Source organism: Dipteris shenzhenensis, chromosome 9 (assembly GCF_047967505.1).
Source record: "Dipteris shenzhenensis isolate YYH24624 ecotype China chromosome 9, Dip_SZ_1.0, whole genome shotgun sequence".
NCBI classification, from domain to species: Eukaryota; Viridiplantae; Streptophyta; class Polypodiopsida; order Gleicheniales; family Dipteridaceae; genus Dipteris; species Dipteris shenzhenensis.
Genome location: NC_141604.1, coordinates 57079225 through 57182988, shown reverse-complemented (window position 1 = coordinate 57182988; position 103764 = coordinate 57079225). Strand labels below are relative to the sequence as shown.

At 43.6% G+C, this 103764-nt stretch overlaps 1 protein-coding gene across 2 annotated transcripts; it reads left to right on the top strand.

Moving 5' to 3' along the window:
- The first annotated feature begins 16031 nt into the window (after positions 1 to 16031).
- LOC147898877 (sodium/hydrogen exchanger 6-like) lies at positions 16032 to 75503 on the top strand. Of its 2 annotated transcripts, XM_087378828.1 has the most exons (23): positions 16032 to 16189; positions 16317 to 16708; positions 20615 to 20666; positions 20759 to 20818; positions 20977 to 21001; positions 21125 to 21210; positions 21351 to 21462; positions 21622 to 21684; positions 21979 to 21998; positions 22137 to 22234; positions 36480 to 36508; positions 37951 to 37982; positions 38317 to 38364; positions 53198 to 53258; positions 53447 to 53544; positions 53628 to 53703; positions 53817 to 53836; positions 60137 to 60234; positions 60490 to 60599; positions 60693 to 60776; positions 74264 to 74367; positions 74505 to 74605; positions 74832 to 75503. In XM_087378828.1, exons 2-23 carry the CDS (start codon positions 16537 to 16539, stop codon positions 75104 to 75106), a joined length of 1824 nt encoding a protein of 607 aa, XP_087234954.1. In that variant the 5' UTR covers positions 16032 to 16189; positions 16317 to 16536; the 3' UTR covers positions 75107 to 75503. The 2 variants fall into 2 exon arrangements, with proteins under 2 accessions (XP_087234954.1, XP_087234955.1); XM_087378829.1 differs by lacking the exon at positions 16032 to 16189 and having other exon boundaries at positions 16257 to 16708; positions 74824 to 75065.
- Positions 75504 to 103764: the final 28261 nt, after the last annotated feature.

Sequence of the window (103764 nt, the reverse complement as noted above, 5' to 3'; positions counted from 1 at the left end):
AAAATATCTTACATGGACATGTGAAATAGGTGGATATCTCAAAAAGAGATCTCCATATCAAGCATCGAGAAGGCTAGGGTGGAATCCATCGAAGCCGTATGCTTGCTTGAGAAGCACTTTCTCGGGAGGACAACTTTTCTTGAAGCATGCACTTGGGGCCACAAACGAGACATCCTATTCATAGCACGCAAGTCTTCTCGCACTCCCAACGAGTCTTTGGAACCAACCAAGTGTGCCCAAATAGTAGCCCCCACATTCTTGAAGATATGCATGGGATCCAAGAGATGATTCATGCTCGGGAAGAGGATATGCTTCATTGACTAGACTAGAGAGGTAGTGATTCCCCTCGTATTTTCAAGATCCATGAACCAAGGAGTTGCTTTTTGACTCCTTGGTCCGCTGTCCAGTGGCAGGGATGTACAGTAGCCCATTTTAGAGGCAAGACTTGTCGGATAAAGAGTGGGCCCGTGTGGAGTGGCTACAAGTTCTCATGTTATCATGGATGATTTGTTGGTAAGCCATCCATTCCTCACTAGATCATTCAGGCTGAGTTTGGGTCACCCCCACCATTATAGCTAGATGCTCCATTTCAGGTCATCATGTATTTGTGAGTCAGGGAGTATGGGGATAATACCATATAGTGGATATTGTATGAATATTACCTTCTATTGGCTTATTTTTTTTGTGGGCCCATTTTGTATGGATATTGCCATCTACTACTCAAGTCCACTTGCTTGTGCACATAGTTGATGAGGTGGCTATTCCAGGTACCGTTCATAGTCGATGGATGTTTTTTCTCGAGCGGTTTATGAAAAATTTGAAGGGATTTGTAAGACAAAGAGCAAGACTAGAAGCAAGGATTGCAGAGGGATGGCTTGTGCAAGAGTCATTAGTATATATCACAGAGTTTCTTGCATCCACGGATCCCGATATGCCGCAAGCTTGGCATAACAAGGATGATGATCGCATCGTTGGCACGGTTCCCAAGGAAAAGGGATTGAAAGAAAGATGAGCGAAGAGTAAATGAAGAAATTCAATAAGTTTTGTATCGGGTCTTTGATATTTCCAAAGCTCCTAGACATACCAATGATATTGTGGTCAGGTGTATCTTGATGTGGACCATGACTATCCAGGATATGGAGAGTGCACAGGTAACGTGGTTGTGTCTCTACAAGTATAATATAGGATTATGCTTTTATGACTCTCTTTCACATGCATGTCTTATACTAACACATTCATGCACGCGTGCAGGACTTGTTATAACTGGGTACCATGCTTGTCCTGTTTGTGGACCGGGTTTGAAATCTAGTTTCTGTGACCTTGAATGGTCTAGGAAAGGATTATGCATAGTTCCGGACATCCATTGCCGTCCGTGAAAAATTTCCTGATTTTGAGGAGTTGTTTGCTCTTCTAATTTCTGAAGAGCAGAGAAATGGTGGTGCATCTCCTTCAGGAGGAACTTCAAAAGAAACTATCTTCTACTCAAATGCTGGAAGAGGTAGAGGCAGAGGTAGAGGAGGCGGCGGATCTGGAGGCCGTGGTAGAAATCAGAATATGCAGCAAACTCAAGAAAACCAGTCCTATGGAGGAGGACATGGTAACTCTAGAGGCAGGGGGAGCCAAAGAGGCCGTGGTGGATGGCAGAGAGGCCAAAATGCAAACAACAATGTTGAATGCTACTACTGTGGTAAAATGGGTCATATGGCTAAAGACTGCTACAAAAAGCAGAATGACATAATGAATGGAAAATTGCAGCAAGGCAATTATGCATCTTCTAGTAGACAAGGTGATGACAGAAATGAGCATCTATTTATGGTGCAGCACATGACCAATTCTATTACAAGTGCAGAAGAAAGAAATGATGTGTGGTATGTTGACTCAGGTGCGTCAAACCACATGACAGGTCATGCAGAATGGATGCAAGATGCAAGGAAAACGAAAAGACCAGGATTTGTGGAGACTGGTGATGATACTGCACATCCTATTGTGCAGATTGGTAAAATTCTTTTATCTATGCAAGATGGGAAAAAGAAATACTTTTCTAATGTATTTCATGTCCCGAACATCACCAAGAACCTGGTTTCTATTGGTCAAATGGTTGAGCAGGGCTTGCAGGTCAGATTTAATCCTCATGGATGCTTTGTTGTGGATATGAAAAATAACGGTCACTTGATAGCAAAAGGAAAGAAGAAGGGCAGGATGTTGACATTGGATGCGGACATGCCTGAATTGAGTGCAGCAATCTTTGCACATGGGACCGGTGTAGTTGCAGATATTGATATCTGGCATAAACGCATTGGTCATGTTAATGTATAGCGACTTAAATCAATGCAGGCCCAAAATATTGTTGCAGGATTGCCTAAATTCAAGGTTGCAGAAATGCACAAGGTATGTGAAGCCTGTCAATTTGGAAAACAGGCAAGGAAACCATTTCCTAGGCATGTTCAAGAGAGTAAGAAGCCATTGGAATTAATCCACTCTGATGTGTGGACTACTAAAGCTGCATCTATTGGAGGCTGTCATTATTTTGTCACTTTTATTGATGACTACAGCAGAAAAGTTTGGGTGTATTTTATGAAAAAGAAAAGTGAAGTGTTTGGGCACTTCAAAGCTTTTAAAGCTATGGTTGAAAAAGAAACAGGCTTGCAAATAAAATGCCTAAGGTCAGATGGAGGGGGAGAGTACCTCTTAAATGAGTTTGCAAGGTTCCTACAGGAGCATGGCATAAAGCAGCAATATTCATGCAGTCATACCCCACAGCAAAATGGACTTGCAGAAAGGAAAAACAGGCATATTGGAGAGGTTTCTCGGGCCATGCTAAATGAAAAAGACCTACCAGATTATTATTGGGCTGAAGCAGTTGCTACAGTAGTTTACATAATGAACAGGACTCCAACTGCAGCAATACATGGCATGACGCCAGAGGAGATGTATACTGGTAGGAAACCAGATATTTCTCATTTGAAAATTTTTTGTTGCATTGCCTATGTTCATGTGCCGGATGAGTTAAGGTCCAAAAGCTGAGAAGTGCATCTTTATTTGTTATTCTCTGCAGCAGAAAGGGTATAGATGCTATAACCCTTCTACTCGTAAGTTTACAGTGAGTAGAGATGTCGTTTTTGATGAGATGAGCAGCTAGTACAAACCAATAAATGTGATTGATGATGTAGATGCACAAAATGGTAATGCTGCATAGAATTCACAGCAGCAATCACAAAATATTAGTGGACCTATAGTGTCCTTTAGCAGTGGTTCACATACTTCGCCATGGACAGGCAGATTGAGATCAGGAGAATCTCCTCAAAGCAATGCAGATAGTGGTATGCAGGTATCACAAAAAGGGAAAGAGAAGGTAGATCATCCCATGTTTGATGTGAATGCAGGTCACTCTTATGTGGATGGTGAATCCAGTGGCTCAGAACAGAGCATCGATGATGAGTTGGGTATTCCTTCTATTGTTACACCTGGAGTAAGGAAGACCAGGAATGTTTTGAGAGCACTTGGAAGTGAGCCTATTTTGTGCAGGTCTACCAGAGCTAGATACCCTGTGGATAGGCTAAAATATGATGGATTTACAGCCATTCACTATGCCTATATGGTCAAAGTGATACAGGAACCAGAACCCACTTCTTTTGAGCAAGCCATGGCAAAAGAAAAATGGGAGAAGGCCATGGATGAAGAAATGGATGCCTTGGAAGCAAATGCTACATGGGAATTGGTGCCTTTGCCTAAAGACAAGTATGCAATTAGCTGTAAGTGGGTTTATAAGGTTAAGCACAATGCAGATGGTTCTGTGAACAGATACAAGTCAAGATTAGTTGTAAAGGGGTATGCACAGACATATGGCATTGATTATGAAGAAACATTCAGTCCGGTTGCAAGGATGGCAACCGTAAGAGCAGTCATTGCTATGGTTGCATCAAAGGGATGGTCTTTACATTAGATGGATGTAAAGAATGCCTTCTTGCATGGTGATTTGCAAGAAGAGGTCTTTATGGAGCAGCCACCAGATTATGTTCATGCTATTCATCCTGAGTTTGTTTGCAGGTTGAAGAAAGCCTTGTATGGCTTGAAGCAAGCACCTAGAGCATGGTCTGACAAGATAGGACAGTATCTTGTCACTATTGGCTTTCAGATTTCCAAGGCAGATTTCTCACTTTATGTGAGAAAAACAGAGAAAGGTATTATGCTGCTTGTCATTTATGTTGATGATGTGATAGTGATGAAGATATCCTTCATGTGAAAATGCTATTGAAGCAGAAGTTTGAGATGAAGGATTTGGGAGAGCTGCATTATTTCTTGGGCATTGAGGTGATTAGATCACCAAGTGGGATACAGCTCTTGCAGAGGTAGTATGGATTGGACATGCTGTCCAAATATGGGATGACAGGCTGTAAGCCTATTTCAGTTCCTTTGGAGTAGAATGTGAAGCTGAGCGCAGATGCAGGTGAGCTTCTAGAAGACCCTACTATGTACAGACGCATAGTAGGAAGTTTGATTTATATGACTATTACCAGGCCAGATTTAAGCTATGTTGTTGGATTGGTAAGTCAGTTTATGCAGGCTCCAAGGAAACTGCATTTGGATGCAGCTAGACGCATACTCAGTTATGTGAAGTCCACATTACAGTATGGACTATTTTATGAGGTTGGGGTTCAGATACAGTTGCATGGATACACTGATGCTGATTGGGCTGGTAGTATTTCTGATAGACGATCTACCAGTGGATATGTGTTCTCTTTTGGGAGTGCTGCAGTCACTTGGAGCAGCAAGAAACAGCCTACAATCGCCTTGTCGAGCACAGAGGCTGAGTACAGGGGTGCAACAATGGCTACATGTGAGGTAGCTTGGTTGCATAAGCTACTTTATGATATGCATCAGTCTACAGATGGGCCAGTTGTCATTTATTGTGACAACATGAGTAGTATACACTTGGCAAATAACCCAATCTATCATGCTAGAACAAAGCACATTGAGGTGCATTATCACTATGTGCGGGAGAAGGTTTTACTAGGTCTTATTGATCTAGTTTATGTCAGCACAGAGGATCAGGTAGCTGACATATTCACGAAGGCATTGGGCACAGAGAAGCTGCGCAAGTTCAAAGACCTGCTTGGTGTGCAGGAATTGGGATTGAGCTCGAGGGGGAGTGTTGAGATATCGAGCTCCACTCGTGATATGCCAGGGTGACCGTTGTGCATTTATGTCACCGACTTGTTAGCTGCAGATGCGGTTGGTACACCGCCCATGAATAATAGCTGGATGATAGCTATCCTTATGTACTCTAGTTCGTGGCTTAGTTAGTATGCCACCTTAGTTAGCTGAGTTTGGTTTGCTGGCAAGTAAATTCCTTTGGTAGTCTAACACCTGGACAGTAATACACTGATGGTTGGAAGTTTTCTCATGATATTGGTTATTTATTTGGTTCATCAACATTTTGGGTGTGGCTTGGTATATGATTGGCTCTCTTCTTTATATGTCCCTTAGTGACTCATGTCAATGAGTCTTTCGATTTTGGTGCGTAAATAAAATTAGCCTTTGGAAGATCCTTATCTAAAGAATCAATTATTGATTTTTGGTTTTATTGGTCTTCATTTTTGTTTTTGCTGTTGCATTATGGTGACAATGGCAAATTTCCTTTTATCTTTGGGATCTTTAGAAATGATCAACAAAAAGTTGTGGTATTCAATGGTTTAGAGAAAAGACAATTTTGAAGCCAAACAAAGGATGGAATGCAACAATGAAGCATCATCTTACATCAACTTATCAGTGTCATAAAATTCATGAGGAATGCTTCTTGGATTAACACACCTTTGAGAATATTAAAAACCATTTTCATATAGTTAATGAATAGGGATAGGGGCCCCTAATGTTCTTTAAAAAAATAATCATTAATTAGTTGCGAAAGTGGGAGGGTGCAATGCTTGATTAACATAGGTGAATGGTGATTGATTAAGGAATCGTGAAGATTTGAAATAAAGACACACAAATCGAGAATGCTCTAGAAAATCGAGAAGCTTCGTGTCTGCCCGACTGTGCTGCCCTCAGTAAGTATATGAGGGGGAGGGGTGACACACATATAGGGTTCTTCTATTTCTTTATACTAGAATTCTTTTGGCTTACACAACTAAGAAGAGGAAAATTGTTTTCAGCCTCCACCTTTGTGTGTATTCCCCCATTGTGTATGTGAGAAAGCCGCAAGTGAGACTCCTTCCCTCTCTCCCACTATCTTTACAGGGTTGTTACTCTTTGAATTTTAGGGTGCAGGATAAAGCTTGTGAAGACTCAAGACTGATATTCACTTGAATGACCTGATGTTGCTACGTAAATGCTCCCACCAAATGTGAGACCACAACTCGTGTTCTTCCCTCCGATGGCAATGATCAAATGCATGCATCTACAACTTCTTCCTACTGCTACTCTGCAAGGATTCTTCTTTCTTCTCATTGTTTCTCCCTCCACAAACGTTGTAAAAGTGCCTTTCATTTCCATTTCGATAACATGTCATTTCTCTCCTCACCCCACGATGTGCCTTGACCAAGGTTTTTAGCTTTCCTATCTCACAGCCTTTGTCTAGTTCCCTTCCAAGCCATGATGAGCTACATCTTTCCATTGACACCATGGATATGATTAATGAACTACCATCGAAACAGAGACCTAGCTTGTGAGATGAGCTAAGAATCGAAGACAACTTACCCAAGTAAAGAAGATAACTCCAAACCAAAAGAACGAGGTCACATCGAGCTGACTTTGCATGGGGCAGTTGCAAGGTGATAGAAGGAGTGTGTAATTTGTAGGGTGGCAGGACGAGGATGTTCTTTAATATTCAAGATTTGCAGGGCCAGAGGTGAAATTTTTTGAAAGTGTGTGAGATAGCAAATTTTTTAGCCGTCATGATTTCTCCCTTTGACGATACACGCCAACAAAATTGAATATACCGATTGCCCTCAAGCAAGTGCAATGTGGCCCAAATTGCTTAAATACAAATAGGCCAAAGAGCACAGTATCAGGTTTGATGTTGTATATGATGAAATGCAATGACCTTTAACAGGCTTATGAGCCATTTAGCAAGCAAGCACATGGAAAAAGAACCAATATGAAATTGTAAATACTGTTGAAATTGTAAATACTGTTGGATTTATGAAAAGATCTTTGCACATGCACAAGTTGCACATTTTAAATTGTTCAATTCTAGGGTATATCTAGATACCAATATCACCAACTATCAATGTTTAAGACCAGCATGCAGTAGTCCCACTAGTTTGGATTCCAAAATTTCAACCCGTTTTGGCTTTCAGCAAATTCAAAAAAGTTATGGAGCATGCCCTTGAATGGGTGTGGAAAAATTTGGCACAACATTGGAGGCCCCTTTAAAGCATACCTCATGTTCTCAATTAGGTGTGTCCTTCGGTTGAGGAGAAGATCACATAGTGTGATTTTGAATGATTACCTTGTTGCATGTATATGCAGAACAAATTTTGATGTTTTTGAATTAATTGTTATATCCTATACTCTTCAGGATACATGCTTACATAGCACTTGTAATGCCTTAATGGTATCATTCCAAATATTTATTCCATATTCTTTTAGTCTCATATTCAAAATTGGAATGTGTACTACAACTTGAAGACAAATTTTGTTGAATTCCATTGATTAATGCATAAGTTATTGGTGAAGCAAGAAACCTATATACAAAAAATGGCCTAAAACTCACCAAAAACTACTACACCCAAGCAAACATTGACCCGCCAGTCTTGTTGATGCCCTAGCTCTAACTCATGCCACATTGCAACCATTGTTGTACCTCTTGTCCATGTCCAACAAATGCTAAGTGGACCGATTCTGATGATATCAACTACGTGCCCTTCAGCACATCACCCCTTTGGAATGGGTCCCCTCTGAAGCGGCAGCATGGTTTACAAGGCACACTCCTGCATCCTATGCCATTGAATGCACCTCTGCCATACATTTATTTATTTTTTACTTTATTTCTTTATGTTTGTATGTACCTAAGGATAAATGTGTATATATAAGCCTAAGCATATATATGAATATACATATGTATAGGCATATGTATGTCTATATATACATATACATGTATATATGCCTATATATCTTTAGGCATATATATATGCCTAATCATATATCTATATAGATCTAGAGACATATGTACATATGTATCAATGATACATATCTCTAGATATAGATATATAAATGTATAGACATATGTACATATGAATCAATGATACATATTTGTATAGATATATAGATATGCATCATTGAGATACATAATTATATATCTAGATAGATATGTATCAATGGTACATATCTCAAGATACATATATATATATATATATATATATATACATGGAGAGAGGGAGAGATACATATATATAAACACATCCACACTCAAAAGAATTTTAGGCAAATACGACTATCTTCCCCTTTTAAAGTAAGTGGGCCATTTATTTTCATCATTTTTCATTGCTTAGTAAGTGGAGTTATACTTTCCCTTAATCCATTGCCCAAATTCATATCCTCCTATGTATCCTATATATATCTATGCATATATATATGCCTATATATACATATATAGACACATACTTATATCTATATACGTATAAACATAGTATCTACATATATAAATATAAATATATATCCAGATATCCATATACAAGTCAATCAACCATATATATACATATACATCCATAATCATATAAAGAGGGGTATTGGATATTGTCTTTTTCATAATTCAATGGGTACCCACATAACAAGGTGACCAATAGTGTCATTACACATTTTCCATTGTCTTAAGATCATTGGTGTATAATCTTTGGATTATACAATTGCACACCCACTATAGTTAACCAATATAAGGCATGGCATCCTTGTGTAAGGGGATGTGTGTGTGTGTGTGTTCCCACCAACCGCAATCCCCGAGGTCCAAGACACACTCCTAGTGAGGGCAGTAGTCCACACCCCTACTAGGAGTGGGTACTACTTCCATGAAGTACAAACAAACAAAAAACAAGTGAGAATAGAGTTGTTCATTGAGTGGAATTGAAACTACTTACTGATCCATTTTTGGATCCTTTTCACGTCAAGAATACATCCCAGGAATTGTTGGTCCAAGAACTCCTTTACCAGTCTCCAACTTTTGTCATTTTTAAATCCATTGTGTTCAAATAATGAGGTTCTTGATTTGCAAGAATGCATTGAATTCTTCCTTTTTCGTGTACAAAAAGGGCATTATTTGAGATAGTGTCGCCTTCTCCGAGAAGGACCTAGGTCTATTACTATGTGCCGATAAGTATTTATAGGCCAAGTACGTTAGAGAATCTATCTTATTATATCTGTTAGTGCACCACTCCATTGTCTTTTTGTGTGATGGTGATAGACGTATTCAGAAAGCTAACTTTAGTCTCAGTCAGATGTCCATTCACATTCGATGTTCTAGACAGTGTAGTGTCCTTACTCTCTAGAAATTGGAGGGGGTAGATCCACCACGGATCTTTTTCATCATTGTGCCTAGTAGTGAAAAATGCTATTGGAGTATCAATATTCGCCATAAGGATATCATCCATATATCTAAAAACACTCCTGAAGTTCTATAGAAGTTCCCATTGGTCCAACTCCCAAATTCTCAACACTGCCTTGAATTCAAACTAGGAAAGATATACGCTACACCATAGGGGGGAGCATGAGATTTCCATCGGAATACCAAAAACCAATTTAAATACTTGTTGTCCTAAGCAAATGTGCATCAATTTCTTGTCCAAATCAACATACAAATAGTCACGCTCTTTCTTCTCGAAGGCCCAAGCAATTACCTCCAACATTATATTTTCCAAGCCAAGCTCTCCCTCTAGGGGGATGTTCTCATAACATTTCCCAATGTCTACTGTAAAAACCAAATGTATCTTATTGGGTAAGTTTGATTTCACATCAAAAACTGAGCTAACAATCCAAAAGACCTTCACATTGACACCAGTGCTATTCCAAATCTCATATTGGAGGTCCTTGGCTACCCTCATGATTGGTTTCAAGCATGCTTGTAGAGCTTATGTCATTGGAGATGCAATCTTGGAAAACATGCATAAGTGTGCATTAGTGATGCAGCAAAATGTGTCCTTATGGGCCTTATATGTGGCCATCAAGTAGGGTAGTATTAATGACTCAGCAGTGAAGTGTAAATCAAAGTGAGTAATCTCTCTGACCAGTTGATCATGGATTTTAGATCGATGGTCAATTGGAAGTCATTGCTTCCTAATATTTCCTTTGCAGCATCACATATCAATTTCCTACAAACCAATGCTGGTGTATTGGATGATTTATTAGTAGAAGTAACCAACAAACAAGAAGTAAGATGGTTAATCTCTTTCTACACTTCTCATGTTTTTAAGAGTGATGGGGACATCTCAAAAATCTAAACCTTTCTCCAAGCTACTCATAATATAACTTCTTATACTCCAAGTCCATGTCCCTAAAGAACTAACTAGCCACATGCAAGGAAGTTGACCCAAACCTTTTTGGAGTTCCAATCTTAAGCATTCATTCCCCATTCCATTTCTAAAGGTCCACTTGGGTCTACATAGAATACCAGCTAGGTTCCTAGTGAAGGTTTAGCCAAAGCCAAATGATTTCAAAGAGTCATGTATATCATAAAGTCCACGAAGGTAGAAAAGTTCAGGAAGCATTTCTTTTATAAAAAATAGTTCTAATAATGCATTATCATATAGAACATGAATAAAAGGTCCGAAAGCTTTTCTATTGAACATCAAAGTGGACCTTCCATGTGGTAGCAAGCTAATCTCTCTCTAGACATCGATACATACTTGCCAAACGTCATTCGTTGTTATCATACAAAAGCTGCCGAATCGAGAGGTGGTTGTTGTTGGCATTCATGTATGAAATGGACTTCCCTCCCCTTGAAACTTTAGTATGCCACACTTGTGAGTCCGAGTTGTCAAGATTGACTAAGTTCTCTGATGATGATTGCCAATCAATCAATCTACTAGCACCAGGGCTCCTCACTTTATTGGCTGCATCTTTGATGACCTCATCTAAGCTCTCCATATGAGATTACCCCTAGGGAAGGTTGTGGAAGTAGTGGTGCTTGAGGATTCTTCTCTAATTTTCTTATTGCTATTAGGACCAACTCCCCTCATGTAGTGGAAATGAGGCTTTGCAGAATTGTACCATGTCATGTGACTTCATAAAAAGGAGAAAAGAGTTGAAAGCTGCTTTTAGAGGGTGGTTTGGAAAGAAAGCTGGTAGATTATTTGCAACACACAAATTGTGTGGTCAAACCAAAGGGGCTGAGCCTTGTAATTCATCCTCTCTTCCCCACATCTACATTTCAAGTATGGTTTGCCCACATTAAAGATGCCATTCAAATACTTTGGAGTGCATTTTTATGTTTCTAAAATTTTGCTTTTACATATGCCAAAGACTCCTATTGGCAAGGGGCACCCACTAGTAGAGCAAACACTGACATAGGGAAGAAGCTTGTCAAAGCATAGTTATCCAAAATGCAAATGTGAAAATTTTGCACAACTCTTTTTGCTTTTGCCTTGATACTCTTTGATGAATCCACTAAATCTTCTAAAAACACCCAAGCGTCAAGGGGAAATGGTGCAAAGAGGTTCATATGAAGGAGTTCCCAAGTCTTCTTATCATAAGCCATAAGCTTTGCTTCCAACACTCATGGTGGGAAAAATATATTTCTATAAGTTTGAGTAGGGTTTTTCTTTGGTGTCACTTTTGCAATCATTTGTGTATCAATAAATATTTCTTCCCGTACCTCATTAGGGAGGCCTTCCATGTCACAAAAACTATGTTCTAACATATTTGAAGAAGAAGCCTCCATAATAGAGAAACACCTTAACCCAAGATTATCCGTGAGAGTGGTCTAATCGGAGGGGGGAGGTTGGAGTACACATAGAGGTTCCTCATAGTCTCCAGATATTGTGTTCAAATGCTATGTTAAAAATTGTGCTAGGTAAGAGGTAGTTGTGCTTAGCAGGAGTTGTGTGCATGTGGCAACAATGACGTGGTTGTGATGATGTAAATGGGTTGAGTTGGGATTTGATGATGTGTTAAGGTGGTGATTGCGCATATAAGGTGACTACTAGTGATGTGGCATATGCAGATGGGATTGCCATTGGGTACTCTATTGGACCAGTCTAACCCAACCTTTGGTTCAATCTGACTAGCTGGACCCATATCTATCACGTGGCCTGAGGTATAAGACCCAAAAGACTTGCAGAGGTGACTATGGCGACAAACGACAAGACAACACAAGGTGATGAAGGAGGTAATGAAACTTGTTCTACAGGTTGTTGTGTTGCTGTTGGTAGAGTAGCATCGAGTGACTTGAGTTTACTTTGCTTTGTGTTTGTCGAGTTGTAGTTACTTGCATTGTGTAGGCGCTGAAGTCCATCCCATGAGTCCTCCATGAGTCTTTTGTTGTATGTTATTGCTAGCATTCTATGTGTTGGTGTTCCGTTGAGTTAGGCTGCTTTGTTGCGTGTCTTAGATTCGACTTGTGCTATTGAAGCTACTGCCTTCTACCATGCCGAAGCTTCTTGCGTTCTTACCTCTTGTTGATGCAACATGCAATAGAAATGCAATCCATATTTTGTGAGCCGTTTGGGCTGATAGTATGTTAAATTTCAGACTTTGAGGCAGACTCAGTATTATACAAATATTTTCTGTTTCCAACCCTTGAGGCATATACATTTTATGTATCGGAACGTTCCAAGCGCAATACATACATACATATATATGTATGTGTATATATATATACATATATACACATACACATATATAGATATATGTATACACATATATATATGTATACATACATACACATATATAGATATATGTATACACATATATATATGTATACACACATATATATGTATGCACATATATATATGTGTATGTATATATATGTATTATATATATGTATACACACAATATTATACATATATATGTATATATATATGTATACACATATATATACATACACATATATATATGTGTATACATATATATACATATATATGTATAATATTGTGTGTATACATATATATGTGTGTATACACACATATATATATATGTATACACACAATATTATACATATATATGTATATACATATATATATATATATATATATATATATATATATATATATATATATATATATATATATGTATGTATAAATACATATATATATATATATATATATATATATATATGTATGTATAAATACATATATATATATATATGTATGTATAAATACATATATATGTATTTATACATACATATATATATATATGTATTTATACATACATATATATATATATATATACATACATATATACATATATATATATATATATATATATATATATATATATATATATATATATATATATATATATATATATATGTATGTATGTATATATACATATATATACATAAATATATATATTGTATATATACATATATATATATATATATATATATATATGTATATATGTATGTATATATATATATATATGTATACATATATGTATATGTGTATACCTATACACATATATATGTATACCACATATATATGTATACACATATATATGTGTATATGTATATATACGTATACACATATATACGTGTATACGTATACACATATATATGTATATACATATATATGTGTATACGTATACACATATATATGTGTATACGTATATATACGTATACACATATATATGTGTATACGTATATATATGTATGTATCATATATATACGTATATACATATATATGTGTATACGTATATATACGTATACACATATATATGTGTATACGTATACACATATATATGTATATACATATATATGTGTATACGTATATACATATATATGTATATACATATATACATATACACATATATGTATATACATATATATGTGTATACATATACACATATATATGTATACACATATATATGTGTACACATATATATACGTATACATATATATATGTATACGTATATATATGTGTACACATATATATGTGTATACATATATATGTGTATATGTATACACATATATATGTATATACATATATATGTGTATACATATATATGTGTATACATATACACATATATATGTATACACATATATACACATATATATGTATATACATATATATGTGTATACATATATATGTGTATACATATATATACGTATATAGATATGTGTACACATATATATACGTATACATATATATGTGTACACATATATATACGTATACAGATATATATGTATACGTATATATATGTGTACACATATCTGTATACGTATATATATGTGTACACATATATATGTGTATACATATATATGTGTATATGTATACACATATATATGTATATACATATATATGTGTATACATATACACATATATATGTATACACATATATATGTGTACACATATATATACGTATACAGATATATATGTATACACATATATATGTGTATACGTATATATGTGTATACACATATATACGTATACACATATATATGTGTATACATATACACATATATACATATGTATATGTATATAGCAAATTACGTGTCTTCTCTGTCGTTGTTGAAATTAAACAGTGTTGTCAATTTGCTCTCAAAATTACATTGTAAATGTAAATTTTTAAACGTGAAATGGATGCTTACATACGAAGTTATAATTTTTTAAAATTTTTAGTACCTAGCATCTGATTTTATTTTTATTAGCACTGGCTCTCCTAGAGACAGTGCTTTAGGATTGAGTTGAGTAGGAGTTTTGTGATTATTCTTAGCTTTTAAGGAATTTTTATTAGGAATTTCTAAAATTCTTAACCTCTACTTTTAGATGGCTGTTGGCTTTTCAACTTTTAGCTTGTGTGTGGCTGTACGCTTTTTAGCTTTTAGCTTGCGTGTGCTTTTTACCCCCCTCCAACATGGCTATAAATAAATTCAGGGGCTCTACTCTCCCTCCATGCTTGAGCTCTCCCTAGAAAGATTGCCTTGAGTTACAAGTCTTCAAGTCACTTCAAGCTTTACAGTCGCTCATCCAGGTCTCGCGTGTTCGTTTGTGAGGAAGGCGCTAAAGCCGATTCTCCTGTCAATTGCTAAAGCCGTTGCCTGGGAAAGAAAATTGCTATCCAGAAAGCCGTTTGCCAGAAAAGCAGGTTCGCCTGTAAAAAAAAATTCATTTTCTTGTTGAAAGGGCTTAATGCTAGCCAAACGGGCTTTATGCCTGCCGGTGAAGAGATTGTTGTCTACTAGATCTGTTTATAAAAATAAAGCAAAAAAAAATCCCAGAAAGTTGACATCAAAACTTTGTAGGTATTATCTGTAAAACCATCAAGGAAAATAACGTCGATTTACATTTCAGTTTTAAATTATAGTTTAAAAAAAAAAAAAAGGCATTGGCTTTGCAGTCAGTGTGAGAGCATGCAAATAACTATAGAACCTTGGCAAAGTCTAATGGATCTTGCAAGTCCTCAAAGCGTTTCTTTTTTATTATTATGGTAGGTAGCCTAGAAGAAAGTTTTCCTTTTCTAAGCCCTCGTTAAGCCATGTGTTGTGATTATAGGTGTTGATCTTTATGAAGATCCAAGGGTTTGAAATGTGCTTTCTAGAAAAGCAAACTTTTGTGAGCTCTCCTTAAGCCATGTGTACAATTTTAAGCCCTTGATTTTAGATTGATTTAAGGGACTAAAACACTCTTTCCAAATTTGACCCAAAAGCATACTTTTTTATTTATTCATCCCGCAAATCTATTATATAAGGAGGGAGATAATTGCATGTTTCCTTTCTTGCCATCACTTGATTGAGTAATTGTTGAACAAAGCTCACTACCTTGCTACTAAACCCCAATTGGATAATAGTGAGGATTTAGGACCAATTTGGAGTTAGAGCCATGACGGAAGGGTTGCCTACTGCAACCTAGTTTCCTACTAAACAATCGACAATGTCTAAAGACCCGTAAAACTCACAATTGGAGTGAAGTGCTTTTGTGCATACATGCACCCTTGTTTACATGGGTGAAAACATGTGGCATCTAGCTCGACTTGCACAAAGGGGCGATGACTAGGAATCGGAGGCCAAAATGTACAAAATTACTCAAAATTGTTCCAAGAAAAGGTTGTTAAGGAGCCTTTTTTGATTGTGTTTGCGTTGGGATTTGTGTGGTGCGTCGCTTTCTTGTTTGCTGAATTACTCCACAACCCCGATTGGGCATGGCACCATCTCACAAATGTTCGATCTTCAGAATTTCAATCGAACTCCCACGAATTTAGTGATTGATCCGAGGACCGCCAGAAGCTGGCTAGGACTTTGAAAAGGGCGGTAAAGGAATGTGAGCAAGCTGGGAGAGGGCTCACACGGAATCGCGAAGAAACCAGCAGACGAGGAAAGGGTTTCTTCTGACGATCCTTGCGCTCGTTTTCTTCGAATGCGTCTCCTTTGAAGTCAGAGTTTTCGTTGGCACCATGGTGATCATGGCCGACGAACCACAGCCGGCGGCAGGAGATCAGCAACAGATGGCCAGTGTCAGCATTCTTTTGCAGATCGTGACGCTGGGCTTGTCGTTTGTTTTGGGTCATGTATTACGTCGGCACAAGATCTACTATTTGCACGAGGCGAGCGCATCGCTTCTCATCGGTGCATCTGCTGGCCCTACCATTTAAGTGTGTTTTAACAATGCCTATCTTCCGGATCTCCCGTCGTTTCAGGGCTTTTGTTGAGAGTATGCTGTCATGATTGGGTCTTAGTAGATATATCATGGGGAGTATTTTGCCGGTGTGACCAGCTGGGATAGCCTTTGTGGTGCATGATCTTTTCGGGAAGAAAGTGCTTGCCATTGCAAATCCTAGTGAAATTGTGCTTTTATTTTTGTAAGAACTGGCTAAACTATTTGAACTAATCATCACTGTCAGATGCACTCAAGTCCTTTTTTTTTTGATGCAGTTTCCTACTGGTCCTACTTGCGACTGAGTATTGATTTATGATAGTCTGTTAGTTTAGATTAGTTCATGGCCTTTGGCAAGTCGTGTACGCTCTGGTGGACTGTATTGGGTTGCCTGAGAGCTATCTAAATTTGGAATTCACCTAAAAAGCCTCCTAGTCTTCCTGTGCACTTGATCTGTCATGAGTTTCCTTAGCGTGGGGATTTACCTCTCATTCAGCCTGGGATATGCAGGGTACAACTTTTTCATAGTCATATCCGTCTAATGAGTAAACAAAGTGGTGGTGATTGCCACGGAAAAGAGGACAACTGTTTGCTGCTTTCGGGAATGGTGGTCGCAAAGGGAAGCTCAAAGCTCTCTTGGGTTTTTGAGAGCTCGTGCAGGAAAGGGATAAAAGTGTTCTGCTGGTGGTTTTTAGGGTTTGATACAATGTCAACTTCCCGAGTCTCCGTTCCCATTCTAGTGACATCTAGGCAGGTTGCCACCCCACTTTGCCTCTTGCTATCTCTCTGATGAACCCCCTGATCTCTGAGGGGATAGATTGGTATTCAAGGCACTTTGGGTGGATGTTTTGGCTTGTTTGCACCACATGCCATATTTTTTGCAGCAGTTTGCTGCTGCATCTCTTGACAAATGCACTTGGTGGCTGCTCATGCCTCTGTTTTTGCTGTCAATCAGCTTTACTGTGGGGGGAGGGAGGTGGGCAAGGTTTACAAAGCAGTAGTTGGAACAGTATCGACAAAGCTGGTGTACAGTTATGCATGGGATGACGAGGCTATGACAGTGGCAAACTCTGTCATTCTGTCCATTTAGAAGGCATGAGCTTATAATCTTAATGGACTATTATGAGATGGTCAACCATAGACCTTTAACCTTCATCAGTAGCCATTCTTTCTCAGTACTGTCTCCCTCTGAGCTTGGGAACCATCCGGATCCTGAACAGTACCAAGTATCTTGGGATTGTTTCAACTCGCTATGCTACTCGCATGATCCAAGAACTGCTCCAAGCTGTCTATAGCATAGTTGCACGCCAAAATGGAAATGGGGGAAAAGGAAACGTCAGAAACACCGGAAATGGAGTTTCCGGTCTGAGCCGAAACGGCAGAACAAGAAACGGCAATATGGTACAATTTATGTGTAAAAATAAATTTTTAATACATATACAATTATCAATATAGTGCTTAAAAGTTTTGCTACTTAGCATTTGCCATTAAGTCATGACTTATGCAGCATGCATGATGCTTCAACATCTATGATTCTATGATCTATCATTCATGAATGATGATTCAAGAATCAACAAGTTACAACACTCAAAAATGGATTACAAATTTGTAACTGCAAAAGTAAAAAGCATCAATAGTATTTACTATTATCCACATGTCACATATCAATGTCAGAAAAATAAAAGCACACCCATAGTAGCATTTATGATCATGAATCATGTCCAAAAATAGGCAGCCAGCTGCCAAAGTAAACTGTAGACTATAGGAGAGGAGGAGGAGAAGTAGGAGAGGAGTAGGAGAGAAGATGAGAGGAGTAGGAGAAGGAGAGGAGTAGGAGTGGGGGGGTAGGAGAGTGAAGAGGCTAGAGTAGGAGAGCAGTAGAGTGGAGAGGCTGAAGCAGACGATTCAAGAGGCAAAATGAAGTGCGGCATGGCTAAAACCCTTCTCAGGGTTTTGCCATTTTGGAAACGGTGCCCGTTTCCGTTTATGTTTCTGTTGCATGAAACGGTGTTTCGTGCAACTAAATTGTTTACCAACTTGGTCAACGCCTGCAGTTAATAACCACTGACCAATCACCTACTTGGCAGATGGTTGCTCACTAATGGCAAAAATTTAGTCCAACAGTCAAGTGTAGCTCTCGTTTCACAGGTTACATAGGTTAAAACTAGGAACACAATTAAGTGCATTATTAGATAAAGTAATGATGCATGAGTAGAATGGTCATTGAGTAATTTTTTGAAAGGAACTTTTGCAACCTATTTCAATAAATTTTGGTCACATTGAATAGCTACTTGAATAGCTACATGGATTGGTCATGCTGAGAATTGTCACTTAAAGCAGAGTTCTACCTGCTTATTTCCACATGTTATCCTTGCTAGGATCCATAGACAAGTGTTGTACAGAAGGTTGTGAGCATATACTTAGGTACTGTCAAATGGACTACCCTAGGAGGGTGTTGACCTCATTCACCCATCATTGCAGGGGTACAATATTGTCCTCAAAGCGGAGTGCAACGTTTTTCATCGAAGCACCTTCTTTGTCTCAAACTTTCCGTTGGGAAGATGAGGAGGCGAGGTAGGTCCCATGACAGACCCTTGAAGGCCTTTTGATAGGCTGGCCATGCTACTTTACCCCACTCTCTGCTTCTCTTGGTTGTAAACACTCGAAGGGTTGGTTCTTTGAGGGCTGACACTGCATTAAGCACCCATATGCATTAGACTTCAACTGCAGTGGCATGCCTTTGGGAGGTGCTCGAATATGTCTCTTTACTTCATCACGTCTATAACAGACTCAGGCACATCTCCATTCACTCCTTCAGTTTGACATTGAAGGGTTGAAAAGAGGATTCTTCTTAAGGTTTCTACCACCTGTGTTAGCACGTCCTGTATCCATGAACACATGCGAGAATTTGGAAACAAAATCTAGATGAGAGACATACAGAGTGGAAGATTCCACTGAGATTGAAATGCCGGATGCAATCTATACATAAACATTTGTCCCATTAAATGCAGTTATTCCTCTATATCTTGTCCTTCTGTTTTATAGAGGAGCGTTTGACTTTGGAAAAGGTGTGACCTAGAATCACACTCTGTACTGGTGAGTCCCAAAGATTCTTCTCCTACCCCAGCTTTTGAGGCCCAGGAGACTTGTCCGATGCCCCTTCAGGCAGCAGATCAAATTGAAATAGGCCATTTTTTCTACCGGACTGTTGATGAAATCTGCTGTGTCAATGGGCTACCTGGGGCTACCTGTATCAGAGATAACAAAATCTGGATCTTTACGATTGGATACATTTTAGCCTTGCAAAGGTGGGGTGAGCTGGACTCTGGAGGCTCGGGCTTCTTCATTTTTAATGCGAAATTATTTGCATCAGGTGAACTCGAGATGGGAACACGGGATAAGTGCATCTGGAACAATGAACCTAGAACAAGTGATCCTGAAAACCTTAGATGGGAGCTTTATAATGGTAGATGAAATGGATTAAGTCTCATTCATCTGGTAACCTCACTGGTCATTTCAAGCATTTATGTGAGTGAGAGTAACAAGTGACTGATGTGGCACAATGTAAGATGTTCAAACTGCTTTAATTTTTTCAAAAAAAAAAAAACCCCTGCAGTGCCCTTATATTAAGTACCCAATTGTGCTTCTTTAAGTATTGAGCTAACATTATTTGGTCAAGTAATAAAGAACTCAAAGTGAGGTGTGCAAATGAAAAAAGCTTGCCATTTTCCTAATCACTGTTGTTTCTTTGGTTACTAAGCAAGTTGCTAGCTTATATATGTGCTCTATAAATGGTGCTATGATAGTCCATAGTCTTGTGAAAGAACGTTTGATGTTAAAGCACGGGGAGGACTGAGTTTATTGTTTTGGTCTCGCAGGTCTGATTGTTGGTGGTATTGCAAACATTTCAAACACAGAGGAAAGTTTTAGGTAACGCAGTTTGTGGCACGAATCAGCAGATCTAAGTTGTTATGAAGTTTCATGGGTCTGGAGTTGATGATTGATAAGTTATGTCTTTGCAGGAGGTGGTTTAATTTCCGTGAAGAGTTCTTTCTCCTATTTCTTCTACCCCCAATTATCTTATATCCTTTTGGTCTCCCTTGTTTTTCTTTTAGGATAGTGGTTGATATAATGAATCAGATTTGCAAAATCAGCTGACAAATGGCTTCGTTAACTTAAATTTTGTATCAATTCTGCTTGTTGTGCTATCCTGATTTTTGTTGCCTTGACTTTCTATCACCTATTCAGGATTCAGCCTCCATCCTGTAAGGCCCTTTTCTAATTCTTTTTTTCGGAGTTGTTTACCTCTGAAAAGGCTGGTATGCAATTGCGAAAAGCTTCTATTTACAAAGCATTTTGCTTATGGCTGACATCATATGTTAATACAGAAACCATTTTTTTCAAACTTTGGAGCAATCATCACGTTCGCAATTCTTGGTACTTTTGTAGCTGCTATGGTCACAGGAATCCTTGTGTGAGTAAAATCAAGATATAAATCAAGTAGATGTAATTCTAATTGGGGTTCTGGGTACAATCATTGTTATTTGGAATTTGACTGTAGTGCTCATTTGAAATAACACAAGTTAAAGCTGAATTGGCATTCTTGTTGGCCAGTTATCTTGGTGGACTTTTGTTCCTAATGTACAAGTTACCATTTCAAGAGAGCCTACTATTTGGGGCTATAATTTCCGCCACTGATCCAATAACTGTCCTAGCAATATTTCAAGTACTTTCTTACCTTCCACTCTCCCCCTTGTCGCGTGTTTATCTCTAAGATCTTTAGTGTCTCTCCTGTAACAGTTTGAATAATAGGGTGAACGCTATGATATCTGTATGCATTTGAATGTAGCATTTATATATTATATATTGGATCTTTCGTTGCCAGGAATTGGGGACAGATGTGAATCTTTATGCGCTGGTTTTTGGCGAGTCTGTTTTAAACGATGCGGTACGTTCATTTGTAAACGTTGATCATGCTAAATTTCCCCTTCTCTTGACGTGCGTGTCTTTTTTATGAGAATTGAGTATATGCCATTCACTCTACATTCTCATGGGTTAAAAGCAATGCAACAGTTTGCAATATCTTTCTTCTCCAGCATATGTCAGCATTACATGTTTTTAAAACCCTGTAGCTTCATTTTTTAATTTGTTGTTTTAAATAAGCTTCAAAATTTGACACCTTGATTGTTCTATACCTGGATACGTTTGGGGTGGCTATTTTCCACTGGTGACCCTTCCCAAGGTGGCAATATCTCTGTATAGGTCAGGGACTCTTTTTATACTTTTTAATACCTTTTGAGTGTTAAGCTCAATAGTTTATATCTCTCAGTGAAAGATTCAGCTATTTATTCTGATTTGTTTGTAGGATGTTAACAATGTACTTTTTATGGATTCTTTCAGGACACTTGTGAAGGTTCGACATCATCCTACAGCAAAGCACCATATAATTGCTGCAATATGGGGCTTTCTTGAAATATTTGTGGGCTCATTATCAGCAGGTTAGACTTACCCTACCAGAATTTTGTTATTTCTTCCTTTAGATGACTGACATTTGTGATTTTGAGGGCAAAGCTGAGAAGCAATGTTTTGAGATTAATAAAGATGAAATAGTGCTGTTACAATTATTTGCTTTTCAAATGAGCGATGTTGACGACTATGTAGAGGCCAAGTGGGAAAAATTACTACAGATACAAGAGGCTCATTGGTTTCCTTAATTTGTGATCTTCTGAAGCAAGACCATTGCCTTGCTTTATTTTAGAAAATTTTTAAAAATTTTCCTCTAAGCTAGCAGAAGCTTCGATAGATAGAGTGGTGACCCTAATGGCTGCAGTTTGAAAGTTCATCATTGGTGAATCTTTTATTGTTTCTCCACTGAATACCTTGCTTGGCTTATCTGTGTACAAAAATTTCAAGCAAAGACTAGTGGTACTTTGAGAACAATATACCATACTATAAGCAGCTCATGAGAGCATCATTTAAAGCTAGCATCTTTGGGCTCTGTAGTCTTATTTAATTGAGATCATGCCTAGATGGAGACATAGGGCAGTGGTGTATACCATTTGATATGTGAGATGTCTCAGTCGCATGTGGAGGGGCCTGATTTTGAGGAATTTATATCTCTATTTTGCGATTAAGGAAAAGTGGAGACTGAGCAACATGCCTTTTTTGGAGTGTGCAGCATACTTCCTTTTACGAGGCGGATTCCACTACATTCTAGAGGATGCAGTACCATTGTCCGTGTCTGTTAACCACTTGCCTCTATTTCCTATACTAAAGTTTACGGGAGAAGCACCGAGCTATTCCACCCAGCCAATTCTTGCTGAAGCGTGAGATCTCATCAGAGAAATCGAAAAACAAAACATACGTAAACACCATCTCCTTCTCTCACTAACTTCAGCAAACCCCATCTCCCTAGATGGATCTAGATGCCACATGTCATCCATATAGGGCCTTCCTAATGCAACATTTCACCCCTCTCTTGGGATGCTTTAATTCCTTTGCCCCTAGGCACATTTCTTGCATTAGGCCCTTAGCCTTAGATCCACCTAGTCTGGTGCTATCAACCCTCACCTAGGACCTTGACATTAAACCCCTCCCAATCATTTACATGAAGCGCAAACACATAAATTACAGAGATAGATCCTTTAAGGGAAATGTCGACTGATTCTTCCGAGGTCATGCTACCTCAGCTAGAGCGTAACAATCCTTCCCTCTTCAGACATCAGCGTCCTCGATGATAAAGTCTGGGAACACTCTCCGCAACTGGTATACGGATTCCCAGGTAGCTTCGGATAGAGGCTGACCATGCCATGCAACCAACACCGTGGGTATCTTCCGATTTCGTATTTGCATTGTTCCTCGGTCCAGGATTCTTGTTGGTTTGCGCCTTGCAATATCCTCTATCTCCTGAAACAAAACCACACCTTCGATTAGTGAGTCACCTGTATGTAAAAATTTCTTTAAGCGTGAAACATGAAAAACCGGGTGCACCTTACACCCCTGTGGCAATTCTAATTTATAGGCTACACTGCCTATTCTCTTTAGAATTAACCACGGCCCACAGTATCGAGGTGATAACTTAGCACACTCTCCTGAAGTCAACGACTTCGAGTGCGAAGGAACTCTGAGAAAAACTTTTTCTCCTTCTTCAAATACTCTTATAGACCGATTTTCATCCGCATACACCTTGGCTCTATCCATAGCCTGGCGGATATTAGCTCTCGCAAGTGCTAGCATCTCCCGCATCTGAACTACAAAGTTCGCGGCACTAGGCACTTTCTGAGGTACTCCAACTATAGTTGGATTGGCTGGTCTATAACCATAGTTCAGCTCAAACGGACTGAACCCGGTAGATGAATGTTTCCTATCATTGTAGGCAAACTCCAACAATGGCAACCACTTGTCCCATGTATGTTGCCTCAATGACACATATGCCCTCAGCATATCCTCTAAAGTCTGGTTGACTCTCTCCGTCTGACCATCCGTCTCAGGATGATCCCCACTACTCATTCCCAACTCAGTCCTTAGTGTCTCAAATACCGTTGTCCAAAAGTGACCGGTAAACCTGACATCTCTGTCTGACACTATGGATCTAGGCAATCCATGCAGACGAAATATATGTCTAATAAACAAATCCGCTACTTGCGGGGCACTAATAGACTCTCTAGTTGGAATGAAGTGAGCCATCTTGGTTAGACGATCAACCACCACAAGGATAGAATTATATCCCCCTTGTGTTGTAGGTAGCCCTACAATAAAATCCATGGAAATGCTCTCCCACTTACTTAGTGGTATTTCCAAGGGCTGTAAAAGTCCGGGTGGCTTCACCCGCTCGGCCTTACTTACCTGACACGAGAAACACCGTGTCACATACTCATGAATATGCTTTTTCATCTTTGGCCAAAAGAAATCTCGCTTCACGAGATCATAGGTCTTCTCGACTCCTGGATGTCCCGCACACGGGCTATCATGGCATTGTCGAATGACTCTTTGCCTGAGATCATTCTGACCAGGTACTACAACCTTGCCATTTCTAACTAGCATACCATCCCTTATGGTATATCTTGCATAAGTTTGGCCTTTTGTGGATGCCAGGTCATCCTTCTCACTTTCCCCGGGTTTTAACACATGAGCCTTAGGCCATAAGCTCTGGACAAACTCGTCCACCTTCTGAGTTTCTCTGATCTCGGTCATTAGAGCACTCTCTAATACCGTGAAACTCAGGTTGTGCATAATGCGAGACAACGCATCAGCTACCTTATTGTCTTTTCCTCTTCGGTACCGAATCGTTAGATTAAACTCCTGCATGAGCTCTGCCCACCTAGCTTGGCGGCCCCTCAAGTCAGGTTGTTTACAAAAATGTTTCAGAGTATCATGATCTACATCCACATAAAACTCTGAACCATACAGATAATGCCTCCATGTTTTCAAAGCATGGATAACAACATACAACTCTAATTCATGAGTTGGCCAATTCCTTTGAGAAGGAGAAAGCTTCTTGCTTTCAAAGGCTACTGGCCTTCCCTCTTGAAGGAGGACTGCTCCTACCGCAATGCCACTTGCATCGGTTTCTAGGAACAACGGTTTCTGGGGATCAACTATTTTTAACACCGGTCCTGAGACCATAGCTTGTTTTATGGTGTTAAAACTTTCCTGTTGATTCTGTCCCCAAATAAAAGGTACTTTATCTGAGGTCAGATCAGTCAATGGCGATACTATTCCGGAATATCCTTTGATATGCCTTCTATAAAACTGGACAAATCCCAAGAATGATCGCAACGCGGTCAGACTCTGAGGGATTGGCCAAGTTAGTATCGCAGCCACTTTCTTCGGATCCATTTCTACCCCCTGTGGAGTAATTATGAACCCTAAATACTCAAGCCTAACCATACACAGTATAGTTTTCTTTTTATTCACATAAAGACTGGCTTTCCTCAAAGTACTGAACACTATCCTTAAGTGTTCACGATGTTCAGTAACACTTTTACTGAATATCAGGATGTCGTCAATAAAATGTACTACGAACTTTCCGATATACGGACGTAGTAAATCGTTCATAAGCATGACGAAGGTCGCTGGAGCATTGGTAAGTCCGAAGGGCATTACCAAAAACTCATAATGACCAAACCTGCTTCTGAAAGCGGTTTTATGCACATCCTCGGCTCTAATTCGGATTTGATGGTAGCCGCACTTAAGATCTATCTTGCTGAAAATCACGGCTCCGTGTAATGCATCTAGCAAATCATCAATCCGAGCCATCGGATACCTATGCTTAACAGTGATATTATTCAATGCTCTGTAATCTATACAGAGGCGAAACGTATCATCCTTTTTTCTCTTTAATATCACTGGCGAAGCAAAAGGTGAGAAACTTGGTTGAATCTGCCCCAGCTTGAGGTATTCTTCCAGTTGCCTACGCACCTCCGCTTCTTCAGTAAAACTCATTCTATAGGGAGGTCTATTTACAGGTTCTGCCCCCGGGATCAGTTCAATCTTATGCTGAACTTTCCGCTCTGGAGGTAACCCATAAGGTAGTTCATCCCTAAAACACTCAGAGAACTCCTCTGTTATAAGATTAGCCAGCTTGGCCAACTCACCACTTTGCGTAACATCAGTGCTAGTCGAAGAATCATCCATCGACTCTACCGATGCTGTGCAAAGGTACAAAAACTCTACTTGAGCCTTTCTGATTTCCATCACGGAAACCAACGGTCCCTGAGGTATATCTCTTTCACCTCGCAAGACATAAAGCACATCATTCATCTTGAATTGATATACGTGCTTTTTCCAATGAATGGCTGGATTCTTCCTAGAATGCCACGCCATTCCCAGGGCTATATCTGCATGAGCAAGCTTGGTCAATTCAAAATCAAGCTTCTCAGCATAGTCCTGAATCCGAAGCTCCAACTGGGTAACCCTTTGGTCCCATACTTCAGTTGAACTTCCATCGGCCATCCTGACCGTATACGCATAATCAGATGGACTTGTCTTTAATTTCAGCCTCTTCACGAGCTTGGAGTTAATCACATTGTGAGTTGACGCTGAGTCAAACAACACAATGACATCATGACTGGCCACTTGCCCTTTCATTTTGATTAACTCCGTATCATTGAAGGCTGTATACCCCGTTGCTGCGGGCTTAGATAGGATGTTATCAGGTGCACTCGTCACTAACTTAGTAACAGACACACAGAACAAACAAGGTACTAACCTCTGAGAAGATCCCGCTAGCTGAATTTGCATCTCTTCCGCTCTGGGACTTCCCTGCATCTCCACGTCGCACTCTGAGATCACCATCTCAGCCATCCGACGATCTTTATTACGTGGACAATCTCTCCACTGATGAGGTTGAAGGCAACCAAAGCATAAGCCTTCTCTCCTCGCTTTTTCCCTTTGTTCTGGGTTCAAGGGAGACTCAGACCAAGCCCGGGCTGCCATTGGAGTTACTTTCCTCTTCACTCCAATGGTGGTACTTGGTTTAGGAGTTTCAGCCGGTCTCGCCTGCTTGGCTTGACCACTCGGCTGCGAACCACTCCCTCTACTAGCCCACTTCTTCTTAAACCCAGATTTCTTCGGATACCCATACTGGGTTCCGACCTGTGCAAACCCACTTGGCTTGCTGCCCTTGGCATCCTCATAGTTCAGGGCTATAGCTATTGCATCATCTAACGTGTTCGCGTACTTAGCCCGAACTTCCATTTTTATTCGATCATTCAATCCAAATATGAAATCTTTCACTTGGATTGATTGAGGCAGGGGTTCGTCAACCTTCATTACACTCTCTCGAAACTTATCAGTGTATTCTGCCACTGATAAATTTCTCTGACGAAGATTCCTATATTGATCCCAAGCTCGAGATGCTTCGTCAGGAGGTAAGAAGTGTTTCCTGAACTCTCTTTTAAACCCCTCCTAGGTAGTGGATGCTATACCATCTTTTTGTTGTTTAATCCACCACCGATCCGCTGCCTCACTAAACATATGGGTGGCCTCGCGGATCTTTTTGATGTCATTTCTGATCTCACAAATGGCGAACGCCTCGTCCCATTTGTGTAACCAGGTTTCAATGACATCGGAGCTACGGTCGTTCATACGACCAGAATACTTCTCCGGTCTGTAATTTGCAATATTCGGCACTTTAGCCCTCCTAGGCTCGACCGTATGAACGCTAGACTCCGGTTCCATTGGAGCCTTTCCCTTCTCCTCTCGAGAAGGTATGGCAGACATACTATGTATCACTCTCCTAAGTTCAGATTGCCCTGCGTTGGCTTGTAATTGCTGCGCTAACAACTGTTGCAAGGCATCCTCCAACAATGCAATCCTGCCAGATAAAGTGTGAGCTACTGGGCGCGATCCCTGCTGGGTCGGCCGGAGTCCTGATTCACCAGGGTCCCTCCTGGAAGCCCCTTCTTCTGCTTCCATTTAGTTCAATAGGTGTTTTGTTTTGGGGTTTAAAAAAAAAAAAAAAAAATAACACCCCAAGAACACTGTAATCACAAGCTGACACAATTCAGTGTACTGACACTCTGAACACAATTCCCTATACTAGGGAATTCTTGCAATCCCACATTCACACTGATCAAGCATTTAATACAGGCATATATCACAGATGGCGCTCTTCCCTATACTAGGGAAATTCCTGCAGTCTAATTCCAACTGAAGCACACAGGCATATCCTCAAGCATAATCTGTCCTTGCTATAGCATCATAAACTGCGACCTCTGCTAAAACCACAAAAGTCTAACTGCTTCTGACAAAACAGGAATAACGAAAACCAAAAGGGAAAATAGATAAAGTGCTCCCTGGAAACTCCCCGCAATTCGAATCCCACAGCTTGCAGCCCGAGCAATTTGCTCCTGCACACCGTTCACGAGCTGCTGCTGCTCCTTGGAGATATACCAGTAATCACCTATGACGTTGCAGGCCTTCCTGTTCACGAGCCACTTGCGTACGTCGATCTACCAAAGGAATCGATCCTTATTCCGTATTCCGTCAGGTCAGCCCGTCGGGTGGAGGTCTTGTGCGTCACCCAGCTGACGTGCCACGTTAAAACCTGCCGCAATTCTGCTTCCTGCCTGTCGACCGTCGTCACGGTTCGTTCACGACCAGTCTACGCTTCATGTTCCATTCAATTTTTTGCGCTCCTCGTCGAATCACTTGTGTAAGCCCATCCACTTGTCAACGCGCTGGACAGCGTGACCAGACGACCGCCCGTGTTCCCTTGCGCTCCACCAATTGTAGGCCCGTCACGTCGTTGCAGGGACCCAAGTCCTCTCGCAGGCCCTTCACAAACCACGTCGGCAGCGCTGGACCTCCACCGACGCCAATCTTACGTAGAGCGGAGCTGTTGCTTTTTTTTTTCGTCCAATCAACGTCGAGTAGCCTTACGGGACGTCTTCTATCACCGACTCCTGCCGTTCGTCATCACAGCACCCCGGCATCTTGACGATCCTTTTCTTTCTTGCGCTCTCTGATAGCTACGTAAACCAGTTTTCATCCCTTCTCTAATTCCAAGCCTGCGCTCTGATACCAAATGTTAACCACTTGCCTCTATTTCCTATACTAAAGTTCACGGGAGAAGCACCGAGCTATTCCACCCAGCCAATTCTTGCTGAAGCGTGAGATCTCATCAGAGAAATCGAAAAACAAAACATACGTAAACACCATCTCCTTCTCTCACTAACTTCAGCAAACCCCATCTCCCTAGATGGATCTAGATGCCACATGTCATCCATATAGGGCCTTCCTAATGCAACATTTCACCCCTCTCTTGGGATGCTTTAATTCCTTTGCCCCTAGGCACATTTCTTGCATTAGGCCCTTAGCCTTAGATCCACCTAGTCTGGTGCTATCAACCCTCACCTAGGACCTTGACATTAAACCCCTCCCGATCATTTACATGAAGCGCAAACACATAAATTACAGAGATAGATCCTTTAAGGGAAATGTCGACTGATTCTTCCGAGGTCATGCTACCTCAGCTAGAGCGTAACAGTGTCCTCTCACAGCAGGGTTGCACGAATGCAGCAATTCACAGATACACTGCTGAGGTCATGGAATTTTGAACTTGAGCAATCCCATGGCAGTGCACCAGTAGAAGCAATGACTACGGATTCTCTCACATTGCATTTTGCTATCCTTGCAATTGTCAGAAGTATAAGTCAATGCTCTACATGTGAGCCTCCATATAGGGAGGACAGCGGAGGATACCTGGGTATTGTTCTTGTTGGAATATGGAAGCAAGAACTAGAACTAGAAACTGGAAATGAAATAACAAGACTGAAAGACTAGAAATACCTTGAGAAGAGTGTAGACAAGACACAAGCTAGACTGATAGTTTACAATGATGTGACCCATTGAATATATGGGCCAAAGTACAAGACATAAAGCAAGAGTGCTTATGGGATAATTGTAGAAGTGCCACATGGCACATACTCAAGACATAAAGACTAGACTTAGACTTAGACTTAGACTTAGACTTAGACTATTGTAGACTAGGAAATAGTACACTTAGTGTGCACTTATCTCCAACACCCTCCTTAAGTGGACACTAGGAGTAAGACAGAAAGACAAGACTAGAAGACAGACATAAAGACTGATAGACTGAGAGACAAGATAGAAGACATGACAGACAAAAGATCCTGAGACACCCCTCCTCAAGTGATATCCTCATATGGGTCCACAAGGGTAGGGACAAGATGGATCTAAAACACAGTCAGATTGATAGACAAATAGACAGACAGACAAGACTAGATAGACAGAAGACTGATTGTAGACAAATAGAAAGACCAAGACACTAGAACCCCTTGACCTACATCATCGGTGGTCAAGGTGGTAGACAAGACATAGAAGTAATCAGAAAGCCCACTTCTCATCATGTGAGGAAGGAACAACAGGATCAGCTGATGGAGATGTTGCAGCAACATGGGCTGAGGTAGATGCAGGAGTTGATGTAGAGGTTTTGGAGTAGCAGTCCCTCTCCCGGTGATTATCACGGCCACAAATGGTGCATGGATGAGCCTTGAAACAGTCCTTCTCCACATGATTAGTTTTGCCACAATGGGTGCAAGGCTTTCTTACCTTAGAACTTCCTTTCTTTGCTAAAAATGCAGTGTCAGTTACCTTTCGTTGTTGAGTTCTTTCTTCCTCTTGGAGAGCATTGATGATACCCTCAAGAGAAGGATTATTATGATACTTGAAGGTAGTGACAAGGGTAGCATAGGAGTCAGGTAAGCTTTTGAGAAGCACAGCAATAGCAATATCTTCGGAGATGGGAGACTTGACTGACGCAAGCTGAACCATAAGACTGCGAAGATAATTGACATGAGAGGCTATAGTAGCTCCTTCCTGCATATGTAGATCAAAGAATGAGATCATAAGTGCAATCTTAGAGTTTTTAGATCGGGCTCCAAAAAGAGTATCCAAAGTGATCCATGCTTGAGGAGCAGACTGTATGTCGGAGATGTGATGAATGTAATCATCTCCAAGGCCGAGCAATATGATAGCATAGGCTTTGTCGTTCTTGGCAGCGACAACTTGCTCAGATGGACCTTCGGGAGCATCACGGTGAACAATGTCCCAAAGGCCTTCTTTCATAAGATGGCACTTGATTTTGATGTGCCAAGTATGAAAGTTGGACCCATTGAATTTGTCGATAGATATGAGAGAATGAGAGGAAGATGCCATGTGGGAAGGTCTTACCTCTTGCTAGGATGCAAGGGCAGTGTCTATTCCCTTACAATATCAAAAATAAATGAGAGGAAGAGATCCCAGAAGCTGGTTCTCTCACCACTTTGTCAGGGCCATAGCATATGACAGCCCATCGAAGCAGGAGGAACCAGCAAAAAAGGAGAGACTGTTTAGCAAACTGAAAGAGGCAAAGCTTAGTACCTTAATCCCGGGCAGAGGTAGAGGTGCAAAAGGATGCAGATCTCCGTGAAGATGGAGCTGGAGAAGTCAGCCTGTGTAGGTACGGAGAAGTCGGCCTGTGCAGGTACGGATTCCATACAGTCGTACGGACTGTACGGACAGCTGACGATGTACGGACGGCGAGCAAAGTACGGAGTACGGCCGACGTATGGATGACGTGCAGAGTACGGGCGTCGTACGGGTGGCGGAGTACGGGCGACGTACGGCGGCGTACGAAATTCGGGCGACACTGTACGGATAGGAGGGGTGGGTGCTAGACTGCGCAGATCTGTTGGTGACAGCAGGTGTTGCGCAGATCTGGCGTGACAGCAGATCTGGCGCTCAGATCTGTGGCTGAGCTGCGCAGATCTGAAGCGCAGATCTGGCGCAGAGATTTGGAGCGGGAATACATGCAGCAGAGTCGCGCAGATCTGGAGCGCAATGGCGGGGCAGAAAGAGGGGCAGATCTGCAGCAGGGGAGAGAAGAGGCAGATCTGAGCGGGGGGGGCAGATCTGTATCTGAGAAGAGACAGACTTGAGAAGAGAGAAGAGGGAGAAGAGGGATCAACCTAGCTCTGATACCATGTTGGAATATGGAAGCAAGAACTAGAACTAGAAACTGGAAATGAAATAACAAGACTGAAAGACTAGAAATACCTTGAGAAGAGTGTAGACAAGACACAAGCTAGACTGATAGTTTACAATGATGTGACCCATTGAATATATGGGCCAAAGTACAAGACATAAAGCAAGAGTGCTTATGGGATAATTGTAGAAGTGCCACATGGCACATACTCAAGACATAAAGACTAGACTTAGACTTAGATTTAGACTTAGACTTAGACTATTGTAGACTAGGAAATAGTACACTTAGTGTGCACTTATCTCCAACAGTTCTGAGGATTATCTTTGGGGCTGATGCACATGCCATGTTGGCAATGCATTGAGCCGAGGGTTGGATGTGGTGTTCTTATTGGACTGCCACATGTTGGATTTATATGGAGTCATGGATGGGCTTCCTTAAGGGCAGCAGATGGTCCAGCATCAGACCATGGTATGGGCAGTTGTCAGGCTGCTATCTGGGCAGCTCTCGAGGCTGCCATATGCCCCAGCAGATCTGGCTGCCACGTGGGCAGCACAATAGCAGGAGCCACATGGGCTGGAAGACCTGAGAGGAGAGCCATGTAAGCTCTGGAGAAGGACCAGCCCTGGGTCCTAGAAAGGCCGCCTCGGGATTGGGCTAAATGCAGGTCACGTTGGCCTAACTAGGGTCATATTTTAGTCAGGTCATGCGCCATGGATCGGCCTAGCTCGAGGCCTGGTCAGCCATCATTAGGGGTCATGGGCCATGGATCGGCCTAGCTCGAGGCCTGGTCAGCCATCATTGGGGGCCAGTTGGCCTGCATCTCCTCACCGAAGGCCCCGCTCTCCATTATCCTCCCAGCTAAATAAGCGTCTAAAAAGGCTTGCGGCAAGGAGGAGAGGGAGCTGCAGACATAGGAGCATTTAGTCATTAAGTTCAGTTTGTCCAACCGGTGGCTGATGGTAGTGCAGTCCAATACTGCCTAGTACCTACATGTGGACCTTCACAATGACAATTTTGTATCTAGACCAGTCAACATTCCGTAAATCCCATTCTGCTGAAGCCAAAACAGGCTATAGAAGGTTGAAAGCCTCCATATATGCTAAAAGGAGGTAATGAAGGATTACTATGCGCATGATGAGCGATTTGCTGAAATATATGACCAGCTTAATAATGAACAGAGGCACGAGCATTATGTGCTTAAGGATGATGCACGAGCATTATGATGCTTAAGGATGGGTTTATGATGATGCATGGCAGGCTGTGTGTAACTAAGCAGCTGAGGCAGAAGGTTATGAGTGAATGCCTTGATCCACCATATGCAGGACATCGAGGTATTGATGCTACAGTTAAGGCAGTGGAGCATTTCTTTTATTGGCCTACGTTGTGTCGCGATGTTGAGGAGTATGTTCGCACATGCATAACCTGCCAGAAGGTGAGGTATGATCGCATGAAGACTCCTGGACTGTTACGTCCTTCGCCTATACCCGATGGATCATGGGAGAGTATAGCCATGGATTTTATTTTTGATTTGCCGAGGACACCTATAGATAATGATGGAATATGGACGATCATTGATCGCTTCAGCAAGTAGGCGCACTTCATTCTTGTACGGAAGAAGATTGGGGCAGATCATATGACGAAGTTATTTATGCAGAATATCTTCAAGTATCATGGTATGCCAAAGTCCATTGTGAGTGATAGGGACCCGCGCATGACTGGCTTGTTTTGGCGAGGACTTTTTGAGAATAAGGGCACTACCCTCCTATTTTCTTCTGGTTTTCATCCACAGACCGATGGGAATCGGAGAAGGCTAATTTCACAGTTCTAGATTTGCTGAAATGCTATGTTTCGGAGCACCAGAAGTTTTTACCATTAATGGAGTATGCATACAATAACACGGTACATTCTTCCACAGGTAAAGCTCCAGTAAATTAGTGGAAGGTCGATGTAAGATTACACCAATCTTGCAGACGAAAGATAAAATTTTTGAAGCTGATAAGTATGTGGAGAGCTTGAACATAGCTTATCAGAAGGTGAAACAAGCGTTGCAGAAGTCATAGGAGAAGTAGAAAAAGGCAGCAAACAAGCACAGGCGTGACGTTGTCATCTAGGAAGGTGATTATGTCTTGCTTTGTTTTCAAAAAGCAAGGCTGAAAAGTACATGGGGTTGTACTCGGCTATCCCCTAAACTAAGTATGAGGTACACTATGAGAAATAATGACTTTATACACTAATCTATAAGCCCTAAACCCTAAACCCTAAATCCTAGAGCCTAGATCATAGACTCTAAACTCTCAACCTTATACACTAACCTATAAGCCCTAAACCCTAAACCTTTAATCCTAGGCCCTAGGTCCTTAACCCAGCTCTCTCATGATTATGATTTTGCAGGTGGTCTCGTTGCATTGGACATTTGTACGATTGATATTGTCCCGAGCTGCAATTGGATGAAATCTCTGGGGGAGTTTAGTATGGACTTGAATGCCTTGACACTTTGCTTTGCCCATAGGGGTTGATCAGTGGTATGGCATGGCATGAAAGCCGTAAAAATGCAAATCATTTCAGCAAGGCAATTGGCCCGAGAGCTCAAGAAAGAAAGTCAGTGGCTTATATGGCAATATTCCTGAGGTGAAGGATATAGACATGCAGCAGTTGCTCTCAGATTTTGCGGATGTATTTTGCTGGTATGCCATCTTAGTTGCCTCCAAAGAGGGATGTGGATCATGTCATAGTCTTGGAACCTAGCAGAAAGCCCATAAACAAAGCTCCATACTGACTTTCCAAAGTGGAATGGGAGGAATTGGCAATATAGGTTTGGGAGTTGCTTGAGAAGAATTTCATCTTTCATAGCACCTCTCTCGTTGCCTCCTCTGTGCTCCTGGTGAAAAAGGAAGATAATATCTACGGTACGTGTGTTGATTTCATGGATCTCAACAAGGCTACCATCAAAAACGGATTTCCAATCCCCTATATTGATGATTTGTTGGGTGAGCTCAAGAGTGTTCAGCTCTTCACAAAAACAGATTTGAGGTGAGGCTACCATCAGATCAGTGTGAAAGAGGGAGATGAGCACTAGGCGGCCTTCTGCACATAACGGGTTTTATATGAGTTCAAGGTGATACCGTTTGGGTTGACTAATGCACCAGCCACCTTCTAGGCACTAATAAACAAAATATTGCAGCCACTTCTCTTCTGATGCATGTTGGTTTTCTTTGATGACATCCTCATTCACAGCAAGAACATTTAGGAGCACATTGAACATGTCAAACAAGTGCCACAAATTTTGAGGTTGCATCAGCTTTATGCAAAAGCCCAAAAATGTACTTTCATGGCAGAAGAGGTTGAATATTTGGGGCCCATTGTGAGTAGAGATGGCATTCGGGTAGATCCTGCGAAGGTGAAATGCGTAAGGGAATGGTCGCAGCCACAAAATCCTACTCAGCTGAGAGGATTCTCAGGTCTTGCCTCCTGCTCCAGTAGATTCATTCGAAACTTTGCCAAAAGATGGCATCTCCTTTTATTGACCTTTTGAAGAAGGATGCCTTTTTGTGGTAAAAAGAAGCACAACTTAGTTTTCAAGAACTGAAATTTGCCTTGACTCATGCACCTGTGTTGGTATGCCCTGACTTCTCATGGCCATTCATTGTGGAGGCAAATGCTAGTGTCGAAGGCTTGGGGGACTGTTTTACGACAAGAGCATGGTATCATAGCTTCACTGTTTTACGACAAGAGCATGGTATCATAGCTTATGAAAGTAGAAAATTTGAGGCCAAAGAGCTCAACTACCATGTTTATGATGAGGAAATGTTGGCAGCCAGAGAGTATTGTCCAGGAGTACCCCTATCTTCTACCAGGTTGATCAGCATCACTTTGCTGTCCCAGCACCCTTGCGTAACAGCTGGTACATGTAATTTTGAGGGCAAAATACTATGGGAAGGGATGGCTGTAATGAAGAGGGAAAAAGGGCTATTTTAGTGGCCCTTTAGGTAGAAAAAGGGCTACTTTAGTGGCCCTTTAAGTCCCCATCCACCACTCATTGTACACTTTTGAAGTGACATCTAATTCTATCTACTTTGCCTATTGTAATATCATATTTCAATGTTGTATGCGGTAATGATCTGTGTCACATGGGTAGGACCATATAAGTAATTTTTTGTTTTTCTTGGTTGCAAGTTTGATCTCACTAGTTACAACTTTCAGATATTCTTTTTGTCTCTCAGCTTCATAACAACTTTCATGTACTTGTTGTGCAGGCGTTGCAGTTGCTCTTGTTTGCGCTTTGATATCCTTTTAGTTTGGTACAATGCAGCTTATTTGCAGACAGTATATGAAATTTCTGATATTTCAGAAATGGAGACGTAGACATTTCAATGCAGCTTATGCTTGTGTATTCATGAGATTGTGATTGTCCCTTTGCTAACTAATTAATTTTTTTGTCTTGTTTAAATCTGTGTGTGTGTGTGTGGGCGCGTGTGTGTCTCTCTCTCCCCCCCTCTCCCCCACATCGGAGGAGATTTTTGTACTGATGATTAGGTCCCATGGGTCATTTTTCGCCCCCCGAGGACGATAATAAATTCTACTTCTACTTCTACTTCTCATCCCCCCCATCCCCCACAATTTCCCCTCAATGAATCGTATTGTAGTGTCTCATAATGCCATTTTGGTCTTCTGAAGACTTTAATAAATCTTTCTTTCTTTTATACCGCGACCCCATGGCCCTCCCAATTCACCTTCACCTCTCTGTTACACCCCCCTCTTCCGGTGAGCTATTTCAGATGCATGCCAATTAACCCCTGGATGACTTGGCAAATAAATTTTTTTACAGCCCTGGCCCCAGCTATTCTTAAATTTCTTTATATATAATGCCACACTTAGTGTTATTCATCTTTGAAGCATGCAATTTGAAGGTTGCTTTTTAACTTTCTTTCTTGTTAGTTGTCTTGAAAACTCAACGAAAATGTAGACAAGCACCAAGTTCCAACTTGACATCTTGTCATCACAAATTTGCTTGCCATTTTTCATGACCTTGTCCTTGTGCATTTATGTTCATATGTCTAGCTCAACAGACGACGTCACAATGCTCGATTTTTAATAGTCATTTGATAGTGAAGACCTTACAGTAGGATCTTCCATTTTTTCTGTGGAGTTGTTCTTGTAGTTATCTGGTTAAGATGTTAGCTTGTTATGTTTTGAAGTCTAGATGATGATACAGACACAAATGTTGATTTGAGGACCGGTCGTCTTTGGTTTTGGTACAGTGTCACATTTTGAAAGTCTAGGAAAATGCTTGATTCAGAGATTGTCGTCCTCTGCTTTGATGAGTAACTTATTAGATCCATTAACTTTTTGGCATTTGATTTTTAGAGTTTTGCGAATCTTACATTTAACTAAGTTATTTTTACCAGAACCTTATGTCACATTTTTGCTTGAGAACTGTCTGGAGGACTTGATTGAAAATAGCTTCTAATATATTATTTAATATTCGCAAAAAAATTGATGCCTGTTCCTGCCACTGAATCTGTTTTACAATTTAACATGATCACAAGTCCACGAATTACATAAAGGTATTAATCTTAGATAAACATGTACAAAGTTTGCATCGAATGCATATTTAGGGGTTGTTTTCCCATCCTACTGGTTGTGAAGCTAAGCTCGATGGGTGTTTCCAATAGAAGTTTTTATTTGGTGAATTGTACAACATGGATGGCCCTTAACACAGAATACCTGTTCAAGTATGCGGGGCTTGCAGTCAACAAGTAAGATTTTTTAATGAAAAATCATCTCATATTGCCATGTCAGCATAGTCCTTTTTGTTCTGATGAGTTCTTGTCAATGTTTATGTAAGTTTTTCATGTCCTTTTTGTTCTGATGAGTTCTTGTCAATGTTTATGTAAGTTTTTCATGAGGGTAGTGCAATTTTGTACATGGGAAAGAATTTGGAAGTTATTCGAGTTATCGTATGTATGCATGCACTGAGATCCAGAAGGAAAATTGCAGTTTAGGAAGTACAATATTTTTTGGCATAAATCAGTCTTAACAATGTGTTGATCCCTTTGTATGAAGTACTCAAATTTTGTTCTGTGCTTGCAGCCTCCAGAATTTGGAATGCTGTCTGGTTGTCCTTTTTCCATATTTTTCGTAAGCCTACCTCAAATCCCTTACAAATAATGATTTTTTATTTTGTGTGATAAAATTTGAGGTCTTAAAAACTGAATCATTGGCGGTTTTCTCGGATTTTCCTTCAGACGATTGTTCCACACGATTAACCCCTGTGGGCATGTGCTGAACCCTTTAAGCATGTCTAATTAGTTGCAGTGATGCTTTTATTACTGTCCAGATTATTTCATAGGTTTTCCTGCTTCAAATTAAAGCTTCCAGTTTTGGCTAATTCCTCAGCAGTCCTTTCGTTAGACGTTATGTTACATGATGTCTTCTGTACCAGGTGTATTATCCTGGTTTGAATTGCTATGACAAATTTAAGCTAGAGCTAACTTAACTTGGGAAGGATGCTAACGTTTGTGTCACATACTTACCACCATGTGCCCCATGTAAGATCAGGAAACATGTAAAAACAATGAACGTTCTCGTAAATAATCTAATATATCGGGCTTTCGTGCAAAATGATTGCAAAGAAAACAGGGGTTACTTTTATACTTCAACCACCCATCTCAGACAGGGTCTCTGTAAATGTTAATTCAGGTCAATTATTTATAGCTGGTAAATAGGAGCTAGCATATGCTCATAGATAGTTTTTTGATCGAACCCCACTCCAATGTCTTCACTTGTGTGCTTCTGTAACTAGGCCTTCAGGAAAGTCAATTAAGTAACTATACTCAGGGTACATTTCACGTTTTGTGAAGCTGCAACACAATGGAAGAGGATGATTTAGAACATGAAAACCTTTTACATAAGCCTATTGGCAAGTGGGTTATAGAATTTGGAGTATGCTAAATTAAACAAACTCCAAATTTGAATGCTGCTTCCGAAGAACTGCGGGAAATGCACTCAAGCTACTGTACTTGACCTTCATTTCAAGTTTGTGCCTAAATTGTACCAGGTTCTGCAAAATACAACGGAAGGATAACATGAAGGCCTTGCATTACAAAAGCCTACTCATGCGTGGGAGTATAGAAGATGCAGGATGCTAGATCAAACTCAGCCCAAAAAATGGAATGCTGCTAGAAGATACTCAATGCATGGCTGTTTAATCCTCATCCACAATGGTGGTCAAAGAAGGCATTTCTGAACTTAAGGATGCCTTATTTGCAATGCATGGAGAGCATGGATATACAAAAGAGAGAGCTTGGTGCAATGAGTCAAGAGGGTTTCTGGTGACAAAAGAGGTGACACTGAAAATATGCATGCTTTGATTTGCCAAGTGTTAGTGCAAGGCATTCTATATGGGATGAGCTACATGGTCTGACAGAGTTAGTATGAGCTTACGTCACTCAGGTTGAAATAATGAGCTGAGAGAGAGCTGCACAAGTTTGTGGAAAACTTGGAAAACTGGCATGAAGTGTTGACATCACACAAAGAGTGGTTAATGCCAGGAAATTTCAGATAAGAGGATTAAAAGGGACTCTCTCTTGTGCGGAAGTTGTCAGAAAGGAGTAGAGCTGAGATTGCTTGAGGAGGGCTGGAGATCTTGAAAGGTACAGTATGGGGGACAATGAAGATGAATACCTTAGTAGAGGCCCTATTCAATTAGTTGAAACAGGGTTGACAAAGAATTCTGGTTGGGGATATGAACAAGACAGACAGCTCTCAGAAAAAGGGAGCCAGATCACATCATTGCAGGAACATAAGGTGAATTATATGCATGAGGTTTATGGGGCCAGGAAGGCAAGAAAGTGGGCTGTTTATCATTTTATGGTGATGGGAGGGTTCATGTCTATATTGCAACAGGGCCTATGAGACCAGGGGGTCTCTATTATGCACAGTGTCATGGAATGATGATTCCATTTTAAAAAAATAACCACACACACACACACACACGGTCCTTGTGTATCGAGCCTTGATCATCTGGCAATGGAATCCTTGGTGACCTAGCCCTATGGTTCCTTGTTCATATTCCCCTTGTAGGGTCCTGAGACCGGGATTCCCAATTTGCAGTAACTTCTGTTGAAAGATCGGCCTATGGGGTTGCTACTGGGGATGGTCAGGGAAACCATGCACGTTTGTGTTCACTATGCTTCAAATCATGGAGTGGATTGGGGCCCATAAACAGAACTCATGGAGATCTGGAGGCCTTTGAAGAAACATCTGATTTGCGTGACTTTGAAGGGGCTTGGAGAGAGAATACCAAAGGCATGATCGTTGTAATCATACCCGATAATCCCAGGCCATCGACATTGAGGTACTGACTCCAAAGTGTTAGCCACATGATAGGCACACCTGACTTTGGCGACCTGGCCTATTGGTCAAGTCACAGTATAATTAGCACACACCCCACTTCGGGCATATCCTCAGTAAAAGCTAGTCAGCAATGGTCTGAAGTCCATGCAAAGCCAAAGTTTGCAGCTTATGGGACCCAGCTAGTTCCTTTGTAGATATATCATTTAGCCCCTTCTTACCTCTTTGTTTTTGCTTGGAGGTTGACTGATGCTTGTCAGCTTGCTGTTGCTTATTGTGATGATCTACTTCTGTTAGAATTCCTTCACTTTCCTCTTTGTTGACTGCGTTCAGCTTCTTGTCTTTGTCTTTGCAGGATCTATTCGTAAAGATGGTGTTTGCTACTATTGCAGATACTTTTCTTCTTGTAAATGACTGCAAGGATTTCCCGTCGCCTGCAGTCCTGCAGGTTGCCTTTTCTGCTAACTGCAGAGGATCACCTCTTTAGTGGAGTCTTAGGGGATCCTCAAAGGGATCTAATAAACACGCTATGTGTGTGAGCACAAGTTAGAGGACTTCCCAATAGGGTGGGCTTTACAGGTCTAGCTTCTTCCTTGCTCTGATACCGTCTATGTTAGCTTTTGGAGCCACAATAGTCGAGAATTGCATGCAATATGACGACCTATCAACCACAATGATGAATTCACATAAAATGACGTAGCAAACTCTCTACCCTTTGTTGAAGTGACACAACAATCCGAAGATCCTGTGAGAGATGAAAATCTCATAAGATAGTTAACCCCCATAATTGCGACACAATAGACGAAATAAAATCCTTCTATTTCTTAAGATCAAACCAGAGAATTCTGCCACACCCGTATTCGGTTTGTTGGCTTACAAGAAGAAGACTCAGACTGGTAAGACTCACTAATCAACCCTATGAGCGGCTGCTCAAAAACAGACTACAGCATATGAGAGAAAATAGACATGGCCTCATGGGCTTGGACAAAAGGAAGGAGAACTCATGCCGTGAACCATCTTTATAAGAATCATGGTGCTGCCTCAGTTTGCCGCCTTGAGCTCTTGTTGTCGGTTCAGTCTCTAGAAGCCACGCCACAGCTCATAACCGCCATGCTCACTTAGAAAACTGCATCTTCTTGTGCCAAGTGTCCATGCATGCTCTAGTCGACCAATCACTGCCAACCATCCACGCTTTCCATTGCATGGACCAATCGTAAACTAGCTGCCACGTCCACTGGCCAATCATCCAAATCTCTAAGGTGCTAAACCACCTCCTCATAAGAGGATTTCCCCAACAATACCCCCCCGAAATCTGAGCAGGGAAATTTATACTTGAACACTGAAGTTGAAGACATGCCAAAGTAATCCAAGACTGCTTAAATACTAACGCTACCACCTGCACAAGACATGATAACAAACTGCCACTCACATAGGGCACGGCACCAAAAACGAGTTACCCCCATAGGGCATAACCTCTTAACACGATCTCAGATCAGCATAGATCATCTTCCAAACACTTCTTCTTTTGGTTGTAGCTCCTACGTTTCTTGCGTGTCTAGGGCACTAAAGTACCTCAATCAATCCTCTGACCAGAGATCATTGTAAGACTTCTTATCTTCATACTTGATTCTATCTCACGAACACTCAAATTGAAGGGGATTCAAACACCTCGCCTTCGAACTAGGACGAAGCACTAGGGCACCTGCATTATGCCGCAAAAAGTCCTTGTCCCCAAAATTATGGTGAGATATTAGGAGAGAACACAGCTGTATGCATCTAGGAATCTGAAGAGAGAAGAGATAGATCAATAATCAAAGCATCAACGATGCGACATGCTCTTGGATCCTCAGAACCCCTCTCGGATCTCTTTGGTAGAATCACGAATCACAACCTTCATAGGCCAGCAGATTTCTCCGAGTCTCATGGATTCTAACCGCTCTGATACCATGGTTTGCTTTTGGCACCACAATAGTCGAGAATGGCATGCAATTTGACGACCTATCAACCACAATTATGAATTCACATAAAATGACGTAGCAAACTCTCTACCATGTGTTGAAGCGACACAACAATCCCAAGATCCTGTAAGAGACAAAAATCTCATAAAATAATGAAGCCAAATAATTGCGACACAAGAGACGAAACAAAATCCTTCGATTTCTTAAGATTGGATCATAGCATTTTTGCCTTACCCGTACTTGGTTTGTTGGCTTACAAGCAAACTCAGACTAGTAAGAATCACTAATCGACTTATGAGGAGTTGCTCAGACACAAAACTATAGCATATGAGAGGAAATAGACATGGCCTCACAGGCTTGGACAAAAAGGAGGAGAACTCGCGCTATGAACCATTTTCTAAGGATCATGCTGCCACCTCACTTTGCCCCCTTGAGCTCTTGTTGTTGCCTCAAGTCTCTAGAAGCCACACCATTGATCAGAACCGTCATGCTCATGTAAAGAACTGCATCACCTTGTCCATGCATGCACTAGTTGACTAATCACTGTGAACCATCTATGCTCTCCATTGCATGGACCAATCATAAACTAGCTGCCATGTCCACTGGCCAATCGTGTAAGAAATCCTAGGTTTACTATATTTAGAAATGTGCTAAGGAACAGAAAGGAGACTGAAATAGCAGAGAACAAGGACTAATTGTATTGCTTGAATGTCTGTAGGGTATCTGTTGTGTGTCATCCATACAATTGGGCCTCTCTTATATAGAGAGTGAAGAGTCACACATGAAAAGGTGTGTACTCCAAAAAAACCGTCTTATAGCGATGTGGGGCTACAAATAATAGCACCATGTCACCAGTGTCAAATTCCAGGTGACGTCTATGTTTGTTGGCAGACCGTTGATACCGCTCTTGCGCTTTTCGCATATGATCCCTGACTTGGAGTAGAATGTCTTGCATTTCTTGAACCAATTGATCAGCTAGGGCCACTTGATTTGAATTACAAAATTCGTTGGTACAATCGGAGTGTGTCCATAAGCTGCTTGGAATGGAGTCATGCTGATAGCACTATGGAAAGAGTTATTATAAGCAAACTCAAGGAGTGGTAGATACTCTTCCCAAGCTGCTAGGCGTGACTGAATATAATGTCGAAGCATTTCTTCGAGAACTTGGTTGACTCTTTCAGTCTGGCCATCTGATTCTGGGTGGTAGGCTGAACTGAACAGTAGAGTTGTACCCAAAGATTCGAACAGTGAAATCCAAAAGTGACTGGTAAACTTAGGATCTCTGTCAGATATGATATTCTTGGGCAATCCATGGTGTTGGAAAATGTGTTGTATGAAGAGTTTGGCTATGTCCGGAGCCTGTGCACTGCTTTTGCAAGCAACAAAGTGTGCCATTTTGGACAATCAATCAACAATTACCATAATCTGAGTGTTACCTCTGGAGGATCGTGGTAGTGTTGTAATGAAATCCATGGAAATACTTTCCCACCTTTCAATTGGAACTGGAAGAGGCTGAAGAAGTCCTGTTGGAAGTCGTCGGCTTGCTTTCATTTGTTGACAAGATAAGCAAGATGTAACCATTTTGATGACGTCGCTTTTCATCTGAGGCCAGTAGTATGTTGCACTGAGTAACCGATAAGTCTTGTTGATGCCTGGATGGGCAGCATAAGGAACTACATGATGCTCTTTTAACAAAAGACGTTGAACTTCCTTGTCATGTGGTACACAGACGCGATCTTGATAGTACAGAAGGTCGTCCGTATAAGAATAGGATGAGAAAATCTTCTGTTCGGAAGTCGAAGGTTGATCTTTTGAAAGAACTTATACTGTTGTGCCGAAGTCTTTATTATTGAAATACTTCCCTTTGAATGAATTCGGAACATCCACAGATAATGTAGAGATTACCATAGTTGATGCTAGAGTTAACCTGCTGAGAGCATCTGCAACTACATTGCGTAGTCCTGGAATGTACTCAATGGTCATGTGAAAGTTGGCCAGAAACTCAACCCAGCGTGCTTGTCGAGCGCTCATGACTGGCTGAGTAAAGATATACTTTAAAGAGTGATGGTCTGTTTTGACCACAGAGTCGGCTCCCATGAGATAATGTGTCAAAGAGTGATAAGCATGTACAACGGCAAGAAACTCCTTATCATAAACTGGGTATCGGGTTTGGATATCAGAATGTTTATGGCTGTCAAAAGCAATAACTCTGCCTTCTTGCATCAAGACTGCTCCTGTAGCGATGTCGGAAGCGTTGGTCATGACCTCAAAGGGAAGGTTTGGGTCAACAATAGCCATAACTGGTGTGGTAGTGAGTGCTTGCTTGAGTTGTTGGAAACTATACTCTGTTTCGGAAAGCCACTGAAAAATTGCTGTGCTTTTTAATAATTCGGACATAGGAGCTGCGATTTCGAAAACTGATAGACCTTTGTATGGTAGAAGTTTGCCAATCCGAGAAAAGAGCGAACATCATGAACATTCTTAGGAGTAGGCCAGTTTCAGATTACCTCGACCTTCTTGGGATCCACAGAGATGCCTTGAGCTGAAATAACATGTCCCAAATATTCGAGTTGGGTTTTGAAGAACTCACTCTTCTCAATGTTGATGTAGAGAGAATTTGCACGGAGAACTTCAAAAACTTGGTGAAGATGTTGTTTGTGCTCATGTAGGGATCTGCTGAAAATGAGGATGTCATCGAGGTAAACGATGACGAACTTATCGAGGAAAGGCCTGAAGATGTCGTTCATGAGTGTCATGAATTTGGACGGGGCATTGTTTAACCCAAAAGGCATGACCAAATATTCATAGTGTCCATACTTTGTTCGAAAAGCTGTCCTGTACTCATCGCCTTCTCGTATGCGAATTTGATGATAACCTGAACGAAGATCAATCTTTGAGAATTGTGTTGCATGTAGAAGTTGATCGAAGAGGTCATCGATGCGAGGCAATGGATACTTGTTTTTGATAGTGAGCTTATTGAGGGCTCGGTAGTCGATGCAGAGGCGCATTGACTTATTCTTTTTTTCCACAAGTAGTACAGGAGATCCGAAAGGGCTGCGACTAGGCTGAATGTGACCTTTGTCGAGTAGTTCGGTGACCTGTCTTTGGATTTCTTCATTTTGAGTGTAAGAAACCCAATAAGGAGGTTTCGACGGTAGATTCTGCCGGGAATAAGTTCGATTGGGTGATCCACTGGTCGTCGAGGTGGTAACTGCTTTGGCAATTCCTGTGGAAAAATATCTAGGTAGGGCTGGAAAAAAGGTTGGTTGAGGTATTCAGGAGGATCCTTTGTTGGTGTCTCCTCGACTGCCGTAACCAACAGAAGTGAAGTCTTTACTTGGCGTTTACGAACCCACTTCTTTACTTGTAGGGCAGAGGCAACTGGGGTTGAAGGAGAGTCCCTAGAACCAGTTAGCTCAATAAGTTTTCCTTGGTGGACAAACTGGATAGTATGGCTGCGAAAACTGATTGATGGATCATAGTCGTAGAGGCACTGTTGTCCGAGTATGACATCGTACCGAGAAAGAGGCATGATGTCGAAGTTCAACTTGTCCGTATAATGTTGGATGCGAAAAGACAAGTTTTTGATCCTGGTGTTGCACAAGAAAGTAGTTCCATTTGCGAGTTCAATCTGATAGTCCATGAGACTAGGACTGGTGGTCAACCGAAGTTTGTCGACCATAGAACTAGCTAGGAAGTTATGAGAGCAGCCACTGTCAATGAGGATAGTGACTGTTGTTCCACGAATCGATCCTTGAACACAAAGTACTTGAGTGGCCAGGGAAGGTTCGGGGTTACTGGCAAGGCTCAAGTGGATGGTATTTGCCATTCGAACAGCTTTGCCTTTCTTGTCTTGTGCTGGGGTAGCATCTTCTCTTTGGGAAGTGCTAGGTTCCATATTGGAATTTTGCTTTGGTCGCTTGGGACAATCGAACCATCTATGGTCGCCTGTAAAGATGGTACAAAGTCCTTTTGTGCTGGAGTTGTTCTTCTTGTCAGTGGCCGCACCTTTATGTTGGTGATGTCGGTAATGACTTTGTGAAGAAGAAGAGGCGCGATCCTTGGAGGAGTGCTTCTGTTGGAATCCAGCATATGATTTCTGAGTCTTCTGGGGATCTTGAGACTGTCGCTGACCTTGATTACCGGAGTTTTTTCGAAACCTGGTGTTATCTTGAGGGCAAGCACCTTTGGCCATAGTAGAGTTCTGTGTGCGATTAGCACTCTGCTTCCCTGTGTTTTGGAAATCTGTAATGCGCTCTGCGTAAGCAATAGCGCCAGCTGTGGTGGTGATGTTTGCTTTAAGGACATCAATGCATAACGGGACAGGGAGCCCGTTTGCTCCAACTGTCGGAGTTTTGAACGTGCTTGGAAGTCCGCATTGGTAGGTATGAACTGCTTACGGAGCACGTGTTCAAAACGTTCCCATGTTAACACACTTTTGCCGTCCTTTAAGCGTCTTTGCCACCATAGAAAAGCTGTATCCTTGAGGAGGGAGGCTGCCAAGGCGATCTTTTTGCCTTCAGTGAGGTCAACAGTATCAAAATACATGCGCAATTTTGCGAGCCATTAGTCAACTGTTCGGCGATTGCGTTGACCAGTGTAGGCTTCCGGAAGTTTGATGTCAATTCTTTTAGTTTTGGAAGCTTGAAGTAAACGGTAGAGGGCACGTAGTTCAGTGTTTTCTACCTCTGGTGGGAATGAATCCGCATAGTCGTCTGGTTGCGTCATGTCATTCTCTGTATGTGTGGTACTGCGAGAATCTTGAAGTTGTTGAACTTTCTGGACCAAGTCGGAGATGCTGTCCTGAAGCTGGGAAATTTGAAGTTGCAGTAGTGTTTCGCCTTGTATGTTGACTTCAGGGTTCTTTTTTGGACTTTGAGTCTTTGATCTCTGGAGAGGCTTCACGCGAGCATTGCGACATATCGGAGATCCCTGTGAGAAAAGCGCGAACTTGCGCTCTAGTTTGTACCATTCCTGGAAGAAGATTCGGGCTGCTCCCTGAGGTTGCTCATGTTGGAGGGGGCAGGCGAGGCAAGATGGAACCACCCGTGGAAATCTGGTAAAGGAGGTCCTGTCTGAGGTAACACTGGTGATGCCGAAAGTGGTGTTACTGCTCGTGAGAGGACATGAGTAGGTTGTAGAGTCCACGGATCTGAGAAAGGATAAGGAGCTGCTGTCGGAAGTGGAGGATATCTAGGAGAAGGAGTGCCTTCAGAGTGTAAATACTGTCTTGGAGAAGGTACAACCTGTAGAGGAGGATATCTGGGAGCTGATGGAGGTGGAGAGTACCCTGGAGATGCCGAAGGTGAGGGGTAAAATTCTCTCCAAAGATGGACAGCAAACTCTTGAGGAATATCGGGTTCTGGGTATCTTCGTGTCTCGTGGAACACAACCTGGACTGTGCTGAGGAAGTAATGTAACTGAGGTGCCTCACGCAGAAGGTATAGGATGTGGTCCAAATCACTAGGAGGGCACGTGACACAGAAGACCCAAGATGCAAAAGCTCCGAAATGGGCTGGTTGTGCAATCTGAACACGATATTGTGTGGTAGATGATGCCTGAGGTGTCCTTGAAATGCCGGGTGAATTACCAGGGGTTTCCATGCTTTAAGGGAACGTCTTTCATTTGCTGTAATTTGATAATGACAAGAGAATCCTTAAAAGCAGAATGGAAAGACTCCACCTGGCAATGATTTAATCTGCCAAATTGTTGTGTAGAAGATCGCAGATCTGGGCCTGGTATTTAACAGGCTGTCTTCATCACGATAGGAGGCTGAAACTGCTGCTGATCTGGCACAAAAATGTAGCGAACCAAGGAGAGCAGTCTATCAATGGCGCAAAAGGGCTGCAGGTACCCGATTAATGATCGCAATAGGGGCTGGCGCACCAGGCTGCTGCTGTCATGGGAGACTGGCGAAACAGAAAAGGGGCAGGCGAGGCTGTCAATGGCGAAAATCTGGTTGCAGGCTGTTTTGCAACCGAAGGGCTAGCTGGCGCTGTGCTCACATTGCAGGCTGGAAAGGAACAGGGCTGCAAAACCAGCGGGGCTGCAAGGGCAAGGTAACTGGCAGCGAAAAAGGTGAGGGGTTGGCAGCGAAAATGGCACGGCTGGCAGCGAGATGGTGCGTGAAGGCTGGCAGCAAGATGGCGTGGGCTGGCAGCGAGATGGCGAGGCAAAGGCTGGCAGCGAACCTGCGCGGGCTGGCAGCGAAATGGCGAGGGCTGAGGGCAGACCCTGCGTGGGCTGACAGCGAAATGGCGAGGGCTGAGGGCAGCTCCTGCGTGGAAATCCGTACGGTGGAGGCGAGCCTGCATGCAAATCCGTACGGACGTCAAAGGGTGCGCCCCTTTTCCGTTGGTGGCTGCCTAGGTTGGGTGGTTGCCCAAAAATTAAATGGTGGGTTTAATTAACCCTAGGGTAGCTAGGGTAAACCTAAGGTTTGGGTCTGGGTTTTCCATTTTAACCCCTCTAGGTACCCTTTTATAGGTGCTTGGTGCCTAAAAGGTGTGCCTATTCGAAGGGGTGTGACCCTTGGAATAGGTGCACCTTTTCATGAAGGGGTGTGTCTCTGTTTTTAAAAGGGGTGTCCCTACATGAATAGGTGTGTCCTTTTGTCCACGATGGGGTGTGTCCCTTGAATGAGGAGTCGAGGCTCTTCATCAAAAGGTGTGTTCGATGGTGGAAAAGGTGCGTCCCTTGGTTTTGGGACAGGCCAAGCACCTGAAAAGACACGATTTTTGTCGTGTCCATTCACATCAACTCCTGATGTGTGGGAGATGGAGAGGCCATTGATGACTTTAGGCAAGGTTGGCGCTAAAAATTTTTACGCTCATCCTCTCCATCTCTTCCATGCACAATGTGCACGGATGTCCTTCTAGCGGAAAAGATGTATCAGATCGGCGCTAGAAGGTGGGGGGCATTTCCTACAAGCAGGAGCGAATTTTGCTTTGATACCACTGTAAGAAATCCTAGATTTACTATATTTAGAAATGTGCTAAGGAACAGAAAGGAGACTGAAATAGCAGAGAACAAGGAATAATTGTATTGCTTGAATGTCTGTAGGGTATCTGTTGTGTGTCATCCATACAATTGGGCCTCTCTTATATAGAGAGTGAAGAGTCACACATGAAAAGGTGTGTACTCCAAAGTGTGTGTGCATGAAGAGGTGTGTACCCCTTGTGAAGGGTGTGACCCTTGATGAGAGGGTACATTACAATAGAAATGTCTCTTCAATAGAGTGTCTCTTGTGAAGGGTTGTGCCTCATAGGAAGTGTCCCGTCGAAAGGGCAAGGGTTGTGCCTCATAGGAAGTGTCCTGTCGAAAGGGCATACCTTTCCACAAGTGTCCATTCATCAAACCATCCATAAGTCTAGAAATAGAGAAAGGAATACGTCACAGATCGTGACAAATCGTCCAAATCTCTAAGATGCTAAACCACCCCCCCTATGAGAGGAACTCCCCAACAATTCCTCCCGAAATCCGAACACGGAAATCCATACTGGAACACTGATGTCGCAGTTTTGCCAAAATAATCGAAGACTGTTGCATTTAACAACGCTGACAGAGACCAAAAATACTAAAGTTACCACCTACACAAGTGATGACAAACTGCCACCCACACAGGGCATGGCACCAAAAACGAATTGCTCACACATGGCACAATCCCTCAACATGATCTCGATCAGCACAGATCGTCTTCCAAGCACTTCTTATTTCGGTTGTAGCTTGTACTTTTCTTGCTTGTCTAGTGCACTAAAGTACCTCGATCAATCCTGTGAGTTCTGACCAGAGATCTTTGTAACACTTCTCATCTTCATGCTTGATTTTGTCTCACAAACAATCAAACTAAAGTACGTATTCACAAAAAGATGGTAAAGAATGAGGATTGTGATTTCAAAACAAGTCGCCTCTCAACTGGGACAAAGCACCAGGGCATTGCATTATGCCGCAAAAAGTCCTTGTCCCCAAAATGATGGTGAGATACCAGGAGAGAACATAGCTGCATGCATCTAGGAATCTGGCACAAGAGAGAGGAGACATATCAATAAATCAAAGCATCAACGATGCAACTTGCTCTTGGACCCTCGGAACCCCTCTCGGATCTGTCTGGTAGAATCGCGAATCCCAACCTCCATAGGCCATCAGATTTCTCCGAGTCTCATGGACCCTAACCGCTCTGATACAAATGTGAGCTTTTGGCGCCACAATAGTTGAGAATTGCATGCAATATGACGACCTACCAACCACAATTATGAAATGACGTAGGAAACTCTCTACCATTTGTTGAAGTGACACAACAATCCCAAGACCCTTTGAGAGACGAAAATCTCATTAGGTAGTGAAGACAAATAACTGCGACACAATAGACGAAACAAAATCCTTCTATTTCTTAAGATCAGATTAGAGTATTCCGTTGCACCCGTAGGCGGTTGTTGGCTTACAAGAAGAAGACTTAGACTGGTAACACTCACTAATTGATCCTATGAGCAAGTGCTCAGACACAAACTACAGCATATGAGAGGAAATAGACATGGCCTCACGAGCTTGGACAAAGGGGAGGAGAACTCATGTTATGAACCATTTTTATAAGGATTGTGCTGCCGCTTTAGTTTGCTGCCTCGAGCTCTTGTTGTTGCCTAAGGTCTCTAGAAGCCACGCCATTGCTCAGAACCGCCATGCTTACAAATGTCCATGCATGCACTAGTCGACAATCACTGCCAACCATCCACGTTTCCAGTGCATGGACCAATCATAAACTACCTGCCACGTCCACTGCCAATCATCCAAAATCTCTAAGGTGCTAAGGCACCCCCCCATGAGAGGATTTCCCCAACAATATCCCCCGAAATCCAAGCAGGGAAATTCATAATGGAACACTGAAGTCAAAGACATGCCAAAATAATCGGAGATTGCTTCAATTACAGTTAACAACGTCGACAGAGACCAAAAATACTGAAGTTACCACCTACACAAGGCATGATAACAAATTGCCACCCACATAGGGCATAGAAACGAGTTACCCACACGGGGCATAACCCCTCAACTTGATCTGGATCAGCACAGATCATCTTCCAAGCAGAGTACGCATGCTTCAGCAAGCACTTCGAGTGCAAATTTCTTCTTCTTTCGGTTGAAGCTCCTTCGTTTTTGCCCAGGGCGCTAAAGTACCTCGATCAATCCTTTGACTAGAGAGCCTCATAAGACTTCTCATGTTCATGCTCGATTCTGTCTCACGAACAATCAAACTGACGTGGGTATTCAGAAAAAGATGGTAAAGAATGAAGACTGTGCTTTCAAACTGCCTCGCCTCCTAATTGTGACAAAGCACCAGGGCACCTACAGTATGCAGCGAAAAGTCCTTGTCCCCAAAATTATGGTGAGATATGAGGAGAGAACACAGCTGCATGCATCTAGGAATCTGCCACAAGAGAGAAGAGACAGATCAATAAACAAAGCATCAACGATGCGACATGCTCTTGCACCCTCAGAACCCCTTGGAGCCACAATAGTCGAGAATTGCATGCAATATGATGAACCTATCAACCACAATTATGAATTCACATAAAATGATGTAGCAAACTCTCTACCATAAGTGACACAACAATCCGAAGACCCTTTGAGAGATGAAAATCTCATAAGACATGCGACACAATAGACAAAACAAATTCCTTCTATTTCTTAAGATCAGACCAGAGAATTCTGCCGCAACCGTACTCAGTTTGTTGGCTTACAAGAAGAAGACTCAGACTGGTAAGACTCACTAATCGACCCTATGAGCAGCTGCTTAGACACAGACACAGCATATGAGAGGAAATAGACATGGCCTCACGGGCTTGGACAAAAGGAAGGAGAACTCGCATCATGAACCATTTCTGTGCTGCTGCCTCAGATGCCGCCTTGAGCTCTTGTTGTCGCCTCAGGTCTCTAGAAGCCACGCCACTGTGCAGAACTGCCATGCTTACGTAAATAGTTGCATCACCCTGTGCCAAGTGTCCATGCATGCACTAGTTGACCAATCACTGCCAACCATCCACGCTTTCCATTGCATGGACCAATCATAAACTGGCTGCCATGTCCACTGGCCAATCATCCAAATCCTTAAGGTGCTAAACCCCCCCCCCCCACCACATGAGAGGACTTCCCCAACAGCTAGACTGAAGTGCCCTCCTCACACAGTGGCACATACATAGGTAGGATAGATGCACGCACACACATGAATTGCTGCAAGGGAAATGCCGATAGCATGAGGGGGTGTGAGGGTGTACCGTCCTGGTGGCTTCTCACAGAAGCTACGGCTTCAGATCCCTCACCTATGTGGCACGTTGACACAAAGTGTCCTATCGAACACATGCATAGATTCCATAGCAAAATATGACTGGGACCTAAGGTCTAACAACCACTGTTTTTGAACTTTGATTATTGTAACCCCAAATCACCCCAATTGAACTAATTCCATGGTTCATCACTAGCTTTTCCAACAAAGAAATCAAGCCTTCTTTTGGTTAAGCAAATTGGGGTTTCGGCAGTTTTAGTTTCCATCTAAGACAAGGGTTACATTGATTTGTCAATTCAAATACATTTAGTTTTTAAGTGTTTTGAGTTAGTATTGTCTGTTTTGATTGTAAAATGTTGCAGTGATGAGCTCTTCTGCATCTGAACAGATACATGCTTGCTGAGAGTTTCGGACTTTCAGGAATTGTTGCCATACTCTTCTGTGGTGTGGTAAGATCACCATTCTCTCTCTGTGCCACTGAATTAGTACTTTCTAACGCAGATGGTGGTACATGCTGAGTTATGGTTTGACATGGTACATGGACGGTGACTTCAACTTTTCAACACAATCAAACATGGTGTATTGTGGAGCATGATAAGAATAATTATTAGCCACTAATCTCTTGACTTCTTTGTAGGTGATGAAACATTACATGTTCCCAAATCTTTCTGGCAACGCGCAGGCATTCACAGCAGCATTTTTTGAGTTGATATCATCCTTGGCAGAAACGTTTGTGTACGTTTTTGTCATCTAAATAATTAATGGCATGTTTTTGCGGTTGTCAACAATTGTTAATCATTGATGCATGTGGGTTGCAGATTTATATACATGGGCTTGGACATAGCCATTGAGGAACAAAGCTGGTCACATCTTGGTTTTATTTTCTGTTCTATTGTATCCTTTAAAGTGTAAATTTGGGCCCTTTTGTCTGGTCTGTAATATTGAACAATAAAGTATGTATGACCATTGTTTATTCTTGACAGACTGTTACTTTGTACTTTTGAAAGCTATTCATTGTTGTGGCAAGGTAACAACTCCTTTCAACTAATCTGTGTATTTTTCATCTTGGTACACTATTGACGTAGCTCATAATACTTTGATATAGTGAAGTAAAAGATTGTGAATGTATCTAATGTTGTGTCTGCCAGAGAAGACTGCTAGTTAAAGCTGTGCAAAAAATGAAAGATTATTTTATTGAATTACCAATTCTTTTGAAAAGAAAACCTGATTTTGGCTTCTAGGAGTTGACTAATTATATGATATATAAAGAAAACATGGCTGGAAATAGCATCTGCACTCTGATGATAGAGTCAAAACTTGAGTACACTCGTCATAGACCTGCATCAAAAGGAAGAGTAGATTATATCTGACTTGATAAATCTTTCTTCTCCCAAAATATAAAAAAAGCAACCGAAGATCTTGATAGAAATAAACTTTTACAGTTGCAGTTACCTGCTATCAGTAGAAAAGCCAGAAGAGGAGACACCCGTGTAAAATTCAATATCAAACCTTTGATGGGTTTGTTTATAACTTGACCTTATGCCAGCAACACTGACACTTGGCTCAAGATCTAGACTTGGGCACACACAAGAGCCCAGCGCTCTTCTCACATAGCCCTAGAGCTGAGTTCATCTGGAAAACAAAGGGTTCACGACTCAAGAATGTACCACACCCTTCTCATAATATCACTTCTTGAATTGAAGCAATGCTCTTTGTAGAACCTCTCATCCATGTTGGTAGAACTTTAGAGCAAGCATAGGGTTCTTGTATGGGGTATCTACATAAGTCTTTGAGTTCAAGCTTTCAGTAAGGTTGGTTTTAATGGTCTTGCTGCTAGTTTTGAGAGTTGGTGCAGCTAAGGGAAGCTCCTAGCATCTAGTTGCTTTGGTTTTAGAGTTGGCAGCCCTTCAATGCCCCAACACTCCTCTCTCAGCTACACTTCAGTAGAGTCATCTATCAAAGCCTCCCATTCCACCAGTTAGGGAGAGAGTTCGTGGCTGAATTGATTCAGATGTCTTTCATTGATGTAAGGGTGTGGTGGCAGTGTTGGGCACGACTTTCTTTAGTTGCTAGTGATTCATCGAACAGATTAGCATACAATTGTTGGCTGTCCAGTCAGCCTGTGTTTTTGCTGTCATATTACCCCTACAGGCTGTGGTAGTTGTCCAGAGCATGTGGCGGGATTTCAGTCACTCGGTTGGATCTGGTAGCGTTTTGGGAGCGATTTGTGGCTTCCACACATACGCCTAGCTCCACCTTACATTCTAGAGGTTGGGGTTTCCTCCTCCCATGCTCTTAGGCAAGTGCAGGAGCTTTAGATCCTCCATAGCTTTCAAGTATCATTTGGGCAATTGCTCATGGGTTTTTTAAAGCCTCTTTGGCTTGCTGCAGTGGTGAATGCTGCTGCTACCTTCCTTCTGCTGGTGCTTGATCTACCGAAGAAAATGCTCGTGCTTATCATTAGGCTCACCAATTTTGAGTGTTTGAGGTGGCAAACCATCATCTTTCTGTTGTTTTCATCTACCCTAAAGTCGTGCTGCCGTTTGGCGAAAGTATAATGACCCCCTTGGTGTGTGTGCGTGTTCTCGAAGGGGGGTGTACTCTCATGATGATTTCAGCTTTGTACTCATAGGGATTTCCTTAGCTACGACCAGGAGACGACACAGAACCACGTCCACGGGCGGCTGCCAGCACTCTATCTCTGACTTTATGCCCTCACTACGTCATCCCCCTCGACGCTTTGCTGTGTTGTGTAGACGATCATCATTCTGACATGATTATGTAGCACTCCGCACTTGTTATTTGCATTCTGCATTGGAGTGGATGCTCGTTTAGTACCTCCATGTAAACTACTCTGTGCTTTCTAACAACTTGGAGATAGGAAGTTACAGACTTTTTATCCAGAATTTTATAAGGTGCTCACGGATGCCATACTGGAAGAGATTGCATGAGAGGAGAGATCTTGCAAAACTTGACAATTTGCTGGATATGATAGACAATGGAGTCTCACAGCTTTATTTTATAGAAACTGGTTCAAATTGCCCACACACATAAATGCTGTAATTTAGAGACTGTAGAGATGGATGAATTCAGATTTACACAGCTTAACAATTGCTGACAACAAAAAGAGATTGCAATATGGTTGAGGGGCCAAGACACCCCCCCCCTTCCCTCCCTCCCCCTTTATCCAGGATCACTTTATTTCTTGAAATAGGAAGGGGCAAGCACCTTCCAAACTGTATGACTCAGACAGATGATTTGGGGATAACTATAGAGAGATATAGACAATAGAGAGAGACAGACTCCAAGGCTGGGGCTGACAGAGAAATCAGCTTTTGGCCATCCCAAGAAGCCTGCAACAGTCATCACTTCCATTCCACATTAGTCGCAGGCACTAGTTATCTAGAAAGAGAAAGCAATATCAACTTGAAACTGTGCTGCAAATAAGACAAACTTGAAATTGTAGACTCACCTCATGACTTGACTCCTTTGGAGATGGAGTCCTTGATGCATCTGCAGCCCCCTTGGGTGGGAAGAGTGAGATCATGTGGCTGGAGTAAGAAAAACTCAGAAAAGCCCTGTCGGCTAGAGAGAGACAGTTTGAAGGGGTTATACTTTTAGAGAGAGAGTGTTATGGCTGCCTCCAAGCTGAGAGATGAAAAGGGGATATGCTGCAGCAGTTCCAGAGGTGCAGAGAGAGGATGTTTTCTGCATGGGATAGGGTTGGAACTGTAGAGAGAGAAAATTATTAGAGTAGAGAGACAGCGCTGCAGTAGAGAGATAAAGCTGCAGCAAGAGAGAGAATGGTACTGTTGCTGCTCACAGGCTGGAAGAAGGAAAGGGGAAGCTGCTGCTGCTGCAGAAATGCTGAGATGGGGCATATCCTTGAAGAAGAGGAGCTGAAACTGTAGAGAGAGACTGTGCTGCAGTAGAGAGAGAAAGTGCTGCAGTAGAGAGAGAAGATGCTGGAGAGGAGCTGGCTGAACCCCAAAGGGTGGAGGAGGGCTGCTGCATCAAGGGAGAGGAGGAGGGACTGAATTGGACGTTGGATTTTGTGTGGGGAAAGGCCTTTTATAAGCTCAGCCCACCCTCTGCCCAATTAAGAAAGGGGCTGGTCCCCCCTTGGATTTTGGTGGGCTGCGTGGGCGCTGTACTTCCTGTAGTGACAAGTAGTGCCATGGTCCATGCATGGCCCTCCACATGTCCCCACAGGTTGCCATGTGGCTATGCCACATGTCAAGCATGCCACGTCACCGAAAAACCCTAAAAAAGCAAAGTGGTCAGAATTCAATTCTGATTTCACTGTCGGGTACCTAATAGTTTGTACTATCCAATGACGTACTCTAAAGTCACAACTGAGCCATAACTGAGCTCATTAGTTTTTCGTCTTATCTTGTATCTCCATGTCTCCTTGGCATGCTTTCAGGCTCACACCCAAAGCGTGGAGACATTCTGGTAAATGGTTACTAGGTCGGTATACAATATGTGCATTTGATTGGTTCCATAAATCGGGTACTCAGGTGGAGTGTGATTTCCAATGTCCCTCCTAAAGGAGATCATAACTCTGTGGAACACTAATGCCCGTAACCCCAACAAAAGGGGTCCACCTTCAAATGCTAGACCTTGCCCGCATGTACCTAACTGAACAGTAGGGAAAACATTTTTATTCTTTTGCAAAACATATCAAATATAAATCTAAAAGAAAAATTACCAAGCAAGTGGATACGGTGTGAAGCCAGGTGACACTTCACCCACAGAGCTTGTTTGTATCAGGCTTTTTCACAGTCTCATAGACGCATTGGTCTTTCAAAGACTTTAATAAACTTTCTTTCTTTCTTTCTTTCTCTAATGGTATGAAGAGATGGCCTTTTTCTGGTGGGCTCAGTTGTTTTCTGCATGGAGGAGGTTCCAATGTAGTTGAAACTTGACTACCTCATGGGGTTCCCATCCTACCATACATACACCACCCATCAGGAGATTCACTTTGATGAGAAATTAGCTCCCGCATGTGTTGTTGGCCTCTCTGCTTTACTTGTTGATATTGACTGCCTTTGCCTCTCACATCACATATTTCTACATCCCACCATGCCCGTCTGGAGCCAACCATACCTAGTTGTTTTTTAGCTTGTCCATCTTGCTCTCGTCACCACACATACACCCCTATCAGGAGATTCACTTCGACTCAGAAATTAGCTCCTGCTACGCTGTCCGCCTCTCTGTTATTCTTGTTGATATTGATGATATCTTCCTATTAGAGGATAGAGGTGCCCTGATCACCTGCTTCCTTTATGATGCTGCTTTGTAGTCTTTTTCCCACACCACTAGATCCACCCACCTATGGCCCATTGGATAATTCCCTTAGGGAGAAGAAAGAAAGAAAGCCTATGAACTCCATATAGTCCATGCGTGCACGCACGTGCGCGCACACACACACACACAAAGCGAGAGATAGATAGATAGATAGATAGATAGATATATTAATGTCCTCGAGAGACCTCACAGGTCTATGGGACAAAGCACCAAAAAAAAAAAAAGATGACTTACAACATCTGGATACACCAGAGGGTCAAGGGGTGCACATGGCATCTCAGCTCGAAGTTAGTATAGTACACATCTAGATTCTAGTAATATGATAAAAATGGCCTTCATTACATCGGTTCAAGAGTGAGGGTCTTTGGGTTTGGATTTGAAGTCTCTAATAAGTGCTTTTCCATCTCTGTAAACAGCCCATTTACCTTCCTTGCGAGCTTCCTTCACTTTAGCTAATTCAACGGCTTTCATCTTGAGCTGAGTCGGGGTGAGCTCCTTTGAGATCCATATATCTTGGTACCTCTTAATTTGTTGGTTTGCTTGAGAACTTTGCTTCTTGCTAACTTGTCCTTCAGAATTAATTGGGCTTGTGTCCCTTGTTGGAGGACACCCCATTCAATTTGGGTTCCACAATTTCAGCTGATCAGAAGGCTATAGGAGATGCAGATTTCAGAGAGTATGATTTGGGGAGTGATGAGCCTATACGAATCTGTCAGAGGGAGAGTTCATGCTCCAAGAGGTCTATTGGATTGGGTTGAGACCACGATTGGGGTGAAGCAAGGATATCCCCTCTCAACGACTCTCTTTGGGCTCTACATCGATGAGATCACATCTTTAATAGACCGCCTTGGAGGCGAGGGATCACTTTTGGCTGACTTGATGATACAGATACTACTCTATGCAGATGACATAGTCTCATATGATGTATGCAGATGACATAGTCCTCATATCATCTTCAGCAGAGGGGTTGCAGAGACATCTTGAGGCCCTAGATGTCACGGGGACGTGAATTTTTGAACCATGATTAACTTTATCCTACCCTAATTTGTGCCAGCATAACATTTTTTAAAGGTGGGAGAATGTTTATGTCCACAATTGGACTGACTAGGGCCTAAGCAAGATTGGAGTGTCTTGGGTCAAGGGTTGGCTAACCTAGGATCTTGATTGGATCTAGGGTTTAGACATAGTTTAACCTAAGGTTTTAGTTAGCTAGGGTTGAGACCAGAGATAGCATGGATGAAGTTTAGATCCCGTGGATTGATCTAGCTTAAGAATGGCATGGCTATTCCAAGATTAGCAGAGCTAGATAGGGTAAAGCGTGGACTTCCAAGTAAAGTAAAACTACTTTGAGCATGCAACCTAAGGTTTAGGGCTCTTTGCTAAGGATAGCCAATACTTGGCCTATAAGTATGGCTCGTGGGATTAGTATTAGGGGTCTGAGGAGTGGATTCTCCTCGGGGCGTAGACCTGCTGGCTAGGGAGCAAAATAGCTAGAGGAAGAGGCATGTGGTATGGGATGCATGTTCTAACCTTGAGGTTTGGTTGGCTCTCTCAGTGGTCTAGAACTTAGGCTCAAGGGTGGCTTGACATACTGAGCCTATTGCTGGGAGGGTTTGAGCTGGTTTTGTGGGATTGTCTTGGCTTGAATTTGAACCCCTCTAGGGTCTTACTTGACCAGGTTTGGGGTTCTTTCAATGGAGCCATTAGGGACTGAAGCGGGAGAAAAGAAATTGTGGAAGAGGCTGGCGGGAGTGGGGGCTAGCATGGAGCTTGATGAGCAGGGAGCGGTTAGACCATGATGATTAAACACAATGCTCATTGCTTTTACTGTTGAATGCCAGAATAGTCGATCTATATGCTTTCTACCTTTGTATTGCTGAGCATTCCAACCTCAACATGTCTGATTGTCTGGAACTCACTTTTGAAGAGGAAAACTTTTTGTTTTGAATGAAATGCGGTAACGATGTTTCAATTGAACGTAAACGTTTTGATATGAAGTGCTATTTTGATGGTACAGGGCTGCGAATGTTTTCCCGTGTGCATACCTTGTCAACCTTATCAGACCAATGTCTAGACAAATACCTATGAAGCACCAAAAGGCCCTTTTTTTCAGTGGTGAGTCACAGGGTACAGAATGTGAAGCTAATAAGCATTTAAGCAACCATACTATATAGATACATCGTTGACGGTGCATGCTGTTTGACATGTATACATGTAACCAGGTGTGACATGTAAAGAACGGTAGCTGTACAGAAGCTGCAGTTAAATGCGCCTATAATTGCTAGAATGTATGTATACCGTAATAAGATGCATGCCAATCCATACTTATGCTCCAAGTGTTCTGTTTTGTCATCTTCTCTCATGAATCAGGTTTACGAGGGGCCATGGCTTTTGCCTTGGCTTTACAAGCTACTCACGATCTGCCTGACAGTCATGGAAGAATAATTTTTTCAGCTACCACTGCCATAGTTGTGCTTACGGTCTGATTAGCTTTCTTGTCTCTTTCAGGATTAATACATATTTTTGTTGTATTGTTGCAGTAAATGTCATAGCTAACTTGGTTTAGGTGGCAGGTTCTTCTAATTGGGGGATCCACTTCTACGATGTTGGAAGCCTTGGAGGTAACTGGAGAGAGCAATGCCACAGGGCTTGGAGAGGTATTCTCTTACTTACCTAATTTTACATCAATTAGCAGAGACTTTGTATTTCATAAAATTGAAAAAGGTGCCTGAAGGATGATCTCAAACCCCCAGCCTAACATGAACGTTCATGCAAGGAGGCATATTCATTTCTTCAAGTAGGCACAATCCCATATGGCTTTTGGCACAAACCATGTGGTCTACTACAGGCATTGTATTTCAATTACTTGAGGGCAGCAACAGCAGCAGCTACGGGGGGCGGGGCCATATATAGGCCTGGCCTGCAGACAGCACCAGGTCAGCAGAAATGCACTAGGTGGGGCTGTATGGACAATCGGAGCAGAGGGGCAGGTCAGGACAGAGCCAGAAACTAGCACAGGTCACTATGGCTGCCACGTGGCAGGAAAGAGCTACTTTTGGGGCCCATCAGAGTCTGCAGAGAGGTCGGGCCAGTCTACAGACTCTGCCAGGCCCTATATAAAGGCATTTCCAGGGGCAGTCATTCTATTCAGTGTTTTGGTCTTTTGGAGCCTCAGTCTGGGCTGCACATTCAGCAGCAAGGAGATCCAGAGACACACAACAGTGCCTCACAAACGGCTGCCATCAGAGCAGCAAGGAGGATAGGAATGAAAGAGACTTCTACCTCACCATTGGCTGCAGATGGAAGCAGCAAGGAGTTCAAGGATCGGTGCTACCTGGAGAGCACGCAGACTGCCAGTGTTTGAAGGTGCTGACAGGAGGAGGTAGAACCGTTTTGTAGTGACAGGTGTCTACATCTAGGCAGCACCTTACTTGCTAGATGGTGGTACACTATGCACACCATATTTGGAACAATATATATTTACTGTTTCTACTCTCGTGAGCATAGTTCGACAGCTGTCTGCTATGCACTTAAGTAGGCAGCAAGGAAAGAAGTGAGATTTGAGTTAGCACTATGTGGTTTCTAGGCATGTATTTTCTTATTCATCCGCTGCGGGGAGTGTTGGGTATAGCAAGTTACCTCCAGCTCTGTTTTCTACATGGTATCATGCTGTGAGGAGGAAGACTCAGAAGTGCTGGAAGCTCGGAGGTGGAAGGAGATCTCAGTTCAAGCTTGTAGAAATTGACTTCTACGTCTGAGGGACAGGTACCCTTATGAGAAGGAGGCTAATCAAGATTCAGACTGGTGTATTCCTGTCGAGCCATTTACTTGTAAATGGCTAGTAAACTGCCCATCCCAAGCTCTAGGGAATCGGGTAAGATCGATGGAAGCAACGACCATCTATGGAAGGTAAAGATCAAGAGCCACCTGGTGATTTGGGTGATCTATGAAATTATGACAAGAGTGGAGCTAAGGCCACATGATATAAAAAATGTGGATCTAGATGCAGTCAGAGAGTGGGTATTGGGAGATGTAAAGGCCCTGGCCATAATTTTTGTCATGACTACGGACTCAGTCCTCCCTCACATTCAGCTGGCGAACACCATGTTTTCAGCGTGGACCACGCTGAAAGACATTTACGACTCAACAACGTGACCAGAATCCTTTGTGAAGGTGAAGGACAGCAATATTTGCTTAGGTTGTTCTGAGAAAAACGCTGATATCAATTGCATAATGGAAGTGTCTTTGAGGGGACCTCGAGGATCAGAGCCAGATGGATGCAGGGACACTAAAGATGGCACTATAGGGTTTTTGTTATGAGGGTGTGAATTTTTTATTGTGAAATTTACTAGTGAATACCTTTAGCTTGTATGAAGGCAAGGCCATGGGTTTCTAGGTTTGCAAGGTCCCCCTAGGAATTAATGCCTTGGGGGTAAATTAATTGTTTGGTCCAAAAAGTTTGCAAAGGGCCCTTAGGATTTCATGTTGGGCCTTTGGTATGGTCCAAAGAGAGCCCCATAGAGGGGGCATGGGGTATGTGGCACCTACTAAATTGCAAAGGCTATGCGCATGGCATAGGGGCTGCTGGAAGCACTTGGAAGAGGTGGCGTGGGCACCGACAGGGATTACGTACGGCAACGTATGACGAATTGGCCGCGGGCTGGGGTGAATTGACGAATTTCCGTACGGATGATTTAGCCAGGAGCAGGGTCTCAATTCCGCTTGGAAAATCATGGGCTAGTGGTCGCGAATCTGTTTTGGCCAAGAGCTCATGGGCTGGTGCACAAATCTCGTCTAGAGATAGAGAGGTTGCTTGTGGCTGGTCAGAATACCACCCGTAGAGAAGGCTTGTGGGCTAATGGTGCATGTGTCCATAGAGTCCTCCTGGGTTGGCCAACAGGGTCAATTGCTGGTGCACGGGCGGAGAAGAGCTATCTACACAGGCTGAGCAAGGATCTCAATTTCTGGTGTGCCACCCAAGGCTGCTCACAAGGGCTCGTTAGTTGCTTGCGAGTTATTTAGGAGGGTCTGACTGGTCATCTGGGCCTACCCCTTGGTCGTGAGCTTGTTTGATGGGTGTGACTCATGGTACAAGCCTGCCCACATGTAGCCTTCTGCCATTGGGGGCCAAGCTGGACTCACAGGATGCGATGCCCCATTTTTGAACAGAATGGAGGGCCTTTGTTGTGCAGGATGACTCACAATTGATGGTTCTATTCTCGGCTGTTAATGCCGGCTGTAATGAAAGGGGAAAAGGGGGTTAATTTAGGGTGCTTTAGTGAGGGTTAGAGGGGATAATGGAGGAGACTATTAAATCCAAGCCCTACACTCTTGTAACACTTCTTTGATATGACATCTAATCCTATCTACTCTTCTCCTCCTCCCTCCTACTTGCAGTCTACTCTCTCTCCCTCTCTCTCTCTCTCTCTCTTCCTAATACCTCTTCCTCTCTCTCTCTCTCTCTCTCTCTCTCTCCTACCCCTTCTCCTTCCTTCTCTCCCTTCCTCTCCTCAATCCCCGTTTTTCTAATCTGTCCCTTACCCCTTTTCTAAATTGGTATTAGAGCTCTAACTCTGGTAGTTTTGTTTTCCCATGTCTTGGCCTGGCTCATTTGCGATGCAACACAGCAACATAATCATCGCAAGAAGTGACAATAGGAGAGTGCTCCATAGCTTGCCAAGGGGGCACACAAGCAGTACAATCAATCGGAGGCCATAGCGAGAGACACAAGCAATTGGATTCAAGCACAACATGTAGCTTGGAGTGATCAGAAGCTTCACGTGGTTGGACCAGGATTGAGTGCAGCAAGAAGTGGCCGTGTAACTTGGCATGCAATTGACAAAGGGGCAGCACCACATTCGCTTACGTGACAGGCCCGAACCCCTTTAAGGAACGTCGAGTTTCTTCAAGAGCCCTCATGCTAGCATCTGCTCCCTTAGTTTGTCATGCTCGGACAGGCTGCACTCGACACAGCCCTTCTAGTGCGGTGGCGGTCTGCGCCAAAATCCCGTCACTACCATACTTCTGCGCCGCCAAAATCCCGTCAGCCAAGCCAGCCATCCGGTTTCGCTTAGAATTCGCCCAAGCATTTGAAGGCCAACCGTTTGATCCCTACGTCACTGCTAGCCGACCATCTGCCTGTTGCGCCGCCATCGTCGTCTGCTATGCGCCGCCGTTGTCACATGCTAACCCCTCTTGCAAACCATACAATTAGCAGAAAATTAATTACTAGGTTAGATTAGCCTGGGTTAGGTTGACTTAGTTTTGGTTAGGCTAGATTAGAACAATTTAGGCTAGTTTTTTGGGTTAGGATTAGTTAGGTTTAACTTAACTAACATTAGGTTGAGTTCCAGGTTAGGTTAGGTTAGGTTGGCTAACTAACAGTCCTAAGGGTCTTAGGTTAGGGCTGTCCTAACTGTCCTAGGAGACTTAGGACCCCGGGGCCTCCTTTAAAAAAAAAAGAGGGAAAAGAGGTCTTTTTTCCAGCCTCTTTTCAAGGCCTTCCACAGCCCCATTTGGGCTGATTCGGCCTCCGTTTTGAAGCCTCTTCATCGACCCTCCTCCCAAGCTTCTCCATAGGCATTTTTAGTGGTTCTACACACTGTATCAAGTGCTCATTACAGCAGGTTTTTGCTGCCTATTTCTCGAGTTGGCTTCTTTTCTTTGCTTGCATTCGCACTAGCTTGTGGGGCAGCCGTGTCTTCCAGATTGGAACTTTCTTGCATTAAGCTAGCTACATCTACATTAAGCCTTCCTTAGGGTCCCTCCACCAGCTCCATGTAGGAGCTTCTTTCCAGGCGGGCCGACTTGGTTGGCTAGCCCAACCGACCCTGTTGGCTCAGCCCAACCAGCCCCTATATAAGGGCAAGGGGCCAGCCCCCCTTGCTCCTCTCTTTGCCCTCCTTGTGCTTTTGCTAGGGTTCTTCCACCAACTCCATGTAGGCGCTTCTTTCCAGGCTATTACCCTGCCCATAGCCTTCCGTACTTTGCTGATGTCAGCCCGCCATCTGCAGATCAGCCACGTGGCCTTGCGCCACTTTTCTTTCCTGTCCTGCTGCTCTACACAGCCAGGTATGCTGTGAGGTGTGCTGCCCACATGGCAGCCTGTTTGCTGCCCATGTGGCAGCCCCACAATTCTCTCTCTCTCTCTCTCTGTAGGACTGGTGCCCACATGGCAGCCACAATTCTGCCCATGTGGCACTCTCTCAAACCCTAGGTTCACCCCCCCCAATGCTCTTCTCATTTGGGGGCTTGCAAATGGGGAGGTGAGCTATCCATGTCCAACGGGATTAAAACTATCATGCATATCTTGTTCTTGTTGCACAAGTTGCTCCTCCTCATTGTGTGTGAGTTTACTTTGGCATCCATCTGTGTGGTCTTTAATATTTTCTTCCTTTACAGAGACCATACAATGCTGGATACTCACCTCCGCCTCGAAAACTTTGTCCTCAAAGTTTGCATGCCTGAAAGTATCACATGTAAGCGCATCCAAGTCCTTACCTTGCGGGCCAATATCTCCATCTTGATTTCTATCATACATTAGCTCATCATCTATCTTTTCATCCATTAGGCCTGCTTCATAGAAGGACATCTCAGTCAAATCTAAGAGCTGCATATGTAAGGTACAACAACCGTCATATATATCCCAACCTTGCAAGCTCTTCCGTGCTTGCAATGCACTAGCCTGTGAGGCACAGTGTATTTCAGCTTGGAGACCACCTGAAATATGATGCATAACCATCTTCTTAATAAGCCCAAGAGGGGAAAATAGTGTAACACATGTAATGTGATGGGGTACAAAAGATTGTAGATGGTAATCGAAAGGATTCCACTGGGCTGAAATTCTGTTGGGCATCCAGGATCTGCGATAAAACCAGTAAGTGGGGTGGCAGCAGCACAAGGGCAAAGAGAGGAGCAAGGGGGGCTGGCCCTTTGCCCTTATAGGGGCTGGTTGCGCTGAGCCAACCAGGTCAGTTGGGCCAGCAAACCAAGTCAGCCCACAGACCAGCAAAGGGGCTGGGCCCCTGCATGGAAAACAGGGCTTAAAGCCCTGGTTTTGTGAGCCCCAAAGGGGCGGTTTTGTAGCAGACAGGTCAGCCAGCAAGGGGGTCGGTTCAGCCCCCTGCTGGGTTGGTTTTTTGCAGGCCTTGGGGCCCATATAAGGGGAGGCATTAGGTCTCATTCATTATCACCTGGAGCAGCCTTCCAAGAAGCAGCAAGGAGCAGCGGATCAGCATCATTTGGGCCTCATCTTGGAGGAGAGAAGAGGGCTGAAGAGCTGCGGACTAAGCTTTCCACCTAGGCTGAGGTTTCGGACAGCAAGGTGGAGGTATCCTTTGGACAGAGTCTACATACGCTCAGAGGAATACACGGGCTCAAAGATCTAGAGGTGCTAGGCATTTAGGAGAAGAACCTTCTAGTATTGTATCTTGTTCAATTTGTGGACAGACGAAAATATAAAGTGTTGCTTCTATATTTGTCTATGAGCACAGTCTATTTGCTAGTCTGCACATACACATGAATATTGTAAAGTACACACACTTTATGAAGCATTGATACCATAGTGAAACACTTCCGCGTGTAATTCCTAGGCTAACTATCAGTCTTCCGCTGTGGGATACCCTTTATATGAGAGGCCACTTTGCTAACAAATCGGGAAGCTGCATCATAACACATTCAGGAGTATGACAGTGGAGAGTAGAAGGAAGATGGTTGTTACGACACTTTAGAAAGGGGGAATGATGGCGAGTAGCCCTTGCAAACCATATTGGTCTAAGTAGTTACTGTGCCCAACTGTAAATTAGTGCACATCAGCAAGGTAATGCAGATATGCAACTTGATGGAAGAGATGCACATGGAAGTGCTATTGTAGGGGACCAAGGTAAGCCTATAGTTGGGGATGAGGCAAACTTGCCACAACAGAAGTTGAGGATCATGAAGAACGAAGGCAATCAACATCTTTCCGAGTGGTGATCTCAGAGGGCATGATAATGCTATATCGATGTCAACAGAGCACCAAGGAACACTAATGCATGGGGATTTTATTGGAACCCCACATAGGGTGCATTTTGGGCACAAGGCATAGTATTTATTACACAACCAGCCAAATCCTTCCATCTGTGGGAAGCCTATCAGTGAGCAGTCCATTATGATCTTGCCCATGGGAAATTTCAGCCAGAGACTTCAACCAGTGACTTTTCCAAAGGGAGATATCCTTGAGTTGGGTGCAGGGGATAGAGGCTGGTCTTCGCTCTTGCCATTTGGCACATCCCAGCCTCGTGTGGATGCTTTTGGGAAAGCCTGTCCCTATAGCATTTATTTCTCAGCTCTGTTTCAGCACATTGCCTATGAGGGAAGTTGGCCTCAATCTCAATCATACAGAAGGCTCTACATAGAGTCTAGACCACCTCAAATGTAGCTTGGACAGACTTATTTGGGAGGACACCATACGGATCAATATGTACATGAACTGAAAATCAGCTTCATTATGGATGCCATATTCACGATCAAACAGCTCCAGTAAGTCTTGTGCTTCCTCAACATTCCTAGGAACTTCAGTGCTCACATGTAAGGCCTTCACCTCTGGGCTGTACCGCTGTAATTTCCTTCTAACCATGACACCCATGAGGTCTTTGAAAGCTGCCTCTGTGTAGGGCTTCCAAGGTGAAATCCTTATCTTCAGCCAAGTGTGGACATGGTTAAGAATCTTGCCGTCATCATCCAATGGATATAATCTGAAATATCCTTCCAAAGCTGAGAGCCATTCTTCCCACTCATTAGGATTCTTGGTTTCTCCTTCGAATTTGTCTAGTAAGTGTCTACCACACTCTTGTCCAAACGGGCCCCTTCTATAATGTAAGAAAGGTTATCCCTTAGCAGAGATGCAATGTAAAGATGGGACAGCAGCTATGATGATGATGATTTTCAAGACAGCATACCTAGAGATGCAATTAAAAAACAGCTCATTGAAGTGGTACCACGTGGGATATATGGCAAAGCAATCAATGCTTCCCATGTGGAGAGACGTGGACAGCTTTGTGATTATGGAGCTTTGTGATCATGAGCATGCGAGGATGGATTGCCACCCACATGACCCCGAAGGTGCCACAACACCCAAGGCAAAGGAATATATTGCACTTCCTTTCGACCCTGGTGGCATGCATTATAAAGTATGTCCTTTTGACAGCAGGGGGCCTTGGTTCCTAACTGTCGCCTGCAATTTTGAGGACAACTATTTTTGAGGAGGGATGGCTGTAATGAAGGGGAAAAAGGGGTTAATTTAGGGGTGCTTTAGTAAGGGTTACAGGGGATAATGGAGGGGCCTATTTAAGTCCAAGACCTCCACTCTTGTAACACTTTTTTGATGTGACATCTAATCCTATCTACTCTCCCTCAAGCTCAACCTGTCTCAATCATGTAATCAGCACTCTCTCTCTCTCTCTCTCTCTCTCTCGCCCAACCCAGCCCGTCGTTGCCCAGCCTGTCACTCAGGCCGTCACCATCCCATCGTTACCCGTTGCTCATGTCCCTTGACTCCCCGCCTGCCCTTCAGCAGTAGGAGCCTTAGCTGCATCTAGCTAACTAGCTAGCAGGGCCGCCGCCAAAAAGCCAGCAGCCCCCGCCAACCCGCCTAGTCCCGTCGTCAACAACCAACCCCCCCCCCCTGTGTTCTTCAAACAACAAACTAACCCTAACCTTAACCCCGAGTTGGGCTAAACCCCCAACCCAACCCGAGGGTTAGGTCCAGCTATGGGGTTCTATAGACAGCCGATTATGGACTGGCCTACCCTCTTCTCCAAGTCCCCAACTCCTTCAACCTCCATTAGGACTCAATACTCTATAGTTGCTGCCATGACACCCTCTCCGTATGCACGCAATTACCAACAAGAAGGCTAAAATGACCCATCCTTAGGAAACATGATCAGATTTTTAATCTACAGCAAGTAGTGAGAGAGCTACAATTGGAACTGGCAGAAGTAAAGGCTCGACCTCACATTTTGGGAGGGCCTGGTAAGAAGGCAATAATTGATGAGGCTGTAAAATCTTGTAAGGATTCTCCCCCGACCCCGCAGCTAGTCTCTACAGTCAAAGATCTTGTTCACATTGAAGTATAAACTTGGAAGTGATTGTGGAACTGGACACCAAAGCAAGTAAGTCTGATATTCAAGCAAAGATTAAAGAACACGAAGCTAGATGTGATAATGCGCTGAGGATTAGAATAGGGGGACTCCTAGAAGATTCAAGAGGAAGACACTTATAGTGAAATATTGACAAAGATCAAAGCAGGCTTGCCCAACATTGAATGGACCAATGATGATGAGCAAGATGATGACGACTCCAGGCCAGCTTCTATTATGCACTCTAAATGTCATGCAATCCTTACAGTGAAGTCAAAAGATATGCGAATCAAGCTTCTTCGACAATCTAACAGCTGAAGGGTACCAAAGTATGGATAGTTGAGGAGCTTACACAAGCTCAACTCAAGAGTAAGGCAACTGAATTAGCAAAAGTCGGGGCTTTCAGAAAGGATGGAAAATGGGCAGCTTACCGTGAAGGCATAGCCTTAGCTAATCAGAGAGTTTAAATCAAAACCAAAAGACTCTCAGTCTTAAACTGATGTATGGCTGATTACTCTTTCAGACTATTATGTAGGTACTCTAAATAAAATTGGGGTTGCTTTTGCACTCCTTGGGAGCTGCCATGCACCCTCCCTAAAGCAAATGTACTAGAGGGTTTCTTGCTGTCCCATAGACCTTTTGGTCTCCAGTGGACGTTAATAGACTTTCTTTCTTTCTTTCCTTCTCCTTCCTTGTACTTGCAGCCTCCTCTCTCTCTCTCTCTCTCTCCCCCCCCGCCCCCCCCCTACCCCTTCTTCTCCTCTCTCTTTCTCTCTCTCCCTTCTTTTCCTCAATCCCCCTTTTTCTAATCTGTCCCCTACCCCTTTTCTACACCGGCTGTGTATACATGCTCTCTCTCTCTCTCTCTCTCTCTCTCTCTCTTGTGGGCACTGGTAGCAGCTATGGTGGACTGTGTGGCCAGATGTGGCTGCTAGTAACAGTCTCTGGCTATATGCCAACTGATTGGACAGAAATAAATGCCTTCTGCCATGGATTGGTCAAAGCAGAGTCCAGCATAGGATATGCTTGGTGAGAGCTGTGAACAACAGAGTCCATGCATGGGGCAATGTTGCCTAATGGGATGTGGAATACTCTAATTGCAAGAGTAATTGTAGCCCATATCTAATTTGGATTCAAGGACCTCCAATTAATAAAGAAATACCAAAAAGGGCGCCAAGATTTGGGGACAATTTGTGTCTTTCTTTTTTAGCAAGAGCATTCTAGCTCCCAAGCAGTTGGGTGTTTATTTGCTGAATAAGTAAATTGAGTGTATTGGCTGGTTATTTGTGCTTTACTGCCCTTTTGTTGGTCCTAAGGTTGGTTTCACTTATACAGGGATGTTGTGGGTGCCTCCAGGAGATACCTAGTCGGTTTCCATAGCAAGCATGCAAACAAGTGGATTCATTGGTTTGTACATTCTTTGTGCATACGTTGAGAGTTCAGTAGCATGCCATGGGCAAAGACTTTACCCTGTGTTTCTTAGGTAATGACGCACTAGAGGGTGAAAGCCTTCCTAGTGGGTAGAGGGGGACGTCTCATTGCTTTTCAAAGCCTAGTTGCAGGTTACATGGTGAACTTGTTGAAGCCTCCATGGTGGAGACAGGGACATGTACAGGACAAAGGAGTATATTGTTGCTGAAGTATTACTCAGGTGAGCTCTCATCTAGAGCTCATGGTCCAGGACTTCTGGAAAGATGCTTGGCCTTGGAGACCTATGTGGATCGGGGATCTCATTGTTCAGGTGGGTTACTTGGTTGTGGGATATTGCTAGAGTGAAGTAAGGTTGAAACATACCGTGAGAACATGGTCTTGGCAGCTGTCCTTTGATTCTGAGGGGGACAGCTGGATAGACCTGATGTTTGTGCGAGGATAACACTGGTGGGTTCGTGATCACCATTGATCTTGGGTGTTACTGGGACAAGGGACTTGTACCTATATACCGGGATGATTTGCTTGCATGGGATCGAACCTCAGGGAGCAGGATCTACGGCCTCAAAGACCATATGATTGAGGGTGTCTCCAACTTGCTCCTGAGAGCTTCTCACTGGGAGCTGTTTTAGCATCTGCATCGACGAGTGGGTATTGGCTCACAATGGGTTCATGAGAGTGGGTGTTGGGATTATTAGGGTCACCTCCCCATCTGTGAGAACCCGAATGAGGACTTTTGGGGGGGGGGGCAGGTTGGGTTAGATGCCACATGGGCCTCTAAAGAGAGAGTCTGCCATGGGGGCAGATCTGACAGGGGTGCAGGGGTGCCCCATGGGCAGCATGCAGACTGCCATGCGGGCAGCATGTACACCAAGAACAGTGTGCTGTTGGAGGGCAGCACTAGCCCTCGACCACAGTTGGGGTAGGCAGCAGGACCAGGGCCAGCAGCAAAGGTGCTCAAAGGCAGGCCTTGTAGGCCATGCAGACAGGACTTCAGACAACAGTAGGTGTCTGCGCAGAGGACAGGTGCAGATCAGAGCTGTATGGGGGCTGTACGGTACTTGACAGGAGGCTAACAGTAACCTGCAGACAACACCAGGTCAGCAGAAGGGCAGTAGGTTGGGGTGTACAGACAGTTGGAGCAGAAGGGCAGGTCAGGACAGAGCCAGAGACTGGTGCACGTCCAGCCAGTCTGCAGAGTGGGTTGGTGGGGGCTTCGAGGCCCTATTGAAAGGTCCCTCCAGAGGCAGTCTTCTTTTTTACTGTTTGGGTTGTCTGGAGCCTCAGTCTGGGCTGCACATTCAGCAGCAAGGAGATCCAGTGACACACACAATAGTCCCTCACAATGGGCTGCCATTGCAGCAGCAAGGAGGACAGGAATGAGGGAGACTTGTACCTCACCATTGACTGCAGACGGGAACAGCACGAGGTCAAGGATCAAGGTGCAAACAATGCCTCACCATTGGCTGTCCTCTGGAGCAGCAAGGAGGTCTGCTTGCAGGGCATCACTATGCAGCCCACTGAAGGTCTACGAGAGCACGCAGGATGGCATATTTTTGAAGGTGCCAAGAGGAAGTAGGTAGTGACAGGGGTCCACATCTAGGCAGCACCTTAGCTGCTAGATGGCGGCACATGGGGCACACCTTTGTACAATGTTTTTGTCCATCTTTGGGACAATATATATTTTACTGTTTCTGCTCTCATGAACGTAGTTCATTAAGGAAAGAAGTGAGATTTGAGCTAGCAATGTGTAGTTTCTGGGCATTTGTTTTCTCATTCTTCCACTGTGGGCAGTGTTGGGTGTAGCAAGCAACCTCCACCTCTGCTTTCTAACAGCTCCTACAATAGTGCTTTATGTGTGGCATCAATGACCTGCCATAAAAGGAAAGCTTGCGTATAAATTTTAACTGGTTTAGGTCTGTTGCAGTGCTTCTTGAATCTTGGGTATAATGGCTGATGTTACATCCTTTTGATCAAGATTCTACCATGTGGGCTGCAATTGCAATACATTATTGTGCCTTGCCACATGTGCAAACGTCTCAAAATAATCAATTCACATTCTTCAGAATACACCGTAGTAAAAAGTCTTTTGCTTCAAGCTTGTATATATTGGCATCTGCCTTGTGTTTGACCCGGTGAGAATTCTTACAAGAAAACATATTTTTACCTGCTGGCATCATACTATGCTTGCATGGCATTCTCTAGTTTAGAAAATATTTCCAGCATCCTTGAAAGTCCCAGGCTCTCTATCATCCGAGATCTTATGAAAATGAGGGCTTTCTTTTCACACTACCCTGCTTTTTTGCTGAACTCTTACTTCATTTCGATTCTTGAACTTATGTTCCAGAGCCATCTCCCCACATATACAAAAACGTAGTTGACTGACCTCTAGCAAAAAGAGCAAGAATCTAACCGGATATCAGAGCCATCTCCTCACATATATAAAATCCAAGCTGACTGACCTGACTGACCTACATGTAGCAAAAAGAGCAAGAACAGAGAATCTAAGAACATAGTCTTATGAGGAAAGAGCAAACCCCAGCCCCAAAAGCCCTGGGAACACCATTTCTCATCTTAAGCAATTTCATCATGAGAAATCACTACGGGGAGAGGGGCCACAACTGAATTGTCTTTGACATTGGTGTCCATATAAAGATTGCAATTTGAATCCAAGATCCTACAAAGAAATTTGGAATCCCAAACTATTTGTATTCACGAAGAACACATGCTTTGTGGAAGAGAAGGACATGAATGTCATTACAAAACGGCAAGTTGAGGTTATGACTTTACAGGCTTGAAGACAGTGGTGAAAAACCATGCATATACAATTGTGGATGGCCAGCTTTGTCAATTGTCACACTAGGGATTTGGACGCCTCCATTCTGAAGGAAGCTGCAAGTTGTCAATTATATTAGAAGCTTAGTGCTGTACTCTGCCTGCGCCTAAGCATGGAGGAGCCGTCTCTAGAGAGAGCCTCAGAAACTCTTGAATTAGTTGGTGGATCTGTCACTAGAGTGTCTACCTCCCAGTGATCGGACCATGATATATATATAAATATGTATGTGTGTGTGTGTATGTGCGACTTTGGGGGGGGGAGGGGGGAGGGAGGGAGATGAAATGAAATGAAATGTTTTATTGGTATTGTCTAAAGACACCAAGGATCCGAAGATATTTCTTTTAAACATAAACCTTTATGTGTCTGTGGCTTGGGGTGTCATTGTTGTTTGGTGGGGGGACGGGGAGGGGGGTGGGGGGGGGTGGGCTCTAGGTGGTTTAAATATGTCATTATCCTAGAAGAGCAGACCTCTCATTGCTTTGCAATTTGGCTCTTTTGCTCTTCAGAAATTCTGTTGCTTTGTAAAATTGGTTCTACTCTTATGAAAATATATATGAATAGCAGTTTTCAAAACGTAGAGGAGTGTAGCTATATCTTGAAAAGGGTAAAAATGCACAAATAAAAGAGCAGCGCTCTGAAGGTTTTTCTATGGTGAATATCACTGACATTGTTCTGGGAATTCATTTTGTATTATATAATTTTCGTCCAGAAAGAAAGCTGAAGGATCTCTGAGACTTATATAACTGTCATTCCTATATTGTAGAATTCCGATGAGGAAAACGAGTACTTGGCTCCATATTTTATAGGAGAAAATGATTCCAGTCCCACCCAGAATTTGAAGATGAAATTTCGTGAATTTCAACGAAGGTTAGTTTATACGCTCACTTGTCTGTTTTGTGCATATTGTGCAAAGTCTAATGTGAGGTCACAAACTTCCCACAAGATATTGGGATGTTCTATAATATATTGAAATGGTCAGTGGCAAATGTATATTTTGGATGCAGCACGGCTTCATTCACTGCAATAGATAGAAATTTTTTAACTCCTTTCTTCACGGCTCGTAATGGAGAGGGACATTCTCTTGTTGATGCCCACAATGGAAATGGTGAGTCAAGTCACGACTCTGCATATTGTATCATATCTGGCTTCAGTTGTGATGCTTAAATTGAAATACAGCATCTCTCTCTCCCTCGAATTCCCTCCTCTTCATCTTCCAAGGAAATGAAGGGAAACAAAGAAAAGATCTTTTAAACTGTGGAAAAAGGTGAGACATCTATTGCTGCGTTGGTAGTATACTCTTGTGATTTCAGGGCTGTTGTTAAGAAATGCAGGTGAAGGATCTGGAGGCCCAGAGAAAACCTATTACAGGACCCGTAATAAGAAAGCTCTCCCAATTTCCAATCAAACTACTTCCTCTCAAAGTTTAGAGGTCATCAGTGAGAACAACAAAGAAGGAAAGCTTAGAAGATTACCATCAATCAACTCACACAGTGAAACATATAGGCTGCATTCTGACAAAGATAATGGACAGGAAGGACAGTCAGGAGCGGTGTCCCCCCCAAGAGTCAATAGTCAAGATGGGCGCCCCAGGCGACCCTCATATTAATATTAAGTAGAATCACAGAATTATTATACAGTCTTAGGCAGGTGGCTCACAGATTCTGGGTAAATATATTTTGATGCCCATATTACACTCTCTCAAGTAGTCTATAGATTGGTTACCAGCCAAAAAATGAATGGCTTCTCTGCAAGATCGTCAAAGCTATCGTATCTTTGGTCCATAGCCAATGATACATCTCCTGAATCACATCGGCAGAGTTGGTGGTTTTTCTCTCTTGTAAAAATTACTTTGGACCACCTCTATGGTGCACATGTAATCTATATCCATCCATCCTTGAAGGATAAGCTTTATATTTCTGTGTAAAGTCATCAGCTTGGTTTGGAGGCATTTAAAACATGAATCAGTTCCAAAGGAGAGTGCCAAATCTTTGTTGCGTTGTGTTTTGTTGGCTTCAATTTGTATTCTAAAAGAATCGCTTTCAATGATGGAGGTTTTCTTAGCAATTGCTATCGTTATATTGTAGAAGGGTGGTGGGTCTTTTGTCATATTTTCTACTCAAGCAATGGGAAATCGGTGGTCTAGATTTGGTCTTTTATTGATGCGTTTAGTGGCCAGATTGTTGTTGTGTCATAGTTTTGACTCTTTTCTTCAAGATCTTTCTACATGCTAGGACATTATCTTGTCTAAATACTCAAACCAAAGCTTCCTTTGGAGTATTGCAAAAAACACAGTACTGTAGTTGATGAATTTAGACCAAACGCTCTACGTTACAAACAAAAAAATACTACCATTATAAAACATGAAGAGCCTAAACTCAGCAAAAGAAATATATGCTGAATGCACTGTGTGTGGCTCCCCTACTTTAGATTCTATTCCTCTTACTTGAGGCCCTACTTTGTCCAGATTCTCTTTTCAAATTTAGCATTCACTTATGTTCCCTTGTGTATGAACTCCATCTTGGTGTCCCACTTATAGTGCATTGGTTGGTGTGGGAGCCACCCTGCCTCGTGCTCATTTGTTGTTTTGCTTTGATATCTACCTTTTCTATCCCTTCCCATTCTCCCCCTTTTCTTTGGTCGATTGAGTAAGTTGTTCACATGGCTTGCTCATATCTTACCACCCACATTCTGTGAGTGTAGGCCCCCAAGAGAGGCCAAGCATGCCCAGTGATTTCAAGATTTCAACCTATGACTTGAGCATAAAAACCCCAATCACACTGATGGGCAAAGCCTTGCCATTCTTCTTGGATGTCATCCCATCATTACATTTGAACTCGCGTCTTGTTTTGGCTTGATACTTTCAAACAATAGCTTTTGGTTTTTGTTTTAGATAATCATCTTTATTTTGGTCTCTTGATTTTCCTTGTTCGCACTTAGTTGGTTTTGAGACTCCTTTTGAGATCCTCTCTCGTGAAGTCAAATCTCATTTAATTTTTAGAAGCATTATTATGGTGGAAGGACTCTTATGGAAGTTGCCCAACCTTTGTGGGAGAGGAAATGTTAGCTTGCTCTAAGATAATTATGAAGGAGAATCTTACCAAATTGTTTCTTTAAATTAGTAAAGATCTCTTGCCCATGGAAATGGGTGAAGCCTTAATTCTTTGAATGTATTTATGTGCTATATATCCTTTTAATGTATTTAGTGCAATATTAGCTAAGACAAGGGATGCTTGGGCCATGATTTGCTAAACTTCTTGAAGAACTTGCGTAAGGTTCATCGCTTTTTACAAAGAAATTGTCCCTAGGTGATCAATCTATGCCACATAATGATAATTTGTGTCGATTTCCTAAACTTGTTAGGAGGTGAGTCCACAATGCTAATCTTATGGGCTTACACTTGTTTTATATATGGTGAGACACATTTAAATGTGGAAAGGTGAACCACAAGGGTTATCATTGATATACCCTAGAGTTCCACCATCAATCTAAAAAAATCCACTCATGATTAGAAGGAACGTGGAAGATGGATCTACAAAAGCAATTTTGCATCAATGGAATTAGAAGAGTTGATCTCATTCCAAGAAGCAATGCAAAGTCCAGAATGGCAACAAGCAATGGATGGAGAGTAGAGTGGTTGTATGTAGAATCAAATATGAATGTTGACAGATCTCTCGACATAGACACCCATAGGTTCCATATTGGTTTACAAAGTTACAAGCAACTTAGATGCAGCAATTAACAAGTACAATGTAGGGTAGTATAATGTGGAATAGATTGTGAAGAGACCATTGCATGAATCATACAGATGACTATAGTCCAAATGGTCATAACTCTTGCTTCACATTTTGATCGACTTATCCATCAGATGGATGTTAAGGATGCTTTCCTCAACAGATATCTAAATGTGAAAATCTACATGATATAAGCTACAGGGTATGTTGTCAACGGAAAGGAAAAGGAAGCTTGTAAGTAGGCATCCTATACATAGGTTGCATATTGGTTTACAAAGTCACAAGCAACTTAGATGCAGCAATTAACAAGTACAATGTAGGGTAGTACAATGTGGAATAGATTGTGAAGAGACCATTGCATGAATTGTAAAGATGACCACAGTCCAAATGGTCATAACTCTTGCTGCAAATTTTGATCGACCTATCCATCAGATGGATGTTAAGGATGCTTTTCTCAACAGATATCTAAATGTAGAAAGCTACATGATATAAGCTACAGGGTATGTTGTCAACGAAAAGAAAAAGGAAGCTTGTAAGTAGGCATCCCATACATGGAGTCTAAGGATTCGATAATGCTTTCTTGGATAAGGTTATCAGAGCCATCAATTCACATAAAAAAGACTATTAAAGATACAATTCTTGTAGTCCTTTATGTTGATGACATGATCATCACAAGTTCCAAGGGACATTTAATTTCAAAAGCCAAAGATCAACTCACTTTTGGAGTTTGACTTGAAGGATATGCGAGGGCTTCATGATTTTCTTGGGATAGAAATATGGAGGGATGATATAAATATCACACTTTTGTAGGGCAAATACACATAGAGAGAAGTTAAGCGATTTCATCTACATGGCTGCAAGACTCGTATGGAAAGGATCATCAAATTGTCAGCTCTTGATAACTTGACTATCACCAAGTCACACATATCGTAATTGGTCTTCCAGTCAAATAATGCTAACCACTTATTGCAGCAAAAAAGTACTCACATAATTGCATGGTACATGGGATTATGGATTGCATTATGCCAATTACACTTTCACAAATATACCATGCCGACTGGGCAAGTACTATAAATGCTAGAAGATCCACTAGAGGATACAACTTTCAGGCTTGGCTCTGCATTATGAATTGCTTTATGCCAATTACAATTTCACAAATATACCATGCCTATTGGGCAACTACTATAAATGCCAGAAGATCCACTAGTGGATACAACTTTCAAGCTTGGCTATCCAAAATTGCCATGGCAAAATGAAATGGCCTTGACTTCCATTATAAAGTCCTCCAATGTTGTGCAAGTGACATGGTTTGATTTAGAAGACTTTTAAAAAATAGCGATTTTTTTGGGAAAACTATACGCTCTATTGTGACAATATGAGCAACATTCGATCAACAACGAACCTAGTCCAAATACTACCCTAACTCATGTTCAAAGATGTATATATTCTTCATCATGTTCATAATACAAGTAGTGTATTGCTTTTACCATATGCACCCCTCGATTTTTTACCATATGCACTCCTCTCTCCCCTAATTTCTCAACGAGCACAACGTCACTCATCCAAGCCGTAGTGAATACAATTACTTGGTGGCCTAGTATGATGGCTTATTAGCCCTTGATAGCAGCCAACGTATCTTTCCTTATATCTTGCATGAAAATTCATAAAAGTTCAGCAATGCAAGAGTTTTTTGATGCAATTGACATTATTCATGTCTTTTGTCTTTTAATGTTTCTTATCAAACCCGGATACTCAAGGTGTCCGGATAAACAAGTGAACTTGGAATCTAGGGTCCACAATTAAAAAAAAACACCCCCCAGCGCTTGGGCAAACACACACCCACTAGCTTACATTGACTTATACAGATCTGTTTCGCAATATATGGAAAAAACTTACTGATAGAATGACCTTGGGCTTTGGTTTTTCTTGTGGTTTGGCTAGTAGAAGAAACTTACTTCAGATTTGAGTTTAGCTTATGTCAAATGTTTGGATTCTAGGATTTTGAAACCATTGGTTGTAGATTTTGAATTTTAGAAGCACTAGATAATAGGACCTGGGTTTACTTATCCCATGTTTATGGATTTTGGTCTGTTTTTACATTTGTTTCAGATTCCAGAAGTATTCACATGTACACACATGCACGTGCATGTGTGTGTGCATGTGCACACACGTGTTTGTGCGCACATGTGCACATGCATGTATACATATGTACGTGCACACTTAAATATGTACTTGTTTATTTATTAATTTTAGTCACTTTTAGTTAACATAATGATAAAGACACCCAAGTGCATACATTATATAGTCAATATGGCAATCTCCTTATCTCACATTTCATTACACAATTTTAACATGGGTTGATAGCAAGTTTCATAACATAGGATAGAGGTTCATCCTCTTTGGATCACAATCTCCCCTTTGTGAATTAAATCTACAAGGGGACCCGAAGCATTTTTGTCTTTTTAGCGTGAATGTTCTCAAGAACTATAACAACCTTCAATGTATATTTGAATGGAGAAATGGACGTGCACAGACAACTATAGGTGAAATACCTAGTTGACAAATGATCAAGAAAGCATCATCAATCTCCCTCGCCCTCTCTCTCTCTCTCTCTCTCTCTCTCTCTCTCTCCATCCGAAATCCCATAAATGTTTACCCCTAAGAGATCTCCTCTGAATCTGAAGGGTGATTTGACCCCACACCCCGATCTATATAGGTCCTGGACAAGGTGTACATATTATGCTAAGTTGCAGAATGAAAATACACATCTAATCAAAGAGAGTCAATTGAAGGACATCACTAGAGAGCTATTCCAAAAGATGCTAGCAATGGAAAATAAAATGGAGATGAGGTAATGCCAAGGTAAAAAATATGAAACAAACAATATGTGGATTGAATTTGGGGCAATTAATTAATTAGTTTGTGGGAAGGGGGAAAGGGGGGAGTGGGATAAAGGTGGGAGGGCTTGAATTAAATAAAGGGGGAAAAGGGAGGGCTATATTTAGAGGGGGAATGGGGATGGGCAATCTCACTCATGGGGAGGGGAGAGGTTGAATTAAATAAGGAGGGGCATTAAAGAAGGGGGACCACTTATGAAGGGCATAGGGGAAGGAGGCTTTATAATATTATCATAAGGAGAAGGGAGTAAATATTACTTTGTTGCTTGATGGTAGGGATCACGAGCTGGAAAAGGAAGGTTTTGGGTTGAAATATTTTCTTGAATGTTTTCCTTGCACACCTGAAATAAATTAAGACATGCATGAATAAATTAAACCATAGAACATAGCTTAATTAAAGTGTAAATAAATTAAGCCATAGATCATGATGCATAGGTTAATTACGCCTCCATGCACCAAAACCAATTGAAGTTGGTAGGAGAGGCGAATAGAGGAGATGAATAGGAGTATTTTTTTTGAAAAAACAGTGCTAATTATATTACTTCGAGAACAAGATACAAGAGGTCAGCTTATAGCTGACGGGCTGCGTTCACAAACCGGACGCAGCCCAAAAGGTAGCATAATAGATCATACTCTCACGAAGGGATATGCTGAGTGTGAATGAACAGCCATCGGGGTGGTGAGTAGTGCCACCGAAGGCCCTGCGTAGTCTGCTCGAAGAAGAGGCTCTGTGTGTCCCAAGCCTGGAGGAAGCGTCTCCGCTTCTCCTGACCGGCCCGGGAGTCTCCCTGAATCTGGTCCCACTGGCCTCTGAGGGTATGAATAATCTCACTCCAAATCTCCGCCATGATCTGGGCAGTCGATAAGGAGGTGCCACCGAGGATCTGCGCGCAGCGCGAGGTCCAGATGTGCCATCCTGTAATGCTGCTGATAATCTCCCAGACTGGCTGCCTCTCCCGAACTCCTGTATCAGCCTCTGCTAGGTGCTGTGGGATACCCTCGAGCGGCCCCCACGTCCCCTGTGTGATAAGGAAAGTGGGGTCCTGCTGGCATGCCTCGAACAAGTGATGAAGACCAGGTGCGGTGCTGCACCAACAGAACGCGCCCCAAGTGATCACTCCTAGCTCTGGTGCTGCATGAGCAAGAAGCCCGAAAGTCCACCTCCACACTTCCTGGGCGCGCGTGCAGCTCCACAGGCAGTGTTTTGGTGACTCCTCATCCGCATGGCAAATCTGACAGCAACCGTCCTGGCCTATCTGCCTCAACCAGCTCCCCACTGGAAGACCTTTGTGGGTAAGAAGCCACAGGAAGTATGAGATCTTCCGCGGCCGCCAGCTCTCCCACAAGGCCTTCCAGAATGCCTGCAAAAAGAACCTGGAAATACCCTGTGCGTACCAGCTAGGACGCTGGGTGGGGGGGCGGCTCTGCATCCTCCCGAGAACTCGCCTGCCCAGAGTCGTGCTGTAAGCGAAGAAGGAAGTCGGCCCCTGTCCTGTCACAATCTCTGGCCACCACCACTCTCCTGGGTCCCACTCAAGTTCTGACAAGGCCCGCCCCTCCCAGAGCCAAAGACGCCAAAGCTGCAACTGGTCCTGCTCGATACTAGGGTCGGTATGCCAGACCTTCCCCAGAAGGCCTACGACCCTAACCCTCTGCCACGGGAGTAGGGGGTCGATGAGCGCATCCTCTCTCCTGAGTCGTCCATCCCCTGAAACCGCGAAGAAGGCGATAGAGGAGTCATCCAAACGTCTTGCGACCACCAGTGGGATGCCACGGGGGGTGAACTGTCCCAGCCAGTGGGTGTCTCCAGGCATGAGGACCTGAGGCTCAGGTGGAGCCAACCAAGCGGCTGGGATCGCACCGTCGATCTCCGTGCGTCTCGCCTGGACTCCGCGTGCACCTCCAGCTGCATCTGCAAGATCGGCCATCTCCAGATGTCTGTACGTATCCCTCCAAACTCGAAGGGACCGGGCTGGCCCCCTCATCCAGCCGTCCCACCTGATATGTGATCTCTCCCCCAACTGAAGGCCCTCGGCGTCTCTGACCTGCCCATTCCGGACGAGCGGCTGGCGATCGATCTCCTCCTGACAGCTGGGCTGGGACTGAATGAGACTGAGACGGAGCCGCCTCCAAACCATGAGGAGGCTACGAACGAGTGGGGAGCGGGGCTGAGTGAGCGGGGCGGAAGTGAAGATCCACCTGAAGGACGGTAGCCACTCTCCACCTCGGCGCGGGACACAAGAGCCGACTCCCTGCTGAAGTAACATCTTCCACGTCTGCCCCCCTGGGGTCAAACCGCGGATGATAAGCTTGCCTAACAAGGCCTGACTCTGAAGCTCTGGATCAATGACCCCCAGACCACCCTCAGCCTGCGGAAGAATGACTGTCTGCCAAGCAACCCTGGCTCTGGTATCTCTATGCCCATCCTCCCCAGACCAAAGAAAGTTCCGAACCAACCTCCTGAGCTGTGCCACGCTGGATCTCGAGAAGCACCAACAGGAAGCCACATACCAAGCCGTGGCTAGAAGGACCTGGTTAACTACTAAAGCACGACCTGCAAGGGAAAGCTTAGCAGTGCTCCAGAAAGCCAGCTTCCGTCGGATGGAATCTAGCACCGGGAGAAACTGCTGAGCTGGCGTAATGTCTAGGCCAACCTGGAAGCCAAGGTATCTAGCTGTCTGTCCACGTGGAATCCATCTGAAGCCCAGAAATCGCCCCCACTGAGAACACGCCCCCCGGGTCTGTGAGAAAACCAACTGATTTGTTCCAGTTGATTTTCGCACCAGCGGCCGAGCAGAAAACCTCCAGGGCCATCCGCACCCTCTCTAGCATCCTCTCATCGTCCTGGACATAAAGGGCTGTATCATCTGCGTACTCTGAGTCCAGAAGCTCCGTGTCCTCCCGGAGTGGAAGGCGAACACCCCTGAGCCCTGTGGACCTCGCCCGAAGGTAGTAAGTCATGGCCTCGGCGAAGAAGAGAAACAGATAAGGAGCCAGGGGACAGCCCTGAGGGACAGCCCTGACGTACTGATCTCTCCAAGCTGAATCGCTCACCCATCCTGCCTCCAATGATGACTCTGCTGGACGCTGTCCTGTACAAAGCTGAGATACCCTGAATCCAGCCTGCCGGGAAACCTAGCCGCTCCAGAGTCCCCTCCAAAAAGGACCAATCCACGCGATCGTAGGCCTTCTCGAAGTCGAGAAGTAAAATGGCAAGGTGTGAACCGCTGTACTGAGCCCACTCCGCCGCCTCTGAAAAGGTGAAGACATTATCCAGGATACTGCGATCCTGGACAAAGCCTGTCTGAGTGTCATGGACGAGGTCTGGAAGTAGAGGTCGAACTCTGGCACTAATCATCTTGGCGAGGATTTTGTAGACAGTGGTAAGGAGAGTGATCGGACGCCATTGGCGGATCTCCTGTCTATCTCCTCCCTTCGGGATGAGGCAAATCAGTCCCGAGGAAAGGCTCTCTGGCATCTGACCGCTGCTGAAAATCCCCTGCAGAGCTGCAAGGAGGGGCTGATGGATCTGGTCCCAGAAGGAGGTGAAGAAAGCTCGGGATAGCCCATCCTCACCTGGGCATTTCTGCCCATCAATAGCCATCAAGGCCTCCAACATCTCATCCGAGGTGAACGGCGCCAACAACGTCGCCTGCATGCTAGGCTGGACAAGGGATGGAATGTGCCTCCACACCTCCTCACGGTCACGACTAGCACGAGGGGCAAGTGGCTCCTGCTGGAAGAGGGTCCTGTAGAAGTCAATGGCCAACCCCAGGACCTCCCCCGGGTCCGTAACAATGTGACCATCCGCTGTCCTGAGACTCCGTAGCTGATCACCTGCAGCTCTCTGGCCGTGTGTCCTGAAGAACTCCCTGCACATCCGGTCACCCTTCCGGGCCCAGAAGGAGAGAGAGGCGTGATAGGAGAACTCGGAGCGACGCTGGAGGGTCTCCTCCAAGAGGGCTCTGGCTCGAAGGGCCTGGATCCGAAGCTCCTCCGAGCCCGGGGAAGACTGCTGAAGTCGCTGAATGGAGGCGAGGTCCCTCCAAAGAGCTCTCTCTCTGCCCCACCAATCCTGTCGAACCTGTAGGGCTGCGAGCTGGCAGATCTGGCTGGACTCCTGCAGAGCCTGCGCGACCGAGTCTACCAGATCCACGCCCTCCCCCCAGTCTCTGTCCCAAAGACTGCAAATGCTGCTACGGACGTCCACCCTCGAGAAGATGGAATCGGGAATCCTGCATGATCGGGGGGGAGAGTCTGGGCTGCCGAATCTAATGAAAGGAGCGCAGGCGCATGGTCGGAGAGTGTCGTCCCTGGAACAATGCCCGCCTGGCCACCTCTGCTGATGGCCCAATCACTGACATAAAACCTATCAAGCCGCTCCAGGAGTCTGCCTCCTTCCCTGCGGAAGCCCCAAGAGAAGTCCAGGCTCCCGTGCCAACGCCGGAAGGACGGGTCTCTCCAACTGTCCCTCCCTCCTGTCGCGAAGATGAAAGAGTCCCAAGCTGACTGCTCTGCCTGAGCCATACCTGTGAACTCCGGATCTCTACCCTGCTGGTCCTCCAAGGTCTCCAGGTTGTTGAAGTCTCCTCCAACAATCCAGGAATCCATGTCTGGAAGAATCCCTGTAAGTGTCCTCCAGAAGGTGGCTCTGCATCGGAGGTCTGTGGGAGCATAAATGTTGAGGATTCCTATCTTGGATCCCTCCAAATTCAGGCCTACCCAAAGGGCTCGGCCTGGGATCAACGTGCCGTGACCGAAAACTAACTGAGCTAACTGCTCGCACACGGAGGTACAGACCCCCCCCGCTCCTCCCCTGTGCGCCGATCGAAGGCTCCCAATAAGTGTAGGAGCGTCCAGGGAGAACCTTCCCGCAGCTACGGGCATGAGCCGCAGAAAGCTTGTGCTCCTGGAGCAGCAGTACATCCAATCGACCAATCACTGCAGGCTGAAGTTCCTGACGCAAAATGAGCTTCCTGGGACCACGGGTGCTCGAAGAGTGAAACCCGTTCACATTCCAGGATACGAGGTGTAGGCTCATGGAGAGGGATGGGGGGCTGCGAACAGCTGTCTGCTCGCAGTGTCTGCTCGCAGTCGAAGTCGAAGAAGAATCAGACATATCGGAGTGGAGGCGCTGCCGCTTGTGAGAAGGTTTGGAGGGGGAGACGGGGTCGTCCTGCCCGTTCTTCAACACCTTCAGCAATGGCGAGAGGCCTCTAGTGCCATGAGCAAATGCTTTCTCGAGCCAGCTCGAGATCTCTGAAGTGGTCATCCCGTAGAAGGTTCGGAGTTTCTGTTGGGACCAAGCTCTGACATCCTGGGGAAGAGGCCATGCCAGGGGGGGTCTGAGGATCACGATCAATCGGAAACGTTTGGCAGCGCAACGCCACCGCAAGCGCACATCGCCCTCGGACCACCGAGTCTCGAGGAGCTGCCCACCGGACGGGCCTATCCAGGAGCAAATCTGGGCGTGTGTCTGCTCTCTGAGAGCCTCCCACACCGAGTCATCTGTCCAGGTCTCGGTGCCATCGCTGAGGAACGTGAAGGCGAAGCTAGGGCCATCCCTGGGAGCCAAGGCAGCAATCTTCCCATCCGCCCCTTTGCGGAGCATGAAGATACTAATGTCGAGACAAGCCGGGAAGGTCCCAAGGTCGGCCACATCCAGGTAGTCCCAGGGGCCAGATCTGTAAAAGTCTCGAGGGAGCTCTCTCTCCTGGAGCTGAGACCCAGCTGAGTCTGCCACTGAGGGGCTAGCGGGAAGGGAAACCTGCTCCACTGGTGGTACAGACTCCGGGTGTCCTACAAGCGGGGGGGGAGGGGGAGGAGGCTGCGGGATAGGCGACTCGGGCTCCACGGAGGCGACTGGCGGAGAAGGTGGAGGAGGTGGATCGGAGGCTGCACTCGGCTGGGAAGGCGACGGTGCAGCTAACTCTGTAGGAGGGGCGAGGGGAGCAGGGGGGGGAGGGGGATGGGGATGCATCTGGAACTGGGGCTGAGGGGGAGGGGGAGGGGGAGGGGACTGAGGAAAAGGAGGCGGGGGCTGAAACTGCGGGGCGGGCGAAGGGGGGGGAAACTGGGGAGAAGGCGGGGGGGTGGGAGAGAGGAGGATCTGAGGCTGTGGAGGGCGGGCTGCCGTCGAAGAAGAAGCTCTCCCAGGTCCCTGGGGCATCTGCCTGTCAGGTCTCTGGAGTGCTGCTGCAGGAAGGGTGACCTCTGCCTCCTTGCCTTTATCCGAAATCTTCTTATTCTTTCCTCTTTTCCTTCGAACCTCGGTCCAACCGCCCACTACCTCTGGCCCAGGCTCCGACTGCCTCGGCTCCTCCTGACGTGGCTGTCCGGGGGGGGGAGGTGGGGGCGGAGGGGGCGGGGGCGGGGAGGGTCGAGACGAGCTGGCAAAGCGTGGACAAGCAGCCGCCAAGTGCCCAAAGCCATGGCACCGCAGGCACTGACCTGGCTGTCCGGTGACTATCATGCTCTGGGTGATACTGCCGGCACCTGTCACGATCTCGATCACTGCAGGGAGAGTCGCAGGATCCGCCACAGCCACACGGACTCGGGGAGCTCCTGCCGTGGTCACCGTGTCGGCAAAGGTGTCGTGCATAACCCAGCCAAAATGGGAGCCCAAGTCCCTGACAATCGGCCGCAGCTCAGTAGCAAGCCCTGGAAAAACTAGTGTCACTGGGTGGCGAGGTATACGAAACCGAGTATCGAAATCCGCTGCGCTGAAACCACGGTACCACGGGACTATCATGATGATCTTCCCATCCACCGATGTGGGGGAACCGGCAATCAGATTGCTCGCAGCTTTCTCACTGGAGAGTTTGAGCCAGAAGATGCCCCTTCCCATAAGGGCCACCTCCTCAATATGGCCATCCTCTAGCAAGAGAGTGGACTGGAGCCAGTCCCTGATGGTAGACCTGGAGGGGGAGTGTCCAATGACTCTACCGTAAACAGAGGTACGAGCAAAGTCACTGGCTACCGCCTGAACACGGGATGATTGTTGCTCTGTCAGGATAACGCGGTAGGCATCTGGAGAGGGAGGGTCCGACTGGGCCTCCGGATCCGGGCTGGGGGCCGCCATACCGCCAAGACTAACTGCAAGCTTCCGATGAAGAAAAACAGGCTGCCACCCAAGAAGGGGATGAAGCGGCGGTGGAGCCTGGGGGTGAGGCGGGCGAGGCGAAATGAAGGGTCGGAGGGGTCGAAGCGGAGGGCGGGGCGAAGGCTGCGGGATGCGGGGAGTACGGAAGGGGGCGAGAGGGCGGGGGGGGGGGTGAAGTTGGAATGGCGGGGGTGGAGGGGTGAAGCGGGGGGGCGGGGGGAGAGGAATGAGGCGGAGGCGGGTGAAGCGAGGGGGTGAAGGAGCAGCGAGGGGGCGGGTTGGAGCGGGGTGGATGGCGAGGGAGCAGCGAGGGGCGGAATGGAGCGGAGGCGGGGCGAGGGCGAGGCGGGCTGGAGAGAAGGGGGGGGGGGGGACGAGGCGAGGCGAGGCGGGATGGAGCGGAGGGGGCGGTTGGAGCAGCGGCGAGGGGGGGGTTGGAACGGGGGCGAGGGGCGGGTTGGAGCGAGGGGGCGGGATGGAGCGGAGGTAAGGGGGCGGGATGGAGCGAGGGGGCGGGTTGGAGCGAGGGGGCAAGGGGCGGGTTGGAGCGAGGGGGCGGGTTGGAGCGAGGGGGCGAGGGGCGGGTTGGAGCGAGGGGCGGGATGGAGCGGAGGTAAGGGGGCGGGATGGAGCGAGGGGGCGGGATGGAGCGAGGGGCGGCTGGAGCGGAGGTGAGGCGAGGGGTAGCGGGGTGCCGGCGGGGGGGGAGGAGAGGAGACGGGGGTCGAGGGCGGACGGGAGGGGTGGAGGTGGTCGCGGCGAGGGGGGGGGAGCGAGGGGGGAGGTAGGGGCTAACGGCGAGGGGGGGAGGGGAAGCTCGCAGGAGCTGGGGCTCCTTGAATAGGAGAATAGAACAACAAATTCTTGAGAAAATAGTGTAGGGGGGAATACCTCATATGCAGGCTCCACAGATGCCAAATCACAAGATCATTACCCTTGATGATTTAGTCAACATCAAAACAAATGAATTAATGTTCACACTAAGAGAACAAAAAGAGCAGCAAAAGCCTCAACCTCCCAATTGCGAGGGTACAACAGAGTGCGGATGAGAACATGGAACAAATCCTCACCCACGTCTCAAAATGAAAATGTACGTCTCAATAATGAAATGGTAGGATTCCTTTAAAGTGGGTATGAAAGGGACAAGCAAAGACACATAATTGTCCAATTTCAAGACACACAATCCCGCCTTAGAGTGATGAACCACAAGCACCACCTCAAGAGGCACTCAATATGGATAATTAAGACCTTTCAAGGAGCCAATATTTCCAAAAGCTGTATGTTCCCCCATACATCAAGGAAAGAATGCATACATAAGAAATGGAAAAGCTATTATCACAAAAAGAGGCAAAGGGAGAGGGAAGCACAAGACTCGAGACCCCTAGGATCAAAATTTGGAATGTGTAACGATGGTCCTTGAACAAGGCCATCGCATTGGAAGAGTAAATATCGAGAACAAATATATCTGTTGAGTTACGAGTACCTCATGTTCAAAAATTCATAACATCAAAACTAGACATGCATTTGAATTGATACCGATTGCAGATCACTTCTAAACGCATGAATTGGATGATCGGAGGAGAGCAAAGGAGAGAGCGAGTGACTTATGTATTAATGTGTTGAGTGGAGGAGGGCAAAGAAGAGGGCGTGTGAGAGAGACCACGATATTAATGGGCAAAGGAGAGAGAGTGAGAGAGGCTACATGCTGAGCGAGTGAGAGATTGAGGAAAGTAAAAGCAAGCTACTCTTGTATATATACTCACGCAGCAACCAATCTGGATACCCTCAAAACCTTCTCAAGATGAATTTCTAGAATCTGCACCACTGCCCTTGCATTTACATTAATTGCCTTATTCACCTTACCTTAACTGCCTTATTTTCCTCTCCTCCATCTTGCCACAAATACTAATAGAACTCATCGTGGACACCCTATTGAAACCAAAAACAAGAATTCTCAAATATACAAAGAACCGCTTGTTAAATTGAGAAACAATCCAAATCACAAGGAGGCAGCGACAACCAATTGGATACAATCTCCCCCCCCCTAGATGCACTACTCACACTTACCCATATTAAAGAAATACAATATTGACCCAGTTGTACAATATTAAAGAAATACGAAATTGACCCATGGCCATCTAACGTGCACCATATGGCACCTCATCAATACCCCCACACTAACTCACTGCAATCACACTAGTTGTTAACAATCAATTGAACAAATCACGGTCTCTGAGACATGGGCTCTCTGTTCTCTATCCTTGCTCGCTTGCGCTCTATAGGATTTCCCTTCCTGGTTCCTGACAAGTGATGCTTGTCATTCCAATCCACGCGTCGATGCAAGATGTCATAGACATACACCTGTTGAATGAAATACATGGGTATTTGCTGGTTGTCGGGGATGCTTCCTTCCACCTCTATGAATCATTAAAGAAGGATGTGGGCTAGGGTTTTGTGCCGCAAGTCTGACAACTTGGGCTATGCATATTTATTCCTAGCACTTCCTGAACGAAGAAACAAGGTGTTTCTTATGAACTCTGATGGACATAGTCTATGTACTTGTCGAAGAGAGACTGGGTGGCCTTGCATGGTATCGTCATCCACTAGACCAGCAGGTGAAAATACCTAGCCCCTCTCTACCCAGCATCTCTCTTTGCGCTTGTAAGATAGCCTGAGCCTTGGCATGATTTAGTTGGTCTACTAAATCAGCCTCTTGAGGCACAAAAGCACCTTGTGGGCCTCTTGGACTGGAGGTTGCTCTAGTTTGGGAGGATCCTATGGGAGAATGTTCTCTAAGAGCCCTCCATGCTCATACTTAGCCTAAAAAATAACAACAAGATAGAATTAATTTGTAACCACAAATAATATTAAATATTAAACAATTAAACAATATTAAACCTATACAAACAATATTTAAATATTTATTGTCGCATCATTTATCATATTTTAAAATAGGACCACCATTTTTATCGCAACATTCACTTATACAAATAATATTTAAACATTAATTATTGCATCATTTATCATATTTGACAATTGGATCATCATTTTTATCGCATCATTTACTTATATAAACAATATTTAAACATTACTTATCGCATCATTTATCATGTCACTGTAAATATAAAAACTTGAACAATGGAGTGAATCCAAACTTGGATGATATATAAAACTAAAAATGTTACAAGTTCCATGATTGGTCACTCATGTTACATCCCGTCCAAGAAAGACTCAGTCATTGGCTAGTCTAAGTCCTTGGTTTGGACTGAGCTGTATACCACATCTTGGAGCAATGTCAAAAACCCCAAAAAAATCTACAGTACTTGGACTTCTATTCGGTTTGGCTGACTTTCCTTGAACCACAAATCATCATAGACGCCCAATTAGAGCTTCTGCGATTCCCGTACTTGGCGATGGTGCACAAATGTCCAAGATTTTCAGGATGTGATGAGACATGGCATACACATCTTGTGCAACATCGAAAGGTGGGCGATTGGTGCAGAGGCACTCTGGGGCAACATGATGAAACCTAGCAATGGAGCTCCACACAGTGTTGGGGCTGTCTCATTGAGTAATGCGGGATAGTGCTTTCTAGTGCTGCATGGGGTCATCATTCCCCAATCACAAATGCCCAGATACATTTCCTTCTGATGACTCCGAGAAGTGTAGCATAATGTTTTGCGCATGCAAATCATTATACAAGACATTGTGTTGGTGCATGTAATGAATAGTGCGAACTAGTGCACTTAAAATATCAAATACATGCTAACAGACCCGTGGATCTCTAGCAGGCATTTCCGCATCATCTCTGTGAAACACCAAAGATGGTCGCTTTCTGTCATGTCCAAGGTAGGTTAGCCATCTTTCCAAATGATTTCCATTCCAGAACGAAAATAGTATCATTGGGTTATCGACATGGACTAGACCTATTGCTCGGATGATGCCCAGATGTACAACATCGCCCAAGCATGTGACTTCTTCCAATGCTCTGGCCTTCAATGCATCAACAGGCACAGAAACCCTCAGCACCTTACATGCATAAATCTTGTGCGGATCAAAGGGAGCGACAAGAATATTGTGCATGTTGATTGTTCCTTTCGTGCATGTGCCCATAGCTACACTAGGCGTGAATCGAATGTCTTGTCTCACTGAAGCAGTATGGGCTGCATGGGTCTTGGCACTATTACATGATCACGCAAGCCATGTGATGTGCGCGGTGCTTGTGCAGCCGAGAATGAAGGAGATGGGAATGTATCTGCTTGTGCGGATAGATTGTGCATTTGTGGTGCATGCGAAAATGCGGGAGATGGAAGTTGTTTTGCGCGTGCAGTAGGAGGCACAAATGGAGGCCCAAAAGATGTGGTGAAATGTGATCGTGCATGTGGTGGGAGATGTGAAAAAGGAAAAGGAACTTCTTCTGGGTATGAAAGATCTTGGAAAAAAGGGATACGGGGAAAGACATGTTGTGGTTGATGCACTGGTGCATACGCGTGGCATGGCTACAGTGGTTCTTGCGATTGCATTGGGTGGAATGCGACATATGACTAGGGACGTGGGTGCATTGGTGCTTGTGGTTGTGGTGGATGTAATGTAGCATCTGACTGGGGGCATGGGTGCATTGATGCTTGTGGTTGCGGCTATGCTTGGGGGCGTGGGTGCATTGATGGAAGGTCGGTCGAGGCAGCTCCTTTGCCTTTGTAACCTCGCCACGCATTCTTGATGTATGTGACCCTAGCATCTACAACAGGACCCTCCCACTTTGTGTCACATGAGTTTATGTCTTGATCTATTTGACCAAGGCATCGTCGACCCTCCATCCCTAAGTGGTACAAATACTGGTCTATAGACTCTACTGTGAAAACATTTGGAAATCGATCACGCAAGGTCCTCCCTCCACGCTTTGCCATTGTCGTCACCAAATTTTGTACACCGCTTTCACCATTTTGGAAATCTGTCTCAACGATTTCTTGATCTACATTCATTAAGAAGTGTACATTCTCATTTTTCAACACCTTCCTCTGAAACTTAGTGAGATCAAGTTGCTAATACTTCCTCTTCTCACCTGTGTGAGCCATCTCATATGCAGTAAGCTGCAACACAGAATTCAAAAAAGAATTCAGTGCCAGGGGCAATAAGAAACTCATTAAGCCATAACAATTAACAATGCAAGCAGTCTAAGAAATTACCTAGGTATAACCTCTCAACTCAAGCTCAAATCATGTAACAGACTATAGAAAATCAAAACACAAAAAATGACCTAGGTATAACCTAATCGTGGACTTCACCATCTAACACTAGGCTTCAACTGCAACACACAACTATCAAGGGACAGTTGAGTGCCAAACTAAGTGTCTAAGAGCACATCGCATGATATCTAACTTAGGCTGCAACACACAACTATCCAAGGATAGTTAAGTGCCAGACTAAGTGTTTAAGACAACATCGCATGATATCTAACTTAGACTGCAACACACAACTATCAAGGGATAGTTGAGTGCTAGACTAAGTGCTTGAAAACATCTCTAAACTTAGACTATAACACACAACTCTCAAGGGAGAGATGAGTGCCAGAATAAGCATCTATGAAAACATCACTAAGCTTGGATTGCAATACACAACTCTCTTAAGAGAGATGAGTGCCAGCCCATGAGTTCCTACAAACAAACATTTTTATACAAACAAAGACTGTAACACACAACTCTTTTAAGAGAGATGAGTGCCAGCCTCAGGTAAAAGATAATTATTTATATTATAATTAAAATTGCAACACACGACAAAAACAAACTGCAACACACCACTCTCCCAAGAGAGATGAGTGCCAGCCTATCTACACACTTAAATACAATACAAAATAAATATTAAACAATTTAAAAAGACTACAACACACAACTCTCCAAAGAGAGATGAGTGCCAGTCCTAAACAAAACAAAACAAAAGAAACATTAATTACTAATGAAAGACTATAACACAAGTAAGGGTGCAGTAAGGTACCTATGACAAGAGCTGGTAGGTATGGAAGTAAGCAGGAGGTAGCAGGTAGGCAAGCAAGAGGTGGTAGGTAGGCACGCAGGTGGCTCACGTGGCAAGGAATACAGGTGGATGTATTCGTACGAATACCAAAAATGGCAGTGGCTGTAAGTTTATACTACGTTTATTCGTACGAATAACGTCATCTATTCGTATGAATAGCGGTTTATTCGTACGAATAAATTAGGAAAAATTGTTAGATTCGTTTTAAATCAAGAAAATCGTGATTTTTTGTGTTTTTTCGAATCGAAAAAAAAAATTCGAGCGAATTAATGCAACTTAGATAAGAATAGCAATATGCCTTGGCACCCTACAATCCCAAGAGCCCATGGTTGTAAAGTGAGGGAGAGTGCTAAAAAGGAAAAGGGTTGGCCCTCCTTTCAAAAGGTGACTTGTATAAAAGGCCAAATGTTTGACTTTGGTCTTCATTGTTGTTTGCACAAGTTTGAATACAAGCTCCCTCTTCTCTTCCAAGAGAGTGTTTTGGGTGTTCTCTTGTTTCCATTGTAGTACCTTTGTGGTTGTCACTCAATCCCCCTTCACTCCCTTCTCCTTCTTCCCTTCCTCCTTCTCCCTTCTCCCTCCTTCTCCCTCTCCCCTCCCCTCTTCCCTTTCCCTCTTTCTTGCGTGAAACCACATTGCAACAATCCGGAGGCCACTTGAGTGACACTTGCAGATGGCTCGTGCTATGCATTTCTCCCACAAGGAGTAGCCGGGAGTGGAAGCTCTGTTGGCATATCTTCAACTACCCCATGACACGTGAGTCACCGCTAAGACCCACCACATCAAAACTTTGGCCATATGGTCAAACTTTCTATAGGTTTCTTGCTTGTGTGGATATAGAACTCAAGCTCTTTTTTGGCCATTGTGAGGGCTTAGCCCTTGTCAAAATCTTGTTAAATCAAGAAGATTTGGCCACAGGGTCAAATCGACTCCAAATCTTGTATATGAGGGACCAGTCACAAAGATTTGCCCACAAGGTCAAAACTATGTGAGGGGTTTCCAAATCATCCTAGAGAGATGATTTCATGAAGAAGATGTGGACTATTTTGGACCTTGTGGTAAAATCTTCTATAGGTTTTTGCTTCTCTAAACACACAACTCAAAATATTTGGCCACAAAGTCTAAACTTTGTGAGGGTTCCAAACACACCCTTTCAGATTTACATCATGAATAGAATGTGACAAAGTTTGGACCTGATGGCCAAAACCATTTGAGGAAAAATGCACTCATGCCATTTTGTCACTGTCAACACAAAGATTTGGCCATATGGTCAAACCTTCTTTAGGTTCTTGCTTTTTTCGATACATAACTCATAAAGATTTGGCCACAAGATCAACATTTTATGAGGGTTTCTAAACCTGCCCTAGAGGAATTACCTCATGAACAAGGTGTGAAAAAATTTTAACATTGTGGCTAAACCTATCCTCAATGGATGACCAGATGAACATGATGTGGAAAAGTTTTGACCTTCTGGCACATCTTATATAACCAATACATGGGTGTCATTTTTTATGTTGCAAAATGTATGGACCTGACTAGTGGGTTGATCTCCTTCTTTCAACATCATGTTGCTCATGGGACAAACATTTCACCAAGGTGGTAGTCTCGCCAAGCCTTTTGGGCAAAAGGTTCTTAATTACATACCATATGGGACTATCTTTCTAGGTGTTCCTAACCCCTAAGGTGTTCGGTTTCACAACTACCTATGGCAACTAGTGCCTATGATGCTTTACCTTAGTAGGAAGCTTGGGAAATTATGCCCATGGCCTAAGTCCTCTAAAGATCTTCGTAATAGTTATGATTGGGAGCAACAGCTGATAGGTGCTATGACTTGCAAGAAAAGTAGCAACAATTAGTAGAAAGATTCATCGAGGCACTGTGATAGGATTACTCATTCTCAAGGGTGAGCATGAAGGTAACAACAGTGCTAAAATGGAGTAATAATTATATTTGAGTGCCAAGCCAAGAGATAAAATAAGTCTAGGAACACTGAACAGTGTGTGTTAAAATTCATGAGATATGGAATCACTAAATTTGGGCAACAAAACTCCCAAATTAGAGTTGCATACTATCGATGAATGGCAAAAAGAAATAATGCAAGGTAACAAGAACCATTAGCTTGGACATCGGGAGCAATCCATAGAATCAAAAATAAACTAGGTAACTATGACTATGATACCAACTTGGAAAGGAGGCTGAGAGAGAGAGAGAGAGAGAGAGAGAGAGAGAGAAAGTTTCTTTTTTTCAATAAAGAGAATTAACATTATATGGCATAATCCTTAGATTTCACCTTAAGGAAATTCACATTATAATAAGTTACCACTCTACATTATGTAGATAACATAGTGGTGCTTACATATTACTCAACAAGTGGAATTGAAAATGTTTTACTTTCAAGAATAAGGCCATGTCAACCACTCTCCAAAAGATTTTTCCACAAGGTAAAATCTTCTTGATGGGATTTTTGACTATGTGGCCAGATCCCAATGATTCGACGAAATTCAAATTTTAAAAATCAAACTTTAAAATTTCAATCAACCGAGAAACTCAAATTTCAATTGGGCGAAAATTTCAAATTTCAATTACACTTCATGACCCTTTTTTAGCTTAAATTAGAACTTTGAGTGATGGAAAGAGAGAGAGAGAGATTGAGAGAGAGAGAGAGAGAGAGAGAGAGAGAGAGAGAGAGAGAGAGAGAGAGCAGAGAGTTTTGAATTTGAGAGCCAAGGAGACAGCTTCTTACTTCTTATCTTACTATATATTAAGGAGGGAGGGAGGCTCTAACAAGCCACATGTCACACAAAGGGAGTTCCTCACTTCTAGCCATGAGTCACCAAGAGAATTTCTCACAAACAGCCACGTGTCACATAAACTGCTCAGAGATCGCATCATGACCATCATGCTTGATGAATCCTGCACTTGAATCTCCATTGTTGCATCACGCATGCACAAAGGTCACAATGATCCCCTCTATCTATGTTCCCCTTACCGAGAGAGGGAAGGCGGGGAGACGGATAGGCCGATCAATTTGGAGGGGAGAAAGTGCATCGCCTCCCTACCCACGCTATGTGTGGTTGTAATGATTGTATTACATATTATTATAGAAATAGTTTTAACTCCTTTCTTTGCACTATATATACTTGCTTCAATCTAATGTTCCTCTCTTTTGATGCATGTGTTCTTATGCAAGGGAAGATTCACAATCAGCTGCAAAGATAGCCAAGTTGGATGCAAGATCAGAGGATGACAAGTCATACGATTGTAGTCCATGTCACAATATTATATAGGTTGCAACCAAGAATGAATTATGAGCTCTTGTGAGCGTAGCCTTATGCATGTATTTATTGGGCTTCTATTCCCAGAAGGCACAAATATTTGGACATCTGCAAGGAGGATCAAGTGACCCTATGTCATGTCTCATGTCCATATTTTTACTCATTCCTTTGTTTTTTCCTTTGAAATATTTCATTAAATGGTAGAATTCAAGTTCCATTTCAAGTTAGTAATTGTGTGTTCCATGATAAAATGGTGCTCTGAAATATAGGGGGCGAGCAATGAATGAATGAATATTCATACATGCCAAGGACTATGAAATATAGGAAGCGATCAATGAATGAATGAATTGCAAGGACGAACAAGGGAAGTGATGATAAGTGGGTTTGATTTGTGACCATCTCTCAAGGCATTGTGCTACTCAAAAAGCCATTTAGAGGGCCATAATATTGCAACACTATATTTCGTTGTGATTTATTGCCCCCTCGCCCCCCTTTATGCTTAAATATTTTGCCATCATATACCACTCCCCTCCCCCAACTAATTAATTAATATGATTTTTTTAACGTTACGAGCACCTATTATTTGTGTAGTCCTGCACTAGTCATGGATGAATATGGACTACTAGTGGAGGTAGAGGTAGACATAGACATGGAGGCAGAGGGCCTGTCATTGTAACTTTTTCAACAATCCTCCACCATCCACTTCTAATTTCTGTCCACTAATCCCCTCCATATTTTCTTCCATCCCCTTCATTCCTATCTACCACCTGCACACCATCACCTTTTCTAGTTCAATTATCTCCTATGCCATTCGTCAAGCACTCAAGGTAATACCCTCCCCTCTTTTCTCCTCTCTTTTTGGTCACTCCTCACCCAACTCTTCCCCCTTCCACCCCTTTTTTTCCATCCATCCCACCCCCTTTCTACATCCACACTTTCCATTCTCTCTCTTCTTTACGCGTCCTCCCCTTTCTCTTCTCACACCCCCCTCTCCCATTTCTTCTCTACCATTCTCCCATTCTAACCCCCTTCCATTCCCTTCCACTGCCCTTCCATTTCCCTTACACTCCCCTTCCCATCCCTCCTCCAATCTCTCCTTGCTCTCTCCACCCTTCCCACAATTCCCACACTCCACTCGGACCCGTGCCTCAAAAACCATCATTCCCGCCCATTGCCAATGCCTTTTGCACTTTGGGCACCATGCACAGACGTCGAGGACCACACCTTGACAATATTGCCTCATCAGGGTAACCAATGCACCACCATTTGCATCGCACCCCTGCCTAGGGCACTATGCCTCCGCTCTACCACATTGCCAACCTCCAACCTGTCGATCTCCTTTGCATGGGCGACATGTAGAGCTTCGAGCCATTGTTCCACCATCGCATGACATGCCAACTTGGTCATTGTTCCATGCGACCTTGCCCTTTGCTTCAACCCGCATCACTGTCTCCAAATCTACACACTTCTCTTAGGGCACCATGCCTCCATTGTATGCCACGTGCCTCGGGCACTGCAGATGCCCACACTCCCTGCTATGCACCTTGTACCTTCCAACCAATCAGCTGCATGATCCACCCATCTCGTTAGCTGTTGTCATGTCATCATAGTCAATTCACCTCGCCCCCCATGCCCCATTGTTGCATCATTCATCCATTTAGCATTGGCGCCTCTAGCCATCCTCAACCCTCAACCGCACCATCGCACCACCCTTGACCACCTTAGGCATCGATTTCATGAGCCAATGCAATTGCCACTATTTTTTGTGTTGTCCATCGCCTAGCCCATGGTGCCACCTTGAGAGATCTCCCTAAGGCCCCTCCAATGTATCGTTGTCACAGTTCTGCTCTCCCCTCTCACCGGCGGCAAAAATATTTCACCCCCACCTTGGCCACACAAACTTGTCGATGTTCTAGCCTTTGCCGCCACCTCTGTGGCAGATATTGACCTCCTATCCACTGCCCTGGAATGTCCCTCGTCGATCGCCTCCTACTGCAGCTTATGAATCCACCTCAATGAACCTCTGTTGCCCCTCATAATACGTGGCTCCTAACATCCTCTTCTCGCAGACCCCCCCTCAATTGGTGGCTACGTCGTCGCCCATCATATCCCTCTAAGGATCCTAACCTAGCTACCTAAGGAACCTAACTTAACCCACCAACTAAACCAAACCTAGTCTCTATCTATAGTTAGTTAATGTGTAGCCACAATTAGGTAAACTAATCACAATTAAATTATTTAAATCATAGTAAATGACTAGCTATAGTTAATATATAGTTAAGTTAGGTAAACGTGTAGCCACAATTAGGTAAACTAATCACAATTAAATTATTTAAATCATAGTAAATGACTAGCTATAGTTGTATGGCTAGAACTAAACCTAGGGTATGTCAAACTAACTATAGTTAGCCATACCTAACTGAACCAACTCAATTTGTTAGAGAGATTGTCTGACTATGTCAGTGATAATATATGCCTACTTGCTTGATATAATGGACACTTCACTAGGAAGCTTGTTAGGTTAGTTTTCTTAATCTTATAGTTGATTCATACCTAAGCTTAAAGCTCAAGGTACATTTACACCCAATTTAAAAGGTAAAATAGCCTCATTTTCACCCAAATTTCACTAACTATAGCTGTATTCAAATGGATCCCAACTTGAACTCTATCAAAGCCCACCTTTCACACACCAAAAGAGCATCTTCTAAATGAACTTTATAGTAAATTTGACCTAATTTTGGACATCATTTATAAGTCCAATCATTGCACCAGTTTTAGGCACATCTTAAAAGAAAATTCATCATAACTTCAACAAAACACATCAAAATCATTTGCATTATTCACCAACAAGGTTGGCCATTCAAAGGCAATATTTCTACAATAGTTCTAAAGATTATCAAGAGATTTGTTCAAAGTATTACTCCAAGCACAACACATCGTCGACGAATTGGCATTGCATTGTCACCAAATTGGCATTGTTCAACGAGGTCATCAATCATTATAGAATTTCAACCTTAGAGATCATGGAATCTTTATCAACACATACATAAGATCATGTCAAGTGCAATTCAAAAATTTTGGTGTCACCAAAAATAAATTTCAAGCAGCTTATGTAGATCAATTGACCATTCAATTAACACTTCAACCACTTTGATGACCCACTACAATTGTGGATAAAACCAGCAAGCTACAATCTAGACAAAGCAACTAGTATTTAATTCCAATCCTTGTATGCAATAACTCTATTGCAAGAGACAACGTAATTGGTGTAAAAGATCACAATGGATCCCATATGGGATTGGGTCCAAAAGACTACCCTGAATACATCAACATGTATACCACCAAAGTTGGAGTCAATCTCGCAAGAACCCCATCTGGGATTAACTTCCAAAGGACTACCTCGACTACATCAACTCGTATACCAATCATACAATGAATCAATTAGATTCAATCCCATAAGAACTTGGCACACAATATTATCCACTTGTATGCATGCCTATGTTTTCAGACAGAGGTGATCCTAAAGAACTCATTGCTTTGTTTGAGTACAAATGGTTAGGAGGCACATCAAGGTAGGAGGAAGATTATGTAAATATATTCCCACTACCTCTCATAGGAGAACCATTTGATTGGTACCTCAAAATGAATGTGGAAATGCAAATCTCATGACCCGTGTTACTAGAACGCTGTATATTACAATTTTGCACTACAGAATGTGCCATCCACAAATTGGCATAGAATGTGCCAATTTGCAATTTTGCAGTGTAGAATGTGCCATCCACAAATTTTGACAATCTTAAAAGATCATACAATGGGATTCAAAAATTGGCATTTCCAAGGTTCATTCAATACAATCAAGATCCTGTGACAAATTATTTCAACAAGCTAAGATATACTATCAGAGAGAGAAATCTGTCACCAACAAAGCATCAATTACTTAAAAGGCGGATTGCATGAAGAAACTAAGGAGAAAATGGGTCACTATAGTTGCCAAACTCTAACAGAGGTATATGATGCCATGAAGAATCGATTGAGAAGGGTAGAGAAATGGTTAAGGCAAAATTAGAAAGGCAAGTTTCCAAATCGGGTGGTGACACAAGTGAAGCCATCTCTAAACCCATTGATATACAAAGGGCAAAGTCTATAGAATCATCAAATGCAATGAGGTTAATCCGCCAATGTGTTCAAAATAATCATCTATCACTAGCATGTGCTCAATGGAAAGTTGACCACAACAAGCAAAAAGAACAAAAAGAAGAAAGGAGCTATAAAAGGTACAGTGAATGTACAAACAACCGATGAGTCCGAACCAAACCTCACATAAGTAGATTGCACAAAAGGGAATGCAATCCAAAGGATACCACTGGAAGGTTCTAACACACATCTATCTAAGGATGCAAAAACAGGATGTGGCATTCAAGAACATCTCTTTCACCTGGGCTCTTCGAGTGCAACACTTCTAAATGAAAACAATGTAAAGAGTGTCCTTTCTAATACGCCTAAAATATGGATGCCAGCCTTGGAAAAGGTATTACATCTTGGCCATGCACTAGAGGATCCCCAAGGTCAAATACCAAGATACAAGAATCAAAAGCACTCTCTTATCAAAATCCTCAAAGGCCCATTCTCAACACATTCAAGAAAGGAGAACAAGAAGCCTGAACAAACCCACCACAAGATTTGCAACAACCCAAGAATGTTTTCCAAGAGCAAGTAAAACCAGTGCATGAATTTCAGAATGCTTAGCAACAACAATGGACAAAGCTCAAGGAGCAACTACAACAGGACCAAGATCAAAAGGATGAACTTTCTTCATGCCATTTAGAGAAAAATAGTGAGATACGAGACTTAAAAGAGGATCTCTTTCTAGCAATTCACACTAGCCTCTATCAAAGATCTACACCACTTGTCAGAATTCAAAAGTGAGAGTCAACAATATCAAGACAGCAAGAAGTTCAAGTCAAGATCTGCTCAAACAATAATGATCAAAGAGGACTCCAAAGAAAATCGACCAATTGAATGGTAGCCTAACAAAATGTCAACATGGACCATCATGATACATGAAAGGAAACGGTCATTCAGCAACACTGAGTATTCCACTCCATGCAATTAGATGCAATTCAAACAACCAAAGACAAAATCTCTATAAATACAAAAGGCAAATGTGTACTGCTTTGTGCCAACTAGACATCAACACTTGGATAGAAGATTAAGGTGGACATGGATCCCTAAAAAATGCACCAAGAAAGTTGAGAGCCCCTCTGTCCCACCAAAACTTGCAACTATTGATAGACCATGCAAAATGATTAAAAAAGATGGATAAAGATGACAACATATGCAGAACATGAAACTGTGTCTACAAAAGTGGAACACTCACCAACCATGAAGTCATCAATTATAAATGTTCCTCAACAAAAAGAACATCCTATCCCACTCACAAATGGACTGGCAACCACCAAATCTCAAGAATCCAAGGTACACCCAAATCCTTCTATATTATATAATTCTTTGAATTTGTTGGCTTTATAGAACTCTTTATATTTGAACTCACATCGTTCTTACTAAATCATCCATTAGCTCTTTCTTGAAAGCCCATCTTGGAAAGTCATGGCTCGAGACTAGCACAACTCGCCTACCTTCAGTTTGAGCTCTATTCCCATGACCAACTTATCACATCTTGATTCTTGAAACACCACACAAGAAGACTTGAAGGCATGTGTACAGTGTGACCATCGAAGAATAGGTGGTGCCCGTAGTCATGCCATACACACAAGAACACTCTCTCAAAGGCACCTCCTCTCAATGGCCTCAATGTTCATTTCCATGTCACCCTCCATCCACTTGCGGTCGATTCTCCTCATCTAGGTTTGTTTACCACCCAAAGGGCAAAGCACCCTCCTAGGGTTCGAATTCTTATGCACAGGTGAGAGCATGACATTGAAAGCTGTGGGCAAGAAGAAGTATCTTTAGGATAATTTAAAACAAGTGGTTTTCGACCCTCTGGACTACACTATGCATTGTGATTGGCATTGGAAAAAGCAAGGAGGTATGTTCTCCAGTAAGCAAAGAAGCAACTAGAGAAAAGAATGTAGAACCGAAACAAGTGCTAATACATTGGACGAGTATCAAGAGGAAGGTAAGAGGCATGATCTCTTTTCCACATCAATAGATGAGGAGCTAAATCGTTGAACTTGATAGTGGTAGAAGTGCTTGAAACGTTTGCTGTTAGGATTACGAGATGCCACAGTTTGCACTCAGGAATGTTCCATGGTTGTTTGGGAAATGTTGCTTGAGGTTTTGAATGATGTTGCTTTCTAGGTTCAATGATGATGCAACTGTTGGTAATTACTGCTAGTTGCAGAGTTTGGCAGCAGCGCACCTGGAGAAGAAGTTGACGGCAAGTGATAGAAGCATTCATAAAAAGCCTCGTATTGCCCAAATAAATCAGTGAGGTTTCATTCTACACATCCACCACTGCATAAATACCATAAGAAATACAGATATGGCTGTTCAATTCTTCAGCGGTCCCGCTCTGCAGAAGATGTGGGGCAAAATGTGTACATGTAATTGCAAAATATGATACATGGATTCTATTTAATCCTTGAGGCAGCCCACAATGATTGATAATCATCTGTTTAGGATCTGTACAAATGGAGTTTCTATGCGTCAGTTCCGAGCTCCCTTGCACTCTTTCGCGACTTAGAATCTGAGCAGTAAGCTTCGCCCCATTGATAATCCAACCGTGGCATCAATCCTTCCAATGGGAGATGCTCCTCCTCTGGATTTTCTGTTTCTACTCTGTAAGAGAAACTGCAAGGCAATGGATCATCTCCCCCTTCGCTTCGCCAGAGCGCAACAATGTTTACGTTCTTCAATTGATCGTCCAGGTACTCGTGCACCCCGGTCTGTCTGACAGCTTCAGTCCCAGCTCTGGCAGATAATCGCCAACCCTCACACCATAAGCTCCCCGGCTCCTCTTCCTGCGGTGCCGTGGGAAAGATGAGTCGACTTTTCGGGTCGCTATGGGCAGTCTCACCAGGATCGAAGGTCCTGGGATCTCGCAGTTGCAATAGGGATCGGGCAAAAGTGAAGGAAGCAATGGAAAAGAGGGAGGCAAACACTAAGAAGGGCAAAGAAAAAAGCACCATGGGAAGGACAAGGGGTGAACAGAAGACGCAAGCAGCAAGCATTGTGACCTTGGGATGGGAAAGAGCGAGAGAAAGCGGGCA

What these genes read in the sequence shown, in the direction of transcription:
- LOC147898877 (XM_087378828.1), top strand. Translation starts at nt 16,537, where the DNA reads ATGGTGATCATGGCCGACGAACCACAGCCGGCGGCAGGAGATCAGCAA. An exon ending in AACACAGAGGAAAGTTTTAG is followed by an intron (nt 20,667 to 20,758) that starts GTAACGCAGTTT and finishes ATGTCTTTGCAG; the next exon opens with GAGGTGGTTTAATTTCCGTG. An exon ending in AGTCTGTTTTAAACGATGCG is followed by an intron (nt 21,685 to 21,978) that starts GTACGTTCATTT and finishes ACCCTTCCCAAG; the next exon opens with GTGGCAATATCTCTGTATAG.